The 138,453-nt window shown below is 47.7% G+C and overlaps 14 protein-coding genes and 1 long non-coding RNA gene across 21 annotated transcripts; 7 read left to right on the top strand and 8 right to left on the bottom strand.

Annotated features, from left to right (window-relative positions):
* Positions 1-43,330: 43,330 nt before the first annotated feature.
* LOC117857371 (uncharacterized) lies at positions 43,331-46,261 on the top strand. Its single transcript, XM_034740006.2, has 6 exons — positions 43,331-43,722; positions 44,447-44,567; positions 44,893-45,014; positions 45,115-45,236; positions 45,313-45,472; positions 46,046-46,261. The coding sequence occupies exons 1-6, from the start codon at positions 43,403-43,405 to the stop codon at positions 46,053-46,055; spliced, it is 855 nt and encodes a 284-aa protein (XP_034595897.1). The 5' UTR covers positions 43,331-43,402; the 3' UTR covers positions 46,056-46,261.
* Positions 46,262-46,512: 251 nt separating this feature from the next.
* LOC117857373 (uncharacterized) lies at positions 46,513-49,010 on the top strand. Of its 2 annotated transcripts, XM_034740009.2 has the most exons (7): positions 46,513-46,932; positions 47,348-47,415; positions 47,506-47,619; positions 47,736-47,898; positions 47,977-48,123; positions 48,201-48,250; positions 48,654-49,010. In XM_034740009.2, the coding sequence occupies exons 1-6, from the start codon at positions 46,858-46,860 to the stop codon at positions 48,225-48,227; spliced, it is 594 nt and encodes a 197-aa protein (XP_034595900.1). In that variant the 5' UTR covers positions 46,513-46,857; the 3' UTR covers positions 48,228-48,250; positions 48,654-49,010. The 2 variants fall into 2 exon arrangements, with proteins under 2 accessions (XP_034595900.1, XP_034595901.1); XM_034740010.2 differs by lacking the exon at positions 48,201-48,250.
* Positions 49,011-49,213: 203 nt separating this feature from the next.
* Positions 49,214-52,328, top strand: LOC117857370 (putative pentatricopeptide repeat-containing protein At1g17630). Its single transcript, XM_034740005.2, has one exon. It carries the CDS (start codon positions 49,240-49,242, stop codon positions 51,226-51,228), a length of 1,989 nt encoding a protein of 662 aa, XP_034595896.1. The 5' UTR covers positions 49,214-49,239; the 3' UTR covers positions 51,229-52,328.
* On the bottom strand, positions 51,202-52,022 carry LOC117857372 (phosphopantothenoylcysteine decarboxylase). Its single transcript, XM_034740007.2, has 2 exons — positions 51,696-52,022; positions 51,202-51,601 (listed from the first exon to the last, which is right to left on the bottom strand). Exons 1-2 carry the CDS (start codon positions 52,020-52,022, stop codon positions 51,329-51,331), a joined length of 600 nt encoding a protein of 199 aa, XP_034595898.1. The 3' UTR covers positions 51,202-51,328.
* Positions 52,329-53,112: 784 nt separating the features above from the next.
* Positions 53,113-58,829, bottom strand: LOC117858696 (uncharacterized). The gene is made up of 5 exons (XM_034741817.2): positions 57,931-58,829; positions 54,028-54,080; positions 53,841-53,934; positions 53,598-53,696; positions 53,113-53,505 (listed from the first exon to the last, which is right to left on the bottom strand). The coding sequence occupies exons 1-5, from the start codon at positions 58,459-58,461 to the stop codon at positions 53,371-53,373; spliced, it is 912 nt and encodes a 303-aa protein (XP_034597708.1). The 5' UTR covers positions 58,462-58,829; the 3' UTR covers positions 53,113-53,370.
* A 7,803-nt stretch (positions 58,830-66,632) lies between these two features.
* LOC117856816 (uncharacterized) lies at positions 66,633-69,382 on the bottom strand. The gene is made up of 7 exons (XM_034739235.2): positions 69,119-69,382; positions 68,365-68,489; positions 68,156-68,245; positions 67,796-67,848; positions 67,404-67,506; positions 67,179-67,294; positions 66,633-67,093 (listed from the first exon to the last, which is right to left on the bottom strand). The coding sequence occupies exons 1-7, from the start codon at positions 69,339-69,341 to the stop codon at positions 67,045-67,047; spliced, it is 759 nt and encodes a 252-aa protein (XP_034595126.1). The 5' UTR covers positions 69,342-69,382; the 3' UTR covers positions 66,633-67,044.
* A 181-nt stretch (positions 69,383-69,563) lies between these two features.
* LOC117856814 (DEAD-box ATP-dependent RNA helicase 20) lies at positions 69,564-76,142 on the top strand. 3 transcript variants are annotated; one of them, XM_034739232.2, is made up of 11 exons: positions 69,564-69,838; positions 69,946-70,181; positions 72,251-72,430; positions 72,528-72,689; positions 72,921-73,075; positions 73,322-73,414; positions 73,502-73,587; positions 73,667-73,893; positions 73,974-74,207; positions 74,323-74,399; positions 75,854-76,142. In XM_034739232.2, exons 1-10 carry the CDS (start codon positions 69,783-69,785, stop codon positions 74,370-74,372), a joined length of 1,479 nt encoding a protein of 492 aa, XP_034595123.1. In that variant the 5' UTR covers positions 69,564-69,782; the 3' UTR covers positions 74,373-74,399; positions 75,854-76,142. The 3 variants fall into 3 exon arrangements, with proteins under 3 accessions (XP_034595123.1, XP_034595124.1, XP_034595122.1); XM_034739233.2 differs by having other exon boundaries at positions 75,812-76,142; XM_034739231.2 differs by lacking the exon at positions 75,854-76,142 and having other exon boundaries at positions 74,323-74,562.
* Positions 76,143-76,436: 294 nt separating this feature from the next.
* On the top strand, positions 76,437-79,456 carry LOC117856818 (uncharacterized). The gene is made up of 2 exons (XM_034739236.2): positions 76,437-76,675; positions 79,090-79,456. Exons 1-2 carry the CDS (start codon positions 76,528-76,530, stop codon positions 79,185-79,187), a joined length of 246 nt encoding a protein of 81 aa, XP_034595127.1. The 5' UTR covers positions 76,437-76,527; the 3' UTR covers positions 79,188-79,456.
* Positions 79,457-80,549: 1,093 nt separating this feature from the next.
* LOC117856813 (cytochrome P450 90D2) lies at positions 80,550-86,914 on the bottom strand. Its single transcript, XM_034739230.2, has 7 exons — positions 86,202-86,914; positions 85,076-85,225; positions 84,698-84,970; positions 83,790-83,879; positions 83,510-83,695; positions 82,894-83,015; positions 80,550-81,067 (listed from the first exon to the last, which is right to left on the bottom strand). The coding sequence occupies exons 1-7, from the start codon at positions 86,796-86,798 to the stop codon at positions 80,971-80,973; spliced, it is 1,515 nt and encodes a 504-aa protein (XP_034595121.1). The 5' UTR covers positions 86,799-86,914; the 3' UTR covers positions 80,550-80,970.
* Positions 86,915-95,650: 8,736 nt separating this feature from the next.
* Positions 95,651-97,383, bottom strand: LOC117856815 (uncharacterized). The gene has a single exon (XM_034739234.2). It carries the CDS (start codon positions 97,267-97,269, stop codon positions 95,854-95,856), a length of 1,416 nt encoding a protein of 471 aa, XP_034595125.1. The 5' UTR covers positions 97,270-97,383; the 3' UTR covers positions 95,651-95,853.
* Positions 97,384-97,968: 585 nt separating this feature from the next.
* LOC117859231 (PRA1 family protein F3) lies at positions 97,969-101,121 on the top strand. Of its 2 annotated transcripts, none has more exons than XM_034742437.2 (2): positions 97,969-98,762; positions 100,726-101,121. In XM_034742437.2, exon 1 carries the CDS (start codon positions 98,184-98,186, stop codon positions 98,760-98,762), a length of 579 nt encoding a protein of 192 aa, XP_034598328.1. In that variant the 5' UTR covers positions 97,969-98,183; the 3' UTR covers positions 100,726-101,121. The 2 variants fall into 2 exon arrangements, with proteins under 2 accessions (XP_034598328.1, XP_034598327.1); XM_034742436.2 differs by having other exon boundaries at positions 97,981-98,767.
* Positions 101,122-106,228: 5,107 nt separating this feature from the next.
* LOC117855835 (putative transcription factor bHLH041) lies at positions 106,229-109,610 on the bottom strand. Its single transcript, XM_034738230.2, has 5 exons — positions 109,240-109,610; positions 109,025-109,109; positions 108,188-108,889; positions 107,651-108,067; positions 106,229-106,957 (listed from the first exon to the last, which is right to left on the bottom strand). Exons 1-5 carry the CDS (start codon positions 109,329-109,331, stop codon positions 106,850-106,852), a joined length of 1,404 nt encoding a protein of 467 aa, XP_034594121.1. The 5' UTR covers positions 109,332-109,610; the 3' UTR covers positions 106,229-106,849.
* A 2,859-nt stretch (positions 109,611-112,469) lies between these two features.
* On the top strand, positions 112,470-115,255 carry LOC117856811 (translation machinery-associated protein 22). Its single transcript, XM_034739223.2, has 7 exons — positions 112,470-112,815; positions 112,913-112,999; positions 113,159-113,223; positions 113,796-113,877; positions 114,013-114,080; positions 114,165-114,248; positions 114,971-115,255. The coding sequence occupies exons 1-7, from the start codon at positions 112,650-112,652 to the stop codon at positions 115,025-115,027; spliced, it is 609 nt and encodes a 202-aa protein (XP_034595114.1). The 5' UTR covers positions 112,470-112,649; the 3' UTR covers positions 115,028-115,255.
* A 71-nt stretch (positions 115,256-115,326) lies between these two features.
* Positions 115,327-122,353, bottom strand: LOC117856809 (putative pentatricopeptide repeat-containing protein At5g06400, mitochondrial). Of its 3 annotated transcripts, XR_011898290.1 has the most exons (3): positions 121,980-122,353; positions 116,239-117,720; positions 115,327-115,615 (listed from the first exon to the last, which is right to left on the bottom strand). XR_011898290.1 is itself a non-coding variant. In XM_034739222.2 (2 exons), the coding sequence occupies exons 1-2, from the start codon at positions 121,690-121,692 to the stop codon at positions 117,644-117,646; spliced, it is 3,132 nt and encodes a 1,043-aa protein (XP_034595113.1). In that variant the 5' UTR covers positions 121,693-121,963; the 3' UTR covers positions 117,098-117,643. The 3 variants fall into 3 exon arrangements, 1 of the variants encoding a protein (XP_034595113.1); XM_034739222.2 differs by lacking the exons at positions 115,327-115,615; positions 121,980-122,353 and adding an exon at positions 118,638-121,963 and having other exon boundaries at positions 117,098-117,720; XR_004640662.2 differs by lacking the exons at positions 115,327-115,615; positions 121,980-122,353 and adding an exon at positions 118,290-121,963 and having other exon boundaries at positions 117,262-117,720.
* An 8,649-nt stretch (positions 122,354-131,002) lies between these two features.
* LOC117858502 (uncharacterized) lies at positions 131,003-134,205 on the bottom strand. The gene is made up of 3 exons (XR_011898346.1): positions 133,944-134,205; positions 132,121-132,185; positions 131,003-131,439 (listed from the first exon to the last, which is right to left on the bottom strand). It is a non-coding gene; the product is annotated as an uncharacterized lncRNA (long non-coding RNA).
* Positions 134,206-138,453: the final 4,248 nt, after the last annotated feature.

The following is a 138,453-nucleotide window of genomic DNA, read 5'->3' as shown; positions in this document are numbered from 1 at the left end:
ATATAAGCTTCTCAAAGACAATATATAAACAATATCTCTAAAATAAATAGTATCTCTAAACTCAACAAGATAGGAGAAACACTCTTTACCCAAACAAAGGGAAATAAGCTTGTGACTTATCAGTTCACTAAGCAAACATAGATGCTTGCTAGGGATGCAGAAGGATGTTCAACATCTCCATTTCATGCTGTAATGGTTGGAACCAGGAAGGAGCTATCTCCGTTATCCGTAACAATCAGGCAATGTGGCAACCAACAAATTAGCATACATCAATTTTTTAAGCACATGTGAAAATCCTTAGCATACATGAATTTTGTTAACAACCATGTCAATCATGAACAAATTCCACAACCAAAGGAATTGAAATGTGGACAACTTCAACTACCGAATCAGGGGAGGAAGCAAGAGTGAGAGGTACCTCGGCTGGAACCCATGCGGCCTCTTGTGCAAGGGAGGAGAGGAGCGAGGGGACGCAGAGTGGCACCGTTGGACAACCTTGCTTGGCCCCGGTAGCAGAAGCGCCGCCGGCCCCCTATTGTGCCGCCATCGAGAGAGGAGGGGGCTGGAGAGGGCCACTACTGCCTGGATCCGCCACCGGGAGGAGATGAATGGGCCGAAAAGGGGCGCACCAGAGTGAGAAGGATGGCCGTCGGCGACCAATCACTCAGCGGAGGTAGCAACACCGCCAACCCCCTTTTGCGCTGCCGCCAGGAGAGGAGGGAGTCAGAGAGGGCCGCCGCCACCTGGAATTGCTGCTGGGTGGGGCGTCGCCGATGGGAAGGGCGGCCGGCGGTGGGGAGGACGGTCGGTGATGGGTTGGCAAACCCTAGCGGTCCATCCACGTGCGCGCGCGTGTGTTATATCGCGGGGAGGAGGAGGAGGCCACTGTAATTTGATCAGCGGGGACTCGAGCACTGTTGAGCAACTGCGCTGTGGCAGAACCATCCAGTTTAAACTGACTCAAGTATGTCGGTTAGGCCTTGGGTGTCCAAAATGCCGCGTACTTGAATCAGTGTAAACGCGGTAGTCCATCGAGTGTCCTCAATTCACCCGAAGACTCCACATTACTGTTACATCCATACATCAAGATCACACACGTAGGAGCTCATTACAGACATTACAGCTTTAAACACATAATTTACAGCAGCGGAATATTACAAACCATAAGTGAGTTGTCTTAAACATACAATACCGGTACCTAAGAGTGTTAAGGGTATCCAAGGTTTTCTTTGGGTTTCTTGCTGACTCAGGTTAAGCGAACAAAGCTTACTAAGGTTGATCCTTAGAACATCTTTTATTATATGTTAGTTGCTAGATGGCTTATATTGCAAAGTTTGGACTCAAGCCAAAACAAGCATGCTAACATCATAAAGCATTTATAAACATCATTAGCTAGCAACTTTACAATGACGGTCAGAGATCAAGTGGTATTCATATCAGAGAAGTGCGGTGATTCGAACTGATTTACATCCTATAGGAGAGGGAGCTAACCACACGACACGTGCGCAATCTGTCGGATTGCACGTGGCAACTTTTCCCTCCTTGGCTTCCATCGCCTAAACTGAGCTCGCATAGCCTGAGGTCGTGTCCTCATGTACATCGTTGTCCGATCAAAGGTCCCATGAGTTAATGCCCATGATCCCACATGTCGTACATACATTTATGGGCCCACCATAAGGTTTGGACAGTCCTAGATACAGGGCTAGACACTAAGACGTGTCTGACATGGAGGCTACGGTGCAGGACGGCGTAGTCTACATGGCAGGATAGGAACTACTCGAGGATTAGAAAAACTACTCATGGCAATTAGAGTAGGACTCACCAAGTCAAGCACGACTAGTATTCTTGTATTTTAACCAACCTGTAACCCTTCCCCCGGCAATATAAGGCGAGGCAGGGAACCCCTCCAAAGCAATTCAATCCAACCAACACACAGGATGTAGGGTATTACGCAATCTAGCGGCCCGAACCTATCTAAATCATGTGTCTGTGTTCACCTTTGAGTTCCTGATCTCGACGAGCCCAACGCACTAAACACTACCTCGGGCACCACCCTTGGTAGGTTGCTGGGTCTAAACACCTACAGCTAGTGTGCCATGTAGGGGATCTCGCTGAGAATCCACTGGCGAACTCAATGGCCCAAGTCATTATCAGCCAATTGTCGCGTTCGAAGCGAGCGTGATGTTCATATTTGGCTCTAGGGTTTGCGTCACACACGGTGCTAGAAACTTCCACCACCACATTGCGCTAGCCCCGGAGAAGAAGCAGCAAGTCATCAAGCTCTAGCATCAAGCTCTGGAGAACTTCATCGAGAAATTTGGTGAATTTTTAATTTCTAACTTAGTCAGAGGCTAGGGGGACGAATCCGAGTACAACTCGACTTCTCCTACCAGTCGGACTGATTTTTACGATCTGGCGCTTAAGCCATCATGCAAATCGGACTACAACCCAAGTCGATTCCCGTTCGGACTCTGAAACACAGTTGCTCTTTACCAAGCTACCCTGTCCAGATCACAATCCGACACGGATATGATCGAGGGCCCCAACTACTACTCGGACCTTGACGACGAGAGTCCTTTACCAGGTCTGCAGCAAGGCTTGGTAATCACATCGACTCCACAAAGCAGATTCGTCTACTGGCCCAACATGAAGCCACCTACTCTTGCCAAGAGCGATGACTCACGCCTCATCGCCTACCTTGATACCCTCTCGTACCAGGAGGGAGCTCCTCTGTCACTCATCTACGAGAAAGAGGGCACCATGGAGGTCATCACGTCAAGTTCGGGAAGCCATTCTCCAGAACGAGAACTCTTCACTCTCATTGCTAGACAATAGAGAGAAGATGAAGAGCAACCAGAAAGAAATTAGCGGCACGAATATCACCCAGATGATGTCTTGCAGGATGAGCTCACTGCCAACGTTGCTGGAGAAGAGACTGCAGCTCAAAGAACTCGAAGACGAGCAAGGAACACTGCAAGAGCAGAGCACCGCCACCACCTTGCAGTAGAATTGCTAATCATGAACTTGGATAACGCGTTTGAAGCAGTTCAATCGCGTCAACATCGTACTCCTCTTGCCACCATCACGTCCATTGATCTTATTACCTGCGCAATGCCACAGGACAAGTACAGTAGACAATTGGCTGAACTGGCAGAGCGCGCGTACAAACAACTCAATCAGCAATACCCAATATATTCAGTTCCACACACCCCATCCCAGCGTAGTCAACATGGCAGTAGCCATTGGCGCACTCCATCCAGACCAAGTCAAATTGGAGGCGCCAGACCAAGCCAAGCTGGAGTAGAGGGTAGTCGGAAGGGAACTCTGGAGGCCGTGGCCATCGTGGGACTAATCTAGAATCTGAACGCCTAGTACAGGATCTCCATAACAAGATCAACGCGGGCCGCGATGCCCGTACCATCATCGATGGATGCTGCCGTGAGCTCGAGCAAGAAGTTGAGTGCGCGGGAGAAAATTCTGATGGGTTCCCCACCTTCTCAAGATATGTGAGGAGGACAATTTTGATCGAGAAATTCAAACCTCCGGGTATCACCAAGTACGATGGCAAGCAGAACCCAGTCCAATGGCTGCGGTGCTACTTACTGTTAGTACAGGTAGCAAGAGGGAATGATGACACCAAGGTCATCTACTTCCCCATCTGCATGGAGGCGGCACCACTCACATGACTCAAGTCACTAGATAAGAACTCCATCAACATGTGGAAGGACCTCAAGGTGGCATTCACCAACAACTTCGCATGAGCAATGCATCGTCCTGGCAACAGGATCGACTTGTCTTCAGTCAAACAACAAGAAGGCGAAACCCTGCGCAGTTACTTGCGTTGTTTCTTCAACAAGAAGGCCACAATCGTAGACATCATGGACCGCGACGCCATAGATTGCTTCCAGAATCATCTCTACGACCGCCGGATGTTCCAGGATTTTGGCAGGAGACGCCCTGCTAATATTAAATCTCTAGAGATCATGGTACATGCATGGGTAGAGGAAGAAGACAAGGAGATCGAGCGGTTCGAGTGTAATCGCAACAAGAACCAGAATAACAATAATCAGAACAATGTCCAATGCAATGACAAGAACCGCAACAATGGCAACCGAAATAACTACTCTGGAGGTCAGAATTGCAAGAGAAAGCCAGTCAATACTGTCACGGCAATGTCACAGTCATCCAAGAAAGGCGGCGACAGGAATCAAGATAGGGCCCCGTTCAGCGAGCTCCTAAAGAAGCAGTGCTCATGGCACCCATACCATAAACACTCTGCAATGATTGCTACAGTCTATGCAAAGTCATGAAAGACATGCCGGAGCCATCTGGAACTAAAGACATAGGCAAGGCTAAGGAAGATGAATACCGGTCCATGTCAAGCACAACGAGTCATGGTTCAAACTTTGGCACCTCAGAAGTATGTCGGTTTACTAGGTCCCACATACCGGCATGTGATTAGTTCATTCAAAGCTTGACCTAAAGGGCCACCAATAAATGGGCCTTAGATCCGTTATCCGGACAGGACCAAAACTTACAACTTTCCATCATCAAACATCAACATAAAACCACATCTTTTAACAAGAAACCATGTCCTACCCGATCGTTCATTAAACAAGTTGTTTTGCACTCTAACAAATTTTAGATGTTATCCTTATGCAAGTAATAGGGAATTACTTGACTTCTGCAGCACTAGCAGATTAGACTTAACCTTGTATTTTTAAACAGGTGGCAAAGATGTCCTTAAACAAGGAAGGTAGGAATGCATAAAAGGACTCCACTCAACTCCTAGACTTAATGCGCAATCATGAAATAAAAGAATTTGGACTCAAATTAGCAAGGTTAAATAGGATTAATGCACCAGGGCTTGCCTTGCTGCTCCTCGGGGTCAGCGGTCTCGATGATGAGCTCCGTGGCAGCCTCGGGAACTTGCTCCACCACAATCATGTCCTGGGCTTCCTGAGTTGGCTCGAACGGGATCTCCATGTACTCCACCTCCAGCGGCTCTGAATCTTCACGGAAATGATGCAACGAATGAAAAACAACATAAAATAACCATCCTCTTAATTCTATAAATGCTAACTTAATGAAATAAGAGCTCCTTATATTTTTCCTAGAATAAGAGTTACTCATATAACCAAGGAATAATTATAAACCAATTAAATAGGACATATCTAATTTTTAATAAAAGAAAAGCATTTAAAAACATTTTAAATCTAATAAACCATTTTTATCAATTCTAAATGGTCACTTATTTTTATTAACCATAAAATATATTTTAGTCCTTATTTTTTATTTTTTCCTAAATATTATCTATTTAAAGAGATAATTAAAGGAAATACATTCTAATTTTTTAAAAGGTTTAAATAAAGGAAAAATAAAATTTTTTTACTAAGACATTTATGGTTTATATTGCATCACACATGAAAATATGAACTCAACAAAATTGATTTCATCAATTTTGGAGTTTTATACAAATAGTTATGGATTATGGAAGTTTAAACCTATTGAAATGCATTTTTAAAACAAAACATCCAAAACTTCATAGAAAACCCCTGGCCTTCAGCTCGCCCGCAGTCCCTGAACTTCACAAAACAGGGCCTCTGGCCTTAACCACGGCCTGGCGGGGTTGACCGGTGGCGTTGTGGTCGATCTCGTCGGGCGAGGAGTTGTTGAGGTTGTTCAGGAGGTAGTCATGGTGTGGTGCGCGGTAGGAATCGGCCGACGGCGGCTTGTCGACGGAGGAAACGGCGGCGAGGTATGGCTGGCGGCACTAGCGGTAGTGGGGAAAAAGATGACGATGGCGCCGGTGCTGTAACTTTTTTCAAAATCTTCACCGCTATCCGCTTGGCCACGTCCTGCTTGCTTTCCTGCTTATGGCCCTGCTGCATTGCCGGCGCGTGGTGTGTGAGGATTTTCACCACGATGGCTTAAGTGGTGGTGGCGGCGCTGCGAGCAGCTGCTGCTCCAAAAACACTGAAAAGCAGTCCCTTCCCCAATGATTCTTGTCCAAATCCAAACATAAACTTGCGAATCGCCTTTAAACAAAGATGTAGCTGGATCAACGAGCTACATGTGCTAGATAGGGCTTTGGTTTCATAGATCAAAGGATCGAAAGATACAAGTCTTTGAACTTTGGGAAAAACACCGGTTACACTGAACCTTTAGAATTTGCTCCCGTCAGTTAGCTCCAAAGCACCGAAAGGCCACCTTTTCTCGAGCACAGATCATCCAAATCCAATAACAAACTCTTCGAGCGCCTTTAACCAAACTTGTAGAGGTACTATAGGGCTGCAAGTTCTAGATAGGAACTTTGCTCAAAAGATCTTTGGTTTGGAAGATTGAGAGCTCTGACTTTCGGCCAGGAACTGAACATTCCAGTTTCAGTTTCAGAAATTTCCAATGCACTTCTAACAGTCTAAACAGCCCATCTTTCAAAATTTAAGCTCCATTTAAAATACTCAAACACTATTTCTTGTGAACAACAACTAGTCTCAAATGTTCACTATATATTTCACTTCCAATTTCAGTGACTCATCTCCAAGGTTATTATGTAACCCTTTTAAATTCAATCCCAAACATAGGTGATTGACCACATTTAGCACCTTTCACAATTCAGTTCAAATCTGAATTTTTGAGTGGGATTTTAACTATATCCATTTTAAATTGTCACTTTGATCCAAATTCACCTCTTTGACTTGAGTTCATCATAGTTGACTTGGTCAACCCTTTGCTTTGACCTTGTTTGACCAAGTCTTCTTTTCCATATTTTCCCTTTTTCTTTTCCCTTTTCTTTATATTTCTCCTCTTAAGTGCCCAAGTGAGGTTTGGTTCATTGTAAACACCATTAGTGTTACACGCACGAGCCTCCTGCTGCCCCCACCCCACCCCTCATTTCAAGTGGAGGTGATAGGGAACGACGGCGGCAGCCGAAGCCCCTGGTGCGCAAGCGGTGGCAGCGGATGCTGTCCTAGCTGTCGTGGCGGCGGTGGTCGATGCTCCGTCTCTGCTGGAGTTCGTGGCGTGGCCGTAGCTCTGATGCCCGCGCCATCCGCAACGGGCCACCATCCTACTCCGCGTGTGGCGTGCCTTGGAGGCAGCCCTCGAGGACGTCTGGCGGGTGGCCATGGACCCCAGCGAGGCACCCTCTGCGAGGCGCATGGCGGAGCTTCGAGAACGCGAACAAGAGCTGCACTTCCTGGTGCTCGACGTCATCTGCCACAAGGAGCAGGCCCATCTCTAGGAGGAGGATCTAGCGGCGCGTGAGGAGGCAGCTGCCAAGCGTGATCAACTGCTCGATTCTTCCGAAGCGGCTGCATCGGCCTGTGAGCTCGAGCTGCAAGAGCATGCCGCCTAGCTTTAGTGCTAGGAGGAGGAGCACCACCAAGCGGTAGGCACCGCCTAGGAGCGGGAGAGGCAGCTAGCCCACCGTGCTCATGAGCTCGATCTTCTTGCACGAAGCTTGGAGCCCCGCGTGCAATCGCTGGACCGCCGTGAGTGCGAAATGTCCCAGAAGGTGGTCGAGGCGGCCACCATCAGTCGGTAGGTGGCGGAGGCACGAGTAGAGTCCAATGAGTCGATCCAGGCGGAGCACCCGGAGAGAGTTGCCAAGATCCGTACTGCTATGGACACCATCAACGCCCAACACCTTGACGCCCAGCGGCAAGCTAGGGGGGTCGAGAGTGCCCGTGTGGTGGCCCTGCGATAGGCAGAGGAGGTCGAGGCTAGGGCTGATGGTGTGGCTTCCCTTTTGCACAGCTTCTCGGAGGAGCTTGTGCAACTCTGGATTTCCCGCCAGACAACTATCAAAGGTTTTTGCATCCTCTCCCTTCATTTCCGCGACGTGCTCTTGAACGGCGGACGGGAGTGGTTCCCTATGCCCAGCTTGGAAGTTGATCACGGGCCGGAGCACCTCCTTCCCACCTTCACCAGGCTGGAGGAGCATTTGAAGGCATTCCGGTCGGTGGTGGATGTCGCCGCGGCACAAGGGGCACACGACTTGGCTTAAGGCGTAGCGTCCTGCCTGTGGAGGCACTGCGCGAAGGCCTGACCATCAAGGAAGAAGAGGCGGTGCACGCTGCCATCCGTGATTTGGCCACCGAAGTGGTGGGGTACTTTGTTCCTGCACTGGTCAACGAAGGGGCTGACGGCGAGGAGGGAAAGGATCCAGGTGCTGCTCCCACGGCCTCCGTAGGTGAAGCTTCCGATAGTTCATCAGCGGCTGCCGTGCCCCAGCAGCCCCTGGCGGGCCCCTCATCCTCTTAGTCTTTTTGATTGTGACGCTGACAGTGCCCTGAAAATTATGATCACACATGGAAAGGAAAAAATTCGCGGAGGGAGGAATGAAGCGACGGACGCACCGATCGCATGAAGAGCGAGGTAATTAAAATCGAGCGGAGGGTGTGATCGCATGGCAGGATGAAAGTAGCAATGTGCCGATGTGTGCGGATCATCAAAAGCGGGAAAAAGTGGACGGAGGATTTGATCGGAGTGCCAATGTGTGCGGATCATCAAAAGCGGGAAAAATTGGACAGAGGATTTGATCGGAGCGGGAGGATGACACACGACGGTTTTTTCCTTCTTTCGTTTATTAGTAATAGATTACCAAAAATGTACTACCTTTTGGTTGTTCGACATGTATTACCAAATGTCGCCATAGCGTTCACACGAGCTTTGTGTACTAGTCACATAAATTGATTGTCAAACTTTATCTTCTCTGCACCAATGATGGGGAAGATAAGCTAGGCTCAAATAATGAACAGCTCTAGAGAAGATGTCAACAACATTGATAATTTCCCATAAAATAAACATGTTCCCAAATGATGGAAAAAGGCATGTACCCTGACCTTGTAGCTAAAGGTTTCATTTGCCTTACAAAAGTAGAGTACATGTGCAAAATGGATTGAATTGAGTAATTACTGACATCAATATTATTTACCTCATATCATTACTAGTCATTCTAGCACAGCATTTCCCAAGTAAATGTAAATCAATAATGTTGGAAATTGAGGTGGCCCTAATACCCACTAATCTGAGGACCTACACCTAGGACACCAACTCACTCTGGAGTCGGTCAGCCCTTTTAATTTCTAGTTCCTTAGTGCAACGGGTCCTTTTGACGGCAGAGCCTCCTTTTGACGGCAGAGCCTCCTTTTGACGGCAGAGCCTCCTTCTCACTTTCAGGTGGTAGAGCCTACCAACAGATGATGCTAACTTCGGGGTGGCAGAGCCAACTTATGATGAAGTCTAGATCCTTGTGATCCTGGGTGATAGAGCCAACCTTCGATGGATCACAATTTATGCACTAAGTACTATATGGCCTAACCGGCAGACTAACACTTGTAAGAAATAGAACTTTATTACAACACAATAATATTACACAAGAGTGTACAACACCCTCTCTTTAGTGGCTAGCCTAGCACTCACCCTTTACTTCTACCATACTCCACTCATCTACCATGCTCATGGTTGAATGGAATGACAAGGAAGGGGATCTCTATTTATAGGCCAAGGGAGTTCATAGAATGATGACATATGTCCCATTCTAGAGTTTCACTAGACAAATATCTATGTTCTACACTATTCTAATTTCTTCATGGCAACAACATCTAGTGCCTTCATGAAAAATATCATGGATCATGAGTTGTAGGGAAGGCTCTAGAAGTTTGTATTACTTTCCTTCTATATATAATGTCGTAGTTAACTGGAGATCTTCACACTGATTATAAATATATTAGTAATTCATTCATTTTGAAATGGCTGGAAATCCAAATAACTTCAGCATGATTAACAAATAGATTTAACAAAAAATCTAATTAATTGATTTTCTATATTCAGTGTAAAGGCTCAATGTCCTTGTCAGTATGTGTTTAAGACTTTAGTTGAGACCCTTAGGGGAGAGCACAAATAGAATGGAAACACCCGTGCTAAAACTTTTGTGAATAATAAAGAAAAAAAAGTAGAGAACACGTCACAAATTTAATAGTGTTGGTTGACAAGTAAAAAAATAAAATTGCCAAAGTAAGAATCCAGGCATGGGCATGAATAAATTTGTGCAAATTAAGGATCTAAGTACTGGCTTGAATAAATTTGTAAAACTAAAACTCTAGGCACCTCTCTCTAATGCGATGCCGAACGAAACCTGAGCATGGTGAACCACACACTTACAATCAAGCACGGTGACTATGCACAATCATCACTAGTACCAAAATTCTTAGTAGTAGCTACTATGCATGCACGAATGATGTCAACATCAGGACCACTGCAGTATTTTAACCACTGCCCTGCTATAGTGATAAAATCTGATCTATTCATAGGATGACCAAAGCAAGGATGATGGCACACATAGTCCACAAATATGTTGAACTGGAGATCGGATGAGAATATAGAGGGAGACGGTGCGTTGCAAATGTGTACAAGGTGCCTAAAATATATGGCAGTGATACCACTCTTCTTATCCCTGAAGTGCTCAATCACTAGGTGTGCAAGCTTACCCAAATCTTTCAGGAAATTGAATCTGGTCCATTCAGCATTTGGCTCAAGGGATAAATAGAAGCTACCGTCGCTTCCAATCATAAGATGCTCACCTTCAAAATTGCCTCCCCAGCATTTTTTAGCTTTGTAGGTTCTGACCACATAATTAACAGCCTTGCGAAAAAGCTTTGCACACTTTCTTTTAGATATTAGTGCATGCTCTGAGGAAAATAGCTTGTGCCATCTAATAAGTAGGCCATTGCTGGCAACATACTGAGCAAGAGTCAAATTAGATGGCGTTGGTGATGCTTCAAAAAGCTTTGACATTGCTTTTTTTAGACCAACAATTGATGGATTAACCTCAAGCAAAGGTTCCATAGCCATAGGTGAGCTATCCAAGCTACTTTTGCCTTGTTCTGGCTTCATTTGGTTAATACTAGCATCTGTCACATGTGAAGTCTTGGGAAGCTCTGGCCTGACTTCCTTACTCGGTTCAGATGTAGAACTAGCATTTGATATCTGAGAAACTTCTTTAACTAAATCAACCACAGCAGGAAGCTTTGACTTGACTACCTTACTTGGCTGGGAAGCAGAACTTGCATTTGGTGTATCTGTATCCTTGCAAGCCAAGCTACTACTGCCTTGTACTGGCTTCATAGCATCTGTCACTTGTAAACTTTTGGGAAGCTCTGGCTTGACTTCCTTACCTAGTTCAGATGCAGAACTAGCATTTGATAACTGAGAAACTCCCTTAACTCCACAGCAGGAAGCTTTGGCTTGATTAACTTACTTGGCTAGGAAGCAAAACTTGCATTTGATGTATCTATATCCCTGCAGGTTTGATCAGAATGCTCATGAGCAACCTGTGAATCAACCATAGAAGGAAGCTTTGTCTTGACTTCTTCATCTAGCTAGGATATCCCTGTGATGTTGCAGATTTGCTGGAAACGCTCATGGGAAACTACAGCAGTAGGATGGGGTTGGGGTATAGGTAATGGCCTACCGGCAGGAAGAAGATAGAAAGGTTCATCCTGAATCCCTGCACCACCCTCACTTGTCTGGACAGCTGAAACTGACCTGTTGCGCCATTCCATCAACATCAGAGGTGGTAGATTGTTCAGGGAATAGTGAGGCTGGTCCCCATGCCGTACTGACCGATACTCCGGTTGACTTGGCTCAAAGCCCTAAGGATAGCGCAGCTCATGCCTCATTTGAACTGACTGATATATACGAGGATGAAATGGCTGCTGTGCTGGTTGGTTTCCTTGCGAATAGATCTGCTGGTTAGCCAGGACATACCATGGCTGGTACCCCAGTTCGGCTAACTGGTACTCATGAACACGCGGGTACCCCAGTTGAGCTGACTGGAACCCCTCAGGATAGGATGGGTGGTATAGTGGTTGAACTGGGTGATAGTAGTAACTTTGTTCCATCTGCAATAGCTGTGGAAAACTAGCTTGTGGAGGAGCCACATTGTTGTTGCGTTGTGTATTGCAATTCTGAAATGAGGGTAATTTATTTGCTTGAATTAACTGATAGTCTACATGTCCTTAACAATGGTGATCTATGGGTGAAATGCTTGGATACAATTAGATCTTTGTAATAGCTCTTATGTGGACATTTGTGAATTTTTTAGTTTGATTGTTGCTGGATTGATGTAAATTGTCCATGTTATTCATTTCAGTCGCCAATCGTGTATGATTATATTTGTGTTTCAGAGTTCTCATTGTTTGGCATCGCTGAGATATTAGGTAGCTGTCTCAATTCAGACGTTGATAGAGGTTCCTGCTGCACTTCAGCAACACCATCTGTGTGCTCATTTGGTTTCAATTGCTGTCAGCTACTGTGAAGATCTGATTTTATTTCTTCCCTTTCTAGCTGACGATGAAGAAGGTGGATTTCAAGACTAAAGATACATCACGAATGATCTGTCCAGTGTTTGTCGGTGGAAACCACACTTTACTCGTTTTAGCGTACTGTGTCAAGCTTGAAGTTTAATACATCCTAGTCTGAAATTGATGCTGGAATACTTAACGGAGGCAGCAGAGCAGAAACGTGCAGCTTAGGAACTGCTAGTTAAAAAATCCTTGCCTGGTGTTGAAAGTCACACTAGGGATTGGTTTTTCTGGTCTGCTGGTTTTTACTGGTTTTTCTGGAGCTAACTCGAGTAGTTAGGGAATTATCCTGCCTACCGAACAAGGGGATCCACCACAAGGCTATTCCTTTTCTGTTTAGTGGCTGTTTGGTTTGCCGAATGGGTCATCTGTTCGTCGTCATACCTAATGTTGACGCAAAAATCGGGCGGTGACCTTCGCGTACTAACACACGAAACCTGAGAGATCTACTTCGCTTAAGTACAGGTTGACCCTCTCGATCCAAGACGTGCCAGTCAATTTGACGTGCCAATTGATAAGGACAATCAAGACGTTAAATTTGAGAGCGAATCGGCTGATGTTCCGATTAGCTTCAGGAGATTGTAAACGGCCAAGTAGCCGATGCAGAAAAAGACAATCGGCTAGGTCAGTCGATGTATGCGTAATCAATGCAAAGGAACTGTTGAAAAACAACCTAAACAATGCTACGCGAACAACACTTGAAACAGATCTAATTGGCTATAGAACAATTCTTGATTGAAAAACAGGACAAGCAGCCGATTGGAATCTATTCCAAGCTGGATGATGGTGATAAAAACTAAAGCAACAAGATTTAAACGAATAAACTTGTAGATCTAGCAAATATCGATAACTTGATGACTAAATCTAGATAAAACAACAACGATGCACCGGAAGTTAAAGCCTAGAAATTACTCGATAAAAACGGAACTTACAATTTAGCCGGAGAACAAGACGATGCAGCCCTGCTAGCTTGGAAGAACTCATGAAAAAAAAGGAACTTTGGCGAAGTCGCCGACTTGAAAGTAAATTGCGAATAAAGTAGATTTGTTTGTTGGTGTGTACAACTTTTTCAGACCTTGCAGGATCTCTATTTATACCCTGAACTCAAAACTCCTAGTCCTGGTCGATTACGATGTAATACAATATCTATAACAAAAGAAACAAACTTTCTAAACAAAATGACTCGTACAAGAGTTGGAAACAAACTTAGATTCTATTAACCAACCCTATATCCACCATCTTGCAACCTCCTCGCCGATCAAGACTCTTTTGCCTCTTATCGGTTGAAGCTCCAACACCTCCGATCGGCTGGAACCCTCCTACATGCATCGGCTAGACCCCATCGGCTCCCATCGGCTGAATCCTCTTGTCTTCATCATCTGAACCTCCATAATTTCATCGGCTGAACTACTGTAACTCCATCAGCCGATTTTACTAGCCGTTGCTCCTCTGTCACGCATCAGCATCTCTGCTTCCTTTTGACGCCAACTTTTAATACGTCTCAAAAAACGGCGTCAACACATGCCCCCAGTTTTGGAGTAAAACATATATTTTGCTTCCAAATTCTCTTGGCCATGATTCGCGTGCCTGAAAAAGCGCCTGCGAACAACAGCCTCTTGGATTTCGCGCGGACGGCGGATGAAATGCCATACATTACCTTCTCAGGCTAGCCTATAAACTCACGGACATCATCTCCGTATTCCACTCAAAACTCTTAGTCCTGGTCGATTACGATGTAATACAATATCTATAACAAAAGAAACAAACTTTCTAAATAAAATGACTCGTACAAGAGTTGGAAACAAACTTAGATTCTATTAACCAACCCTATATCCACCATCTTGCAACCTCCTCGCCGATCAAGACTCTTTTGCCTCTTATCGGTCGAAGCTCCAACACCTCCGATCGGCTGGAACCCTCCTACTTGCATCGGCTAGACCCCATCGGCTCCCATCGGCTGAATCCTCTTGTCTTCATCGGCTGAACCTCCATAATTTCATCGGCTGAACTACTGTAACTCCATCGGCCGATTTTACTAGCCGTTGCTCCTCTGTCACGCATCAGCATCTCTGCTTCCTTTTGACGCCAACTTTTAATACGTCTCAAAAAACGGCATCAACACATGCCCCCAGTTTTGGAGTAAAACATATATTTTGCTTCCAAATTCTCTTGGCCATGATTCACGTGCCTGAAAAAGCGCCTACGAACAATAGCCTCTTGGATTTCGCGCGGACGGCGGATGAAATGCCATACATACCCTTCTCAGGCTAGCCTATAAACTCACGGACATCATCTCCGTATTCCACTCAAGATGTCTTGAACGCCTTCTTGTTTGGTCACGGGCCGATGACTCCCACACTAGCCGATGTTCTGATGCTGATGGGTTTAGACATCACCTCTATTGATAATGCATTCGTGCTTCCTACCAAAGCTTCTCATCGGCTGGAAACAAAGACTATCGGTGGATGGAAAGGCTACATCAGCCGTCATGCTAAAACTGGAACTGTCGATGCTAGGGAACATTTGCCTTCCTGAATATGTGGCTGGACAAGTTCATCTTCTGCAGATGATCGGCTGTACCAACTACAAATCTGCAAATCTTGGCTGAAGCGCTGTCGATGGGGAATTCGATCCCCTTAGGGAAACACCTCCTTGGATCAGTCTATCACTTGCTACACTAGGTGTCAATCAAGCTATTGGCTAGACAACCCATCGGCAATCTAGGTGGCCCTTGGTGGTTCATCAACTTGTGGCTCAACTTACACCTGCAACATGTCTTGGGGCAAGACATCAAGAACATGTCTTTCCCGAAAGATCAGTCAGATGACGAGGACCCTAGAACTTGCTGATGCACATCTTATGGTGAAGTTGTTTCTGTCTTCCCTGGCGATAAACAGTCTCCTTCTAGGGTAGCCGATTTCTTTAGATGCTTCTGCAATGGTCTTACCAATGAGGCAGCAATTTGGCATGCTTATGCCGATGAAGACCTTCCTTTTGAGCTACCCATCAGCTTTAATTTTGCTACAGCCACATCAAGCGCAGAAAATCTTGAAGTAATCATGAAGCCTACCATCCTTCCAGCCAATTTCTTTGCTGGTAAAGGTCAACACCTAACCTATGAGTTTTATCACCCATCGGCAGCATCCCGCCAGCTCGCTTTTGGGCAATTGTCGATAAAACTTTTCTTTGCCAATCTCGTGAAGCCCTGGGAAAAACTTTCCAGCGGCTTTGAGTACAACAGACTAAAGAGCCTGATTCTGGATGCCAGCACCATAAACTTAGAATCATGGAACCTCGCTTCTTTCACTACTAGACCATTCAAGTTGTGGTCGAAAAAATGGGGTCAGCATCTCTTTTGCGTATCGGCAGGAGTCTATTGCCAGCAGCTCAACCCAGACTTCGTCGATCCTGATGGAGAGGTGACACTGCTGATTTCACTTATTCTTCTTTCTCTTTTTGTATAGGTTCCTTTCCCACTAACGTTTTTTCTCTTGCAGAGTGCTAGTCAGATACCTCCAGCCATGAGCCAAAGTGACAAGCTATTTTCTTACGCAAATGCATTGGCACCTCCTCATATCGGCCATAGCGCTCCATCTCTAGCAGATATAGCCATAGGTCGACTTTGAAACGTAAAGCCCCTGCCTCTAAGAAGATGATTTGTAAGAAGCTTATCCAAAAGGACTCGTCATCAACCGAAGCAATCAACCCATCGGCAGCGGCATCACTTCTGATGGAAGCTTTCCAAATAATTCCGCTATTAAATTTCCTTAGATAAATTACAAAGCTAACTCCATTTCTTTCAGATGTCTGCACATTCCTTACAAAATTAACCTATTCTGGAATCGGCTATACCTCCGACCCTTCCATCGGCTGCTAAAATCAGCCAGACTCCTGTGCAGATCGATCCAGACACATTGGTTACTCTACCTGAACCATCGGCTACATCAACACCAGAGGTATAACGCTGCCTGCAATACTTGAGTTCAATGCTTTCTTTTTTATCAAAAATATTCTTACGGAATCTTCTTTTACCTAGGAGAATATTCCAAGTATTGCATTGGCCACAGCTCTAGAGCCCATCACTATCCAAGATTCTCCAGCCGACACAATCCCTGAGGATGAGCCACCTTCTGAGGAGCCGATCCATCAAAAACATCCATCCGATCTAGCAGCATCATCAACACAAGCTGAAGAGATTCGTTGGAAGATGGTAAACACCCCCTCACACTCACTAGCCAATTTTCCACCAACTAGCATCATCGGCTTACACTTCATTAATCTTTTGCAGGCTCAGGATTCACCAGACAATAGCCTTTTCTCCTTTCAAATTGAAGAACTTCCTGAAGAAGATGAGGTACTGTCACTCCGTTGGTTCTAGGATCCCTATTTGATGAGGTGAAGACTAAACTTCAAAACATATTAGATTTCCTCAACCGGGACATCAGCCAGCTGGTTGAAGACGCGGAGCTAATACGGAACATCTTTCTTAGCCTCAAAGGCCAAATTCCAGAAGAAATAGAAGAAGCCCTGATTCCCGCAGCCTTCATTGAGAATCAGCAAGTTCCAATGTTGAAGGCATTACGTCGCTTAGCCGATCGAGCCAAACAGGAGCAATTGCTCGAGGACAAGGAGTCTCACAAGCTCCATGCCGAGGAAATCCACAAGAGGATCAACATCTTAAGCAATTCTTGTCCTGACATCATCGGCGAGATCGATCGGCTCAAGGCAAGGAGAGCAGCACTGATGAAAGAGCTGAAGGACGTTGGGGACACCATCACCGTTGAAGAGAACAAGCTTGCCCAACTTCTGAATGCCATCAAAAAATCGGAACAAGAGAAGAAACTGCATGCTCAACAGGCTTATCAGCTCAGCCAATGCTGATCGCAGAGAGATCGAAGAGGCCGATCAAATTTGCACGCGCGCAATAAATGCCATCCGTACCCTCTTGGGACCATTTTAACAAACCTTATTTTAATTTTTATACATCTTCTGCGCATGATGACTATCTTTTCATGACGCAAATACCTTAATGCTCGTACTTCAATCAGCTTAAATGCAAACTGACTACCCTTCTACTGCCCTGGTTGACTCACCAACGGCTACCTTATTCAAAGCATTCCTTTTGACTGACCGTTATGTGCTTCAAATGTTCAGATTCCTTCAAAACTGCCTTATAAATATGAGCACCAATGCCCCCCTTGAAAGCATTCACAAAATTGCACAAGCTCTGTCCCTCCACAAGTTTCTCAACCAGACCGAATCCAAACAACCAAAATGGCTTCCTTTTCATTAGTCAATCAGGTACTACTCTGCAATCTTGTTCTAAATCGACCGTTCTGAATTAACTCTCATCTGCGATTTACGCTCCTTATTCTCCCTTCTCCCAGATGAACCCGGTAAACAATCAACTCGAGGCGATCATCCAGATCCTCCAATCCAACGAGAAGCTCTCTCAAGCAGACAAAGATCTGATCCAGACCAACCTTGATCAAATCAGAGATTACATTCCCTCGGACATCGAGCTGGTTTTATCTGCAATCAACTCTACAAGTTCAAGTCAGCAGGTGCAACAATTGGCCTCTCAAGCACGAGACCTTCGGCTTTCCTCTTCGATTCTTGAAAGCAAATTAACTACTCAGGAAGCTAGAAGGGATCAGCTCCTGCAAGAACTGAGCCAGATCACCAACGAGATTGATATAACCACGACTCATTTGGGACACCATCCAGGCCTACTTCACCAAAGGGAACAAGCGATCGCCAATTTTCAAGATGAAGACAACCAAGCTCGCCTGCATGCAATAAAATCGATCCAAGACTTCTTAGGTTCAATGTAATGTCTTGTTGTACCTCGATAACTTAGAGATTGCATATTTTTTTGTTCTAAGGGGGACGCATATTGCATCGGCCATGTATCAGCCGACGTACCGGACTGAAATCGGCTTATTCGTATCTCATCGGCTATCAGCGTGTCTGCTTTTCTTCTTTTTGCACTAAAGGCGACACTCTCAGTATCAGCTATGACAGTCCAAAGCCTTAAACCATCAGCTATGCATCTACCCATATACTAGGGTAGTACTTCTTCAAGTATTTCCCATTCAAAGCTCTAGCAAATTCTTCTCCTTCAAGTGTTTCTATAATATATGCGTTTCCTGGAGCACAACGACTCACTTGATACGGCCCTTCCCATGTAGGCGACCATTTTCCGTACTTAGTATCTTTAGACCCTATCGGCAACACTAGTTTCCAGACCAGATCTCCCTGGAAAAACTTTTTGATTTTGACCTTCTTATCATACCATCTAGCTACTCTCTTTTTATTCTCTTCGATATTGATCAAAGCCCTTAGTCGATGACTTGCTAGATCCTCCAACTCGCCTTTCATCAGGACCGAGTAATCATCCGCTGTCAATTGATCCTGCAACGATATACGTCTTGATCTTGTCTTCAATTCCCAAGGCAAAACTGCTTCATGCCCATAAACCAACTGATAAGGGGACACTTTTGTACCACCATGATAGGCCATCCGATATGCCCGTAAAGACTCATTTAGCGTGACATGCCAATGTCTTGGATGCTCCTAAACTTTCCTTTCAATTAACTTGATAATCCCCTTGTTGGATGCTTCAGCCTAGCCAATTGCTTGAGCATAATATGGAGAAGAATTCAATAGTTTAATTCCCATTCTGGCAGCAAATTCCTCAAATTCCCCTGAAGTGAACATAGTCCCCTAATCGGTTGTGATAGTTTGAGGGATGCCGAACCGATAGATAATGTGTTTTTTAACAAAGTCAATCATGTTTGCCGATGTCACATTCTTCAAAGGAATTGCTTCAACCCATTTTGTAAAGTAACATGTCGCTACCAATATGAACTTGTGACCCTTGCTCAAAATGACGGATAAATCTGGCCGATTAAGTTAATCCCCCAACCCCTGAACAGCGATGGCTTAATTATAGGATTCATAGCCAATGCTGGGGCTCTCTGCACATTTCCAAACCTTTGGCAATCCTGACAACCCTTGTAATACTTGAAGCAATCTTCAAGGATATTCGGCCAGTAATATCTATTATTTCTAATCATCCATTTCATTTTAAAGGCCGATTGATGAGCCCCACAAACTCCCTCATGAATTTTGCCCATCAAGCTTTTTGATTCTTCAACACCGAGGCACTTGAGCAAGACCCCATCAATCATCCGATAATATAAATCATCTTCGAGTAACACATATTTCATGGCCTGAAGACGTACTCGTCTATCAACCCTTTTGGATGGATCCTTTAAATAATCAGCTATCTCCTTTCTCCAATCGCTAGGCATTGGCTCTACAGCCATAGTACCGCAAATCGGCCAGTACCCGGAGGCATTTTGGGTGAAATTGTTAGCTTCTTCATTGTAAGATCTGGGAATATGTTCAATGGTCACACTCTTGAATTCCTTAAGTAACTGGAGGCACTCTTCATGGTAGACTCTCAAAATGTCATATCTGCATTCACATCCTCCAGTTAGTTGATTGACGATCAGCATAGAATCCCCAAATATTTCAATAGCGTCAGCTTTAATCTCTCTCAACAACTTAATGCCCTTTAAAACAGCTTGATATTCGGCCTGATTATTGGTAGCAGTAGCATCAATCGGCAACGAAAACTCATAGTTTACCCCCCATGGTGACACAAGCACTATGACGATCCCTAAACCGACTCCACATGAAGATCCATCAAAGAATAAGGTCCATGGAACTGGTTCCACAATAGCAACCTCTGGACCACAATGTTGAACAACAAAATCGGCCATGACTTGCCCTTTAATGGCTTTAGCCGATTCGTACTTCAGTTCAAACTCCGACAGAGCCAAAATCCATTTTCCAATTCTCCTATTCAAAATCGGCAACGACAACATATACTTGACAACATCATCTTTGCACATGACAACGCATTCAGCCGATAACAAATAATGCCTAAGATTGGTACAGGAGAAATATAAGCACAAGCATAGCCTTTCAACCGAAGATAATCTGGTTTCCGCATCCGAGAGTCTTCTGCTCACATGATAGATCACCCGTTCCTTACCCTCAAACTCCTAAACAAGGGCTGATCCGATGGTGCGCTCATCAACGATAATTACAACTTGAACGGCTTATGTTCCTGGGGAGGTACCAACACTGGAGGCGACACAAAGTATCGCTTAATATCATCTAATGCTTTAAATTGTTCTGCTCCCCAAACAAATTCTTGATCGGCCTTTAATTTTAACAACAAACTGAACGGCTGAATTCTTCCAGACAAGTTTGATATGAACCTTCAAATGAAGTTAATCTTGCCGATCAATGACTGAAGCTCAGTTTTATTTTTCAGAGCAACAACCTTGTTAATGGAACCAATGATCTTCTGACTAACCTTGATGCCACGCTCATGTACCATGAAGCCTAAGAACTACCCAGCCGATACGCTAAAAGCACACTTATTTGGATTCATCTTGAGTCCATGCTTCCTTGTACACTCCAGGACCCTGCATAAATTGGCCAAATGCTCCTTGTATCCTCCTGATTTAACCACGACATCATTGATGTAAATCTCTACTATCTTGCCGATGAGTTCGTGGAAAATAAAATTCATTGCTCGTTGATACGTATCTCCAGCATTCTTCAATCCAAAAGTCATGATGATCCACTCAAACAAACTGATGTGCCCAGGACACCTAAAGGCCGTTTTAGAAATATCTTCTTCAGCCATAAATATCTAGTTATACCCAGCATTACCATCCATGAAACTAATAACTCTATGTCCTGCAGCAGCATCTCTCAGCACATCGGCTACAGGCATTGGATAACCATCCATCGGTGTGGCTTTGTTGAGATCCCTGAAATCAATACAAACTCGTAGCTTTCCATTCTTCTTGTATACACGGACAACATTAGAAATCCATTCAGCATAACGACACTGCGTGATAAAGTTAGCTTCAATTAATCTTGTAATCACGGCTTTGATGTCATGTAACACTTTTGGATTACAACGCCGCGCAGGCTGTTGATACGGCCGATACCCTGGCTTTATAGGCAACCAATGTTCAACAACAAATCGGTGTAAACCAGGCATTTCATAATATTCCCAAGCAAAGTAGTCTTTAAACTCCCTAAGTAACTTAATCAATTCTTGCTTATACTCAGGATCTAACTTAGCACTAATGTACGTCGGCCTTGGCTCGCTATCGTCTCCAAGATCTACCTGCTCTAATTCATCGGCCGACGTAAACCTGTGCCCAAGCTTCCCATCATCTTCAACGAACTCATCCATCAGGATGATTCTTCCGAGCCGACTGCTTGGATCGGCTGTAGCCTGAAATCCAACACCTTCAAGAAATCCGTATCCCAGGCTTTGCCAGATATACAACTTACTTGTTCATAGCTCCACTGTTGGGCGTCGGCTGCGGCGATACTGAAAGTGGAATCAGTGGGGACAACTTCCACTGAATCGCTGATCCACTAGACGAGGCATTGATGCATCGTAAATGAGATACAACAATTGGCATGAACCCAATCTCGACCTAAGAGCATGTTATATGACCCTTTACCATTAATGACGAAAAATATAGTGGGTAGGGTCTTACTTCCAATCATTAAGTCAACGCAAAGTGCCCCTCGAGCCGGTGAGATGTTTCCTTCAAAGTCTTTCAACATCATGTTCGTTTTCGTCAAGTCCCCTTCGCCCTTTCCAAGCTTGCGAAACATGGCATTGTAACAACCTAGCATAATTAGACCATATTTAAATCTTAAACAAATTCATTAGTGCATAAAGTAGAACTTTGGCAGTGGTGAAGGCAAGTGTAAGGACACTTTTGCCCCTCACAAGCTAAAATGTTGTTTGAACAGTAACTTGAATTTTTGCTTAAGAACTTAAAAATCTGTCCAACTAAGAGCTGTAGAACTCAACTATCATAACAACTTTCATTTTTGGTGTTTTTCTAGAATCTGAGTAGAAGACCTTCAAAAACTTGAAAATTGAATCTGTGTTAAATTAAGAAAAACAGTTGAAGTCCCGACTTTGGGACTCTTTAATTCGAAATATCCAATATAAACTCAACCACTGTGCCAGCCGCGACGCAACCCGCCACAAGTACCCATGCGCGACCGCATAGTACAGGCTACAGTGGTTGCGGCTTCCTCCGATTCTCTACAAGGCACTCATGGCCTACGCCACCCGAAGTAGGAGGAAGCCATGCCCGTTCTCGCGCCCCGCGCGTCCGGGGACAAGGACGCGACATCCGCCTTCCGCGGGCCGTCAGCAAGATGGCGGGATCAGCCGCCTTCCCCAACGGACACAGGTGCCACGACGAAACACCATCATCACGTCTGGCGACGACAGCCATTGAAGAGACCGTCGATAGGACTCGACGGCGGCCGCCCTCTTCCGGCGAACGCACCGGTAGGAGCCGAAGGCCGGAGGGGACGCCGGCGGCCTAGGGACTTGGTCCCTCCCCTTGTGTTGTATTTTACTTAGCTTTGTTTATCTCTTTTACTTCTCCTCACACCCGGTCTCACCTGTAACCTCGATGGCTTCCTTGTGCTATAAAAGGAGAACCGGGGGTCAGAGACAGAGGAGGCTCCCAAGCTAGCAGAACACACCCATACCCACCTAGAGCATCAGTGCACACCCAAGAGACCTGGGTTCAGCTCCCTCTCTCGCCCTCCTGTAACCCCTACTACAGAACCTCGCGTGGGCAACACGAGCAGCTCCCGATACTGGACATAGGGCATTCCCTTGCACGAACTAGTCTAAACCCCGTGTCTCCTACGCCACCATCCGAAGCCTTACGCGCATAAAAGAAATTTACTAGTCTAAGTTTTGATCCGCTAATCTTGACAACAACACTTGGCGCGCCAGGTAGGCGACCTTTGCGTGTACATCACCGGCTTCAGATGGCCAACCGCGACGCCAGCTTCGCTCCGGGCTCCCTGATCCGCTTCGGGAGTCTGGACTTCCTCGCCACCGGGAAGGGGATCGAGTTGATCCCTCTCCTCGTCTTGCCCGCTCGTCCCACCACATCCGGCTCTGCCGTCGGGATAGCGGCGAGCGGCCGGGCGCGCGCCGAGGGGCCTCCCTCGGAGGGACGGCTCTTCGGGCTGCGCAATGCCGCGGTGACCTACGGTCGTCTCTTGGCACGGGCCATGACTGTGCTGCCCGCGAGCAACAAGCTCGTGGGCGTGGCGAGGACGACTTCCGACGCCAGCTCCGACAATAGGAGCCACCACCCCTCGCGCGAGTGCCTCATGGCCGACGTGCACTCTAAGGGGTCCAATGATAACGGCGTCGAAGGGAGGCAGAGGACTCCCCCACCACACGCCGTGGCTACCACCGGAGCCCTTGCTAAGGCCCTGGTGCAACCCCGGCAGCCGGAGGCACGCGCGGCACCCCGCCAGCAGGTCGAGCGCCCCCGCAACGAACGTGGGGCACAACAACGGGCGCGCGACGTCCAGCAGCGCATATGCGCAGACGAAGAGCGCCCTCAGCTCTTCGCTCGCGCCAGCCAGAACATCACCGCTGCAGCGGCCCTACTCCGACGACTCCCCGAGCTGGCGACGCCCAAGGAGCGTCAGGCGCACCAAGAGGTGCGCAACCTGCTCGAGTGCGCAGCCGTCCAGTAGGCGGAAAGCTCCGCGTCCCGACGACGCGGGCAAAATGCCAGCAGGGCAGCGCCTACCGCACCCCCTGAGAGGCGGGGGGAGTCCGTTCACTAGCCTCCTCCTAGGGCGAACCGGGATGCGCCCGCTCGACGGACACCACCGCCCACAGGAGGCGGGGCTCGGTCCGTTCACCGGCGCGTCGGCACCATCCGCGACGCCCGCGACACTCTGGACGCGCGGAGGTGCTCCCGTGCGGACAGGGAGGAGGGGGTGGATTGCGGCTACCACGTCCACCACGGCGGCCGCTACGACAGCGAAGAAGACCGCAGCCCGAGCCCCGACCCGGCGGGGCCCCGGGCCTTCTCCGCGTGCATCCTGAACGCGCCGTTCCCACCGCGCTTCAGGCAACCGACGAACGTGGCCAAGTACTCCGGGGAGACAAACCCCGGGCTATGGCTCAGCGACTACCGGCTTGCATGTCAGGCCGGTGGGGCGGACGATGACCTATTCATCATCCGCAACCTACCACTCTTTCTGGCTGACTCGGCGCGAGCCTGGCTGGAACATATCCCTTCCGGCCAGATCCGCAGCTGGAATGACCTGAAGGAGATATTCATGGGAAACTTCCAGGGCACGTACACGCACCCTGGCAATTCCTGGGACCTCCGGAGCTGCCGCCAGGGGACAGACGAGTCCCTCCGGGAGTACATCCGACGCTTCTCCAAGAAGCGCACCGAGCTCTCCAACGTCGTGGACGCCGACATCATAGCGGCTTTCCTAGCAGGGACCTCCTGCCGGCCCCTCGTCCACGAGCTGGGACGCCAGGGCCCGAGGACCACGGAGGAGCTCCTCAATATCGCCACCAGCTTCGCCTCAGGCGAGGAGGCTGTTGGAGCGATCTTCGACCGCTCCAAGGGCAAGGCGAAGCGAGAGAGGACGCCGACGAAGGCACCTCCAACCATCCGCAAAAGAAGAAGAACAAGCAGCACCGCGAGGCTCCCCTTGTGGCCGCTGTTGAGCGCAAGCGGGGATAGCCGCCCCCTAAGGGCACCCCCGGCTTCTTCGACAAGCTGCTCAAGGGACCGTGCTCGAACCACAAGTTTCCCGCGAAGCACGCCTACAAAGACTGCAACCTCATGAAGAGGTACTTTGTAGGCAACCCAGTGAAGGGCGACCGGAGACGGAAGCCCGACGAGGAGAAGAAGGACGGCGAAGTGAAGGAAGATGGCTTCCCCAAGGTGGACAGCTGCTTCATGATCTTTGGCGGCCCGGCGACTTACAACTCGAAGCGCCGCCAGAAGCTGGAGCGCCACGAGGTTTACGCGGCCACGCCTGCTACACCAGCTTTCCTCGACCGGTCGGGATCCGCCATCACCTTTGACCAGTCCGACCACCCGGGGCGCGTCCTGCAGCCAGGACGCTACCCGCTCGTCGTCGACCCTGTGGTCGGCACCACGCGCCTCACCAAGGTGCTCATGGATGGAGGCAGCGACCTCAACATCCTCTACACCGAGACCCTCGACGCCATGGGGATCGACCGCTCCCGCCTCCACCCCAGCGAGGCACCATTCCACGGCGTCGTGCCGGGGAAACAGGCGATGCCTCTCGGGCAGATCGATCTGCTCGTCACTTTCGGGACCCCTTCCAACTACAGGAAGGAGGTCCTTACCTTCGAGGTGGTAGGTTTCCGCGGAACCTACCACGCCATCTTGGGACGGCCGTGCTACGCCAAGTTCATGGCCATCCCCAACTACACCTACCTCAAGCTCGAGCTGCCGGGGCCCAACGGGGTCATCACCGTCGGTACGTCTTTCCAGAAGGCGTACGAATGCGACGTAGAGTGCTGCGAGTATGCCGCAGCCATCACCTTAACGGAGAATTCAGCGGTCCAGCTAGCGGAGGGCGCCGAGGATCAGCCCGACTCCAAGCAGTCAGCCACCTCTTTCGAGGCAACCGAAGGCGTCAAGGAGGTCCCCCTCGACCCCAGCAGCTCCGACGGCTGGACCGTGCGGATCGGCGCTACCCTATCTCCTAAATAGGAAAGCGCGCTCATCGTCTTCCTCCGCACAAACAGCGACGTCTTCACGTGGAAACCCTCAGACATGCCCAGCATTCCGAGGGAAATCGCCGAGCACTCCTTGAAAATCAAGGCCGGCTCCAAGCTAGTGAAGCAGGGTCTGCGCCGCTTCGACGAGGAGAGGCGCAAGGCCATCAGTGAGAAGCTCCAGAAGCTTATGGCGGCCGGATTCATCAAGGAAGTATACCACCCTAAGTGGCTAGCTAATCCTGTTCTTGTACGAGAAAAGAATGGGAAATGGAGGATGTGCATTGACTATACCGGTCTCAACAAGGCGTGCCCAAAGGATCCGTTTCCTTTGCCGCGCATAGACCAGATAGTCGACTCAACTGCCGGGTGCGAAACCCTTAGCTTCCTTGACGCGTATTCCGACTACCATCAAATCACGATGAAAGAAGTCGACCAGCTCGCAACCTCTTTCATCACCCCCTTCGGCCCCTATTGCTACGTAAAGATGCCTTTCGGCCTCAAAAACGCGGGGGCTACGTTCCAGCGATGCATGCTCAAATGTTTCGGGGACCTCATCGGGTGAACCGTCGAGGCTTACGTCGACGACATAGTAGTCAAGTCCAAGAAGGGCGACCAGCTCATTCCTGACCTCGAACTAGCCTTCGAAAGGCTAAGAGACAAGCGCATCAAGCTCAATCCTGAAAAGTGTGTTTTCGGGGTTCCGAGGGGCATGCTGCTAGGTTTCATCATCTCCGTACGTGGCATCGAAGCCAACCCGGAGAAGGTAGCGGCCATCAACGACATGGGACTGATTCGGAGCATAAAGGGAGTTCAGCGCGTCACAGGATGCCTAGCGGCCCTAAGCCGTTTTATCTCGCGCCTCGGCGAACGGGGGCTCCCTCTCTACCGACTCCTAAAGAAGACCGACCGCTTCGAGTGGACCGCCGAGGTCCAGGAGGCGCTTGACCGGCTCAAGGACCTCCTGACGAAGGCCCCAATCCTGGTCCCACCAACCGACGGGGAGCCCCTCCTACTCTACATCACGGCGACCACCCAGGTGGTTAGCGCAACCCTGGCGGTGGAGCGAGAGGAGGAGGGACATGCCCTCAAGGTGCAGCGCCCGGTATACTTCATCAGTGAGGTCTTGTCTGAATCCAAGGCGCGCTACCCGCAGATCCAGAAGCTCATCTACGCTGTCCTCATTTCGAAGAGGAAGCTTCGCCACTACTTCACCTCCCACCCGGTAACGGTCGTGTCGATATTCCCCCTCGACGAAGTGATCCGGAACCAGGATGCCACGGGACGGGTTGCGAAGTGGGCGCTCGAGCTGATGGACCAGGGCATCACCTACGCCCCTCGCACTGCCATCAAATCCCAGGTACTCGCCGATTTTGTAGCAGAGTGGACGGAGGTCCAGACGCCGTCGACACCGGAGAAGCAGGAGTACTGGACGATGTACTTCGACGGGTCGCTGATGAAGGCTCGAGCCGGAGTGGGCCTAGTCTTCGTCTCTCCTCTCTTCGTATGCATGAGGTACATGATCCGCCTCTACTTTCCTGCATCAAATAATGTCACCGAGTACGAAGCCCTCCTCAACGGGCTTTGCATCGCCATCGAACTGGGCATCCGGCGGCTGGACATCCGAGGCGACTCTCAGCTAGTCGTCGAACAAGTCATGAAAGAATGGAGCTGCCATGACCCCAAGATGGTGGCCTACTGCAACGAAGTTTGTAAGCTCGAAGACAAGTTCGACGGGTTAGAGCTCAACCACGTCGTAAGGCGCTTCAACGAGGCGGCTGACGAACTAGCAAAGGCGGCGTCCGGCCGAAAGCCCGTACCCGACGGCGTCTTCGTGAGCAACCAATTCAAGCCCTCGATCCGGTACCAGGAGCCAAGGAGGGACGGCAACACCCCACCCACCCCGGACCCGAGTCCCGACCCAGGAGAGGTCGGCAACGCGCCACCTGTCCCGGGGTCGGGCACCGACCCTGACAAGGTCAGCGACGCTCCACCTACCCAAGGGTCGGAGGATGACCCTTCCGACCCTGAGGTCATGGAGATCGATGCAGACCCAGCAGTGGGGCCCAACCTCCCGCCTGACTGGAGAACCCCGTACCTCGACTACCTCGTCCGCGACACGCTCCCGGCGAACAAGACGGAGGCACGTAGGATTGCGCGCCGTGCCAAATCCTTCATCATCATCAACCAGGAGCTCTACAAGCGGAGCCACACCGGCATCCTCCAGCACCGCATCCCGATCGAGCAGGGAAAGGCGCTAATTCAGGACATCCACGCCGGAGCCTGCGGCCATCATGCCGCGCCAAGAACCCTCGTTGGAAACGCCTTCCGGCAGGGCGTCTACTGGCCGACGGCGGTCACCGACGCCACCCACGTGGTCCGCTCCTACGAAGGGTGCCAATTCTTCGCGCGCCAAACTCATCTGCCCGCACAGGCGCTCTAGACCATCCCCATCCGTGGCCCTTTGCGGTCTGGGGGCTGGACCTCGTCGGACCCTTCAAGAAAGCGCCCGGGGGCTTCACCCATCTACTTGTCGCCGTCGACAAGTTCTCCAAGTGGATCGAGGCACGACCGGTCACGCAAATCAAGTCTGAGCAGGCGATACAGTTCTTCACCGACATCATCCATCGCTTCGGAATCCCCAACTCCATCATTACGGACAACGGCACGCAGTTCACCGGGAAGAAATTTCTCCAGTTTTGCGACGACCACCACATCCGAGTCGACTGGTCGGCCGTGGCACATCCCCGCACGAATGGGCAGGTTGAACGAGCCAACGACATGATACTCCAAGGTCTCAAGCCACGGATCTTCTACCGCCTCAAAAAGTATGGTGGCCAGTGGGTCACAGAACTCCCCGCAGTCCTATGGAGTTTGAGGACAACCCCCAGTCGGGTGACTGGCTTCACCACGTTTTTGATGATCTACGGGTCCGAGGCGATCCTGCCCACCGACCTGGAGTATGGATCGCCGAGGGTCAAGGCGTATGACGAACAAGAGAACCAAGCATCGCTCGAAGACGCCCAAGATCAGCTCGATGAAGCACGCGATGTGGCCCTGCTGCACTCGGCCAAGTACTAGCAGGCCTTACAACGCTACCACAGCCGCAAGGTGCAAGGCCGAGCCTTCAACGTCGGCGAGCTGGTGCTCCACCTCGTCCAAGACAACAGGGGTCGGCACAAGCTGACCCCTCCGTGGGAAGGTCCCTTCATCGTCGCGCAAGTACTGCGACCAGGCACGTACAAGCTGGCGACCCCTAACGGACAGATCTTCAGCAACGCTTGGAACATAGAACAACTAAGACGCTTCTACCCCTAGCTTTCGTTTCCATGTTCTGTACATAAACACTTCTGTAGCTTAAAAATTTACGGAAAAAAGAATTTTGAGTTGATTCCATTCAAGTTTCACGTTGAACTCAGGGATATCTGACCCTGGCTCTACCTCAGGGCCGCATATCCCTTAGGGGCTATCAGGGGCTTCGGCCCAAGCCACTTGACATCTTCTCAAAATGCTTTCTTTTTGCGAGCCGACCCTCTTTCTAAAACTTTTGGGCATGAAAAGGAGAGAGTGCATGAACGGTGTTCAGACAAGACTGATCGGACTGCGAAAAAACCTACACCCCAGCGGCTACGGTGCCTTCGCCCATCAATGCTTACTGACACGCCCGACAAGCGCTCAAAACTTTCCAAGTCCAAAAAACAAGAAAGAGGATCGAAAACTTTTTTGCAACAGTTTATAGAAAAGGCCTCTATGGCCATCACAAAACAAGTCCAAAACTAATGTATTTACATCTGCGGCGCCAGCCCAATATAGCTAACTCATCCGGGGATCTTCGGGTGGGACAGCTTCATCCTCCAGAAGCTTCGCCAAGGCCTTCGCTGGGTTGAGCACCGACGCGTCAATCTCGTCCAGCTCGGCCTCGGAGTAGCCAGCGGCGTACCCCCCGCTCATCCCGGCGAAGTTGATGCCGGAATAGTGGGAGCCGAAAACCCCAAAGGCTCGCCTCACGCCGATGCGGAGCACCTCCAGGGCGATCTCGCGGGTTCGCCGGCACGTCCCGAGGACACGAGTCGCCAGCGAGCTCGTCCCCTCCCCCTGGACCACGCCGAGGCCGTCGCAGACGACGCGGACCGCGTCCCGCAGGTTGCCGTGCTCGGCGCGCTCCGCGTCGAGGTCCTCCCTCAGCCGGGCGAGTTCATCTGCAAGGCCCATCCAGAAAGACCCACCAAATCAGGAACCATCGCAACACCACAAGAAAACAAAGGAGCGAAAAAAGCCTTACCCTCGGATTGGGCCTTCAGCTGGCGCTCTCGGTCAAGCCCCTGGGCCACGGAGGCCTGAAGCTCCTGCACTTGCACTTGGAGCTGGTTGATCTCCGCCCCAAGGTCGGCCACCACCTTCTCGGCCTCTTCCTTCCGGGCCGTCTCGGAGTCCCGGTCCTGCCAAGCCTTCTGCCGCTCGCGCCAAATGCGCTCGACGGTCTCCTGAAAGGCTTCATGCTCTCCCTTCAGCCGTGCGAGCTCCTCAGTGTCATGGTGGGCCTTTTCAGCAGCGGCCTGGAACTCCTCGCAGTCACAGCGAGCCTTCTCGGCGATGGCCTAGAACTTGGCCTCCGCCCGCCGCGCGTCCTCCCGCGCCGCCTGCTCGCGCCTCCGCAGATTGTCGATGACCTGCTGGGCGGCAGCAACCTACGCGGTCCACTCCCCGGTCCGCTGCCTCTCCAAAGTGAAGCGTTCCCAGAGCCCCCACTCAAGCCGGAGGAAATCGGACTTTCCCCGGCTGCATTCTTGGAGGGCCTACAAGACAATACACCATCAGGGATAGAGCAGCGGGAGGAAAATAACCAACGGAGAAAACACCATACCCGGCCACCGGGGACGATGACGTCGTCCAGCTCCCCCAACGCCGAAGACAGGGCAGCGCGGACGTTAGCAAGTCCGCCCTAAAGCGCCTGCCACTTGTCCCACTCCATGACGTCATCCAGCGTGAAGAGGGGTCTCTGCGGGTCATCACGAGACATCCAACGCAGGATAGACCCGTTCCACGCCTTGGGAACGGGATCGGCCGAGACGAGGGTGGAGGCCGCTCCGGCTGCCCCCGACGCCACCGTCCCTGACGCCGCCATCGAGGTAGGCACTGCCGCCCCGGAAGGCGTCGGCCTCACCGACGGTCCCGGCGCATGCGCCCCCGCCCCCATCAAGGCCGCTGCGGCCGCCGCCGACGCCAACGCGCGTTCCGACCCGTCCGTCGGCGCCACCGCCTCTGTCACGGATGCCAGAGCAAGTGTTCCCGTGGCCGCCGTGCCCTCCATCGCGGCCACCAAGGCAGGTGTCCCCGCCCCCGTCATGGCCTCCGGAGCAGGCACCTCCGCCTCTACCGCCGCTGCCCCCTCTGCCGAGGCTCCCCGGGCGGACGTCCCTGTCTCCGTCACCGCCGCCTCCTTCGTCGCAGCCGCCGGGGCGGGCGCCCTCGCCTCCTCCGCCACCACTGTCCCCATCGTGGCTGCGGGGGCAGACTCTCCCTCCTCCGTCGCCACCGCCATCCCCGTCACGGCTGCTGGGGCCACCGCCCCCGTCTCCGCCACCGCCGTCGGAGCCGCACGCTCCCCCTCCGCCTCATCGTCGTCGAGATCAATCACCTCCCCGGCCTGAGGGCCCCCAGGAGAAATGCTCTGAACCGCGGGATCAGCCGAAGAGGCAGAGGGCGGAGCGGGTGTCAGACCATGTTCCATGCCCGGCGATGGCGCCACTCCACCGGCTACCGCCGCAGGAGCCACCTCCACGGTAGGACCTGCGGTCTCCCCAGCGACACCGCCGCTCGCCGCCGGCGGGGTCGCGGTCCGCCCCGCAGAGGTGGACAACACCCGTAGCGCCTTCTTCAGCACCAGCGGCGGGACAAGGCCTCGAGAGGCGGCGCTGCGGAACAACAAACAACATCAGCAAAAACAAACTCAATGCCTAGAAAGAAACGAGACTCGCGAGGAAATTCCACTCACACTCCCCCAGCGCAAGGACGACGCATGCGCTTCGCCACCGAGCCGGACGCCAACCCCGGGGCATCCAGCAACGGCCGCTTGCCGTCGCTCCTCTGCTCCTGGGCCGCAGGCTGAGGGACGGGGGCCGGCTCCGTCGACCCCCGGGGGGCGCTCCGCACCGACCCCTGGGGCGTGGCCCCAGAGCTTTGCGGCGTCGAGTCTCGGGCAGGCGGCCCGCCCGCTCCGTCCCCCGCGGCCGTTTGGGAGCCCGACTCCCAGATAACAAGCGCACCCGACCGGGAGGACAGGATGAACTCCTCCTCCTCCTCCTCCTCTTCCTCCTCATCATCGTCGTTGTCGTCATCCAACACGACCTGTCCCCGCCGCTGCCATTGGAACTCCTTGGCGGCTTTCTTTCTCCTCTTCGCCGTCTCCTTGTCCTTGCGCTGTTTCTACTTTTCGGCAAGGAGACGGTTCTGCTGCCGCCGCTCGGCGTCCTCTGGCACCGGTGGACGCGAATCGACGACACGGGTCATGTTGCCCTACGGACACAAAAGGCTCCACATCAGAACAACAAACCAAGAAACGCAGGAAAAAGAAACAGGTGCACGAAGTCCTTACCAGATCGACGAAATTCTCGTCCGGGCACATCGGAGGGTGGCCGGGCACTGGGTAATCGGCGTCCTTGTCCTCCAGCGCCTCCCGGACTCGCTGCCGGATCTCGGAGGCAGCAAGTGCACCCGTCGCGAGGACGGTGCCCTCGGTCGGCACACCGGGGGTCATCTCGGTGAGCGAGCGGACCCGAAGCATCAGCGGCACCACCCTCCGGGCGTGGTACGCCCCGATGACTCCAGCTCCGATCAGCCCCTTTCCCTTCAGGTACTCGATGGCCTGCAGCAAGCCGGTGATCCGTTTCTTCTCCTTCTCCACTGGGCCGTACGACCACACCTCCAGCGCCACTTCAATGACACGGCCGGTGAACTCCGGCAGGGGGAGTTGGAGTAGTTCTTCACGTAGAATCACTGCTGGTGCCACCCCTTGTGGGACGCTGCGGTCTTCATCGCCATATACTCCTTGGCCCGAGTATGGCGGAGGTGGATTCCAGCACACCCTATCGGCACCGGGGTCGACCGCTGCTGGTTTCCTCTCTTCTCGGCCTTCTGGTATAGGCTGACTGTGAAGAAGTACTTCCACAGCGAGAAGTTGGGCTCAATGCCCAGGAACCCCTCGCACAGCGCGACGAACACCGCGATGTGCTGGATCCGGTTGGGGTTGAGGTGCTGCAGCTCGAGCCCGTAGTAGTGCAGGAGCCCGCGGAAGAAGAGACTCGGCGGAGTCGCGAACCCCCTCTCATGGAAGTGGGCGAAAGACATGACGTAGCCGGCGGGCGGATTCGGCACCTCCTCCATCTCGGGGAACCGCCATTCATCCCTCTCCGTCCTCTCACAGAGGAGGCCCTTCCTCGTGAGGCCGTCAGCGCGCGAGGTGCCTAAGGTGGAGCGCACCCAGGATCCCATCACCGAGGGAAGAAGAGCTCGACGGAAGACGGGGAGAAAGGTTGCGGTGCTGGGCGGAGGAAGACGAAGGGTGCGCAGGGAAGCTAAAGGTGTGTGAAGAGGCGAAAAGACTTGGGGGCAGATAGCAGGCGGAACCGGCAAGGCGGAATCCTCGTCTTATAGGGAAGGCACATGGGAAGTAGAACGGACACCCCTGTCGCAATAAATGCGGCGCCAGGTACGCCCCGTCACGCCCACCCCTTTTCCAGAAACCGTGCGCACGACCTGCAGCAGGAAACATCCCCTCCTCCCTCGATTCGTGGGTCGGTGTCTTCCACCACTTCACCTCCCAGAGAACGCGCACGACATCCTCCACGTCCGGCCCAAGGCACAACCTCCCTCACATCCGGCCCAAGGCGCAACCTCCCTCACGTCCGGCCCCAGGCCCACCAAAAGGTAAAAAAGGGATACAGGGCTGAAAACGCCCCTACGGCCCATTACGATCCAGGGGTTCGAAGGCTAGCCCGCTGCGGGTTCGACAGCCGCCCCAGGATACCCCCGAGCGAGGGGTGAGAGGAGGCGGGTCCGCTAGCGGCCATTACCCGGGCGCACGACAACCCAGGGCGTCTCAATCTCACATTCGAGTCCGGACCAGCATCAGAGTTCATGGTTTTTCCCCGAGGAAAGGCAACGAGCCCCCGGATCCGACCAAACGGATTCAGGAACTATATGAACTGGCCGACCGGAGCCTGGGGTACGCCACCAGCTTGGCCCGAGCCGGACCCCCCCGAACGGGGACTGGGACCCCACTCAAATCAACCCGTCAGTAGCTCAATGAGCACCACGGTTCGTCCAACGAGGATAGCGTGGCACGGCTCACCCCCTCCATCTCAGCGAACGGACGCTTGAGGGGTAACATACAAAAGTCAACCTAGCCTCCTGATTAATCCCCTGCAACGCGCGGGGGCTCGGGGGCTAGCCTCGCAACCAATGACCACGCGGATGGTCGCGACTTGAGGCTTTCAGACAAAGGGTAACAACAAGAAACCCTCCCGCGCTGAGTCACCCGCAGGACGCTTCACCCGATCAACCTCCTCGGACAAGCGCACAAATAACACTTCCCATCCCTGATTAACTGCAGCTTGCACGATGAATAGGGATCCCCTACGAACGGCGATAGCAGCCTCCGGAGGAGCGTCCCCGCTCCACCACAGGCTCGGGGGCTACTGTTGGGGGGAAATATTAACGACCTCCTAAAGCCCATGAAAACAACGAGTCATAAAGGCCCAAGCCCGCCTAGGGCAATAAAGACTGCCGTCGGCCCAACATGGGAGGGGAGAGCCACGCTCCGCCTCGCCCGACTCAGTGTCCCGGGGTCAGGCGTCCCCGACCCCTTGAAGACCAAGCTCCGCCTCGCCCGACCCGCGGGCCTGGGGTTGAGAGCACCCGACCCCCCGCCGCAAGACCTCGCCTCACCCGACCCAGGGCACAAGGGGTCAGACTCACCCGGGTCCACCAAACAAGTATCCGCCTCGGGCGCGGGTCCCGTGGGTCCCCCTGTCGATCTCGCCATAAATGCGCCGCGGTTCTGTCCCGTAGAAAGGCGCTCGTGCTCCTGACGCAACCCGCCACAAGTACCCATGCGCGACCGCACAGTACAGGCTACAGTGGTTGCGGCTTCCTTCGATTCGCTACAGGGCACTCATGGCCTGCGCTGCCCGGAGCAGAGGAAGCCACGCCCGTTCTCGCGCCCCGCGCGTCCGGCAACAAGGACGCGACGTCCGCCTTCCGTGGGCCGTCAGCAAGATGGCGGGATCAACCACCTTCCCCAACGGACACAGGTGCCACGACGAAACACCATCATCACGCCTAGCGACGACAGCCACTGAAGAGACCGTCGACAGGACTCGACGGCGGCCGCCCTCTTCCGGCGAACGCGCCGGTAGGAGCCGAAGGCCGGAGGGGACGCCGGCGGCCTAGGGACTTGGTCCCTCCCCTTGTGTTGTATTTTACTTAGCTTTGTTTTATCTCTTTTACTTCTCCTCACACCCGGTCTCACCTGTAACCTCGGTGGCTTCCTTGCGCTATAAAAGGAGAATCGGGGGTCGGAGAGAGAGGAGGCTCCCAAGCTAGCAAAACACACCCATACCCACCTAGAGCATCAGTGCACACCCAAGAGACCTGGGATCAGCTCCCTCTCTCGCCCTCCTGTAACCCCTACTACAGAACCCCGCGTGGGCAACACGAGCAGCTCCCGATACTGGACGCAGGGCATTCCCTTGCCCGAACCAGTCTAATCCCCGTGTCTCCTACGCCACCATCCGAAGCCTTACGCGCATAAAAGAAATTTACTAGTCTAAGTCTTGATCCGCTAATCTTGACAACGACACCATTAATGGCCGCGACAGCACGCGCCCCGCTCATCTCCAGCCCACTAGCCAGCCGCGAGCCCTGGCGCCTATATAAACCCCTCCAGTGCTACCGCGCTCCCCTTTGCCTCTCTCCCCGCTCCAGCTGACCCTGTCCAGAACCTCACCCGCTCACCAAAGCTCCGCCGCCACAAGCTCCTCTGCTCCGCGCTCACACGCTGCCACAAGAGCTCAGCGTGGAGCTCCCTCTTCTGCTCAACCCCGCACCTCGCCGCCACAACCAGCCGCTTCGCCTCCCTCTCGCGCAGCTCTAAAGCCTGCTTGTTGCCCACGAAGAGTGCCACTGCTGCCAGAACACCGCCGGACTTCGCCGCCACCCGAAGTTTCCCGACCTTCCGCCGTTCTGCCCCGACCGAGCCTCCCCGTTGCCCCTAACTACTTCAAACTGGCCCAAGGTGAGCCCGTAAGCCTTCCCGAGCCCTTACCGCCCCAAGGCCGCCGGCGAGTCGCTGGAATTTTGGTCGACCGCCGCCGCTCGCTCCCAAGGACCCGATTGCGATTGAGAAAGTCAAACTAGGGGCTTTAGTGCTAAAACCAGGGACCTTTGCGCGTTTAAACCGTAGACCTAGGGGCTAGACCGTAAGTTTGCCACGGTTTACCTGTTTTATATCGGCACAATATATGTTTAACTTTGAAAATTCACCAAAACTCGTAGAAAATTCAGAAAAATGTCAAACAAATTTTACTAGGCTCAATATAAAGAGCAGTTTTTAATAAAAATACTTTTGCTACATGTCACTGCTAGAATCAATGTTATGAGTTTTAATTCTTGTTTAATCTATTTAAATCATAACAAATCATAGAAAAATGATAAAAAGTTAAATCCAACTCTCAAGTGTTTGTTTCAGATAGTACAAGCTTGGAAAAATAATTTGGAGCCCAGCTCAGATGTTTAATCCTCTGTTTAGTTTTGCCATGGAAATCTAAGCTTGTTTTTGCCTTTTTGCATAACAATTAAACCAGAACTGAGAAAAATATGAAATCTTTTGGAATAAGTCAGTGGTGTACTGTAAATTGTGGGAAAAATATGGAAACCACCAGAAATAAAAAGAGGTACCACTTTCCTATTTAGGGAAGAATAAATAGGGTAAATGTATAGAAAAATATGTCCTTCACTAAAAATTGTGAAAAATTCATCAAAGGCTCTATATCATCCCTATAACTCACTGTTAAAATTTCATGACCAGTTTCATTAAGGTTTCTGCTATAAAAATGTTTAAGTATAAGTTGCCTTAAGGTAATAAAGGTAATATTGGAAGAGATACAAAAGAACATTCAAAACTAGGATAACTTTCCGATCTAAGTAGAGTTTAATAAAAGTAAGTGCTTATATGTACACAATCGCCATCAAATCGACCCCCGGCTTGTACCACACCCCATCTTCCTCATGTAGATATAGAAGGTGTAAAATCTTGTTTAGGTGAATGTGGCCTTAATATAACTTCTCCTTCAACACTAACTCGTGTTTTATGTCCTATGAGCAAGTTGGGAATATTAACTTGATGCATTGCATTTCATGTAGAGCTGAACCTCGCTGACGAGACTTACGAGCTTCACCCGGCGCCATAAGAAGGAGCCGTAGCGAAGCTGCAGCCCGCCGGAGCCAAGCCCGAGCAAGCCGAAGACCCGTTCACTACCTCCCCGCGTGAAGGAAAGCCTCGGAGCATAAATTCCTATGTTTAAATACTCACAATATATTGGTTGTTTTGATTGTGCATTTACATTTCTAGGAATTGATTGAAACCATAGATGCATGAATATAGTGCCCCTTGATCTGAACACTAGTATATTAAGTCAAGTAGTTGCAATGCTTAATAGGACTTGGTAAAAGTCGAGTGATTGACTATCACTCACGAGTTACAGGAGTTGTTTGCTTTCCTTTTGTTACAACTATAAGGACGATGGACGGGGTAGGGCTCTGTGAACTATTCTGGTAGTCGGTGGATTGCCCCATCTGTCTACATGAAAATTTGGACTAAGGTCGAGATGTGATAGTGTTCGTGATCAAGTGTTTGAAAATACTAATCTCATACCTAGTATGGGATGGGAAAGCCTAGTATCTGATTGAACCAGGATGTGAGTGGATCGTTTCACTGTCCCAGAAATGGAGTTCCCTTACGGCCACATGTGGTGACAAGTGCGGTCATAGAACGGTAGACACCGGGTCTACGGAGCCTTATACCAAGGGAAGTGGGCCTAAAACGGGTCTGGGAATTGATAGGGACGGCGGATAAGTGAAGCGACCCTTCGTGGTGCGCGGATGTCGTGAGATTAGGTTCGCCATGCATGGTTAAGAAATTCAAATCGATTCATCTACCTCTCATAGATTGGGACTGCTTGATCGCTATGCTTCACTGAGTAAGAATGGAACTTGATGATGATATTATTATTAATGCTTGTCATAAATTCTTTGGAAACTCTGCTTGTTTAGTATAGTTGCTCACTTAGATGGGTAAATGAACTTAGAACTTGTGGCTAAAATATTGAAAGTAAGGACCTACTCTAGTCGCTTTTGGCAAAAACAAACCCTAGAGCCAAAAAGCTTGCATGTCTAGGTGTTGGTGGATTAGTACCACCGGTCGGTTAAGTCTTGTTGAGCGTAGTCGCTCAGCCTTGTTGTGGCATACCTCTTTCAGGTGATGTTGACGCCTCTGAGCTTGCTGCAAGCGGCACTTGGCGTCCCCAACTTCCTCCTGGGTGGATGGTCGAGTGGGATCCCTCCTCGGACGGCGAGGATCGGGATCATTGATGTCATGATCGGCTTCGTCATGATGTCCGGCAACGGCGTTAGCTTCCGCTTATTTATTTCTACTGCTTGAACTCTGCAACTATGTTTGAATTTTGAACTTGATGTTGTAATAATTGATGCACTTGTTTAATTTGGATGGTCTATTGTAATCTCTGGAACTACTCACCTTCGTGTGAGCTATGCTTTCTCGATCTTGTGTGAAGTGGTTTATCGAATGAAATCCGACGGACCACCGAGTTAACTTGATTAAAGTACATGATCTCGTGTTAGGCGACTCAAATGTGCTTTAGCTAAGTTAATTTGGGCAGTTCCGCCACAGGCATATGGCATGATATTTACCGCTGCACCTCCATCCACCAGCAGTTTGGTAACGGGCCTTCCATTAACCTAACCTTTGAGGAACAAAGCTTTTAAATGCCGACGCTTTTCTTCTTCAGGCTTCTCAAAGGTAGCCAGCATTGGCTCTAAGGTTAACTGCGTCATTCCTCGCTCTGCTTCCGATATTTCACTATGATCAGCTGGAGCCATAAACTCCATCGGCAGAACGAAGACCATATTGATATCCGCAGCCGATTTCTGGTTATTATCCTCATCATCGGCTTTCGTTTTGATGCGCCATACTTGGGATTTGACTCTTTTCCTCTCTAAGGCATGTTTTTCTTCTTCTTCTTGCTGTTCCCACTGGCGCAAGCGCTGAACTCTTCCCTTCTGAGACTTGGTCAAACCTTCTGGGCACCACCTAGGGTGCTTCGTACCACCGTGCTGTGATGCACGCTGCCGCTCTGGTTCGCGACACATCAGCTTTTCATCAGGGACTCTCTCATTGGCCCTCTCTTCTAGCCAATTAGATACACCAATTCTGCCCCCCAGCAGATCATACACATTGGCCTTGCCCTCCAACCGATCATGCACTAGAATACACCTGTTATCATAATCAGATCTATTTCTGATGATCGGCTAGCGATTTCTGTTATCAAAGCATGGTCTCTTAAACGATCGGCTATCTTGACACAACCTATTGCACTCAAGGCAATTATCAGCCGATGGTAGTTTGATTCCTTCTTTCCAACAGTATATGAAGAACGGGCATCTCCAATGATCTTCATGGTGGCATATCTCCTCTTCCCTGTGCCTTGCCCTCTCTTGCTGCCTTTGGAACTTGTTGAGCAATTCTTGAGAAGTAATCGGCCTATGAGGTCTCTTTGAACTTTCTCCTTCTTCTAATCGACATTTTCCCTTGATGTCGTCAGCCGATATCTGAACTTTAGGATCTACAGCTCCATTCTTCTTGGCCGATTCTAAAGTCAATACTTTGGTCTCCATCGCACCTTTACCACCGACTTCCACCATGTTAGTTGGGAAATGGTGCTGATCGATCTTCATCGGTTTTGCTAGCTTTGTAAGAGCTTCAAACTTAAGTCTTCCCTGTTCAATAGCCGATTGAATCTGCTGATGGAAAACTTTGCACTCATTTGTGTCATAAGATGTAGCATTATGCCACTTGCAGTATTTGATCTTTTTGAGCTCCTCAGCCGACGGGATAGTATAATAGGGCGACAACTTGATCTGCCCCTCTTGCAACAACAAATCAAAGATCTTGTCGGTTTTGGTAGTATCGAACCCAAACCTTTCAGTCTCTTTCTTGCCAAATGGACACAAAACTAGTTTCTTGTTTTTGACCCACTCAGCCAAGCCAATTTCCACCTCTTCATCTGAATCAGAGTACTCCACATATGCAACCCTCTTCTGAAAGTTTCTCTTCTACTCATAAGGGCGTGCTTCCTAGTTTGACATCCGATGCACAAGCTGACTCAGACTTTCAAATTCCTGCGATGCGTATTTTTCTTTGATGTGTGGCAAGAGTCCTTGAAAGGCTACTTCAGCTAACTGGCTATCACTTAGGACCAAACTATAGTACTTGTTTCTGACCTCTCTAAATCTTTGTACAAAGCCAGCTACTGAATCATCACTCCTCTGCCTCAACCCAGTCAAATCCGTGAGCTTCATCTCGTGAACTCTGGCAAAAAAGTATTTATGAAACTGCTTCTCCAAATCAGCTCAGGAAATAATGGAATTAGCTAGAAGTGTTGTGAACCACTGGAAGGCTAACCCAGACAAAGATGACGAGAACAACCGAACCCTCAACGCATCCTGCGCAGCTGCTTCTCCACATTGAATAATAAATCATTTGATGTGCTCCACAGTAAAAGTATCATCTTGTCCCGAGAACTTGGTGAAGTCAGGTACTTTATACCGATGGGGAAAAGGAAGCAAATCATTTGCAGGTGGATACAGCGTTCTGTACATGTAAGTCTGCTACTTAGGTTTCAACCTGAACTGATCTTGCATTACCTCAGCTATCTTTGTAGCCCAATCTACCTGCTGATGCGTAGTCTGTGGCTGTTGTGGTATGACCGGCTAAATCGTCAGCTGAAAAACCGATACTTGTTGCTGCGGTTGTGGCAAAACTATCGGCTGAGCAGCCGATGTTTGTTGATGCCGTTGTGGCAAAACTATCAGCTGAGCAGCCGATATTTGTTGCTGCGGTTGTGGCAAAACTATCGGCTGAGCAGCCGATGCTTGTTGCTGAGGCTGTGGCTGAACTATCGGCTGAGGAGCCGATGCTTGCCGCTGAGGAAGGTTAAAGTGCTGCAACGTGCCCGCCTCCTCATTATCTAATACCATCGTTGACCCATCTTGATGATGCGTCAAAGTGCCGATTCCCCCCATTGACTTCTGAAGTATCTTGCTGTTGACGCTGAGTTGTCGGTTGAGGAGTCAACACCTGTGGTATCTTGTACTTGAGACCCTATGGACGGGGTGAACGACTCTGGAGGCACTCCAAACCCAGTGATCGGGTTCCATCCGATTGGTGTCCCTATTGTTCCCCATTGCGCCGATGATGAAATTAACAGCAATAGTGTAGAATATACCGGGGAAGTCTGGTTCACAATCTGCGTTGGTAGAGGTGGTGCAACACTGGGACTCGGAGACGGCATAACACCGTAACCTCCCCTTGACTGCATTGGTTGAGAAACCGAATGAGGGCTGATTGATCAACTCATGATGAACAGCTTGGTCGATCATCTCTTGCATCTTCCCTAGATTTTCACTAATAGTGATATGACGAGGGACTGTAAAATCATACTTCTTAACGGCTTCTCCCCTCTTGGTAAGGCTATAGGATCTCAAGTACGCCAATTTATATTCCTCCATAGCTCTTGCCAGATCACTTTTCTGATCATCCTTAAGATCCTCTTCCGTAACCTCCATGATATTTTTGTTTGAGAGCTCAGAAGGTTCCGGAAAAGACATGTTGAGAAACTGCTCGTGGTTCCACCAGGCGTGCCAAAAGTGTGTTGACGCAAAAATCGGGCGGTGACCTTCGCGTACTAACACATGAAACCTGAGAGATCTGCTTCGCTCAAGTACAGGTTGACCCTCTCAATCCAAGGTGTGCCAGTCAATTTGACCTGCCAATTCACAAGGACAATCAAGACGTTAAATTTGAGAGTGAATCGACTGGTGTTCCGATTAGCTCCAGGAGATTGTAAACGGCCAAGTAGCCGATGCAGAAAAAACAATTGGCTAGGTAAGCCGACGTATGCGTAATCAATGCAAATGAACTATTGAAAAATAACCTAAACAATGCTACGCGAACAACACTTGAAACAGATCTAGTCGGCTATAGAACAATTATTGATTGAAAAACAGGATAAGCAGCCGATTGGAATCTATTCCAAGCTGGATAATGGTGATAAAAGCTAAAGCAACAAGATTTAAACGAATAAACTTGCAGATCTAGCAAATATCGATAACTTGATGAATAAATCTAGACGAAACAATAGCGATACGCTGAAAGTTAAAGCCTAGAAATTACTCGATAAAAACGGAACTTACAATCTAGCTGGAGAACAAGACGATGCTGTCCTGCCAGCTTGGAAGAACTCGTGAAAAAAAGAACTTTGGCAAAGTCGACGACTTGAAAGTAAATTGCGAATAAAGTAGATTTGTTTGTTGGTGTGTACAACTTTTTCAAATCTCGCATGGTCTCTATTTATACCCTAAACTCAAAACTCCTAGTCCTGATCGATTATGACGCAATACAATATCTATAACAAACAAACTTTCTAAATAATATGACTCGTACAAGAGTGGGAAACGAACTTAGATTCTATTAACCAACCCTATATCCACCATCTTGCAACCTCCTCGCCGATCAAGACTCTTTTGCCTCTTATCGGTCGAAGCTCCAACACCTCCGATCGGCTGAAACCCTCCTACTTGCATTGACTAGACCCCATCAGCTCCCATCGGCTGAATCCTCTTGTCTTCATCAGCTGAACCTCCATGATTCCATCGGCTGAACTACTGTAACTTCATCGACCGATTTTACTAATCGTTGCTTCTCTGTCACGCATCAGCCTCTCTGCTTCCTTTTGACGCTCACTTTTAATACGTGTACCGTTCCGCGCCTAGCTTTTCCATGCGGGCCAATCATCATAAATTTATCGTGTTGAAAAACCGTCCTAAAAACCACTTGGTGAGAAAAAAAAACAAACGTTTAAAAGTTGCGGGGAATTTCTGGTATTTCGTTTGGAAGAGACAATCGATTATCGAACTCACGTCAACTTCCCTTCCCTCGAATAGCGCCCCCTCTTCCTAAATTTTTTCCTGGAGCCATACTAGTCCAGCGCACGCAACCAGCAGCATCTTCGCCGCCCGCATGCATCTCGCCGCCGACCTCCCCCCGCACCGGGGCCGGGGCGGCCCCGGCGCGGGTCCCATCGCGCTCGCTTCCGCCCTGCTCCGCCGCGAGAACCGCCGCCGCCGCGCGCTCGCCGGAGGGGCCGTCCTCGCCTCCGCGCTGCTCCTCGTAGCCACGCCGCGGCTCCGCCACTCCCCCGCGCTCCACCTCTTCGCCGACATGCGCAACCTCCTCGGCGTGCCCAACACGCTCAACGTGCTCACCGCCTACCCGCTTCTTCTCGCCGGGGTCCCGGGCCTCATCCTCTGTCTCTGCGGCAGCGGGTGCTTCGGCGTCAGGTGCCCTTACTCCCCCACCTCATGTTTGACTCTGATGGAGTGTCTCACTAAACAAGTTTGTCTTGTGTTCGGGTTTAATTACACGTGGGTCAAGTGAACAGCTGGATGATGCTTAAATTGAAGAATTGGGCTAGCCAATGTTTTTTTGAGGGAGTGGTAGTTATAGAAGGGTCCATCCTGTATCCAGTTATGCTTGGAAGCCTCGGAACTCAGAATAGGTGATTTGTGTATATCTAACAAGTACTGCTTTAGTCAAGATTTGCAAACTAGTTAGCCATGACCTACCGTCCCCAATGAGGTTCCGCTAATTCAGTGGATTCTTTAGTTAAATGAGAATGTTGCTAACAATCATATTGAGATCCTTTGCTATTAGGTTTGAATAACTCAGCCATGCCTTCTGGCACCTGCTTGCTTGCTTGATGAAATGCTTTGCTTCAGGAATGCGTAATCCAATATTGCCACTGTATAGATTAGACTGGTCATATAATGGGATTTGGATCATGGGTATTTAATTAAAATAGGCTGAAATGCTTCAATGAAAGCCAATAAATGAAATGTGTGTGTTCTTCCTGTTTGTTCAAATATGCCACTTCATGCGAAACTAAATCTGGTTATTTTTGAGGTGTTCTGCTTAAAGGAATTTGCTACAATGGATGACAATATGCTTCCTGCCTTGGATTAAATTATACAAAATGATAACATGTCACTTTGTGGAATTATGTAGCTTGAGGTGGGAGGCCTTGGGATGGTTCCTCTTTTATGCTGGGAATGCAGCAGCAGCATTTGGCTCAGCTTACTATCACCTCAAGCCAGATGATGACCGCTTAATATGGGACAGGTTGCCGGTATCTGAATACTGCTTTCTTGCTGCCATCTTCTCATCTGCTGTTTACTCATTCCTAGGTGTTTTCAAATCTGGCACTGTTTGAAGTGCATTAGGGTTTTTTCGAAATTAGTGTTCAAGATAATGTATTGTATACAATTTAAATGCAAAACTTTGACCAAAACTGTTCACACTTGAGTTTTCATGTGAGTATTTTAAATTTAGAGTGGCAATTGGTAAAAATGATCTGATTTGAATATTTCATTGGCAGCAAGCCAATTGGATAGATGAATATCAAAAAAAATTTCTCTGGTTATGGATGTTTACTGGATGCTCTTGCGATGCAGATGATGATATCCTCCTCCTCACTCTTGTCAATATTGGTAATTGAAAGAGTTGATGAGAGGGTTGGACTATCTTGTTTGATCTCACTGTTATCTCTTATATTAGTGAGCAGTGCATGTGAAAGGTATAAACCTCTCACACTCCTTGAGCTTGTTCCTCATATGGTTTATCTTGAAATAAGTACTGGAAACGTGTCATCGTCATATGTTCTTCTGGCTGATCAGGGTTCTTGATGATATGCGCTTATGGGTGATTCTGAATTTTGTTCCTTGCATTGCAATTCCTGCAATTCTATTCTTGTTTCCTCCAAAGTATACACATTCAAGGTTTTGGTTCCTTGCTACAGGTAACTGTAACTGATCCGTTGCATCGAAATCTGGTAACTCCCATTGAACACTTATGTTATTGATGTACTGGTGCAGGCTTTTACCTTCTAGCAAGATTTGAAGGCCTTGCTGACAGGAAGGTTTACAGTGTGAACCGGTACTTCATTAGTGGCCACTCCTTGGAGCACCTTTGCTTCGCCATGGTGACGTTGATACTAACTGTGATGTTGTCCTTCAGAAATATTAAGATTTCCAGGTACCTTCATGGGCAAATGTTTAAGATGATTGGAGTCTTTGAATAAATGTTATGAACAAATGATTATTCTGCTCGCTTTTGTCTATGTAATTACTAATCTGCTAGGCTTGATTATATCAAATAAGTAATAAAAGGCTGTACATTGTGATGTCAAATGATTTGTTCACTTGAGATAGTATGTTCTTACTGAATGTTGTCCTTCAAAATTTTAAGATTGCCAAGTACCTGCATGAGCAAATGTTTAAGAAGATTGGAGTCTTTGAATAAATGTTATGAACACAATTTTTTTGAGAGCACAGATAAATGGCTATTCTGCTCAGTTGTATCTATGAGATTAGTATTCTGGTAGGCTTTTTTACATCAAATGTTGCTATTTTCTTTCAAAAGTAAACAGCTATGCATTGTGATGTCAAACGATTTGTTCACTTGAGATAGTATATTCAGACACGGGCCTTCCTGAGAAGCTTCATGTTGAGTTCACTTGAATCCAATGGGACCATTTCCATGGAATGCAAGCGATGCATATCATTTTTTTTTTTGGCCATTAATGATGGTTCTCCATCTTCTCCACAGGGACTCGTGACCTTGTCGCTGGTTGGAACATGGGTGCAGAAATCCTGTGGAAAGATTGTATGTTTGGAAGACGGCCTCCGGGAAGACCTGAAGAAACCTGGCTAGGATGCACAGATGATGTAGCTTGCTTGTGGTTTCCTCATGGGTTGCACATGTTTTATTTGGATGCTTGAAATAGTGATGATTGGCAGGAATTCAAATATCTGTTCTGGTCGAGTTACTTGTCCCCCTCCTCTCTCAGATCTCTCATGTTCTTTGAATCGGTAAGGAAAATGTTTGTACAACATTGCGATTCTGCAAACGATATTGGTTGGCTACCCTATTGAAAATGTCAGTTGTATACTTGCCAAAAAAAGAAAATGTCAGTTGCAGGCTTGTAGCTATGCAAATGCAACTGACATTTTTGCTCTCCGACGACGTCAATCTGGATCGTCCCGCCTCGAGCCCTCAAACCTCATCAATTTTCTCAATTTCCTTCCCGCGCGGCAGCACCAAATTCCCCTTCCACCGCCTCTGCCGGCCGCCGCCACGCTCCGATCCCGCCAGTGGCCGCTCGCCAAACCCGATCCTCCCAGTCCCCGGCGGGTCCAAGCGCCGTGCCTGACGCACGCCCACCTCCTCTCTCGATAGTCGATAACGCGCGCACACGGCCTCACGCCGGCCTCGACCTCTCACTCTCGCTTCTCTCCTCCTCCGTTTTCCCCCAATCCTAGGTCCGACCAAACCCTAGCGGCTAGGGAAGCAAAACAATCGGGCACCGGCGGTGCGACCATCCAACCAGCGGCCCAAGCGCTCGCGCGGGAGACGGGAGGATGTACGGAAGGCGCGCGTCGCAGCTGCTGAAGGAGATCGACTCCTCTGAAGCTGGCCACCTCGCGCCGTTCAATGTAATTCCTACTCCTCTGAACTCAACTGCATTTACTAGTTTGGAATCAGGAGTGATTACTGCTTCTGTCTTGCTTATGTTTGTGAAAGGCTACAATTTTGTTTGATCTGGTGTCTTAGGTGTCCGATAGGACATAGGATCACTGTGAATTTCCACAAAAAAGTATCACTGCATGTTTCATTGCATTCGTTATAATATTTGTCTTAGCATGTGTATTTGATATGGATGTAAACAGTTATGTGTTATGAGATCTTCAGAAGGAAATTATAACAGCTGCAGCATTGTATACTACCTCGTCATTATATATTTAAAAGTATCTGTAGTATTCTTCCATTATCAGAAGCAATGTGATTTTGATAGTCACAGTTCCTTTTAGTTTCTTTAATACCTAACTTTCAGTATCTCAAAATGTGCAGAGTGACGTGTTTGATCAGGTGATTAGAGAGTGCAATGAGCACAATTCACAGTTTCAGTCATTGATCAGGTAATTGGTATCCTAATAGAATGTTGACAACCACTGATTTGCTAGGCATTTCCAATGTACAATCTACTGATTTGCTCTGGCTTATGACAGGAAAATGGTGGAGCAAAACTTAGACATCGAGACAACCAGAAACGAGGACCACTATGGTGCAGCTATCCACCATCTTTCCCTGCTCCGTAATAAAAGATGCCTCATGGCCTACATGTACGAATAAAAAATTCACAGATGAGCAAAATTTCCATTTCTCTGTTTTATGCTTATAGCACATGCTTAAAATTGATTTTGACTGTACTTTAGCTGAAAGTATTGTATCCAACCAGGTACAACCGAGCAGAAGTTATTCAGAGTTTTAGATGGAAAGTTGGACCTGTGCTTCCCCATGATATTCAAGAAAAACTCCATTTCTCAGAGAAAGAGTATTTTAAGAACCACTCTGCAGCCATTAAGTCATACATATCGGAGATGGATATAGATTTGACAGTAGTATGGTGTTTCTCTGTATCTTATGTTTTCTTAGGGATGAAATAGATTTATCAGACTTTCTGTACCTTCTTTTTATAGGATATGGTCCCTCCCAAGGATCCTTACATTCAGGTTCGGGTGCTGGAGGACATTGGTGAAGTATCTCTTGGCGACCATTCCGTATCATTGACCAAGAACTCACTCCATTTCCTAAGGCGCACAGATGCTGAACAATTTATATCACAGGTTTGTTATCTGTTTCTTTGTGATATCCTTCTATCGCTATCTCATCTGGTAATAATGCGAGTCTGAACTTACTATAGGGTCTTATGGAAGAATTTTTGGAGTAGGGATCACATATGATGTATAATAGGTATTACTCCTTGCCTTTTTATCTTATTATACAGAAGATGTACTTTCAGTAGTGTAATACTTCTGTAATGTTTCATAGTGGCCAAAGCTTGTCAGATACCTGCATGAGCAAATGTTTATGATGCTTGGAGCCTTCAGATAAACATTATGAACAAATGATTATTTTGCTCAGTTTTATCCATGTGATTAGTAATCTGGTAGGCTTGTTTACATCAAATGCTTCTATTTTCTTTCTAAAGTAAACGGCTGTACATTGTGATGTCAAATGATTTGTTCACTTGAGCCCATACTTGGCTGAGCAGCTTCATGTTAATCGCACTTGAATTCTGTGGGATTATTTCCATGGAATGCAAGTGATGCCATCATTTTCTCCCATTAATGATGGTTCTTCATCTTCTCCACAGGGACTCATGACCCTTCGCTGGTTGTAACATGGGTGCAGAAAACCTGTGAAAATATTGTATGTCTGGAAGACGGCCTTCGGGAAGACCTGAAGAGACGTGGCTGGAATGCGCAGATGATGTAGCTAGACTGGTGGCATCAGACTGGGTGGCTCCACCGTCCCCTGTTTTGCTTCAGACTGGTGGCATCAGCCATAGAGAGCTAGCAATCTTATCGGTCTGTCCAATTTAACCGTGTGTGCTTGGAGCTTCTTGACCTGGAGAAACTGGGCACCGAGATAGCATTGTATGCACTATACAGACGTCCAACTGTGAAATGATTTTTCTTGCACAGTGCCCTTATGGCATGCGCAGTTTGCATCTGCTTATGATTTGGATGCGTGAAATTGTGGCGATTGGCACTAGCAGGAATTCAAATATCTATTCTCGTATAGTTCTTTCTTCTTTGTAGGAAGATTTCATGTTGTTTGAATCGGTCAGGAAAATGCTCCAAATTCTTCTTTGGAAGGAATTTGATGATCTGCTCCCTCTATATAAACGAAGTTTGTATGAAAATTTAAACAAATGCTAAGAAAAAAGCTCGACCATTATGTTTATACAAGACAGCGAGCAGAACCTTGATGCAGTGGTCGGTGGGCCCTGCTCGCGGATGCCCCGTCTCCTTCGCGCCATCGCCTCTCCTCCCCTTGGTCTCCACCAGCGCCGCCGCCTCCTCTCCGCCTTCGCCGCCGATCAGCCAACCCGCCGCCACCCGCCGATTGACAACGCCGTCCCATGGAACAAGCTCCTCCGCGACCACCTCGCCCGTTCCCGCCCGGACCTCGCCCTCCAGCTCTACCGCCTAATGCGCGCGCTGTCCCCCGGGCTCCCCAACTCCTACACCCTCCCGCTCGCACTCCGCGCAGCGCCGTCCGCGCGCATCGCCTCCGCCGTCCACGCCCACGCGCTCCACCTCGGCCTTCACGCCCACGCTGACGTCGCCGGCCAGATCCTCGCCGCCTATGCAAGGCTCGGCCGCGCGGCTGAGGCCCGCCACGTGTTCGACGCATTGCCGATCAGGAGGACCACCCTCTCCTGGAACACGCTCATCTCCGCGTACTCGATCGGATGCGACCCCGACGCTGCTAGGGCCGCGTTCGCGTGCATGGTGGCGGGCGGGGCGCGGCCGGACGCCGTGACATGGACCACGTTGCTCTCGGCGCACGCCAGGTGCGGGAGGCACCCAGAGGTTCTTGAACTGTTCAGGGATATGCATGGCAGCGGGTGCGAGGGCAATGCTGAGGCGATCGCCGTGGCGCTTTCGGCGTGTCCGTACGCCGGCGGCATTGCATTGGCGAAAGGGAGGTCGATACATGCCTATGGCTTTGTGAAGGGCGTCGTTCATGGCTACCTGTTCGTCACCAACTCATTGGTGTGCATGTACGGCAAGCTTGGAGAGATGGAGGAGGCCGAGAGGGTGTTCCAGGAAGCCACAGAAAAGAACACGGTGACATGGAATGCTCTCATCACCAGCTATGCAGCAGCTGGGATGGGTAACGAGGCGCTTGATGTGCTTGCCCGGATGGAACAACGTGGAGGCATTGTTGTGCCCAATGTTGTGAGCTGGAGTGCTGTCATCGGTGGGTTTGCGTCATCAGGGAACATGGAGCAAGCACTGGATCTGTTCCGGCAAATGCAACAATGCCAGCTTTCGCCGAACGTGGTGACATTAGCAACTGTTCTTTCTGCTTGTGCTGAATTACTGGCATTGCAATTGGGGCAGGAAGTCCATGGTCACACAATCAGAGCAGTCCTGGATCTGCACTCTCTTGTGCAGAATGGGCTCATCAACATGTATGGAAAGTGTGGGAGGGTGACTGCTGCACGCAAGGTGTTTGATCAGATGAAGAGCAGGGACTTGATTTCATGGAACTCGATGATCAGGAGTTACGGAATGCATGGTTTGTGTGATGAAGCCCTTGCAATGTTCGAAGACATGGCTGGAGCTATGGTTGAGCCCGATGGCGTCACTTTCGTTGCTGTGATCTCCGCATGTAGCCACACAGGGCGTGTGGCAGAGGGCCGCCATTTGTTCAATCAGATGGTGCAGGAGCACAGGATTTCCCCATCGATGGAGCATTACACCTGCATGGTTGACCTCTTGGGGCGTGCTGGCTTGCTGAAAGATGCGTCCGAGCTCATTGAGACGATGCCAATGAGACCTGACCTGTGCGTGTGGGGAGCATTGCTCAATTCTTGCAGGATGCACGGGAACGCAGCCGTTGCTGAAGCTACCATCGCCAGGGTTTTGCAAGCTGAAACAGAGACCACCGGCAATCGCATGCTGATCACGAACTTGTATGCCACATGCGGGATGTGGGATGAATCAAAGATGGTGAGGGTGATGACGAAGGAGGCAGGCTTGAGGAAGAATCCGGGGCAGAGCTGGATAGAAGTGAAAAACAAGGTGTTTGCCTTCACAGCCGGGAACACATTGCTGCCTGAAGCTGAGGAGATCTTCAGGGCGCTCAACGATCTGTATGCTGAAATGGAAGACGAGAAGCATGCCAAGTGTGATGTCATCGCAACCATTGTATAGAACAATTTCCATAACAAGATTACTAGACATCAAGCAAGTCACGCATCTCATACAGAAAGCAAACATAACCGAAGAGCTTGAGCATTGGCTCCAACTGCTTCTAAAGATGTTGTGGTCCGAAGAAGAGCAACAGGGTCCGGCAGATCTCCGACGGCTCCGCCATGGCGCCGTTGCCGTAGTCCCCGCAGGCCAGCCGCTTGGTCACCGGCGGGATGAGGGACACGCCGAGGTCGCGCACGGCGGCGAGGTGGCGCGCGGTGAAGGGGTTGTCCCACATGAAGGTGTTCATGGCCGGCGCGACGTAGACGGGCTTGCCGTAATCCCACGCGCGCACCACGCACGTCAGGAGGTTGTCGCACAGCCCGCCAGCGATCTGACGGCGGCAGAGGGCAGGATTCTCGTCAGACGAGGGACGGCGGGGAATCAGACGAGAAAGTTAAGGGGCCGTGCCACCGGCCCACCCGTACCTTGGCGAGGGTGTTGGCCGAGAGCGGCGCGACGACCAGGGCGTCGGCCCACCTGCGGAGCTCGATGTGGAGGACCTCGTCGCCGACCCGCCCCCAGCGGGACCACTCGTCGTCGTCGGTGTAGAGCGGGACGCCGCCGGGGAAGGAGGCCTTGTCGATGAAGTGCAGGGCGGACGCGGTCGCCACCGCGCGGACGTCGGCCCACTCGGCGACGCTGCGGTAGAGGCCCTCGAACTTGATGGCCGCCACGCTGCCGGAGGCCGCCAGGAGGACCCTAGGCCGCCGTCGCTGCGCGCCCTCCGACGACGCCGGCTCTTGTGTGGCCATCGCCGTGCCCGTGAGGTGGAAAAGGTTGGAGCCCGCAAGATTGGACCACACGACGAGACGACGCCTAGAACTAGAAGAGGCGCTAGGTGCTAGGAGGGACTAGCAGGAGGCGATTCAAGCTGGGCACGCGGGAGCCGGGAGGCAAGGAATGGAATTCTGAAGAAATTGATGTACTCCTACTCAACTGCTGCAGATTATGGCTTTTTTAGACAGTTATCATGTGTTTGATTTTGGGAAGTGGGATCAGGGTTGGATTCAACCCATCTCGTGTTTTGATGAGAAGGATGGATTCGTTCCAGTCTTTTATTTGGTTGGAGGTGTTGTGAGGAGTGGAATGGATGCCATTTTAACACCGTTAGCAATGGGTCCCATCTGTCAGCTGCGAAGCCCAATGTTGTCCTCACTCACCTTATCTTCTTCTTTGACCACCCTCCCTCTCCCCCGCACCGCTGCTCCTCCCTCACTCCCTCCCCCATGCCTGCAGCTGCTCCTCCCTCCCTCCTCGCATCGGCCGCCACTCCTCCCTCCCTCACCCGCGCGGCCACCGCTCCTCCCCCCTCCACGCCGGCGGCTGCTCCTCCCTCCCTCCACGTGCCAGCCGCCGCCCCTCTGCACCAGCCTTCTCACGCTCCTCTGCGCCTCCCTCTCCTCACACATGAAACAGACGTCAATGACGTGCATGCGGGTCGAGTGCGTCCGCTCGTTTTAGACGAATGCATTCAACCCACATCTAGGAGGAATATTCTCTCCTAGATCCGATCCAACTCAGATGTATTTTCAACCAAACGCAGGTCGATGGGGTCGAACCCGTTCCAACGCAATTGGACCCCAAACTAAAAGACACCTGTAGATTAGATCCGCTCTTCCGCAGGTAATGTTGGCGATGTGAAGGTGCTGAGCGGAATGCTGAAACCAGACATCAAAACACGAACAGGATTAATTCAAAAATAAAAATAAAAAACAACGCGGACAGGTTGCTTCAGTTGGTGGGACTCGCGCATATGGCACAGGCGGAGGAGCAGTGAACCATCACATGCAGATCTCGCCGGACACCAGAAACCATAGCGATACCATGGAGGAGGAGACAGCATATGGAAGTGCACTTATTACTGACGAGCGCGACACAGCTCTTTAATCTGCCCAGATTTCAGGCCAGGACCAAGTGACAGGCGCCCAACATCATGACAGCCAGCTGCATTACACCAAAGGGTTCGATACAGCAGCTCTAATGGGAGAGCAAGCTCGGTTTTAAAGTTTATACTGCTAATGATGTTGAGACGCTATCGATGTTTCAGTGTGCCATCGTCAGTCACCCCATGCTGGCCTCGGGACCTCGCGTCCTACTTGGCTACTTTGGGTTGGATGAGATTGACCTCATCTTCCCATTAGGCTGCCAGAAGGCGGTATCCTCTTTCTCCTTAGCCAGCAGCTCCTCAAACGATATCTCAGGGGCCTCCATCTCCATAGCGCTGAGCTCCATGATCTGCGATGATAAATGGCCCAGGTCTCCAGGGTCACAATCTATGTTTTTATCAGGAAGCAGAGGTGGCTACGAGGAGATCATACGTGGCATACCATTTTGTATGGCAATGACTTCTGAAGCCTTTCTTGGATGTAATTGTAGATGGCGGCATCTTTCTTTAGGTTATCGCGTTCCGCTTCCAATCTACATACCTATGACAGGGGACAAGGGTACGAAGAAGAGACAGAAGTTGAAGTTAGCACAGACGTATGTTGCGCATTATATCTGCTTATTCGAATTGGTTGTTCTGTTTTTCGAATCGCATTGGTTGTTTCTGTTTCCTGTCAACGACTGACCTGTTCAAAGAGGCGATCGTATGAAGACCTGTAGTTCCGATGGTTGGATAACATTGCCTTCTTTATTTTGAAGCTTCTTTGGACGTTCTCACACCTGGTATGATCATAGGAATACATTAGTGAGGATCTGGTAAACATTTGGAGCAATGGGTGTCAGAAGGTAAGTTCAATGAAAATAGCAACGCACCTCTGCAGCAGCTCGTTTCTAGCATCTATGAGACAGTTAAGAAACTCATTAACCTGAAAACAAGGCAGTGAAGCATATATCTTTTCAGTAAACTCTGCAACTGATAGAGCCCAATGAGAACAGAACATATCAGTGATTGCAACCTTAGTACAGCGCACTGTGTAGTTGTCACCCAGAAAACAAAATGTGCAAACTTATGTTGTTTTTGCTCAAATACGCACGAGAGCTGCCCATCTTTGTATTATAAGAAAAATAATTGGTACAAGATTTTGGTACAACATAAGTGCAACATAAGATTTTTGTTTTTGTGATTTTTTGTTATTGCAACGCGAAGTGCAGAGAACTCACGCTAACAACATTGATGCCGTTGCTTATACACCTCTCCTACACGACCCAAAGCACTTCTACTGAACCTGCACTAGCTAACTCACTGTACATACTACCTTATGTTTAAGTTACTTTTCATTGATCTGGGTTGATGCAATTTTCTAATAGCGGCATTCTTCTATTCTTTTCTTAAGGACTTGTATTGCAGAATTACAGTCCCTACCCTTCCGGAAAGTAATCTGGGGTGATGCCTGATAGCCTGAGATCCACACCACTAGGTCCTGACCTACAAATCATTGGCTCACACCAATAGTTCCACGACAAGTGACAGAACACCTGGATGGCAGCACACAGAAAGCTAAAAGAATGCCAGGAGAAGCAATATCTACTTGGTTGTAAGGCAACATACAGAAACTAGAGTTACACATCATCCTTCATATTTTTTTTAAATAAAGCAGAAGCGCTGCTATCAGGTCATAATTTTAAGCCACACATTCTAAAGTCTTACAACCCATTTGGATTTAGTTCAAATCAAAACTAAATCCAAAGGGTTGGGACCCCAATCACCCCAACCCAAATAGGCCCTTCACTCCTATAAATCATGAACGAGATCATTGATGAGTAGAGATTTCTATTTTAGATATAGAGCTGAATGTACCCTAGATAGGAGTATAGGACCTTACCTGCACTTTATTTTTAAAAAAGAACTAAAGATAAAAGAAGCCAATCCACAGTAACTATGGTCGAAGTTTAGATGTTTGCATCCAGTTCAGACTGAATAGTACAAACAAATGAATGTTGAAGAACTGGCCATTTAATCAGATCTGCAAGGTCCTAATTACAGCCATGAGCATAGAGCATACACAACGGCATCTTTTACAATAAGAGTACAACAAGAATTGCAAATTTACAATAATTTTTTTCAACAATACACTGACTTTATACTCCCCCCAACGCCAGGAAGTTGATATTTTTATTACACAAAGAATTGAAGTGTCTAATAGAAAGTTAGTAATGTTTTGGAATATTTGTAGTCAACTTGATTTAATCTGACCTACAGAACCTTTATATGTTCATAGATTGGCCAGAAAATGGCAAATACATGTTTCTCCTTAAAAAAATACTTATATGACATTAAAAACATACACTAAGCATATAACACAATAGAAATTGATGGTATATAACTTTATAAATCAAAATGATTCTACCTAAATTAGCATACTCAACAAATCTTTGATATAAAAGTATGCATATCATGATCTAACAGCATGGGGTGCTATTCAAAACATAAAAACGAGCACAGATATCTTCCATACAACAATAGCTGTGAGTTCAGCGTCAGAAAACACATTGTCAAGGAAAGGGACGTAACTTATTTTTTTGACACTATTGAACGGAAGCAATCTTGAATGCACTATTCTGAAACTCAAGTCGCCTAGCAATACTATAGCAGAAAACCATGCTTGCTTGCTAAAGATTCAGAAAAAACAGGTTTTCTTACTGCAGTTCAAATGGTAACCACAACATTGATGATAAGTAAGCATTCAGAGCACCAACTGCATTCTGTCTACTGAAGCAACATTTTACATTTTGGTTCAACCAAATGCTTAACCATAAAAGTTTCAAAAATAGAATGGCAGGACTAACCACTTAGGGGCTACGAATCTCCCTATTTATGCTTCTAGCTCTGGGTTCAGCCTACATCAATTCAAAAAGGAGTACTAGTACTAGAGTTAAATCCAGTCGGGACTCGGGAAAACTCTCCAGAGAGGAAAAAGAAGGCAGATCTTTAAATCCTGCTCTTGGATTGTGCATAAAAGACTTCCAAGTCGCGCATCCCATTAAGTACCGCACATGCTCCCACAAACACAGAAATTTCGTATTCCTTGTCTTATCAAAACCCAACTCACATCAGCCTCTCAAATCACCCAGAACCCGAAAGAGCAAACAAATCTGTCAAAGGTAATTGCATCGAGAAATTGCAGAAAGAATCTACCAACCAGGTCTCCTGTAATCGGAGCACAACAAAACTCAGCATAAATATCTCTGATCCGTCGTTTCATGGCACAGCTTAACATCGAGAGGGGGAAAGGTGGCTCTTCTGACATCTGCTTCTTCATCGCCTTTCTTCCCTTCTTCCCACTCTTGCTACCAAGTGGAATTGATGGTTCGCCCGATTCACGATTCCGGCGGCGGCGCTGAATAATAAGCGCCGTAACGAAAGCAAGGAGAAAGTGATCAGAGGATTTTTCCATGGCTTCAGGTTGTGATGGGAGATTAGGGGCAAAATTCTCGATGTTGAGAATTTGTCGGGCAGGCTAGAGCTAGGTTTATCTTGTAGTCGATTGTAAGCTATTTGTTGGAGGACGGAGGGGAAAGGGGAATGAGGAGGGGCGAGGCACGTTCCCATTTAGGGATGTGTTACTTTTTACAAACTTCCAAAAGCAATAAAACTACAGAGGCAGTCAATAGCATTCCAAAATTACACCCAGAGTTGACAAATAAACAAAATTTCAAATTTTGGCATTCTGTACCAGTCTCTTCTGGATTATTTAGTAATCAAGAATACAGAAGCATGACAATGTCAATTTAGTAATCAAGAATACAGAAGCATGACAATGTCACCTTGCGGGTACGTTCTTGAGTTTCCGGAGGACTTTGTATTTTTTTTTTCAGCAAAAGCGGACTTGGCAGATTTAAAAATATACCATACCTGTAAAATGGAGAAAGTCCTAATTGAATTGTCTAGTGTCATTCAGCTCTAACGTTCACTACATATACTTGTGGATAATTTAGCAAAAAAGATTCTTAGTTTGGACAAATGCATCTTCACATGCATATTGGGTACACCTATCTTATCCATCCAAACTATTTCAAGATAGGTAATAGGTTGATTGGTTTAAATTCTGAAGGTTCCATCAATCTCGAGGCACATTTGATTGTTTTGATGGTGTATGTACCCACATGTACATGTGAAGGAATTCATTCTCCTTAGTTTGGGTTATTTTTTAAGCAAGGTGACAGTATGATGTTTGAGTGAGTAGTTCTATATGTCGGCATCATACAACTAGGATGTGATGTTTTTCACTTTTGTGTAAATTCAAACCTTAATAATTGGGAAAAGATTCAAAGCATTGCATGCTCGTAAGTTGAAAGCGAAATGGCAGTTCATCAGTGATGACATCCAAACATTTATATTTCATTTAACTGCTACTAGAACCGCAACCAGTTCCTGAAGCTTGGCATCCAGACATTTTATATTTCATTTAACGATGCAAAACTTCCAATCATTTTATTGCCTTAATAGCGAAAACTTAAGTCGTGGAAATAGGAAATTCTATAAGATCCAATTTCACATCAAACGTGCAGCATTTCAAATACCAGGTACTAACTCTATCGCTGTCTTGCAGTCGGAGCAAAAACGAGCTCTAGAAATCGAAGGCAGGTGTTTGGGTCTAGCAGCCCAATGACCCCCAGCATTGTCGCACCACTTTTCACCTAAACAGCAATGCTACACGCTGGCATCGAAGCAAGTAGAAGAGCGAGCGAGAGGGTATGCGCGCACCGCACGGGTACCTGTTCGATGGTGAGGCAGCGCGCCTCGCTCGCCCGCGCGAGGTCGTCGTAGCGCGCGTTGATCCGGCGCTGCAGCGCGCCGGCCACCGAGGCGAGCGGGAACTGCGGCCGCCGGGGCAGCAGCGCCTCCTCCTCCGCCTTCCCCTCCCTACACGCCGCCTTCGCGGAGGGCGCCGCAGCGGCAGTGTCCCCGTTCCCGCCGCCGCCGCCACCGTCCGCTCCCTCCCCCTCCTGCTGTTGCCGCCGCCTCCGCGCCCTCCGCCGCCGCCGCTGCTGCTTCTCCCTCCCGCCCTCGTCCGCGTGCTCCTCCCCTCCCCCCTCCTCCTCTTCCTGCGCGTGCTGCTCACGGGCCGCCGCCTCGGGCCCGGGCGGCTGCTGCGGGAGGGGCTGGTGGTGCTGCTGCTGCTGGAGCTGGGCCCTGCGGCGGGCCCGGAGGACGCGGCGGACGTTGACGTAGAGCGCCGCGGCGGTGAGGAGAAGGTTGAGGAGGATGAGCGCGGCGAGCGCTAGCGTCTGCGGCGGTTCGGCCATCGCCGGCGCGCGCGCGTCATTCCCAGCCCGGCGTGCTGCGATTTCTGCTTGCTCGCCTTTTCCAGTTTTTTTTTTCCTCCTCTCCTTTTTCGTGGGAGTGCGCGCGCCGTGTCCCTGCGAGGAATGGCCAGGACGACGACGACGACTTGGATTCACTGTCACTGGGCGTCGCGTTTTAAAAGCATTGGGCGGCACGCTGCTCCGTGCTCCGTGCCACTGTGTGCTTCTGTGCGAGACTGCGAGTCGTCGTCTCTCGGGAAGAGGAAGGGAGGGGCGTGGGCGTGGGCGTGGGCGGGCGTGAGAGGGCGCGAGGTGAGAGGTGGAGTGGTTTGCGTTGCGGCGGATGACGCGGTCCGCGCACTAGCAGTCTAGCACAGCTGCGTCTTTCCGTGCTTCGGATAAGGATCACTTGCATCTTAAGCTTTGGGATCACACAAGGGAGCCCCGGCATACAGATGCAAAAGAACAACGTACAAGAACGAACACCAGCGGCTTCGATCGCATGGACAAGGCCTTATGATTTGGGCCGCATACAAAATAGTACACAAAACCGCCATATTACCCAGGCTACTGCCACAGGATCTCACAGCTTACTTTGTCAAGAGGAATTGCAGGAAAACAGTAAGACGTGTATATTTTTTTGAGACGAATTTTCAGTGGTTTTGTGAACAAATTCTCACGAAGCTGTTTATTTCTTACACGAATTTAGGTCGATTACGACACTACAATTGGGCCATAATTCTATTTGCCTTTAACCAGCCCCAAACTGAAGTTTCTTTGCCATAGCAAACTATCCTAGTCACAAGCCCCGAATCCTCCCCAACATTCAAGTCGGCATGCTGCCCAGTGTATGCGCGCGCCTCATCAATCGTGTTGCTCCATTCGCTTGCCGATGAATATACAGCACTTCCCAACCTTTTGATTCCAGCCTCACTATTGCATCCTGATATGCTGCAACTGCAATATGTTGTGAAGAGGCACCACTTGCGAAGCCTAACTGAAACATCAGTTGCTCTAACCGCTTGAAATTTGTGAGGTAAAGGTATCCAATCTAACAGAAAATGACACCAACAATGTGAGGATTAATCCTTAATACTGAGTACACACAAATTACAGTTTAGAATATTACAGTACACAGTTGCAGAGTATCAAGCACCAGTGTTTCATGTGAAGATGCCCGATTGTAGACCGCAATTCCTGCACCAATGAAGTATGTCCCTACAAAATGCGATTAATCAGGTAAGTGAACAGGGTCCATTATTGAATAGGGTCGAGGCCCTGGACAGGCTAGAGAAAGTGAACAGAGACAACATTCTCCGAAAATCACAAAAGATAACTCGGAAATACACATGCTAGTATTGATAAATGGCAAAGCGCTAGCATTCCATATAACCGCAATCATACATGTTAAGACTACTGACTACAGAACAGCATTTCCCCTATAGAAATTATATTGCAGATAGAGTTGCAGAATTTGTATAACATTAGAATTTTTGCTTCACCTTTCTTCTTGAGTTAGAAAATCCTCTCCAAGAAGCTTGTTCAACAAAAGATCCTAAAGCAAGGAAAAAGAACAGATACAATGACAAGGTTTCTGAACAACATATCATTACACACAACAGGCTATATCTAAAAATCTGAACTAGAAAACAACAAATGAAAATGAATAGTTTTTCAGTATCATGGAATTCTAACCATATAACCACAAGTTTGTAAATGAAACAACATATAGGAAAGAAGATACACCAATAACCCATGATACAAATACTTAACATTAGCAAATCATAGATTTTACTTTTACGACATCATAATGACTAACATATGTGGAGATTGTCCAATGAAAAAGAGAAGCAAACCTGGACCTGTGACTCGCACTTCACAACATCCATCACGCCTTTGCTGTACTCATTTATGCTCAGAGGTGGAAAGAGTGCCTCAACACACAGAAAGAGAAAGAATCAGATCTTCTACAGCAAGCAAGCATAAATTTGAACACTAGGGCCTTGTTTAGTTGAGGGTTAAATTTGACTTTGTACAGTATTTGGGCCACCTTTTTGCACTTTGGAACTAAACGGGCTGGCAAACTTTGGTCCAAATTTGGCCTTTTGGATGGCCCGAATTCGGCCCCCGCCGACCCCATCGTATCCATTCCAGCGCCATAACACCGGCCGCACTCCGAACCCTGGCACCGCCCGCAGTCGCTCTCTCTCCCCCTGCGCCGCTCTCCCTCTCCCCCGCCGCTCCTCTCGCCGCCTCCGCTCGAATCGAGCTTTCCAGCACCAGATCCAGGACCTAGTCGGTCCGATCCACCGCGTCCGGTACCGAATCCACCGTGGTTGACCCATCGGCGGCGATGGATGACTTCAACTGCGAAGGGAACGGCGCGGAGTTCAACGCCAGCGGATCCAGCAACCCCGCGGGCTGCAACACCGGTGGATCCAGCAACCCCGCGGCCTTCAATGCCGGCGGATACGGCAATGCTTCGGGGTTCGACTTCGGCAACGTCTCCGACTACGACGACGGCCACCGCACAAGGAACTTGTTCTCCCTAGCACCGCCGAGCTCAGGATCCGGTGCCTACAACCCCTACACCTCTGTGCTGCATCAGAACTCGTCGTCCACCTTGCCCACCCCAAGCCAGCTGGGTATGTCTGACCTCAACCTCAATGCAAGCTCCGGTTGGCCGCACATCAACGACTACGAAGGGATCCTTCGCTCCGCCGACCAAGCAGGAGAAGGCGGCAGCAGCCGGGGCGGCCCTCCCGTCCGAGAGCCTTCCAGCATCGGTGGTCAGGCTGCGGCTCCCTTGCCTCGTCAGCGGCGACCTACATCCAGGGTGCGCGGTTCCCGTCGTCGCGGTGCGGCTCAAGCACTGGATGCCGACAACAATCCGGTACATTTCGCTTCACATATTTACATCCAAGATCTGCCCTTGCGTACGCTTACATTATTCCCTAGTGTGTTGATTGTTTCGGTTAGTCATGCTTACTATCATTACTCGTTCATGCAATGCTTGTTCAATTAAATTGTGCACAGAATGAGCCAAGCAGGGCCAAGTGGACCAAAGAGGATACTCAGGCTTTTTGTGAGATTTACTACCAACAAATTGATTTGGGTAACTGCAAGAATGGCAACATGAGCAAGTGGGGCTGGAAAGATGTGCAGGATAAGTTTCTAGCTGCAACTGGCAAGTTCCGTAACAGTGAGCAGTTTGGTTATAAGTACAGACAGTTGAAATTGCTTTGGCAGTTCATCAAAGATGTTCGGACGAAGTGCACAGGCTTGGGGCACAGACCAGATGGCTCTGTGGTTGCTAGTGATAAGTGGTGGCAGGACCATTGCAAGGTTCATGATCTTGAACACCTCATTCTGTACTCGTTGTCTTTCTCTACTAGCTTCTGACTGTATGTGTGTTGTTATTTGCAATGCAGGGGAAGCAAGACTGGTATGGTCTGAAGGATGGATGGCCAAAATACATTGATGAACTGGACCGCATGTTCTGTGGAGTTGCAGTGATGGGAGAAACCTCCTTTGTGCCTGGGGTCAACCGCCAAATTAACTTCATTAGTAGCGGCGAATAAGAAGATGAAGATGCTGACTGTGGCACCCCTCAGAGCTGTGCGACCCCAGTCAGCAGTGGAAGCAAGAGGAGCTCCAGCAGCATCCGCAGCACAACAACAAGCCCTAGCAAGAAGACCAAGGGCGCAGCTGTTCGAAACATGAACAGCAACATGACAAGGTTCAACTCCAGTTATGATCATAGGACATCAGTGATCGAAAGGGCGTATTTGGATAAGAAGGAGGAGGTTGAAGAAGAAAAGGAGAAGAAGAAACAACAACAGGATGCTAGGAAACAAGAACAGAAACTAGTTACAGATTCAGCGACAGAGCTTGGAGTGCACCTGATGGAAGGACAACTCTGGAATGGTGTGATCAAGATCTGCATGCATGACGATCTACGCAATATCTTCCTGTGCACACCTGTTGAAGCAAGGCTCTCCATGATCAAGCAATATGCCGCTACGGTCTAAAACCAGACCCTACCATCCATGCATTGCACCTAGATGTGACTTTAGTTGGCATGATGGCCTATGTCTTTTGTGTGTGCTTGTCATGACGTGTAGTTGAATTAAGTTGTGTTGGTTATTATTTATGTTGTGATGATGAACATATGATGAACTATGTCAGGAAGCGCTAACTTACAAGCATGGGTGTTGAATTTAGTTACGTTGCTTATTATTTGTTAAACTGATTGTCTCTGTGTGAGATCAATGGATGTTTGAATGGAGGTAGAAGGCTTTAGTACTGTGGCTACCAAATGAATTCTACTTACTGTTTCTGTGTTTTTTTGCAATAGGCAGGATGTTCAAGCTCATGTTGGTGCACAAGTTGAAGCTCCAGTGGAAAAGATCCAGTGGAAGAGGTGGACGTGCAGGATGACTGGTGGGAAGAATTTTGGAAAATGCTGGTAGAAGATGATGATGAAGCACCATTTATCTATGGTACGTATGGCTATGCTATTCATCTGGACAAGTATTGCAATAGAGGACCGTATAGGAATCCAGCATTGACTGGGGAGCAATGGGTACTTAACAAGCTTGCCAATGAATCATCCTGCTACACCATATTTAGGATGACCCCACACATGTTTCATAGGTTGCATGATTTGTTGACATCTGAGTATGGACTCACAGCATCAAACAAATCTAGCACTATTGAGGCTCTAGGAATGTTCCTTTAGATATGTGGGGCACCACAATCAGTTAGGCAAGCAGAGGACAGATTTGAGAGATCACTAGCCACTGTGCATAGCCTATTTTACAAAGTCCTCAATTGTATGGTAGACCTATCTGCCGACATCATTAAACCTCGGGACCCAGACTTTAGAACAATGCATCCCAGGCTGCAAAACAATCAGTTCTACCTTGAATTCAAGGGTTGCATAGGAGCAATAGATGGCACTCACATTCCTGTGGTTGTGCCAAGTGAAAAGTTTATGCAGCACATGTGTAGGAAGGGCAAGACAACCCAGAATGTCATGGCTGCTTGTGACTTCAATATGGTCTTTACTTTTGTCCTTGCTGGGTGGCCTGGTTCAGTGCATGACATGAGGGTGTTTGACGATGCAATCACAAATTACAGAGACTGCTTCCCAAAGCCACCTAGAGGTACACACAACAAAACTAGGTCATTACTGTTTTCTAATTGAAGCATTGTAAACTTACAAGTACTTACTGCTGGTGTAGAGAAGTACTACTTGGTGGACTCGGGGTATGCAAACCGCACCGGCTTCCTGGCTCCTTACCGGCAGACCAAGTATCACATCCAAGACTTTCAAAACGCGCCCGAACCACAAGGTATGAAGGAGATATTCAACTTTGCACATTCATCTCTTAGAAATGTGATCGAAAGGGCGTTTGGAGTGTTGAAAATGAAGTGACGCATATTGTTGGACATCCCGGCCTATTCACAAGAAACACAGACATGTATTATATGTGCATGCATGTCGTTGCACAACTTCATTAGGATTAATGGTGACTTTGATAGTCACTTTGGTATAGTGGACAACAACATAAACTATGTGCCTGTTGAAGGCACTCAGGATTAGCCGGAAACAGTACCTGCGCCAGAGAGTGCGGACATGGCAAGCACGAATGCATTCCGAGATATGCTTGCTGAACATTTGTTTTCTAGATCTTGAATACTTTGTGATTGAGGACATGTAATTGTTTATGTACTTTGTGAGGATCTGTAATAATTTTCGGCGGATTTGAATATGTAATAATTTGCGGTGCACTTGAGAATATTTTCCTTGATGTTTTGTTTTTGAAAATGCAATAAATTGTGTAGACATTAGAGTTGTTCATGCGTTTTTGCATGACAACATGCATGGGCCATGCAACCATGCAGAATTGGTGGTATTAATGATGCTAAACAGTGAATTGCAAAGTTTGTAGAGGCCAAATTTGGGACATGCAGAATTTGGCACAGTTGCAAAGTTAGGGTGAACAGTAAATGTAAAGTTGGGAGGTGCAAAATTGGGCAACTAAACAGGGCCTAGTACACTCCGATAAAGCACAGTAACAGTAATAAGTGTGCACGTGATTGGCCTGATTCTCACGTCATATATGCAGTCTCCCAAGTAAGCCAGTGATGCTGCCTGTAGAGCGATTGGGTTTTCTTCACCTCTGGTAGCGGTGCCAACCACCATTTCTCAAAGCCCATATATGTGCTCTTCTTTACTCCTCCTGTATCAACCAAACCAATCAAAGATCAAACTTCAAGCTTATGGTAAGGAATAATTGTAAAAGACACTATCAACAGGTCAACACAATTGTCTAGTTAGTTCCCATCATGTTTTGCTGAGGGGAGTGGCACATAAGATTTACAAGGTCACATAAGAAGATTTACAAGGTCTTTCTCTTCTGCAGAGGTGCAACTTGGGGAGAGTTGTTGGAAATGCTATCTATTGTTCAGCAGGCTAATGCTGGAGGCACGAGGTTATTGGTGGACTGAACCAAACAGGAAGTACCTAACACATTGTTCTATAATCTGATTAGTTTGAGCGTATGGCAAATACTTATATGCAAGAACCTGCATTGAGTGAGGGCCATGAAAATACTGACCATGTAAATTTTTAACTAAAAGATTGCCCAATTGCTAGAAATCCAGGGATAGAGGCCTGGTGCTGATCTAAGCTGGTGTTCCCAGCGGTTATGGGGTTAACCCCTTTGTTGTTCCAGACCTGTATAACTATTTCTGCTATCACAGTGCCTATAAAAAATTCAGCCAATCAACTTCTATTCTCACTTCTCAATGGTACAATCCGCCTGTCACACTTTCATCTCAAACTCAACACTGTAGGTAGCTCTATGCGATAGCATTTACGAAAGCTTCAGGCGGCCAGGCAAAGCGTCGAGCACATGGTGAGGACACGAGACGGTATCTATACCCTAGCTGGAGCGCACAAAGAGGTCAGTGTGAGTCGGAGGAGGCGGGCGGGGCGGGGTCGTCGGGGTCGCCAGCCGCTTGGCTTTCGCCTCGGAGGGCTTGGGCACGGCCACGGTGGCGGCGCCCGGGTTCATGTCACAGTAGGCAAATGGCGTGTCTGCTGCCGGAGCAGTGCAGAGTAGTATAGAGATCTCGTGCTAGGGCGGGCCCTGAGCGAAGGATGAGTCTTTGCGCTTCCGGCTGGAAGGGGACATGGGGATCGGGGAGGACGGGCAACGGCAGTGCCCGCCGCCGGTGGACGGCAGGAGCCGGAGCCATCCGAATCAGGGGGCTCTGAAAATATATATTTCCAAATTTTACAAAAGGATTCTGATCCGGATCGCGACTATTAATCGCGATCGAACCAAGAAGCTTTATAAAAATATCCGATCCTATTTTAAAAAATACTCTTAATTTGCATCGCGACCAATAATCACGATCCAAAAGTAGGTTTTATGAAATTATTCAATCCATAATTTAAAAAAGTTCCTATTTTAGATCGCGATTCGCGATCAAACCAAGGTCTTGTTCGTAAATATTCGGTCCGGCGCCGGAGAACGAGCTGTGCCGCCGGCGACCTCCGCTAGCCCCGGCCCATCCACCCCACGCGAGCCTCCTTCTAGATTCACTGGCCAATCCGTTCCTCGGCATCCCCGCGCATGCCGCTCACGGTCCACATTTCTCCGGAGTTGCTGCCCCTCGGCGGCGGCGGCGCGTCGGGAGCTTGATGCCCTGATTCAGGTTGGCGACTTGCGGCGGATGACGCGGATTCGCGGCCCGCGCACTTGCACAGCTGCAGAGCTGCTTCCGTCTTTCCGTGTGCTTCGGATAAGTATCATGCAAGCCCCTGAGCTCGCTCGCTGATCGCTGCCGGTTCCGGCCGTTCGCCGATCAATGGCGTGATGAGCCACCGGCGGCGGCGGGAACCAGAGTGCTCTGAAATCCTTCGGAATGGTGACGGGTTCGGGGGCGTCTAGCATGCGACATTTGTTAGGCTTTGAATCAAAAGTGAGGCCCCGGCATGCTGATGGAAGAGAACAACGTAGAAGAAGGAACACCAGCGGCTTCGTTCGATCATGAACATTTGGGCCACAAGCAAATAGGTTGTGCATAAAACCGACATGTTACCCAGGCTACTGCCTCAGAATCTCAGCACTCACAGCTTACTTTGTCAAGAGGAATTGCAGGAAAACATTAAGACGTGTATATTTTGTTTGAGAGAAATTTTCAGTGGTTTTGTGAACAGATTCACACGAAGCCGTTTATTTCCTACATGAATTTATGTCGATTACAACACTACAAATTGAGCCTTAATTCTATTTGCCTTTCACCAGCCCCAATCTGGAAATTCTTTGCCATAGCAAACTATCCTAGTCACAAGCCCCAGATCCTCCCCAACATTCAAGTCGGCATACTGTCCAGTGTATGTGCGCGTCTCATCAATCATATTGCTCCATTCGCTTGCCGATGATTCCAGCCTCACTATTGGATCCTAATATGCCGCAAGCCAGGCATTCTCATGTCAGTCGTTGAGCTCCATGAGAAATCCCTGGGCAGCAGTGCAGGTGATAGTTCATTACACCTCAGAATTGTTCACTGCGTAGCAGGTTGCTGAGCTTGGGTAGTAATGGGGGTTGTTTTCCTGCCAAAGATCATTGGTTAGTAAGAGCAGATTCTCTCAGAAAACTTCAGACAGATTATAGAACTACAGATGAAGAATGCTTTACTGGAAACTTGAGCGCAGCTCCTCGGCAATATGTTGTGAAGAGGCACCACTTGTGAAGCCTAATTGAAACATCAGTTGCTCTAACCGCTTGAAATTTGTGAGGTAAAGGTATCCAATCTAACAGAAAATGGCACCAACAATGTGAGGATTAGTCCGTAATACTGAGAAGTAGAACACAAATTACAGCTTATAATGGAATAATACACAGTAGTAGAGTATCACGCACCAGTGTTTCAAGTGAAGATGCCCGATTGTAGACTGCAATTCCTGCACGCTTCCTGGTGCGAGTTTTGCTGCTAACAATATTCCTCCCCCAACGAAGTATGTCCCTACAAAATGCGATCAATATGGTAACTCAAAGTACATCTTGAAGGTTCATTATTGAACAGACTCGAGGCTCAGTCTAGAGAGAGTGAAGAGATACAACATTTTCCAAAAAACATAAATGAGAACTTGGAAATACCCATGCTAGTCTTGACAAATGGCAAAGCACTAACATTCAATATAACCGCAATCATACATTTTAAGACTGCTGACTACAGAACAGCATTTCCCTATAGAAATTATATTGCAGGTAGAGTTGCACGAATTTGTATAACATTAGAATGTTTGCTTCACCTTTCTTCTTGAGTTAGAAAATCCTCTCCAAGAAGCTTGTTCAACAAAAGATCCTAAAGCAAGGAAAAAGGAAATTGTAATGACAAGGTTTCTGAACAACATATCATGATGCAAAGCATGCTATATTTAAAAGGCTGAACTGGAAAACAACAAATGGAAATGAATAGTTTTTTCAGTATTCTGGAATTCTAACCATATAACCACAAGTTTGTAAATGGAACATCATATAGGAAAGAAGATACATCAATAACCCATGATACACATGCTTGCTTAACATTAGATGTTACTTTTACCACATCATAATGACTAACAGTAACATATGTGGAGATTAGGCAATGAAAAAAAGAAGCAAACCCAGACCTGTGACTCACACTTCACAACATCCATCACGCGTTTGTTGTACTCATTGATGCTCAGAGGTGGAAAGAAGAAGTGCCTCCGAGCATAAAGCTATACACATAAAGAGAAAGAATCAGATCTTCTACAGATAGCAAGCATGAATTCGATTACTAGTACACTTCTATAAGCACAGTAACAATATTTGTGCACGTGATTGGCCTGATTCTCACTTCATATATGCAGTCTCCCAAGTAAGCCAGTGATGCCGCGCTGTAGAGCGATCGGGGTTTCTTCACCTCTGGGGGTGGTGGCAACCACCATTTCTCAAAGCCCATATATGTGCTCTTCTTTTCTCCTGTATCAACCAAAGTAATCATAGATCAAACTGGAAGCTTATGGTGAGGAATGATGGCAAAAGAGACACACTATTAACAGTTCGACGCATTGGATTAGTTAGTTCTCATCACTCTTTTGCAGAGGGGATCTGATTAGTTCGGGCATATGCAGGATATACAAAGTGCTAAGAAACTGGCCATACTGAGAAGTGAGAACAAGGTGCCCACTAAACCTGCACTGAGTGGGGGTGTGACGAAAATTCTGACCATATGATTTTTTTACTACTAGATTGCCCAATTGCTAGTAGTTCATGGATAGAAGCCTGTGCTGATCTAAGCTGGTGCTCCCAGAAGTTATGGAGTTAACCCCTTTGTTGTTTCAGACCTACACAACTATTTCTCCTATCACAGTGTCCATAAAAAAATCCAGCCAATCAACTTCCATTCTCATGTCACAGTGGCACAATCCGCCTGTCACACTTCCATTTCAAACTCAACACTGCAGCTCATTAGCTCAATGCGATAGCATTTACGAAAGTGCTCATCAGTGTCTTCTTACTACAGCAGCAGGCAACAGAGAGAGCAAAAGCTTCAGGCGACAGGCGGCAAGGCAAAGCGTCGAGCACACGATGAGGACACGAGACGGTACCTTGACCCTCGCTGGAGCGTGCGAAGAGGTCGGCGTGGTTCGGAGCAGGCGGGCGGGGCGGGGTCGTCGGGGTCGCCGGCGGCTTGGCTTTCGCCTTGGAGGGCTTGGGCATGGCCACGGTGGCGGCGCCCGGGTTCATGTCCCAGGCGGCGCAGACGCGGAGGCGTGGGCGGGCGCGGGGGTGGTGCGTAGCCATGGTCATGGTCGCCGCCGCGGTCGCCATTGCCGCTGCTCGCGCTCGCACCGCCGTCGCGAGGCCGAGGTAGAATTCAGGATAACACACGGCCGTCAAGATCTTTTCCCCCAATTTTCTCCGTGGCACGCGCGGGCCCCACCTGCCAGTACGCAGGAACCAATACGTTTAGTAAGCGGGCTGGCGTGTTTCCTAGAATACGCCTTGTGGGCCGCAGCTCGGGCTCTTCTTGGACGCAAAAGAGGCCGCCATCGATTTCGTTCGGTTCAATTCGATTCACAACTCCACCTCCTCCACCTTCCACCATTTGCTTGCTCCTTCTAGAATCTTCGGAGCGCGAGCACGGCGCGACGCACCCGAACCAAACCCCACCGGCCACCGCCTCCCGGTCGCGGCTTCCCAATCGGTGCTGTACCTGTACCCTCCCGGCCTAAACCCTAGCCGTCCTTCACGGCGCCGGCGACCGCCGCCATGAGCCGCTTCGACGGCCGCGCCGCGGACCCGGGCTCCTACCGCGACCGCCGCAGGTAATTAACCGCCCCGGCCTCCGCCCGCGCCCGGGCTCTAACCCAGTAACCCGTAAGCCCTGGCCATGACTGTGGGGAGCTGATTGTGACTCCGCTTTGTGTTCCAGCGAGGGGGCGTTCGGGGGCGGATCAAGGGCGTTTGCGGCGCCGAGTAAAGCGGATGCTTCTGCGGCGGAGCTGGATGGGCTGCCACGGTTCGAGAAGAACTTCTACGTGGAGTCGCCCGCCGTGGCCGGCATGACAGAGGACGAGGTGGAGGCGTACCGCCGCCGCCGGGAGATCACCGTCGAGGGCCGCGATGTGCCCAAGCCCGTGCGCGAGTTCCGTGATGTTGGCTTCCCAGGTATGGTGCACTTGTTGTTTTCTGCAACCACTCTCAATTAGGTAAATCAGGAGGGGATGCAATTTTGTCCAATGCTTGACTAGAGGTGTGTGTTGTTATACCAATTCGAGTCAAACAATGGAAATATCATCTCTTAGTTGTGACACCAGACTCAGAGAACTTAAACTTATGCTACCACATGAGTAACATTAGTATTGAAGCAACTTTTCATTTCTAGCAAGCACTCAGAACCTAATAGGGCACTATGTTTAAGTATGTCCATGCCACACCACAGCAAATGCATATAAACAGAGTTATACAGTAGCATTTCAAGTTGTGTGTTATCATCAGAACTTTTGTTTAGACGAAGCCATCAATCACTGTGTGTTCCATTGAAATGAACTGTCTATGATTTAAAAAACTTCGAAGGCAAGTCTGACATGCACTGAATTTTAAACTCCTGCAGCCTTTGCTAACTTTACGGCATGTTCTAATGTCCTTGTCGACCTTTTGATTTCTGGCACCTCTTATGGAGCTGATTCTTCAACCGAAGGCACTTTCCCTTTATGTTATAATTCTCTGACTTGGTTTATTCAAGTATGTATTGGACTCTTGGCCTACAGGCGGACCCCTGTGATTATTTTATTTCTGTCTGGTGTTACACAAGCCATTGTAGAATCTGATGATTTGCCTGTAGGTGAAAGCGCAATGGAATATTTATGAGAAAAAAATATTGAAAATAATAGTGCTCAGTGTTGACAATACTGAGAAGTGGGAACTGAAGGATTCCTTGTTTCATTACATCTTGGAGTAGTAACAAGTTGAGAACACACATCTATCAAAGCAGTCTGACTTGAGGAAGCACCCGAATTGGATTCTGTGGAAATGGGGAACCTAGCTTGTACTAAATGTACCATTCGTGGTGTTGTAATTAGCTTGGTGCTTAGAACCTACCAGTGCTAATTAGCTTGTATGACTTCCCTTAGGCTCCGTTTGGATGTCAATATTGAAGGTCTTGGCATTGAATTGGGTCAAAGACCAAATCAGACTGGTATTGGTATTGAGTTACAATACCAAAACCATTGTTTGGATGTAGACGAAATTGCTAGATGGAATCAAGAAGCTAGCAAATACTAATTCGTGTTTGGATGCCCATACCATGGCATTTGACAATTGACCATCTTCTTCTCCTCCTCTCCACCTCAGCCATGCTAGCGGCGGCGCTCGCCCGCGCCACCAACGCCTCACTGGAGAAGACCGCCGTCATCGTCCGGGACGGAGCTCCCCCGCGCCGCCCACACCTCGCCGGAGGGGCACTAGAGCAGCACCGGAGAGGCACTGCAGACTGAATGAAGGGGAGGAAACGAGGGGAAAGCCGGCCATGGGTGTAGGCGGAGGTGCTCAGGCTCTATTGGAGAGGCAGACTGGGTGGGAGATAGCTAAGGCCGGAAGAACAGACCTGTGCACTGCCATTGAGCTGCTGCTTTTCTTCAAGGGTGCAGAACTACAGATCTAGTCAAGGAAGCGCCAGCCATGAGGAAGAAAGAGGCAGCAGGGAGCTCCGACACGGCGGCCGAGAACCAGCGGAGGGAGTTCCCGGTGGTAGGACTTCGCCGAGGGTCGGCCGCCGGCGGGGAGGTGATCGCCGGAGAGGGAACTAGCCATGGCCCATGGGGCTCTTTTTTTGTTTTGAGGGGCAGGCAAAGGGAAGATTGCAGGATGAATTCAGCGCAATACGGAGGGTGCAAGGTCTGAATTGTTCGCGAGCGCATGCAGGAGAAACGAATACCACGCGGTATTCAGCGGCGTTTCCGTTTCCTAATTCACGTGACATCAAAACGGCAGCATTCGCGACCGCAAATTCCAATGCCCGATTCTACGCCTCAATGCTGACATCCAAACAGGGTGTTATCTATATTAGTTACTGTATTAAAGATATAGTACGTCTAGTTGTCCATGATAGGATCCTTTAAATCAGGCAGCACTCATTTGCATGTAGCAGTCAGTACACTTTTCTGCTATGGGACCTTCATATTTGCATATTTATATATTTCAAGGTTGACCTTAGTGTCTCCGCGTCCATTTTTCAGAATATGTGTTGCAAGAAATCACGAAAGCTGGCTTTGTGGAACCTACTCCTATCCAATCTCAAGGTTGGCCAATGGCACTTAGGGGTCGTGACCTTATTGGCATTGCAGAGACAGGATCAGGGAAAACTCTTGCTTACCTTTTACCTGCCATTGTTCATGTGAATGCTCAGCCTATTCTTGGTAAGAATATGTTGCACTGATGCTTTTCCTTCTCAATCATCTTTTGGGAACATCTTGGCAAAACTCCTGACTATTTATACATCCATTTTTGTTGAAGCTCCTGGTGATGGTCCAATCGTCTTGGTGTTAGCTCCTACACGTGAACTTGCTGTTCAGATACAGCAAGAGGCAACCAAATTTGGTGCATCATCAAAGATAAAAAGTACTTGCATCTATGGTGGTGTGCCAAAAGGTCCACAAGTTCGTGATCTTCAAAAAGGTGATTGCTTTCTTCCTCTGCATGAAGGAAACTTTGTTGGTCTCTAGGTTAAGCTTTGATTGTATTGTGATCTGCTGTTTGCTTGTGGTTTCTTCTTTGGGCATATCACGAAATCTTAATGTAGATGCATGGCTGAGGTGCGAGTGAGTTTTTGTGGATCTGAAATTGGATGAAAATTTCAGCATTACCTGGATTTTAATAAACTTGTGTTCATTCTTTTGTTTGTGCCAGGTGTCGAAATTGTTATAGCCACACCAGGACGACTAATTGATATGATAGAATCACATCATACAAACTTGCGAAGGGTCACATATCTTGTTTTAGATGAAGCTGATCGGATGCTAGACATGGGCTTTGAACCTCAAATTAAGAAAATTGTTTCTCAGGTAATACCTCTTTCTTTTTCTACTAAATGAAATGTTGCATTCGTAATGGTTCCCCTGTCCCTGTAAATGTACATGCAAATCAATGCTCTGATACTTCGTTTGCTGTATGTTTCAGTATCTTGCGCTTTTGTCAGTATCTGGATAAAAGTAGTAATCATGTTGAGGGTGCCTGAGTAGCTTCATTTATCTATGGAAAAACAATTATGACTGTTTTATGTGATGCCAAAACTTCATCTGTTATTACAGATTCGTCCAGATCGCCAAACACTTTACTGGAGTGCTACCTGGCCAAAGGAAGTTGAGCAGCTAGCAAGGAATTTCCTTTTTGACCCATACAAGGTACATCTATAGCCCACACAACATTTTGTATTGCATTTTTTTTCATTTCTACTGCATGCCAACACAACTGAATTTAATGTGATGCAGGTCACTATTGGTTCTGAAGAATTGAAGGCTAATCACGCCATCGTGCAGCATGTGGAGATATTATCTGAGAGTCAGAAGTATAACAAGTAGGATTTGCACAACTTCTTTTTCCATTTCCCACACATCACTCAAACAATGTCTTAACCATACTTTTATCTGTGTAAGGCTGGTTAATCTATTGGAGGATATAATGGACGGCAGCCGAATTTTAATATTTATGGACACAAAGAAGGGATGCGATCAGATTACTAGACAGCTTCGAATGGATGGTTGGCCTGCTTTGTCTATCCATGGTGACAAGAGCCAAGCAGAACGCGATTGGGTCCTTTCTGAATTTAAGTCAGGCAAAAGTCCTATTATGACAGCCACTGATGTCGCTGCTCGAGGCTTAGGTATGCAGAACTACTTTTAGATGTGATAAATGTCATGTTTCTGGAGGAATTGATACATATTTATTGCCCATGGGAAACAGATGTCAAGGATGTAAAGTATGTCATTAACTATGACTTTCCGGGGTCACTTGAAGATTATGTTCATCGTATTGGTCGGACTGGCAGAGCCGGTGCAAAAGGAACAGCTTACACCTTTTTCACTGCAGCTAATGCCAGATTTGCCAAGGAACTTATTAATATTCTGGAAGAAGCTGGACAAAAAGTTAGCTCTGAATTAGCTGCTATGGGACGTGGTGCACCACCCCCTTCTTCAGGTAAGTTGCTATTGGAACAGTCTACTTCTAGTTTTGCCAAATGTAGGTGTGATATTCCTGAGGTGGTGTTGATTCATGCATCATCTGAACGAGTTGACATATTCGCATTCTGCAGGTTACCGTGATAGATATAGGGGGTATGGTGGTGGCCGATCATGGAGTTGACATTCAAATACTTAGTTGAAGCTAAGAGTAATTCTTTACTTATGTTTGTGGATGGCTATGTTGTCCTGGCTCCTTGAACGTTTTGATTAATATTCAGTAAAGATGGATTCATAGACTCTTGGATACTGACTTGTCTCAATACTAGAAATTTGGCACAATATGATGCATTTAATTTCATTAAATTTTTCCATATAGTTTTAAGATGGGTGGCATTGTCTCAGTTTTGTTTTTCTGTCTGTCAGCATAGGACCTCTTTATCTTCTATTAAAGAGCACAAATAAAATTGAAATGAAGGTCATTCTGTGGAAAAAATTTGTTGAAGACATCAATTCAACCTTGATCTCGTGCCCTTCTTTTAACTCTTCCCTTTGGTTGTAGAACAATGGGGATCAGTTTAACATACTATGTAGTTTTGCAATGAAACATCTTTGATCCACATCTTTTTTTTTCCAGCCTCCATTTTCTTTCCATATCGTGTTCGTCAGATCTCAAATAGATTGGTTTCCTGGCACCATAGAATTTTGCCCATTTCTGTGCGTCAAGTTGACAGGCCATGCACACCTTAATAGGATAGTACTTGTAGGTTGTCTGGTACAGCGAGGAGGGTATGTTATGGTCACATCTTCTATGATGATATTCTGAAGTTTTTTCTGTTCTCCATGAAATATGCTGTGGCCGTGAACATGCTTCCTGCTGGACTGCCATACAGGTCATCAATTTGCTGTCTGCCCAGCATAGGATGCTTTTTTGACATACCACTTTCACTTAGTTACTTCAATGCAGCCTAATTCAATGTTCGTCTCTGAAATTGCAGTCTGAAATTAATAGCTCTGTTATGTCATGTGGTTCCCTTTGTAGTGGTTGCTATTGACATATCCACATCTTGCTTAGTACGGTTTTCAGCTTCTTGCCAGCTTTTTCTGTACCATAAGTACTAACCCGAGCGCAAGTGGTAAGGGAGGATCTGGCAGAAGAATAGAAGATGGATTTGTGGTCATCACTGCTGTTGGGTATCTAATACATCTGTCAGTTGGAGCTATCTGCCATGCTACCTAGAAACTGAATTTGTTTGCACAAAGATACTCGTTCAGTGGTGGGTTGCAGTGTGGTCCATGGATGCTTGTTTAGAACCCGTCTGCATGATTGCGTAAATTTTATCACTGCCTATTGTTATTTGTATTTGAATGATATGATACCATTTGTTTACAATTTTCTTATTATATGAAATAGACCTTGCCACCACCTCTAGTGAGTCTAAACTTGTTTCCTAAACTGTATGGCTACTTCAAAAGAGTTGATTTTTGGCTACTCCACCACCTCGTACAGATTGGCTTGTTCTATATGGTGTATTGTTGTTTGCTTGTCTTCCATATTCTGTGTGGTATCTGGAATTTTCCTTGCATGTTTTTTATTTGGTCTTTCATCGCTGGTATTTACAGGATGGACTCACATAAGGTCTTTTTTGATCTTCAATATGCTAGGCATGCACATGTTTACCGGGCAACCATCCTTTGTACTTGCAAGACAACCATTGTTCTTCAGTACACTGTGAATATTCTAGGTCTGCTGTTCACCTGATGCGGAGCACATGCTATTTTGCCAGTGATCTAGCTCAAGCTTTCTGCAGATGATTTCGTTGCTCCATTGACACTGTATGTGAGCTAAGCATTACCCCTAGCAGTGTTGCAACAATCGTCTTGTAATGTTTGAGATCCTATCTCCCGGAAATGAAGGCCACCCAAGCATGCGGGCATGCATGTTTTTTTGTTATGCCATTTGTACGATATGGATCAGTAACATCAGAAGTTAGCGCAAGGACGATAACAAAAAAGCATACGAATTTTTTTTAAAAAAAAAAGCAAAGTTGCGCAAAAAAAATATTAGCGAATCACCCGCATCATTGAAAAAAGTAGTGATGCAACGTCAAAATCAAATTCTGCATTATCAACAAACTAAATCAAATGTGTTTTCGCAAAAGAAAAGAAAATCAAATGGGCCGGTGTATGATCTGTTAGGCGACGCGCAAAAAATACGAATGCATTTTTTTTTCCTCCAAGAAACAGCAAAGGCGACGCAGAACCCACCAGGACCACGCACACGGCAGACGGCACCACGCGAGCGAAACTAGCACAGCAGCGAAGCGGCGGCGGCGGCGATGGGAGGTGAGACCACGGGTGCCGGCGGCGGGGGGTTCCGCGCGCGGATGGAGCACTACCTGTACAGTGGAGAGAAGAAGCACGTCCTCGCCGGGATCGCCATCTTCGCCGCCGTCTTCGGCGTCCCCTGGTACTTCATGACCCGAGGCAAGTCAAACCCTTTCCCTCACTGCCCCTAAAAGGCTAAAACCCTAACCCTATTCCATTCCTCACAGTGTTACGATGAATTCCTCCGAATTCGAATTATTGGTTAAGTTCGCTTACGCTAGGGTCCTATTCTGCACTTCGTTGTGACGCGCGGCTCATTCATGACAAGACATTGCAATTTCGGGCTTAGCTCGATTTGTACTGTTCTTTGTCAATCTCTGTTTCTTCGAATGGATCTGCACTCTCCAGGGTAATAAGATCTACGGTTTTGTTCCCTAAAGTGGCAAATGCCATTGTCTTTTACGAGCTGATCGAAAGGGGTTGTATTGAGGGTTTAACATAGAGATTCATTTGTGATTTGTGCTTGTTTAGTTAATTTTATTGCATTCTTTTGGAACCTGTAAATGAATTTATGCTGTTTAGATGCTTGAGGGTTTGGGGTTTTGTTCATTAGCTCCGTGCTTGGGTAATTGTCCAGAACAAGGTGAAATTAGGCCTAAGAAATGCCCATCTGCTCGCGTGTGTGATTCCTAAACCTTCTACCTTTCATGGTTTCTATGCAAAATCGTAAGCTTAAAGAGCAGTATGTATTTATCTCCAGTGTTAGGCGGCAGAGCTTGCAATATTGGGTTTACTGAAGAAAGTTAGGTAGTCATTCTGTACCCTTATTTGTTGACATAGAAGTTGTTTTTTGCATTGTAGTTTGCTAACAGTTGAAAAGAAAATGGATCTCTTTAGCTTCACAAAGAGACAATTTAGCGGAATAAATGTAGTCTGAACTATGTCCTGATAATATGGCCTAATTCTTCCATCACATCATGGTAAATGTTGTAGTTTTGGAGGCTCACATTTGACGTTTTAGTGTACTAGACTGCCTGAACATATGGTCATGTGGAAGTTTTTTTTTAAAAAAAACTAATTTTAACATTTCCATCTTAAAAGTATAGATGATTGTTTCTGTGTATCTTATTGATTAGAGTTTTTTTTGTTTGACTGCACGTATTCTAAAGTGGCGTATGTTTGGAGGGAGGAGTTATAAGTACAGGAGGTTTGATACTCTTGATAGGATTTTATTATAGATTGGTAAATGTTTCCATTGGGCCTGTGTCTGATGTTATTTTTGAACTTGCCCATAATTGTACACAGTTTCTGATGGCAAGCTAGTGGGCCTTCAGTTCAATCGTATGCTAAATTGATAATTAATTATACAAAACAATTGACAGTCCACAGATTAAGGCAAACTTTGTTAGGATCATGTTGCACGGGTCTTAGATATCCAAGTAAGTAAATCGTTTTGTTAACCTTAGTACTGCAAAACTGTTGCCTTAGTTCCAAATTGGATAATTATGCCAAACTTGTACCTTGTGAAAGAGGCGCCCAAAAGGCTTGGCTTGTGAAAAAGGCTTCCAAATGGCATGGCTTGAACAAGGCCAAATGGCACTGTTCTTGGAGGAGAGATGCACAGCCTTTGCTTTCAAGTAATTCCGATGAACCTCTTCTTGAACAGGCCTAGCAAAGTTGAACTAACAGATAAGCTGATAGATGTACTCATGTACTAATGCAATTAACTTGCTCGTCTAAGAAGTATCCCAATGCAACAACTCATCTCCATTGGGTTTTGTCTCACTGATCTTGTTCCTTACTTGAACGTGAACACTCACATATGACTATTGTGTCATTTTGTGCTCTGGTCTGACTGGACCTATGTCCACATTAAAAATGACTCACTGCATTCTGGATTACCTGGATTTTTTTTTCTCGAATAAGCAGGAGAACTGTGTATCATTGTATTAATAGAAGAGAAAGGAGTCATACAGAGACCCAAACACACACACACACACACACACACAGAGAGAGAGAGAGAGAGAGAGAGAGAGAGAGAGAGAGAGAGAGAGAGAGAGACGCACCCACTTACTGACTGAAACTAATCACCTATGACAGAGATGAAAGACCTGACCAACAAACCCTCTAACCAACCTCCTGAGCTGTGTGCAGGGACAGACCCTTAGCACCAGCTAAAGACCAAAGAAGGGCTTCCTCCCGAGCAAGGTTTAAAACCGTAGACAGTCTAGGAGAAGCTCCATTGAATACACAGTCATTTCGATGCTTCCAGATGGTCCAGGCGCCTAGTATGATGAGGGAATTCAATCCCTTTCTCGCATCTTCGCTTACTGTCAAGATCGCCTTGTCCCACCAGGCATCAAAAGAGGAGTCGACCGGTGATTACCTGGATCATAGTATAGACAAATGATGACTGCACATTGATACAGCTTACTTGTTCTAAAAATATTTTTGAAGCTGGTACCATCACATTTATTTTAATGGCATTCTTGAGTTGGTTCTATCATCTACTATCTGTTGATCGTTAGATCACCGGTAAATATGTTCTAAATCGTGTGATCTATCCATTGTAGGAGCAAAGCATCAATCTCACCAAGATTACATGGAAAAAGCTAACAAGGCGAGGTCGGAGAGGCTTTCTTCTGGACAGCCATCGGCGCTGAAAGAATGAAGCAGTAGTACCCATCCTGGTTCCTGACGTCTAGAGATCAGCATACTCCTGTTTTGTTTGTAATCAGAGGATTTTAGTCTGTTTTGAAATAAGCAGATATCTTTCTTATCTCACTAGATGTAGAAACCAAGAATTGGTGCAACATGTTACCAGGAATTTTGTCTACTGGAGCCTCCATTACCATTTGTGCTGTTTGCAAGGACATGGCCCATACAGAACTCATGCAGTATTTGCACCTGTTTCATAGTATTTCAGCTAAATTTCCGTAACATGTTGAGTTGTTCGCGGTTGAAACCTGAGGTGAAAGTCTTGACTGGGCTCAGGGGCCTCAAGAGACCCAGACTAAACGCCGGCAACAAATCTTTCCATTCCCGTGTACAGGCTGCAGATATTTCGTGGCACTGTTGGTTCTGCATTGCCCACGTCGCGCATTACCCAGAGGATGGAGGCAGAACAGCAAAGGCCCAGGACAGAGATTGTAGCTGCAGCCACTGTTGGACCCGCATCATTGATATTTTGCCAAGAGGGTACACGTACCAGTTCTGCATTTCATCGTGGGGTGAGATGAGATGAGAACAGAGAAGGTTCCAATAGCATGAGAACACGCAGATGCACATGCCAGATGCATAGTAGCATGAGTGGGCACATTGGAAATTGTCAAGAATTCCTCAATTGGACTTTGTGCAACTGGCAACGCATACTTGGGACACATCGAGTTGAACAAGACGAACATGGCTGCCTTTGCCTCATGAGAATAGGTTATGCTTCCATCAAAAGAAAAAAAAGGAATTGGTGATGTTAGAATGGTTGGCAACTTGAGCCGCAATTCTTCAGTGCCATACGCCATACGTCCTATAAAGGATCCAGTGCATTTACCCTTTCCTACACTGGAGAGGCATGGCAATTTTTTTTTTTTTTTTTTTTTTTGCAGGTGCAGCATGGAGGACTCGAGGAGCAGGAAGGAATCAAGAGGATCAAACAAAGGCAAAGCTGGGCTGGATGGAGTTCCCAAGGAACTCAGCAGTGTCCATCCAATCATCAATCCAATCCAATCCATCCATTTCTTTTCATCTCTCTCCTGCTGTACCCCCTGCTTGGACCTCTCTCTCTAGGCCCTATATAAGTATATACTTGTCTTCCCCCTGCCCAAAGCCACGCAGAAGCATGCAGGTGCAGTCGTGCAGATGCAGTCGCAGGCAGGGGCATGCCCACCACAGCACAGCCCCAGAGACAAAGCTTTCCAATGGTCAAAGTCCTGTCAGCACACACTAGGAGTCTAGGACCCATTCCTTTTATCACAAATCCAGCACACCACTAATCTTTAACCCATTTCATTTTAGCCGGGCCTTGTGGACCATCCCAAATCCCAATCCCTGCCTTGCTTGTGGCACATTTCATATAATAATAATACACTCTATAACAAATCTACAATTAACACCATGCATATGCATCAGGAGATGGTCTTTGATGGGCCATGGCTATAGTATAATACTGTACTGATACTACTCTTATCTTAGTACTAATTAATTAAACATTAGCAGTGTACTTCCTGGCAGATCAAGCTTCCTAACCCTTCCTCTTCCTCTCTTCTCTTCTGTACACCTCCACATCCAAACGCATAGCAATGTGGAGCCGCAACGCGTTTCGCCTAGAGACCCATGGATCAATGTCTCTAGATGTTGTTGCCATATGTTTATCTTCAAGCCAAGGGTCCTCCATTCTTGCTGTTTGAGGAGCCTATATGATGATAGATGGTGCTTGCAGAATGATTTGATCCGGGGTGCTAGTGAGAGCCGTCCTTGGTGGTGACCCTGATGGGCATGCCTCGCTTCAGCCGCACGGTTGGGAAGTTGACGATGTGGTCCTCCTCGGCCACCCACCTACAACAACAAAGAGCAGAAGCCGCAGGGGCATCAATTCAATGCCATCCTCCATCGTCCTAGCAACAAACAACAACACGATGCTGATGCCGATGCCATGCATGATGATCGGTCGCCATGAAAACGACCTGTGCTAGCTGCTTGTGTACCCACAACAGCATGAGTGCATCCACCTCTCAAGTTTCGATTGGTTCTCGTTGACAAATTCGTGCTCAAAAATTGAATACTACCTCCGTTTGTTTATATATGACGTCCTCAAAATTAAGCTGATCAATGTTGATCATATATAAATGAACAGAGGGAGAAGGTTTACGGTGCAACCAATGTACTAACTCGAATGCACTTTTGAGTTCCGTTCAAAAGTTGAAGAAAAACAGGGGTGGGTGTGAATTTGTTCCAGAGCCCTCTTTCTTATCCACAAACCAGTCAGCACAGTAGAATACAAAAAAGGGGGACAAACCATATCTCGAAAGCCATTTTTAAATTCGAAACCGGAGCAAGCAGCAGCAGTGGTACTAGGGCCATATGTTTATGGTTTTTATGCTTTTCGACAGCACGTCGAGGCACTGACTGACCGATCGGTCAAACAACAAAGCGTCAAACTGACGACGCGTGCATATTTTATTCCGGACCAGCGGGCACAAAGAAGCATGTCACCGATCTGACGAGCTCGAGCGGTCGAGCCCATCTGATCTGGATGGACGACGACGTGTTGGGTTGGGTTGGGTTGAGAGCAAGGAAATCCTCTGCTCAAGATGAAACTGTGCTATGCCATACCGAGCCCGGCCTGCAGGCAAAGGACTGAGGCGTGCAGGCCCGACACGTGCGGTTGCTGGCCCTGTAGGCTGTAGCAGGCTAGCAGCACGCACGCACACGGGCGCCCTGCTCCCGCACGTGCTGTGCTGTGCGCGTGCGGCAATGCCTTCGCTTCGCCGCAGCTACCCCTACCCTGCCCAATCCGATGCGCGCGTCCACGGCCACGGCCACGCGATCCAGGCTACCGCCGCTGCCTCCCGCTCGCTGCGCCGTGCACGCCACTCGCCACCGGCCCTCGCCGCACGCGCGTGCGGCGGCCAGCAGTGTAGCTAGGTTGGTTAGATGTGCACGTATGAGTGGGTAGTACTTGGCGGCCGTGGCGCACGTGTGGCCCCACGCCGGCCGGGCCGAATGGAAGCCCCCCATCTATGGCGCCTAGGGGGTCCGTCCCCTTCCTGGGGCTTGGACTGGACCTCCCTAGGTCTCTCACATCACTGTACCAGCAAGGGTCGAAGATCCGAACCTCGATTCGCGAATTATTGGACACCCTCCCATCGTCCTAGCTTTGCTTTCCCGTTCATATCGCATGATTTTGATGAGATCTACTTGGTTAATAGGCGACACCGAGGGGAAATTTTCCTTGCACGGCTCCGCCTAGACGGAGGATAGCAATCTTCCATCCCAACCCTCCCCCTCCGTTTGAGGTAGGAGGTCATCAGGTGGTGCTAATAGCAGGGGAGGCAGTGTCTCTAGCGGTGCAAACCATTGGAGATGGAGGAGGGGCGCGAGGCGGGGCAAGAGGGGTAGGTGGGCAATCTATCTCCAGAGACTCGAAGATCAACCAATCATGCATGAAGAGGTTAGGGTAATTTCATTTTCCACGGAATTTATGAAGGAAAGAAAAAAGCGTTCCAAGTGGAGGACAACCTAGGCTCAAATAATAGGACGACGAGATCTATTATATGCATGATCTGCGAGTGACGTGATCGTTTGTTCAAGGAATTAAAGGATCGTAGAAAGCAAACTGTTAGTGGACTATGCTCGTATGGACGGATGAGACTGATCCATACCTGAAGCTGGTGACCAAGTGATGGAGAAAGATGGAAGCTTCCAGCCTGGCCAGATCCAGGCCCGGGCACAGCCTCTGCCCACCACCAAAAGGAGTGAAGCTGCTGGTGCTCGTGTCCTTCTCCTGTTCATGATTAATTTGTTGACCAAATTAGCGCATTATTAGGTTTCCAAATCAAATCGCGATCATTGCATTGTATAAGCCTCACAAATAGCCCCACAACATTCATTGTCGTCAGCAATCATCTGCTTATTAGGATCATCTATCGCATGGTAAAATTTTCTCGACCAATGCATAAGAACTAATTTGCTAGTTATTTCCAATATTAAATATGCAGCGCAATTGAAAACTGAGCAAAACTTGAGCATGATAAGAACAAGAGTGGAAAATCAGACAGTAAATGGCCCCTGCAATCGCTTTGGGAGAAGAAAAAAAAGGCCTCTGCAATTTTCCTGCCATTACTAGGTGTATTCCATGATGAGCTTACTCATATAGGCGTAAACCCACATGTTAGGAGTCCCACAAAGCCCCACTCATCAAATCCCTATTATGTTGGTGTTGCCTAAAGGAGTAGCAATTGGATGAACATCTCTACCAAATGTGGGGCTCCATCTTACCTTCCACCTCCATGGATTGAACCTGTAGGGCTCATCGTAGAGCTTGTCATCGAGGTGGACCGATCGGAAGTACACGAACACGCACCAACCTTTGGGAATGAGGTGGCCCTTCACCTCGACATCCCGTACCGCCTTGCGCATGATCCCATTGATGATGTTGCCCATTCGCAGCGTCTCCGTTATCACCTATGAAGCAAAATGAGAAAACGCACAGGTCCTAAAGTCCATGATCAGTGATGACATAGGAATTTAGAGGTGATGACGACAAAGGTATACTTACATGTTGTGTGAATGACAATGACATGTAGTCTGTCCACTGTAAGGCCTCGCCCATGTCGGTTTTTCGCCTCTTCAGCTGCATGTTCTCCTCCTGAGCATTGCAATTTGGTTGGTTTCATTATTGCAGGAAATGACCACACTTTTATTTGTTCTTTGCTAGAGGTGAAAATAGAAATCAAAATAGATAGGCACGCACTTTCTCTAACAGTAAAAGGCAAGCAGAGGTTTCAGTGAGTTCATTGTTTCACGTGGTATCAAAACTGAACAAGGTGGTGCAGCGCTGTAAATGGAAACTAGTAAACCACATGATGCTGCTTCAGTTGCAGTAAGAGGCCATGCTTTCGTTTCATCAAAAAGGGGGCAAAAAAAGGCCACACTTTCTAGCCTGCGGCCTAGAAAAGTTTTCATGCTAGGATAAAAGACCCATTTTGTCCAACTGATGGTGCATGCATTTGTACATGTTTAGGCGCACATCGCCATCGAATGCACTAACTGAACAAACTAGGTTTGTCATCATACAAACCCAGTGCCAAAAGGAAGGTAACAACAATTAGGTGGCATGACAACGTCCCACTCAAGTGACTAAATGCACAATAACATGACTATCGATCGACCAAGTACTAGGTGGCACTAACATGACCGTGCAGAGCAAGACGATGACGTCTTCGCTCATGATACATTATGCTTCTGACCTTAACAGGAAAGGCACGCAGATGCAGTGCGGGGAACCAAGGCTGGCACAATCCTTACACTAGTGCCGAATTCTCGACATCAAAAGGAGGGAACCTTTGACAAATCTGTGGTTTGTAGCGATCCATATATGCAAATGCTAGTGCCTGGTTGGTGTGAAAACCACCAAAAAAGGAAATGCAGAACGCTGGTCAGCACCAAAATTGGCTGCGCACGCACCTCCAGTTGCTGCAGAGCCAGAGGGCACTCGCTGAGATACTTGATGGCGAGCGTGATGAGCACCGGCACAGAGTCCTCGGCGGGGATCATCAGGTCGATCATGTTGTCGGATATCAGCTCGTCGGTGAGCTCGTCGCTGCCGCCGCCGCTTATGAGCACGTCGATGGCGTCGCGCGGCGCACGCGGCCCCTCGCCGCCGTCGGGGACGGCCCTCCGCCGCCTCCTCTTCTCCTGTATGATGCCCTGTATCAGCTTCGCCATCCTCTTCTTGGCCTGGCAGTCAACGGTTGCAGCTTCAGCGTCGCAGATTCTCATAGAGACCGAGACAGAGACGTAGAGGTTAGTGTAGAGTACGAGTAGGATCGTAGTAGTGTATACCTGTAGGGATCTGTAGAGCCTAGTCCCCGGCAGCTTGATCGGAAGGGACATGAGGCCGACAATGAACTCCTGGAATTGCTGCTTGAGCAGCTGCGTCTCCGGGCCTGGCTCCAGCCCGATCAGGCCCTTCACCAGGATCTCGAACACTATCTGCTGCCACGACACATTCATTATTCATTACTCACTGCACTGCTATTGAGGACTCTGCATGAAAGGTGATAGACAAGAGCACCATTTCCTTCAATTCTTTTTTTTATCTATATATATATATCTGTTCTGCACCAAAGCTCCATTCTTTAAGATCACTGGAAATGCCAGGATTCGACAGACTGCTGGAGCTCTGAGCTGAGCTGAATTTCCTGTGAGCCATAACAAGCAGGTTGCAGTGCTCCAGCTCCTACTCCTAGCATGCTATACACTTTGACAGGGAGTGCAAGGATGGAGTGCCTGTAGGCTGTGGTGTCTAGACAGAACACACGAACATGATAGAGGCACTGTACTGTAGTGCAGTTCGGTCTGAAGAATGATCTAAAGGTTTTTTTTTTCTTTTTTTGGTTGCCGGTAATTCGGCGCGGGCCCCGCCGGGGCATGTATTTAAGGCGCGCGCGTGCGGAATTGAATGGGGGAGAACAGCAGGTAGGCACCAGCAGTGCTCCCAACTCCCTCCCTCCCTCCCAATCTCATTGAAAGATACCACCACGCCCACACGTACAGTGATCATACGAGTATGCGGCCGAGTGGTATGGCACGGCATGGTGACCGGTAGAGAGAGAGAGAGAGAGAGAGAGAGAGAGAGAGAGACGGGGCCATCCCTTTCCCGGCCTTCGATAGCTGCTTCCATGTGGTGACACGGCCGCGCACGTGTGCACGCCGGCAGCGCCATTGGTCTGCGCGCCACCATGCCATTCCACCTCGATTCCTCTCTCTCTCTCTCTCTCTCTCTCTGCCTTTCTCTCTGATGTTCGATCAAGAAGGCGCGGAGCTAGGCGGGCGGCAATGGAGCCCGACAGAGCAGAGCAGTAATCGCCAATCACCATGGCGTGCTAGCTGCAGACATATGTAGCTAGGCCGTAGAACGAAGGTACTAGCAGAGCAGAAAGGGGCAGAGTGCAGGCAGTGCACGTACCGCCTTGGCGTGGTCCTGGATGCGGACGAGCGCGCCGGGGCCCTGGTCGCGCCAGGCGTCGATCGCCGGCGCGAGGCGGCGCTGCATGCCGGCGGTGACCTGCGCCTTGAGCTGCGGCGACTTGAAGAAGGCGCCGACGAGGCCGTGGACGCGCCGCTGCAGGCTGCCGTTGATGAGGAGGATGGAGGACTTGCCCATGAGCTCCGTCAGCGAGCGCGGGTACCACGGCACGAACGCCCGCGCGTCGCTCTGCAGCACGAACCGGCTCACCTCTGCGTCCGACGTCACCACCGTCGCCGAACCGAACAGGTGCGACCGGAACACCGGGCTCCCGTGCCGGAGCCGCCGCTTGTCGACGAAGGCCTCCGGACGGGCCGAGTAGGCGCAGGACACGAAGTCCAGCGTCTCGCCCACCAGCGGCCACCCGAAACTGCCGGGCGGGAGCCGCGCCGCCTGCTCCTTGCCCGCGCCCCGCCTCCATCCGGGCCAGGATAGCAGCGTCCACAGGCCGACGACCGCGGCGGCGACAAACAGCGTCCACACCGCAACGGCCAACGCCGGCGCCGGCGCTGGCCAGAGAGCGGCGGTGGCCGGCATGGCAAGGTAAAAGGTGTATGTGTGCGTGCGTGTGCACCCACACCGAGCAGTGAGTGAACGAAGCTAGAGCTACGAGAGGGAGAAGAGGCACGGCAGTGGCTTATATGTAGTGAAGAACCAGAGGATGGAATTGGCAAGTGCAAAGTACACGAGAGAGAGAGAGAGAGTGAAAGCCCTGTACATGGTCCGGTTACAAACCGGACTAACCCGTGAACCGACCCGGATGAAACCGTGTTAGCAGGACACGCACGGGTTGGCTTGGTTCGGGTTCCTACGGGCTAAACCCGTTCAGCAAACAGATAAATCCCCAATTTGACAGCCAATCAACAACGACGCGAACCCGTCGCCGCGTGCGATGCGAGCGAGCAAGCGCCACGAGGCCGCCCTCCGGCGAACACGCGCCGACGCTGGGTAGCGCGCTGCCGAACCCTCCAGCGACCCGCCGTTTTCTGGCGCCGGCGTGGCTCTGGCTACCTGGCACGCGCATGCCCAACCTGGCTACCTGCCATCGCCGCCGTCTTCCGAGCGCTGCAGAGTCGAGTCTCGAGTTGGCGGTGCCCTTGAACAGGCTCGAGGCATAGTCTCGCAGTCCATGGAAAGAACAAAGGAAACACGCCGCTGCCACCGACCCTGGCGGCGAATTCCAGTAAACCGTGGAAACCATGTACCCACTGGTTTCTAAACCCCTCAGCGGACCCCCTCACGGCTTGGGTTGGGTTTAAACCAAAATCCGGTAAAACCGGACCATGTACAGGCTAGAAAGAGAGATGGAAAGAGGAGAGAACCCCGAATTTTAAATGGTTTAATTTATTTGTTTCCAGAAAATAAAGCTATCAAAGCAGTAGGATTTCTCAATGTGATTTGATTTAAAAATGTTTTTGTTTTTGTGTGTACAGTCCCCACGTCTATGATTGTGTGTCGTGGCAGGGGCAGTGTCCTACTGTTTGCCCTCTTCCCTTTCTTTCTCTTTGTTTTTGCTCCTTGAGGGTTGCGAAGTGAGAGTCCCGAGCAGAGGTGAGGTGAGGGTGAGGCGACAGGGCTCAGCCTCAGTTGCTGCTCATGAGTGATGCCCCGATGGATGCTCTCACCCCCTCGTGCACACGCCCAGGGGGGCCCACACCCATAAAAGGCCCCTCGCAAGGAACCCCCCTCTTTTTTATTCTTTTGACCAAATTGCAGAAACTCCGTATAAACAAAAAGAGAAAAGATACCATACCTCACTGATTAATCTTAACCTTCATTTTTCAAAAAAAAAACAGAGAGAAAAGAAGATGAAATTCTTTTTCAAAAGGCCCATCTCGAATGTCGGATAAGTGGTCAATCCGGGGGTGGTAGCACATCCATCGATGGATGGTGCGCTGAAGACTTGAAGACATTTTTGGCGCCGGGAGATGAGATGAGATGAGATGAGACCAGCTTCTTGAATAGAGTGAGCCTGGGCTAAGCCATAGCCTGCAGCTACCAAGAAAAGATTCCTAGTGTGGTAGCACTCCTAGGCGAGAGCTAGACACCCACACAGTACCACTAGCGGCAGTAGTGTAGTGGTACGTCCCCACGACAAATCTGTGCACACGTTCGGTTTGAAAAGACTTGCGCGTGCAATCAGTGCCTGCCTATCCCTATCTGCATCCGCATGCCTCTGGCTAAGACCAAATGGTTTCCTTTTCTTTTGATTTAATTTTGAAGAGAGAAAAAAAAAGGAGGATGAAGAGACCAGTGCAGTAGTTTTGAAGATTCATACATGCCGTTGTGTCTTTGATCCACTCCGAAACAAGAAGAGAGGAAAGATCAAAGGTAATGAACTCCAAGTTGATGATGCGAAAGGATGATGCGCAATCATGGACATCACTAGCCTCGTGCGTCAGTGGGCGGGAGGTCTAACTTTGAACCCGAATGTGGCGGCTTTGCAGTTGATTGCACATATGAGAATCGCATTAGAAATCAGGAAGACAGTATAGGACTAGAAAACGTAAAGAAACGGCGGCATGCAGCTGCTGGGGTGAATCATTGCGCGGCGCTTTCGGCTACGAATACAATTTTTTAAAAAAATCAAAATTGAAGTCGTTAATTAGCTAGGCAACTTCCTCTCTGATGATACTGCCCGATCATTAGGCGTCTCTCCAGGAAACAGGGGTCTACACCTCACATCAACGCTCACTCTTGAGCACTCTAGGACGGCACAGTTAGGTACGCGTCAAATAACAACTGGAGGCATCTCCGAAACCTATTTCGAGACGAGCATTAGATACGAGCGTGTTCCCGTGTGACCCTAACACTTTACCAACACGAGCAAACGGACAGACGCCGCCAACCGCCTACACATATGGGTGTTTGTTTTTAGCACCTCCTAAAATTCCTGTCACATCGAATGTTTAGATACTAATTAGGAGTATTAAATATAGGCTAATTACAAAACCAATTGCACAGATGAAGACTAATTTGCGAGACGAATCTATTAAGCCTAATTAGTTCATAATTTGACAATGTGATGCTACAGTAAACATGTGCTAATGATGAATTAATTAGTCTTAATAGATTCGTCTCGTGAATTAGTCTCCATCTATATAATTAGTTTTATAATTAGCTCATATTTAATCTTCCTAATTAGCCTAGGACCTTGCAGGTATATCGCTTGGACGCGCCTCCGAAAACAAACAAGGCGACGTCGCTGCGTCGCCAACGAAAGCGAGAGCTCGGTTACGGGCCCTCGCTCCCTCGGCAACCATGCTCGCAGGACGGCGACGAAAACTGGCAAGCGCGCCCGCACGGGCGAGGCCGCAGCGTGGGGGCGGTGCTGTACCAGCGATCGTTCCCCTCTGCTGCTGCTGCGAGTACGGCCGGCATCATCGGAAGGGCGCTGGTACACTCGCTTCCGAATCGGACAGGATTTTTTTTTTTGTGCTGGTCAAAGAGAACTGAAAGCAGGGTCCTCTTCCTCTCTCGGGTTTCACCTATCACTGATGGATAGAAATTTCTGCACATTTTGACATTTCTCACAGGAAACAATTCAGATCCACAAATTGATGATGCGGATCACACTCCAGTCAATTGTTAAAATGGCGCTTTTCTTCTATCTGTCCCACAACTAAATTGCTAGTGTTGTTGTTCTAGTCTTCTAGCTCCGCCCCGGTGATTTGATTAACACAGCCACACAGTCATGGCTGGGCCAGAGATTTTGATTCTGCTTTAAGGCAGCTCACCCACTCGGCACTTTCACCTAATTTCAGGGAAACTTCAGTGGTAAAAACCCAAGGATCACCATTCTACTTAGCTTAAATTAGCCCAGACAAGTTAGTTGATCTAGATGAATCTTGCACTTAGCAAGCACATCGCGATAAAAATGGAAAGGCAAAAGGGAATCCGTGCTGTGTTCCAGCTAGATTTTTCTGGGTTCTGGTCAAATCCATTAGTGAAATGAAGGGTATGAAGAGAAGCTACTAGGTGCCGCATATATAATGCTTTGAACAGGTTGGTGGGCTATGTTTTAAAATACTCCGTTCCACTAAATTAGATTTGTTCTGATGGATTTGACACTGGAAAGTAGCAAGCCACAATCTTCATGCTAAAGAAGTAAAAAATAGAGGAAATAATCAGTGACACCTTACCTGAATTTGAACCCGAGGATGGGAAGGTGCCATCGCACATCCGCACTGCATTGCAGATGAAGAGTTATGTTAGGAAGCTCCAAAATTGCTGATACACAAGCAAATACGTAATAATTGAATAAACCGTCAAAAAATACACAACAATCGAATATAAAACGCTGTGAAAAATTTCTTGTAAATTCTGTTCATCACACAGTAACAGACATGCAGAGGTGGAGGTGGCCCAGTTTTGGATTTAGATTGGCGCCAATCATTGGGACCTGCCAGGAACATCTCGGTCAAGGTGATGTGAAATGCCAGCTTGATAAATGCCCCGACAGTCACTGAAACATTCTTCTAACCCAAACCCTAACAAACAGAACAAGCTAGCTAGCTACTGTACAGGCATCAAGACACCTTGAAGCTTCAGATACCGATTTGACGACGACGGGCTACCCAATCCTTGGCACGGTTAGTGGAAGAAAACAGGAAAGTCACATGCAAAAAACAAAACAGCCCGTCGTGTGTGCGCAGAGGAGCATCACATTGGGATCGCAAAGGAAGGAGCAAAAGGAATCAATGATGGGCGAGTGCAACAAGGACACAGGCTGCAAAAAAAAAAAAAATTCTGGGCGGCAGAGCAGTGGCCAAAGGCAAAGGGGGATCTCAATAGTGACCTTGCACAGCTCCTTGCTCCTATTGCATGCAGCTGACGAGGACACTGGTGAGTTGCAGTTCAGGCTTTAGGAGCGCGGGTACAAGAGACATGTACAGGGGCAAGATGGGCTGGGACGTTGATTGATCAAGACCAGGAGCAAAGGATCTATGTATGGGGCAACAGAAGCAAGTACAGTCTCACTTTCGGTCCTTGAAATTAGTGCCCACAGATTATCCTGCAGTCTCGCAACATCATGGACAGGACTTGATGGGTAAGGGCTAGTTCTCCAGTTACCGCGGCAGTACTCCTAAACGGTAAAGGCCAAGATACCGGACAGTGCTTTTGTGCAATGATGTGAATGCTGGGTATGAAAGTATTGCAAATGTTAAGATAAATTTTTACTCAGTGAAGCAAATACTGACCATGAAGATCTATAGAATAACAGTATTGCTGGCATGGGCAGGGTTCCTTTGTTTGTCCTGAGAATTATTTACTGCATATTAACCTTCTGGTAGTTCCTGCAGCTGATGCCAGTACACCTGTTTCTCCTGGCAACCCAGCACATATTAGCACACCATGTCATTTGTACGGTGAATACATGCAAATGATGCAGGGAGCCCTGCAAGAGGAATGGCATTGATAAAATACAAGGGAGAATTTACTAAGCAGTTCAGCAGATCTAAGAACTTGGTGCATAACAAGGATGTGACTATATTGAGCATTTAATCGTCCGTACATATCTTGAAAATTTGTTATGACTAAAGGGAGAACAGTACTTAATATAGTCCTCAAAAGAATGTCTTAATATCCACTTATGCAAACAATGAAACTGTGACAACATTTGGCAGATCCAGTTCACACAGTGAAGCATTTTTAGGACCGACTAAAGCATAAGCACATTAACACCTAATATGGACCGAAGCAATTAAGATAGCAAACTACCATACACCAGATGTGCACATTGTCTGCACAGCAAAATCAATAAAAGAACCTATTAAAACTAACAAATTGGGTGGCATTTGGACCCTCAATATTTATAGCACATACTATTCCACTGTTACCGTGTTACCGGTCCCTCCAAGATTGGAACAAGGCCACGTTTGCTAGTGCTCACCATCTCATCAGTCTCCATATGTCCAAGACATAGTCCGGGAGACCAGCTTACGGCTGGCACCTCTTGCCTGCAGTACTCTGCCCAATTACGTTGAAACAGCAGTAGATTGCATGGCCATTGCACTCCACACCTTCAACTGTGTTGCATTTATCACTAGATCACATGGCACCTCCATCTAACGGTGCAGTAGATTCAAGCAATAGGACATGTAAACGAGTCGTAATTATGCAGCACAGACTCTTGAAATGTAGTTTTCTGACACGAAATGTCCATACAAGTATAGTTTTGCTAAATCAATTGTCAAAAGTGTAGTTTTATGATCCCGTTTTCGCAAAAATAGTGTAGTTTGATGAAATTTACACAGTAAAATTAGATACAGCTAAGAGCTAGACAAACATGCTCGCTATCGAGATATTGGTCCCAGCTGTTTCTGAAAGTTGCACTGTTTTTACACAGAAAGCATCACAGCAATTAGTTGACAATATATGAACTGAAACAGTGAAACGAGAAAAAGGTCTAATGTAACAAAAGGACAGATAGTACAGGTACTCGTGTTACCATTTCAAAGTATGAACGATCTTTGTATGCTTGAGCCCTACATGTTTGGAGGATAGGATCCAAGTTATCTCATCAACATTTCTCTGGACCCGATGATGTATTGATGTTGAAGTTACAGGAATTCATCAATGCTGTTGTTTTCCTGGACAAATGAAAATAGTTGATACTTTGTATGCTTGAGCCCTACATATTTGGAGGATAGGATCCAAGTTATCTCATCAACATTACTCTGGACCCGATGATGTTGAAGTTGAAGTTACAGGAATTCATCAATGCTGTTGTTTTCCTGGAAAAATGGAAATAATCAGAAGAACATGAACTGAATTTCAGCATAGAGAATGCCAGCAATGATTCTCATTTTAACATGTCCAATTTCTGAATCAACCATGCCTTTTAACTTGATGGATTTACATTTTATTGATAACAACACCAATTACTATTTCAAGGAAATAACTGCAGTAATATAACAATGTGCAGTTAGATAACAGCTAACAAATATGAATATGTTTTCTTTACTTGCTGTGATGCAGTTTTGCCCTCTAAGGTGCTAACTGGTAGGGTACTTCAAACCAAACCTAGAACATGTGGGTGCTTACCTCCCACTGCATCTGCTTCTGCAGCATCTACTATTGTCATTAACCCATGACAAAGAAAAATCAGCTCATGAGAGTACCTTGCATGTGGCCCAATAATTACACAGATAATGAAAACCAAGCAGAATAAGAAGTTTACAGAATTGCAAGGTTACCAAGTCAATAAAGTGCTCACTTGAACACTACCATAGCATTTGTGCACAGGACTACAAATAAAATTAAGAAAACATGTACAGGAGAATGAAAGAAGAACAAGGCAAAGTATTGGGGCAGATCAGATAAACAAGAGGACAAGTTGATGGTTACAAAAAGAAACAAAATATCTTCTTAAGCACAAAATGAACAGAGCAATGCTCTATAGAATACGTCACATTTCTAAGGCTGGATGGCTGAGAGATGCCCTCACTGCCAAGAGGTCCAAGACAAAGGTAGCAATTATATCCATGGAGACTCCATAAGGAGGTAGCAAGGTCTAATCTCTAATGCAATCAAATACATGCAGACCCATTAGGAGGTGAGTGACTAAGTTCAAATGAACTAGTTCTCCTACAACGATTTTTTGGGTACCTTAAGTGCAACAGTTTCTCCAAATTAAAAAGCAAGAAAGAAAACAGGCCATTACCACATTGTAGCGATCGATAATGAAGGCTTAACTGTTCCAATAGCAGGGGGGTAGGACTGTTATTGTTAGATCACTATAAAAATACTAGAAATCCAGATCAGAATGAACAAGATGTTTCAATTAAGCAGCAGACAGATCCTTTGACAAGACAGCTGCCTGAAACTGACCAACTAAAATAAGGTACATTATACCATCAAGTATAGGGTTACAGATAAAAATGTTAGATGCCAACTTAATGAAGACAATGGATTAGTTATAGTTCAGTCTTGATCAGAAAAGTCTAAAAGTAAGAACTAATGGCTTTTTGTTCAATACCTCATGGAGTAAATACTTCCATCAGTACACAACTCTTCGTGAGTTCTACTTTTTCACTGTGTCAAATATTCCGTGAAGACTATTCTAGGCGTGATGCATAACTTTTCAACATTCATTGCATCAATAAAGACCAGAAAAGCTTCTTCCAACTAAAGGTATAAGAAGCATTAGCATAAACTTAGGTTTAGCAAATGAAACCGATAATATTAACGAAAACTGAAAGCATGCAGGAAACAAAAAGAAAGGATGACCATGGAGTGTCACGGTGACACAAAAACTGTTGTTGCATGAAAAAAAATGGTGCTTCATTTCAGATGAAAGAAAAAAAAAGAAAAGAAAGAAAGAAAAAGAAAAGGAGTTGCCGACAAATAGTTCTTTGGTTATTTCGACTGTAAACAGAAGGAACTGTTAGGAGACAGGCACAGAGAACCAATTATTGTATTACAATGCAGTCATGAAAGCTCCAAGTTAGAACAGTATATATTCAACTCTCTTATGTAGTCTTCAGCCCAACTCCAAATATCCTTGCAAACACATTTTGTGGCCAAGTTTTACTTTAAGTCATGGATCAGTCCATTCATACAATCATACTGTACTCGGTGAGTTGTGACCCAGGACAGCAAAAAGGATTCACAAGATAATCTGAGAAATGAGAAACCCTACTTTGATCATATAGAAGTAAAAATAACTCTATTCTGGCTTGTTGGCTTTCATCATAGAAGCTAAGCAAAGAGCAGTGACAGCATTTGTTTGCTGGTACAGTACCAAATGATGATGAAAGTGCAAAAACACAGGGAACAGAGTAACTATCAAAATCTAAACAGTAAGGCAGTATGGCAATGAACTGGTCAACTTGAAAGATGGTAAGGATTTTTCACTGCTAGCCTACATGATATGCTACCACATTAATTTCTGTTACAGTTTAATATGTTGGGATGCGTAATTGGGTACATCTGTATTTATGAGATTATGAATATTCAAGCCTGGAGCATTATTAGGTAAGAAATGATATACAACAACAACAACAACATAGCCTTTCAGTCCCAAGCAAGTTGGGGTAGGCTAGAGTTGAAACCCAACAAGAGCCACAAATCAAGGTTCGGGCACATGAATAGTTGTTTTCCAAGCACTCCTATCCAGGGCTAAATCTTTGGGTATATTCCATCCCTTCAAATCTCCTTTTATTGCCTCTTCCCATGTCAATTTTGGTCTTCCTCTGCCTCTCTTCAATTTAGGTAAGAAATGATATAAGACCCGAAAAAAAAGATCATAATGCAATACAATGGTTGAAAGGTGTACCATGAGACATGGATATGTTAACAACAGGACGTGCATCATCATCATCTCAAGCAGAAAATCACGGAGCTCAAATGAACTCCTGGAGAAAAATCCAGCACAACAGAGCAGCTAAAGGTTTGACATGAATCATGTTTCAAAATGCCGTCCCTAAAGAAAAGATACTCTCTACTAGCAGCATTTTCATTCAGATACAGTGAACAGCTACTGGTGACAGGAGTCTAATTTCGCAGGTACAACAACAACCAAAAGAGAACACCAGGCAGCAGCATAGCCTTACTCCTATAAGACCACAGCTCATATATGTATCCATGATCATTTGCTCGATAAAAGAATCATGCCAGGGAAAGAAGCCGAACCATTGTTCGGAGCTGGCTTCAAATTGAGAATGGAAGCTATAACATTGTATATCTCCACATTCTCAAATGAGGGCACAGTCCTACCCCCCTGAAAACGAGGGCCATGTGCCGCGAAAATGGTCCTCATTGAGAAGAAGGCATTGTCGTACCCATGTGCCCCTCCACACTCATTCCTCTTGGAACGCTTCATCTCCACCTTATAGCCTTCCGCTAACAGCCCAATGATTGGCGGGATCCTGTAATTCTCCGAGTAATGCAGGCGAGAAGGCAAATCTTCCTTCAAGTACATCCTCAAATATTCCCCGTTCTCCACCTTCCCAGACCCAAGCCCCTCGTTCATCTTGGCTACAACCTCAGCTGGGGACACACCATCTGGTGGCCTGATTGCCAGCAATGGCGTCATTGACAGAACCCAATCTTCCTTCAGCTTAATCCATGGAGCCAACTCTTCGAGAAACACAAGCTTCTTGTCGCATGTCCCAACCATACCATGATCCCCTAGCAATATAATGTTCACATCCTCAAACACTCCCCTTGCCTCCAAACCAGCAATGAGCCTCCCGAGCATCTCATCAATGCGGATAACCGCATCAGTGATTGCCGGATCGTCAGGACCCACCTGGTGCCCCTGATGATCAGGATCTTCGAAGTACAGCGTCAGGAACTGTGGCATTTCGTCAGACGGGAGATCAAAATAACCAAGGATGGTGTCGACCCTGTCCTCAAACGGCACCGAACCATTGTAGTGGCGGCAGTACTTGTCCGGGCAGTTCCAGGAACCCTTCTTGACCTCCGAACCCGGCCAGAAGAATGTGGCGGCCAGGACGCCCTGGGCGGCAGCGGTGGCCCAGAGCGGCTCCCCTCCCCACCACTTGGGATCGTGGTTGGCCATGTTGAAGTGGTCCCCCGAGATGGGGTCGGGGAAGTAGTTGTTGATGATGCCGTGGGAGGAGGGGTAGAGGCCGGTGACGATGGAGTAGTGGTTGGGGAAGGTGAGCGTGGGGAAGACGGAGATCAAGCCCTCGGCGGCGGAGGTGCCATTGGCGAAGAGGCGGCGGATGTGCGGGAGGGGGGCCTTGAACTGGTACCCGAAGCGGAAGCCGTCCGAGGATATGAGCAGAACCACCGGCTTCTGGAGCTTGGAGAGCGGCCGCGCGGTGGCGGCGGCGGAGGCCGCGGTCACGGCGAGGAGGTGGGGCGGGCGGATGAGGAGGAAGGCGGTGGAGACGGCGAGGACGGCGGCAAGGAGGAGCAGGAGGCGGGAAGCGGTGGAGGGTTGGGATGCGGGCACGGAGCGGGAGAGGAGAGCCTCGGTGGGCGGCGGCGCGTCGCCGGGGGTCCGGAGCCGGACGGAGATGGGCGGAGACGCCATCGCCGACGCAGATGATGCTTTGGCTGCTGGACTAGTGAGTGGACTGGATCCGGCGAGGTGTCCTCCCACGAGAGATTACGACTAGTCAACTCGACTACGAGAGTCGTGCGTGTGTCGTGGGTGTTTGTTTGACGGGAACGCGCCTCTTCTAGCATCGCCGGTTCGACAGCCCGTGGGCCAGTTTGTTGGCAAATGTACTGTGTGCATTTCGAATATTTGTGAAACTGTTGGTTTTAAATTTGGGCCATGTTTAGTTGCCTCCAAACTCCCAACTTTGATACTATGTAAAAAGAAGATTTCTCATCACATCAAACTTGCGGTACATACATAGAGTACTAAATGTAGACGAAATCAAAAAATAATTGCACAGTTTTGTTGTACTTTACGAGATAAATCTTTTGAGCCTAATTAGTCAATATTTGGACAATAATTCACAAATACAAACGAAACGCTACAGTTGCACATTTATGGTAAAATGCTAATTTTGCCGCTCGCAGATTGGGAAGCGTAAACAAGTACATTTCTACTACTGACAATCTGACATTGAGTAAACTGCCGACTTTTAGTACCAACGAAAATTTGTGCAATTTAAATTTTTTTGTTAGAATAATTTAAAATTCAGGTTGGTCTGGCTCGACCGCTCGATGCACCTACCCCCGAACCCCATGCCCATTGCCCCGGCACATCTGTGTCAAACCGGAGAGCCATTTCGTTCCGGTCCACGTCTCGTAGGCTCTGGAAAAGTCACGTTCCCGTGTCGCGCAACTGGCACTGGACGGTGGACCCTCTCCGGTACGGCATCGCATCTTCCTCGCGTGCCCATTCGTTGATCCCATCGTCTTCTTCCGCCTTCCCCGATCCCCTCCCCTCCCCCTCCCCCTCCCCGATCCGGTTCCCCGCCGCAGCCGCCGGCCATGTCCAAGTACGGCACCATCCCCACCTCCTCCTCCGCGGGCGGCGGGGCGCCCCTCGGGGGCGCCTCCCCGCTCGACTTCATCTCCCGCGCCAAGGCCCGGGGCGCCTCGGCGCTGGCCACGCGCCGGCCCTGGCGCGAGCTCGGGGACGTCCACGCCATCGGCCTGCCCCCGAGCCTCGGCGACGCCTACCTCCGCGTGCGCGCCAACCTCGCCCACTTCGCCATGAACTACGCCATCGTCGTCCTCGTCGTCGTCTTCCTCTCCCTGCTCTGGCACCCCGTCTCCCTCATCGTCTTCCTCGTCTGCATGCTCGCCTGGCTCGTCCTCTACTTCCTCCGCGACGAGCCGCTCGTCCTCTTCGGACGCGTCGTCGCCGACGGCTACGTCCTCGCCGTGCTCGCCGTCGTCACGCTCGGCCTGTTGCTGTTCACCGGCGCCACCGCCAACATCCTCTCCTCGCTGCTCATCGGCCTCGTGCTCGTCGTCCTGCACGCCGCGCTGCACAAGGCGGAGGACAACGCCGACGACGAGGTCGGCCGCTGGTACGCGCCGGTGCCTCAGCAGCCGTCGCACTAGGTCAGGTGTGTGTGACATTGCCCCGCCCTCTGATTCTTCATTTCTTCTTCCTGGTCCGTCCTCCATATGGGGATTGTTACATTACAATTGCTGCTGGTGTGTGATCTGTTTTAATGACTTGATGTATTCTTGTCAATTGTCATGCTGTTGGTAGTTGTCATCTGCCCTTGGACATGAGTAGAAATGCTTAGAGGTGCTGCTTTGCTATGAATTATTTTGACTTAGTGATGTTTCTCTACTCTTTCCATGAATTTTAGTTGCGTTGTAGCCTTCGATAAATTAGAGCAGCCAATTGTGCAATTGGAGCTCCAATTGGCACAATCATGTGATCCATGGGCAGTTGTGTTGACTTCAATAGTTTAATTAGTGTCTTGAAGAAGAATTGCATGCTCAAAAAGATTGCCTCTCGATGAAGGCTTTCCTATGCTGTATCGTCAGTCAGTATCATTCCATCACCCATTCTACTCTCTGAATTCTCTAATCTGTTAACTGATAATTAGCCCCTTTTCAAACATAGATTGAGACTTCTTGTATTTCTATGTACCTGGTTGGTCGGTATCTCGTAATGAAGAAACCACCAAGTCTGCACAACATGTTAGAAATGTGAAAATGCCTAGCAGAATGAGGTTCAGTTGAGAATGTGCTGAGATAGTGTTATCCCAAGCACTTGTCACCATCATCTTATTCTTACCCAAAACCATTCAAAATAGCTCTAGCAATCATGTCATCCCCTTTCACATATAATATATTTCCCCTGGCCCCTGGTAGTTGCTGATTGTATATCTGTTTATCAACTTGCCTCGAAGGTCATTGCAAGTGCCAGCCAAAAGGGGTTGGATGTGGGGCAGCAGTTTTGGGGATGGTTGGATTGACAAACCCTGGAACCATAGGGTGTACTAATTTTATTGAGAGTCGGTAGTTTTGGAAGGAGTTGGGGGTCAGCTTCATCCCCACTTCTCTTGGCATTAGAGAGGTACAGCTAACCAATAACGGAATTGAAGTAGCTTAGCTGTTTGCTGGGTCCGAATCCTGATCTGTTGACTTTGGGAACAAACCTTCAAAAAATAGAATGTGAGCTCAGTTGGTCTAACTTCTGCAAGGTTGGTGCTCTGACTCCCTTTCAGAAGCATTCTGTTATTCCATTTCATTTTTCTATTTCCAAGGAGCCATGTTATTTCTGGACTTACTGAGCAGATCTCTTTCCTGCTATAAATGTTATATTGCATTCCAGATTCAACTTACCGGTTCCTAGCAACCATGATTTATGGACTTAGTAATTAGATTTCAATGTTACTTTCCTTATTGTGATGGGCCATTAAATTCTCTGGTCTGTTTATTAACTTGTTCAGATACATTCTACTATTGTAGACTTGATTTGACATCCATCGTAGTGCCATCCATACTTGTTCTTTTTTTTGCAGTTTTTTTTAGGGAATCAACCCTTTCTGTTGCAGTTATTTCCGTGATATGATAATTGACTAAGCATATGCATTACATAAACCCTTTGCCTAAACCAGAGTGCAGTTGAGGGTGAAAGTTGTCTGTTGCCATAAGGTTAATGTGATTAGCTACTTGGAAGTGTGATACAGATCTTTTGTGTTGTTTTCGTTAAATGAAATGCAAAATGTTTGCCTATTATGATAAAGAAGGGTATTCTTGTTTGAATACTGGCACAACAGCCCGGAAATGAAACTGCAACAATTCTTCCATTCATATTCTTCTGTTATCAAGTTCCATTGACCTGCACATGCAATACATTAAATTTGTGGATATCAAGCTAACTTAAAAGATCATTATGAGATGCCATGACGAAATCGGTACAAGTGGGTAACTTAAAAATCGGAATGTATGATGGCTACAATTCTTAATCTGCTATTCCCTTTGTTGGTTTCTAATTTCTCACGAAGTTAAGCATTCACTGTGTTCCATTTGAAGTCTGACAAATCCCCATTGTGTTTTGCAGGAGCTGATTGTGTCATTCTGCCCTGTGTTGTGATCCTGCCGCCTGTTTCAAAAAGCATTCCTCCCGAGCCATGCAAATTGGGCCATCCCCCATCCGCGATGAAGAATGTCCATGGTTCGCCTGCTGCTGGTTACATTGGAAGTTTTGGATCCAGCTGTGATGCAGAGTTGTAAAACCTGTTCTCCACGCCCACTTTTGTGACCTCAGTTCAAAGCTTCTCCTTGTTCCCATGTACCAATTCCGGACTAAAGTCTAGTGTACATTTTGAGTTCGAGAAATGTGATGGCCGGGACCTGTGTTTTTATGTTGTTACGGTCACCATGTAGGCGATGCTGATATTCAAACATGGCTTCGTTTTGTGCCATACCGTATTTTTAGCATGGATGGGATTGTCAATATCTTTTTCTTTGATTCTTATCGGTTCCTATAATAAAGGTGGTATTGCGTCAGGACTCCGTGAGATTGGGATCTTGGTTTAGCTGGGCCAGGCACCAAGAAGTATACCCTGCATTTCTGGGCCGAGCCGAGCCCCAAGAGCAGCACAATTGGGGTGATTCCGCGCGCTCCTCTCCAGTCTCCACGCGATCGGAAGCCTCCCCGTGGTCGGCGGCAAACGGTGGCGCGGCGGTCGCCGATTCCCCATCCCCTCGCCCGACGCCGTGCGAGCTACCGCCTGATCCAGCTACCTGCGCCTTTCATGGCGTTCTAACACACCCTTAATCCCAGATCTCGGTGATGTTGCCGATGATGCCATGGCATCGAGGATTCGAAGTAATAGCTTTAATTTGCAGCGGCGGTTTATTTCACTAGATTTGGCAGCAGATTATTTCAAAGCTCTTCTTTTTCTGAACGGGATTATTTCAAAACTTTGGGGGTCAGGAACAGCAGCTCCGTGCTATCTCAGTGCGGCGTAATGTCAGTGCTGAAGTAATAAGAGGAAATGCCTAGGGTGATTTCATATTCATCCTGTCAAAGGAATTCTTCTGAAGCAGTGATGCTTGCATCCGCAAATCCACGTAAAGTATGTCTTTGCGGCGACCCATGGACTGCCAGATCACCTTGGTTTACTTGCTCAGCGCTCAGTGACGATTGAATACTGGGAGAGCCGGATGAGAGGAACAGATGACTTGGTTCTTTACTTGCAAATAGGAGGTGGTGTTCATGGGAAAACAAAAACTCAAGTGGCCCAGATAAAAACACTTGAGTTTAATTTTATTTATTCCCAACCCAAGTGGCTTGTCTGCTGTCAAAATTGTCTTCATTATCATCATGCCGGTGCTATACTAATATAGTAGTACCATATTGCTGAAACATTGCATGTGTTTGGAGGGTGACAAAATCAAACTTCTAGAAGCCCACTCACATTTATATATCCAGGTGAGAGGCTTTTGTTTATCAGTTGTATTATTACATATGCATACTGTACTTGTTCAATTTTCTGCTGAACTCAGCACCAAGGAATCGATGACCAAATGTTGTCAAAAGATCGCCACAACTGTAAGCAATTGATGATCTTCTCTGTTAAATCGTTATCTGTGTAACGTACAGTACCAATTGATAGTCATCTCTGACTCTGAGACTCTGACTTCCATTTTCTTATTCAATAACAAAGAAGATTACCCGAAGAATATTACTGTATTCTTTGGAATGGAATTGAAGTTAGTTTCAGTCATGTAATTGGTGAATCGAAAATCAAGCAAGACGATGATTTTTTGAGAGTTTATAACAGAAAGAATGCCTGGGAAGTCAGATTCTTTTTGATATGATGGAGACTAAGGTAGGAACAACTGACCATTTTCCCCCCAATGTCAGATCACTTCGCCTGACTTTTTTTGTTCCCTTGCAAACTTTCTACTTAATGCACATGCTGGCCACCTAGTTCTTAGGACTGAAAAACGAACTAGTGCTTGATTGCATTGCATTATATTGACATAGACATGTCATGCATGACTTGAAGATATTTTTTACGGTGACCTGGAGATTTTTAAGGTACTGCATTGCCCTTTGTATTGCGTCATACTTGACTTGTTTGGTCAGCTGACTTCCAAAAGCCTGCACTTTTCTTCTTTTCTTGCAGTTCATATTTTCCACTCAGAGTTTTGTTGTCCTAATCGAACTATTTCTTTTTCATCTCAATTCCATGTAAAAAAGAAGTCTATGCAAAGCTGCATCATGTACCTTTGTTGCAAGATGACTTTCTCATCTTTATTCTTTGTCCTAATCGCTTTAATATGCCACTAATGAGTGGGGCGCGTGTTGTGCGTTTGCCCGTGCGCGTAATAAGGATTAGCCGAGATAGATATGGTAAGATATCGACTTTATACAAGCCAAACTTCTTGTGAGATCTTGGGTGCTGCCCCACTCAAGTAAATATCTTTCTTACTGTTATGGTAACTGAGCGTGCACTGCCAGTGAATAAAAGTGCCCCACTGAATTTATTATCTTCTTGTTAAGGTCTTACCAGGCTATTGCAAGTCTGCAAGAAGCACTTTTATTATTTGCAGTCAAATACTAGTTGTTTCAGAATTATATTGAATCGTCATCGTCCTACTATGGATGTAACTTAGTCCAGCTAGCTAGTCCGTTGTACCATTTTGACCACTAAAAGAGCTTTGAAAGGAATCATATCGGGATTAACAGGTACTGCTGATTAGTAATCTTTGCAGGTGTAAAGCGCGAGGACATGACCGACTTGCATTTGTTCCCAGGAGTTAAGAACTTCCTGGAAACGTCGGAAGGGACATCGCATTCCAGCTGCTGCTGTCTCAAGTGAGGGACATGGCATGTTTACCATAGCATTACAGTTTACTGGCCGAGAAAAATTGACCAACTGCATTGTCGTTACCTTCATCGGAACTGAAAGCTGAGTAGTAGCTTGCACTTCCGACTAGTCTTCATTGTCGAGCTCGGTTGGTCGATCGGTGTGGACAGGTCATCACGCAAAAGAGGATGGAAGATCTGAAGCACTGGATTGATGCAGAAGAGTCTTGGTCAATCTTCCCTATCCTTTTACATGTCCTCTTGCTTGAGAAATACACATGGAAGAATGGCATTTTCCACAAACTAAGAATACTTCAGGTACGGTATTTATTTCAGTTTGAACAGCCCCTGTTATGTCTGTGCACATCAAAGCTCAGGTCAGTCGTTGCAGGTTGCGGCCAGCGGCAAGCATTCACAGTGAAGAGTAGTACAAGGGCTAGGGTTTCAGTTCCGTTTACTTTTATGCATGAACCGCTGATTCAGTGCCATACACACATTCCCAATCGAGATGGTTCCTTGGTAACTTCCTTTTACTATGTGCTTTTCATTCTTTCAATTGTGGCCTGGTGGGATTTTACTGGTAATTATTGGGAAAATATAACTTAAGTTGGTCAAAGCTGCATAGGTTTCTGTGCAAAACCTTATATTATGATAGAGGTCTAATCTGCCCTGGTGTAAAGCTTAGCCACGAAGGCCAAGAAATTGTCATTCTCATATTTTCCTTGAAGTATTCAACTTAATGTTTGTTGCCTGACTTCTGTGTGCTCTGTTCAATTTTACTTAACTGACAAAAATATTTTTTTATTTTGACCACTTAAGTCGTTTGATTCTCATCCGCTGTGAGCTTAATCTAACATGCATCTAGTATATGTTTTGTTGTTAACTCGCACCAAGGGATGGATACTTGGGACAAAACTGCAACACGCAAAACCCTCAGACTAACAGCATTTGTAAGATGGTTGATGGCATATGTATGTTGATTGTTGCACTGATCTATCATCTAGAGGCATATATAGAAAATACCGTATGAAAAGTTAAAACTTAAAAAACACTAATGTAATCGTACATATACGCCACTGTGAATCTTAATACAGATATCAACCTCCTGAGTCCTGACTTGCACCCAAAATTCAAATGGTGCAAATAAAATGTGGAAATGGTGGGTGAGAAATTTGCAGAAGAAGTTATCAATTCCTTGAACATGGCCCCCTGCCCTGGCTGCGGACGGAAATGAAATAGGAGACCAGTACGGCACCTGGCAATGCCATTTGATGCTGACAGCGTGCTAATTCTATTGTTTAGGGCGAGGAATCTGCTGTAATGATTGGTTCGCACACCTGAATCGTGCTGAAATGTTTGCAGCAGGAAAATAAGCCCCTTGCGTAAGCGAGCATCCATCTTTCTTCCCCGATATTTTCGCCGGGTCATTTTTCAAGGAGCTAGCTACATCTCTGTGGCAGTATTATTTTACTTTTGAGAGACTTCACCAAATAATGCCATGCAAGCCAGTAGGGAAGTTTTGGTGCAGTACAGTTTGCTTTCTTCGTATACACGTAGGACATGCATGTTAGGATCGAATATAATAGACGTAAGATTTTTTTTTTCTTTCATTTTTCCTTACCTAACATCAAAGCAAGCTAGCCCACTACTGCTGAGGCGAAAGGTCTTAGGGAGACTTCAAAGGCGCCCGCCATAAATGATTAACCTGAATTGCTGATCTCTAAGCAGGCTACGTGGCAAAGGTTAGCAGCAGCCACCACTCGACTCGAGCGATGGATGTGGCGGTTGACCGGCGGTGGTGAGTGCTGACGGCCCTCCCAAGCTACACGTTGTTCAACCTTCAATGGATGGCCGTGATAGATGATCTGACAACTGACAGGTGGAAAACTATAACAGGCAGGGCCAAGAGCGTTGCACGGCTGCTTCAAGAAATTTCAGATGAGGGGCAGCTTTGGTGCGACTCAGGTGCCAAGCACCTTGCTGCTATCGGATGGCCGGGGACACCAGGGGTGCCAGGCATGGTTTAGTTGCTTGATCAGTTGATAGCGACTGATTCTCGGTTGTAAACGTTTCATGTAATTTAGCTGCTTGTAACAATCTAGCTGTGTGCGCGTGTGCCCGGTAGACCACGTTGTATGTTAAACTCTTCTTCTTAATACAAAGATAAGAGCTGCGTATTCACGAAAAAGACAATGAGGGTACTCTCGTCCACGGTGTCATCATTATATTGTTTACTTGGTGACTAGTATGGCGGCGTTAGGTTTTGGGTGGTGTGGTGGCGGTCAGGCCATGTTGGCGGCCGGTGTTGGCAGTCAGCCTCCACCATGCATGAGCTGGTACCGTGATGGAGGGCCTCTCTTTCACTCCCTCTACGAAAAATCTACTTACGTACTCTCTTCATTTGAAATTGTAGTTTGTTTTAGTTTTTCTAAATTCATAGATATAATTATACATCTACACATACATTATATCTACATGCATAGCAAAAAATATGCACCTAGAAAATCTAAAACGACCTACAATTTGGGATGGAGAGAGTAATAGTTACATGCTAACGTGGACAACAGCCATGTATATATAACACAATGCAATCAGAGTGTAAGTCCTTTAATTGGTAATTTTGCATCAACATGCATGCATGATCGTCGGCGAGTAAATATAATTTTTATAGAAATTTATCCTAGCTAGACTTTGCAATCCATTTCGGGGGGAAAAAAAATCTAGACTTTGCATGGACATCGTGTGTAGAAGAGGGAGGGAGAGGCTGCTTATATTTCCTACCGGTAAAAAGTTACATGTGTAGTTGATACTGTAAGTACAGTAGTCACCACTCCCCTCTAATCACAAGTCCAAACGGTTGAAAGCTCCTAGACCTTCACATGACGTTAACACTCCTATTGGCTACTGTGCAAGCCGTACTTAGCTTTTTTTTTCCCCATGGGTCCGTAATCATGCATGCGTCGGCATCATCGACGGATCAACATCCACGTCGCGGTCCTCGTGGAACGGTGCAAGTAGAATTGTCCTAGCGTTGACACTTCTTCACTGCACATGCTCCGCACCAATCTTGACGCGATCAGGTTCTCCTCTCCCTAGTTCCTGCTCCCACACTCGCCGGCGATCGAGATCGATTCGCTTTGACCGGCGACACAGCTAGTGCTGGGTCGGTGTCAGGTGTCACGTCTCACCGATCGACGACGGACGGGTCTTCTTCTCCGTTAGCGGCGCGGCGGTCTCTTGGGCCGTCGTCTCTGCACGAGCGGATTATTAGCTGCTAATGATCATGATGCTGGGTTCATCAGAAGCCTCGCCGAAGCCGCGGGGTCGGCGCTAGCTGCTGGGCTTGTTGTTGGCATGACGGCGTTCACTGCGCCGCCGCGGACGGCGTCGTCGTCGTCGTCAGCGCGTCGGCGACGACCTTCGCCACGGCGTCCTTGACCGGCTGCTCCTCCCACCGGGCGCCCGGCGGCGACTGCATAATGCGACACGACACATCAATGCACAGGATCAAAGATCATCGCCAGCGAGATACCGACACCAAGACATTAGTGACACCGTTTTTATATATCAGTTGTTTCATCATCAAAGTACAGTGTCAGGGAGAAATGACATCGGCAAGCGTCGCTCTCTCAGGTTCACCGTGTACGTGGTCAGCTGATTCCTTTTGCCGCCATCACTCATTTTCGGTCCAAATTAAACAGCCCGATAACGCCAAGCTCGCCTACGTCTTGGGATACGAGAAACTGGCAGCGCGTGCGCGAGAGATATGCATGCCAGGCGCGCGCGCGCGAGGCTCGCGTTCAAATTGCGGAATTTTCTTCCATGGCATGCATGTGTGAGAGTATGTGATGACAAAGGGGTTTTACTTTTTGTGGAATCTTAGCGGGTTTGCATAAACTAGTGGTGAATTGGTGATGACATGCATGTGAGTATGATGCACCGTCGCTTAGTTTCAGTAGTCAATGATTCTAACTTCCCTGATTATCATATGTTAAGTTACATGATAGTACAGTTTATTTTTTTATATTTTTATAGCTCCTCCCAAGTATATATATCATATATATTTTTCCATTTATAATAAAAAAATCCAGAATTATATTGACAATTACCCATTCGCTAACTACTATAATGCTTAGAAATAGAGAAGATATATCAGTGATTATACCTTGATCTGCAACGTCAGGACAGGTCGAGGACAGGTGTTCACTCCAGTAGCGCTGTCGCTCGTGCTCATTGCCACCAGGCTGACGCCATCACCGATCTGGTTTCTCAGGCACTGCAGCGTCCGGAGCATCATGTCCGTCATGTTGCACGGCGACCTCACCACGATCTTCAGCGTGCAGAGATCATCTGCACAGGGCTCAGCCGCGCGCTCCTCTTTCGTCGCCCTGGCTATCTCGACCTGCACCTTCTCGTCGCCGGAGCAGTCGTTGCCGCCGCTGCCGGCGTCTTTGCGGCCGCTGCCTTCGCCACGGAGCAGCCGCGATTCGAGCGATCTGTTCTTCTCCTCGAGCTCGGACACCTTGGACTCGAGGGATCTCACGTACTCCCTCGCCCTGATCAATATCGACGTCTTGTCCTTCTGCCGTAGGAAGTGACAGGATTGAAGAAGACAAATCAGCAAATGTGTCCGTTCGTCAGAATCAGGTCATGCATGATCAGAAACCATGGAGTGCAGGACATGTGTACTGTATCCACGTACTTTGGCGCCGGGTGGAAGGACGGTCTTGAGGGCGTGGAAGCTGTCGTTGAGCTTCTCTCGCCGCTTGCGCTCCGAGAACATGTGCTGCAGCTGGTTTACCGACGGCGGTGGCGCCGCCTCGGCGGCCGCCGCCGCCTGCTGGTAGTAGTACTGCTGGTTATACCTCGCCGCCACGTGCATCTTGGACAGCACCGCCATGGCCGTCTTGAACATCCTCTGGCCGCACGCGCCAGGCTTGGGCGGCCTCTTCGGGCCGAGGTGCCGCGCGTAGCGCCTGAACGCACCACCGGCGTTGGTGGCCGGCGGCAGCTCTGGTGGCGCCATTGCCGCCGCCACGTCATGGTGAGCCGGCGCCGGCACGTGGAGGTTGGCGTACTGGTGGTCGCCGTAGGGCACCGCGGGTGGCGGTAACGGCACTTGGGAGGACACCTCCAGGTACTGGCTGCTGCAGGCGGTAGTCGTAGCCGCCGGCGCGGCGAGGACGTGCGCCGACGAGCTCTCGGGGCTGCAGGAGAGGGACGCGGAGGGCAGCGAGAGCGAGGAGGACGACGAGGAGGAAGGGAAGCTGCCGGCATGGTGGTGCGGGTCGAGGAGGCCGTCGACGATGATCGGGCTGTGGATGCCGATGAGGGAAACTCCTCCGTCGTTGCTGGAAGGCACGTAGACCGACGCTTCGTCGTCCATGTTCATGCGCATGCTGATCTGCGCGAACGAGGTTAACAAATGTTACTCCATGTGTATGTTGAACTGTTAATCGACGAGGAGGCCTTCGTGTGTCTGAAATTGCAGTGTGATTGCATGGTCCAGTGCAATGGTAAGCAAGAACAGTTTGCTTGCCTGGTTGAGGTGGTGCTGAATCTGCGAGCTGATGAGAAATTGCTGCTCCTCCTCCTCCCTGTACTGCAGCTCTGCAGGGGTGCAGCTGTGCATACATACAGTGATGATCGGTCAGCAATAAGTTGCAAAATAAACAAGACCACTCAACTTCATCCAAAGCAAGAACCATCTATCTATAGTCCTATAATTCAATGAAACCCATGAGTTCTAAGTACCTGCTGACAGCAGCGTAGCCGCACATGAAGCCGTTGTTGCCGCCGCCGGAGGTGTTGTTGACGTAGCCGTGGATCCAGCCGCCGGTATCCATGGTGATCGATCGCGAGAACGCCGCCGCCGCCGCCTCGTCAGTTCAGCTAGTTCTCTATTATCAGCAAGCCAGTTGCTTCAATTCTTCTAGCTAAGAACCCTAGGTTATCCCGAGATTAAGGTCTCATGAGTTGATTAATTATCACAACACGCACGCACGTGCATGCAGATCGAGCAACAGAGAACGAAGAGAGAGGGATCAGTAGCTGGTGATTAAGCTTCAGGAGATGGATGGAGTGGATGGAGCGAGCAACGCTGCAGCGGTTTGGGCAGGTATATATAGAAGAGATGGCTAGTAGGATATGCTGCTAAAAGGCTATTGCTTTCAAGTACATCGATCGATAGCTTAGTGAGCGATCGGAGCCAGAGAAGTCGATCGGGGGGGGGGGGGGGGGGGGGGGGGGGGGGGGGAGAATAATGTGGGGGCCGATCCGAGCTGAGGGAACGCACGTGCTGGTTTCGAGTGAGGAAGAACGAAATGGCGAAGCAGCAGGGTCACGGTGAGCGACCGGGAGTCTACGGTCAATTTGGTTTGGCTGCGCCGGCCGGAAGGAGAAATTGGCCGGAGATGGAGGCTTTGGAAAGGAAAGGAGAGAAAAGCGCACCTTATTAGCCAGCTTAACCTTTTGAACGAAGGCCCTTCTGGCTCCATCTATCCGAGGGGATGCATCGTCGTGTGCTTCTCTCGCTCGATTGGGTTGCTGGGGCCAGGAATTTCCACCCCTCTTCGTCGTTCCCGGCCGGCACACGCGCGCGTGCTAAGCTCGCCTCGGCTAATCATGGCCATCTATCTCATCTGGTCCATCAACTTGGCACTTGTGGTCGTTGCTAGCTTATTCTCTTTTTACCTGCTAACATGCATGTTGGATAGGTACGTTCAACGCACGGGCGCTAAGGCAAGAATGGAAAGCAGCAGGTAGGTAGCTAGGGTCAGGGGCGAAGCTACACTATGCTCAGTGGGTGCTAATGCACCCCCTAAATTTTGCAAAAGCAGTAGTTATGCTTAAATTTTCACCATATATACATCCTCCTTAGCTCAACACTATGCACCACAGGGCAAATGCACCCCTCGCTAATTTACTCAAGCTTCGCCACTGGCTAGGGTACATAGAGTGTGTGTACGCATGCATCCGGCTGCTGCACAGTAGATGCATTGCATTTCATGCATCATGCATGCATGATCAGCACGTGGTATTGTCTTGAGAGCCTTTTTTTTTTGTTGATAAAGTTGTCTTGAGAGCCTTAGCTTGTTGTTGTAGTAGTTGCTGTAGAAGAGACCTGCACATGCATGTGGGGGATTAGGATCAGAGAATTCAAGAACCGATCAATCGGAAACATGCTTCTTTCTCTCTGTTCTTCTTTTTGAAGCGGGTGCTTCTTTCTCCTTTACAAACTAACAAACACATGAATCTGCTGACATTTACTCATTGTTCTTGAACTAAAGTACTGAACACTCAATGCTAACACGCCTTGTAGTACATTATCATCATATTCTTGTACTTCATGTCAATAGTGATTATATACTAGCCGTAGAAAAATTTGTTTGAATCAACGACTGTTGCTGCTACTGGTTTCTCATTTCTAGGCAAGGACAACGGATAGATACAAACATCGAATTGAGGGGTGTTTGATACCCGGACTAAACTTTAGTCGGTGTCACATTGAATGTTTACAGACTAATTAGAAGTATTAACTATAGTCTAATAATAAAATTAATTGCATAAATGAGGGTTAATTCACGAGACGAATCTATTAAACCTGATTAGTTCATAATTAATCTAATTATGAACTAATTAGATTTAATAATTCGTATCACGAATTAGTCCTCATTTATGCAACTAATTTTATAATTAGTTCATGTTTAATTCTTCTATCGAATATTTGATGTGACCCGAACTTAAAAATTAGTTGATAGATCTAAACCTCTCCTCTCTTGAACTAACTGTATTCGGTCACACTGAAATGACGGGTCAGGGTCGACGGAACAGGACGTCCGGCTCCTGTCGATCAGCCGCTGGTCGTCGTCCCTGTCCCGGGCGCAGCGCAGAGAAAGTTCCGAGCTGGTTCGTCCGATCCATGCGTCTCGGACATCGGCTCTGGTGCCGCAAGTGCAATGACGACGATGAATTCCAAGGTGAAGGTAGGACCCGGCCGGCGATCCATGAACGGCCTTTTTTCTCGATCTCCCGTGCTTCCAACGACCGACCAACGCACGCAATCCGACGTGTAGCAGCACATGGTGACAACACACCAGTGGAATAGTACAGTCTAGCGGCTCCGTCAATCCGGCCCGAGACAGGAGCCTGCCACGACGACGAACGGTCAATGCCGGAGCCAGGGGACAGATACTGTTCACACAATAAGTAGTACTGTAGTTTTTTTTTTCACGGTGGGGCCGTGCGTGGGTGAACAGATTCTACAGTGCCGCCCCACATGTGCGCCTATATGCTACTCCGCAGGTACGTGTAGCCTGGTAGTAGATCAGGGCTCTAACGAGTTACGTCAACTGGCTCGCCATGCCGCCGCCATCGTTCCCCCGACCGGCCGCCGTTGAAGAAGGACGACACGTACCCGCGGCGTTACGTTGCCGCCGCCGGCGCGCGCGGTCCGCCCGAACCTTCCCTGGGTACGTGGCTACACTGCCTGATTTTTTTTTCCCGAGGACTAATTACAAAACTAATTGTATAGATGGAGTCCAATTCGCGAGACGAATCTATCAAGACTAATTAATTCATCATTAGCAAATGGTTACTGTAGCATCACATTGTCAAATCATGGACTAATTAGGCTTAATAGATTTATCTCACGAATTAGAATCCATCTGTGCAATTAGTTTTATAATTAGACTGTATTTAATACTCCTAATTAGTATCTAAACATCCGATGTGATAGGTGCTAAAGTTTAGCTGTGTGTATCCAAACACCCTATGTGCACAAAATTTCAGAACAAAAACACAAAACGAAATTCTACTTGTTTCAGTCAGACCAAAGAAGAAAGAGAAAACAAGACCCGCCCATCCAGGAATATTCATCCCTATAGGTCCAGACGGCTCATCATCCATGAATTCATCTCTCTAGGCCCAGTACGGCCCAATAACAAACCATCCCCTTCTTCCCTTTCCTCTTCCTCTCCAAAGAAAAAAAAAATCGCATCCGAATCCACCGAAAGAACCAGGCGAGCACGAGCAGGGCGGCACACAAGTTGGCGCAACGAGCCCAGCCTTCCTTCGTTCCCCCAAATCCCCGCAACAAAATCAAATCCAATCGCCACCGCATTCCGCACCGGATCGACTAGGGAGAACCACCAGCGGCGGCGGCGATGGCGGCGGAGAAGCCGGCTCCGGTGCGCGTGCTCTACTGCGGCGTCTGCGGCCTCCCCGCGGAGTACTGCGAGTTCGGCCCCGACTTCGAGCGCTGCAAGCCCTGGCTCCGCGCCCACGCGCCGGGGGTCTACCCCGACGACCTCATCGCCCCTTCCTCATCCGGTTCGTCCTGCGCGGCGTTCCTTTCCTCCCCTTCGCGGTCCCCGCTGTCTCTGGGGCGGCCTAATCTAATCTGTGGTTGATCTGGTCGGGCGCGCAGGCGGCGGCGGCGACAAGGACGTCGACAAGCTCGGCGAGCGCCTCCAGGGCGTCGGGATCTCGGACGGCTCCACCAGCAGCGCCGCAGGTTCGTGTCGTCTCGTGCCCGTCTTGCGTTGTTAATTCCTGGAGATTTTCTTATTGATTAGAGATTTGGAGCGCTGATGGATGCCGACATTCGATCTGTGATCCTATCGGAGGGGGACGAGTTGATCTCTAATATCCGCGTGCTGCTCTGCTGTTTCAGGAGATGCTTCTGCATCTAAGCCGGAAGAGGTGAAACGCCTGCCTGGTGGTAAGGTCAAGAAAAAGGTTGGTTCCAGTTCACATCAATATTACTGAATCACGGTCATTTACATTAGATTGTTAACCTGCGGAATCTACGTTGGTCAGAAAATTCAAGTGATGTATACCTCTTTGGAGCGTCCAGATAACCTCTTGTTCAGTGCTGAATCTAGTGTTGCTTTAGCGTGGTATTCATTTTATGAGGAACTGCTATTGTGCCACTGTCCTGCTTGGTTTAGCCAATTGAGGTATCTGTGGCCAATGTCTTTTAGAAAAGGGTTGGTTCCCTCATGAGGTTCCCAGTTCCCACAGGTTTCAGTTGTTAGAATTGAACCACTTCTGTTTACATTTGATCACTAGCCATCTCAACTTACAACTCTAGCATGAAATTTAGTAGTTGCAAGTGATATGTAATTTCATAACCTATTTGGATATTGTACTAGTTTGTTTGTCTTGCAATTCACTCATTTACTGTGAATGGTTTCGGCACTGCTGTCTTCCCGGTTTGAGTTTAAGCCAATTGAAGTCTCTGTATGCAGCATTTTTTATTTTCAGTGAATAGAAATCCATCGATGACAATGTTCCCTTTTGACGTGCAGGAGAAGCAGGAGGTTGTGATTGAAAAGATTGTCCGCAATAAGCGCAAATGTGTTACTGTGGTGAAAGGACTTGAATTGTTCGGTGAGTGGTTTTCTGTTTAAAATAAAGTCTGCGAGCGAAACGACATGACCCAGCATAGTAGAGTGGATTGCTATGCTGATGGCAGCTGTTTGCAGTATGATGTTTTTGATTATTTCTTTGTTCCTGATCCTGTAGGTGTAAAGCTGAGTGATGCTTCAAAGAAGCTTGGGAAGAAGTTTGCAACTGGAGCTTCTGTTGTTAAGGTACTCTGTCGTGGCCTGTGATGTTATTCTACCTTTTTTATTTTAAGCATTATTGAGGCATTTCTTCTTTGTTCTGTTTGTCAGGGCCCAACTGAGAAGGAGCAGATTGATGTTCAAGGGGACATATCATATGATATTGTGGAGTTCATTACAGATACATGGCCTGATGTAATTTATCCGTCATCTTTGCATTTTATTATGTTTTTACTTCTTTTATTTGTTTTCATTCAGTTTTCTGATACTGTATCCACCTCATAATTTTTTGATACACATCCAGCTTATAGTTCATTTGGGCACAGCAGTATGCGGAATACATCACCTAAGTATGCAATTTGACAATTATATTTGCATTGATGAATGAAAGAAATTAGTTAAAAAAATACAATTTTAAACTGATGAAGTGGAGATTAGCGCTTGCTGCTCATTGATTGGAATAGGAATAGAGAACCAAAATACCATTAGGTGGTTGGATATAATGAGGTTGATCCATGGGTTTTCTTTTCATTTTTCATTTTCTATCAGAATGATTAATACAGGAAGGAACATCTCTCTTTTTTCTTTGTTCATGTTACAGTTGCACAAACACTACATGTCTTCTATAGATTTTGCTTGATTCCTCTTAGTGGAAGTATACCTTTTGTTTAAGCAAAGTAGTGCTGTTATACCTTGTCTTATAGTAATAAGTGATTCTGACGGCAGTGTTGTGTTATCTAGCGAACTATGTCTCAAGTATGATGAGATATGATAGTTTGCCATGTAAAACTGCTGAAAAAGATAATATACCGACTTCTGAGGAGTTTGTACGCATAATATGATTACAGTAGTCACCATGGACTGGTAATGGTTAAGAATTGCCAGTACTGAGTTATCATTGTGTTTGTTATTTTCAGGTACCTGAGTCAGCCATTTTCTTCATTGAAGATGGAAGGAAGGTTCCTGCTGCTTGATGTCATATGGTTTACGGAGGCACAAGACCAATGGATTTACAAATATTATACAGAGATAAGGACAAGAGCATGGTCGTTAAGGCATGCTGCGTATGAGTCCATCTCTTGTGTGAAGTCATCGTCTGTTGTTTCAGTTTCTAGGCTAAGTTCACTAGTGGTATTTTGTTTATCACCAGCATCTGCTTCCATGTATCAAATCAAATATATATAATTTCTGATTTCCTACAATCCTGTTGTGTCATCATGTTGTCTGAAAATCTAGTGTTGTTTGCATCCCCCATTTTGCACGATTGAAAAGCTGTTTTGCTCCTTAGTCAGGAGCTAACTGGCGTATATTTACCATTATGTGCACCCTCTTACATGGGCGTGATCTCTACTGCAGCATACTAACTTGCAGTCTTGGCTAGTCAAAAGTCTGACACTTTGCTGTGAAATCATGCTCCAGAAGAATGTTGCTTGATTTAAAATCACGGTGAATCACACCAGGGCTTGAATCTTCATGTAGATATGTGAATGCTCGCGCTGCCTCAAGGGCTATCTTCATATGGGAAATCCAAAGTGGAGGTGGAGCTGTCTCATGATCCAGTCCTACAGTGAGCAAACAGAAAAACAAATAAAACACATTGGTTTAAGTCAATTCTTGTAACTTCCACGTGTCCTTGATGATAGGCATATACATGCTGTGTAAAGGCGGATTCTATACCACCATTCGGAAGAAGCACGTATACAAGACCACACATTCTCCTCAATACAGAGCAACTACAGAGCAACTCTAACAGACTATCTATTTTTAACTCTTCATTTCATTTGACTCTTCATCCAAGTTGGCAAAAATATTCCTCTCCATATTGAGTTGCTCGTTCCAACAGACTATCCATTTCTCACTCTTCAAATCCCAATAGCTAGTTTCCTCTCTAAAAATATACACTCTTCATCACTCCAACAACCTCTCCATTTCGCATTGCAACATACTCTCCATTTTGCACATTTGGTAAGCCAAACTCGCTTGTCAAGTTTGGAAAGTGTGGGAGAGTATTTAGCAAGTCTGATGGGATGACCATCCATATAACAATTCTATTGGATCGTAATTTTCCACCAGACTTGCCAAATTTTTACTTGGAGAGGGAGACGGCACGGCTGTTGGAATTGCTCTAAATTACGATGATGTAAACAACCCAGCGTCTCAACCTCAGGCAAGAACTCTTGCTCACCTTGGTCATCATATCTCCTCAGAACCTTCACTGCAACCGTCGTTCCATCTTCAAGTTGCCCTGGTAGCACATTCGAAGCCACCTTCCCCAAGTACTTTTGAATCATCAAAGCTATCCGTGGCCTTGTCAATCAATCTCAACAAATTTGAATGTTTTTACCTGCCCTGTGTATGTTGCGATGCTTGAGCTGTTGAGCCCAGTGAACCTGATGGACCTGAAGATTGTTGGGAATCACCCCCTCACTTTCTAGGTATCTATCACAGACACACTCAAGTTTTCCTCTGGTGGACTCGCACACAAGCACAAGTAGTTTTTGGTGATGCTGGCCACTCTGCCTTCATCGTTTTCTCACATATATATAGCTGGTAGCTGGTACAGGGCTGCAACCTGCCCATGATATCCTCCTAATTAATGCAGTCAATGCCCACATGATCTGCATATTATTCTCTTTTAACTAGAAGCTGAAATCTAGCTAGCACTAATAGCAATGAACCTAGACACTAGGTGAACCTGGACACACACAGGATTTTTTTCCAACAAAGATGAACTATAGCGACCAGCACCGGCTAAAAGCGTGTGACCTCTGCCTGCAACCATTTCAGATATTTCAGAAGGATAACTAGTACTGCCTAAAGTGCACATACAAGAATGTGGAAACAGCAGAGAAAGCCTTTGAGCTGAAAAGTTATTGCAAGCACTGTTGGCTGGCATTTCAAACAAGTAATTTCCTCAGGAAAGCACTGATGAATAATACTTTCGTATCAACTAAAAATACATGGTTAATTTCAACAGCAAATTGGCACCACTTCACTGGAAAATAGTAAAGTGTCAATCTGCTATGATCAAACAGCTATGCAAATTACGTCCCAATAAGGTGCAATTATTAGAAAATTAGCAGGCTAGCTGCACGTACCAGATGACATAGAAAATTTTTGGAAGTACAATATGTGGAAATCCTTGAACCGTGTCACCTGGACCCCTGAAATTGAGTATCAGAAACCATGCAGCCAGACAGCAAGCTGATAAGGCTAGAGAACTGGCTGTTTATTGATGATAATGGTGCAGCAGCAGATCTAGTTCGCCCTCCCTAGGAGGCTCTGGACAATTGATTCTACTTCTGCTTGCCTCCAGATGATACACAGGCGTCTCTTTTATAGAGACGACCAACTTGATCCCTAAGCAATTATCCTAACCAACTCATCCATCTATATCTCTAGCCTAACAAACTGATAACTATGGATAAATATGACTCATAATCAGCCACTAGAGGCTGTTGGCGCCTTCTTCTTTCTGCTGTAGTACTTCCCAATGAAGGCGTCCACAACACAAGTAGACAAAACAGCAATAGCGATTAGGCTGCCATTCACTTTTCTCTTGGGTCTCCTTACATCGACCCCGAGAGGCTTCATTGCCCTTGCATTTCTGTTGTTGCCAAACAACTCATCACCAACATCTGCTGCTGGAGGTAGCGAAGGAAGAGCCCTGCACAAAATTCATATTTCTTGGTGAGAACTAGTCGTGCAGAATTTCAACGTGTTCAATAAATCAGATAGTGCATGATTTGTTTGACACTGCATTGTTCACTGTAGAGATGTTTTTCTCGAAGAGGTATGAAAGTTACATAATTGCGGATAAAAATTATATAAGGGCATGACTTGTTCCAGATAGTGAAAAACATTTGCAACATTTTATCTTTGATTAACACATACCATTCCCAAAATAGTCTTAATTAGTCAGGTAGAAACAGGATAGACAGATCCATTATCAGAACATCATAAGCCAAATGTCAAGGTGGATTTGTAATCAGCATGGAAATTTTCATGTACCCAATTAACATGAGAAGAGTTTTACTATTAATCAGCATAGAAAGCATTTGCTGATTAAGCCAATTTCATTTCAAGATCTGCTGTGGACACCTTTAGCTGGAAGTTCCAGCACAGGAAGAAAAGGCAGGCGTCCACAAGTGGCTCGAAATCTAAATATTAGTTAAGTTTGTTAGAGGCTTGAAGAGATAGAGTTGGAAGTTGTTTAGGAGATTTGTCTGGAAGTACATGAAAGCTGTCAGCGCTGTGAAATGAATCCAATGTTTAAACAGTCTGTCTTGGAGCTTGTGAGACCTCAGGCCCTATAATAAATAAACTTTTAAAGCACAGTGAACACAGAATCTTGCTCTCCAAGTTGGAACTCCCAACAGATATTTGAGAGCATGAGAGAAGCAGACTAATATGAGATGGTTCTTTGCCTCCGCAAGTGCCATTTTGACCGGAGCACAGATTCAGCTAGCCCATGCTTGCCCTCCATATTTAGACCATGGACAACAGTCATGAAGTTTACTGTGCTGGGAATGAAACCACATTCCAACATGTCATGAATCAGCTGCAACCCACCCTCCGATCTACCTGCCTTGCAGAGGCATGATATGAACATGGAGTAGGTTCCAAAGTCTGGTGCAGGTCCTTTCAGCTTCATTTGTTGGAAAACATCCCAAGCCTCTGAAACCATACCCATTGCCATGTAGCCTCGGATCAGAGCAGAGTGTGTAACAACTGTGGGCTCACATCCATTTTCTTTCATCTCCTTAAGCACATCCAAAGCCTTGACAACATCTCTCTTATGAAAGTAATAAACAATGAACGAGGTATACATATGGGTGCTTTGAGGTATCCCTGCTTCCTTCATTTCTGTAAGCTTGGCAACAGCATCTTCAAATTGATCCCTCCTTAGCAATGCATGGATGAGACTCCCATACATGTACTGGTCCCTGGAGCAACCATGTTTCTCAATACAATCGAACAAACTGAGAGCTTCCTCCATTCTATCAGCCCTGCACAATGATCTAAGAAATATAGAGTACCCAACCTGCACAGACAAGCCTCGTCCACATAAGGATACTACTGAGCTTCTTGCGTCAACTATTTTCCTGCACTCACATAGAGCCGAAAGATACTTGAAAACTATATCATTATCAGGTATATGGCCTGCATGACACATTTCTTTGAAGATTATGGCTGCCACATCAACTTTCCGCCCTTTACTGCAGGTGAGGTACATTATCAAGTGTTGGTAAGTAGTTTTGTCAGGAACAAACCCATGCTGCTTCATTTCACGGAATGTCTTCAGGGCCTTTTCAGACAAACCAGCATTGCCATACTGACAGACCATGACATTCCATGTATCCACAGTTGGGAAGCATCCAGTCCTTAACATTTCTCTGTAAAGATACCGCATGTGCTTGAAATCTTTTGCAGAGCCAGCAAGTTTCATAGCTGTAGTGTATGTTTTTGTTGTTGGCATGTAGTAAGATCGTTTCCCAACCCATGAGAAAAATTGCAAAGCAGCACAACTGTTCCTTTTGCAACGCTTCAAAATGGCATCGACAAGGTTAGGACTGAAATGGACTGATCTCATCTCCAGTGCCTGTTGCATTGAGCCCCAATCATCAGAAGATGACAGAATTTGACATATTTCTTCGACATCTCCATCACTGTAGTCCTGTTCTTGTTCTTTTTTATGTGTGTCATCAGAAAAACTGGAGAGCTTGCCATTTTGATCCGAAGAATAGCCCATGAACTCCAGTCCCAGCTCTTTCTCTTTTGGATTAGACTTGCGTACCCCCCCAAACTTATCAACAGTGTCCATGCCATCCAATGGTTTGAATTGTAGACCATCACTAGGGCTTTGCAAATTAAAAGATGCCCACATCCTCTCAACATTACGTCCCTCTTCCAAATAGAATTTGTCACGTAAAGCAGAAATTATCCGGCAGAATGTTCCATCTGAAGGTCTGAAATCAGATTCCAGCATTTCCTTCAGAAGTTCTACAGCTTCAAGGGGTCTGGAGGCCTTGCAGAGCTCTTGAATGAACACTGTATAGGCTTTCAATGTGGGTTTCTGACCACTCTTATTGATATTCCTGAAGGCATCCCATGCTTCAGAAATATGACCGCTACGAACGTGCCCACCAATCAATGCTGTTAATGTAACAATATCTGGTTCGACACCATTTTTCAGCATCTCTTCAAACAGTCCACATGCTTCTTCGTACTGATCGATTGAAAATAGGTGTTGCATGAGCTGAGTATAAGATGATACCAATGGAACACATCCATGTTCTCTCATTACCTGCAGCAAATCAAGTGCCTTGGTATGCTCCCCTTTCCTCAGGTAGCCATTGATGAGGAAAGCAAATGTTGTACTGTTTATACCTAATGTACCTTTCATGTATTCTACGATCTGCAGAGCTTCAGCCATTTTTCCTGCTTTGCAGAGCCCTCTCAGGAGGTTCTCAAATGCAGATGAACTAGCCATTGACTTGCTCTTCATCTGCTGAAAGACTTTCCATGCCTCGTCTAGCTTTCCTGAGATGCAAAAGCTCCGTAGAGCTTCCATGTAGCAGTATTCCTCTGGATGCTTCATGCCCTTAATCAAATCATCTCTGATAGAACAGACAGCTTCAACAGCATTATCTGTTGTTGCAAGACAACACATTAGAAGTCGAAGAATGTCAGTTCCGACCTCCATGTTCCTGGGAATATCCTTGTAGAACTCAAGGGCAAGCTCAGGCTTCTCAGCATTGCACAAAGCATGAAGAACCGTCCTATAGACTTTACTGTCTATTCTTATGCATCCCGATTTCCTCATCACCTCAAAGGTTGACAGCATCTTGCCAATATCCCCCGCCTTCCCATAACTGGACAATATGATCGTCCATGTCTTGATGTCCTTGGGGCACATCTCTATATCCATCTCGCCCACCAGCTCCTCCATGATATCAAACCTCCTCGCCTCACCCGTGATGTACAGCATCGTGTTGTATGTCTCTGTTGTGTGACAGAAGCCCGGGAATCGCTTCACCCAGTGAAAGAACCAGAACCCCAGCTGCCTCACCTTGAAGCACCTCTTCAGCACCTTGCCAACAAGCTCCGGTGTATATGTAACTCCAAGGCTCTCCAGCCTCTGCTCCATGGACGACCTGGGTGCCTGGGACCTGAGAGCTTCCGTGATCCTGTGCACAGCCTCGCTGATATTGTCAATGTCAGGATTTACTGCACTTTCGGCAGTGTCAGGAAGACCACCAAGAACGCCCGTGTTGGAAATGTTGCAAAAGACAGAGCTAGAAACCGCCGTCGCACGCTCTGGGGCAATTCCTCGAGCACCTTCCGCGCACCGGACAGCAGCAGCTCCGTGATCGTCACGACACGCCTCATCATTCAGTTCAGGTCGTAATGCGGCACCACTGACGGCAGGGGCGACGATGTCAGAGATTTCATGGAAGAGTGAGGGGCCGGGCTCTCGGCCAGGCGACGGGCGGGGAAGGTTGGAGGAGGAGGTGGTGGTCTTGGAGCGGGAGTTAGGGAGGAGGAAGAGAGGGCGAGGCGCGCGGTGGTGATGATGGCTGGGGCGGAAGGGACGAGCGGAGCAGGCGAGCAGCCGGGTGGCGGCGCTTCTCGCCATGCTCGGGGTGGGCTGGCACTGGCACGGAACAGATTCTTCAGTGGATTAGACTGGGGAAAAGCAAGCCTCGCATGGCCGAGAGGTGGAGGAGACGGGCAGGTGGGTGATGCTCGGGGGAGATGGCTCCGTGTCGCAGGTGAGGAGCGCGAGTGCGGCGGCGGCGGCGGCGGAGAGGACACAAGACGCGGCGGCGCGTCGCGGAGGTAATAACGGAGAAGTCCCCAACGGGTTTTTTTTGCAGCATATAGATTTTTTTTAGGTGGATCGGGACAGGGAAATAGACTTGCCTTTACAATGGGAAATGAAGCTAACGCAGTGCAGTCAGCAGGAGGCCGCCGTCGCTTCGCACGCGCGGGCCGCTGGAGCTGTCGCGCACCGGCCTCCGGGGCAGCTGCTTGCCTCGAACGCGTAGGCCGCCGGAGCCAGTGCTCGAATCGCCCGCCTCCGTGGGGGTCGAAGCTTCGAACGGCGCCGCCACGCAGGGCTAGAGCCGCCGCTCGCCTCGCTAGGTCCAAAGCTCAATTGGACATTGGACCGTGGACTGCCTGCATCGATTCAGTAGTATGCGGGCGGAGCTGTTGCTGCTTGGTTGGAGCTGCAGCTTCATCTATGCTTGGGGACCAATGCGGGGTCCGCAGGGAGAAGCACGGCGGTGGGCAGAGCTTGGGACTAGGGCATGTTTGGTAACAAGGTGTTAAAAAGGTGTTAAAGTTTAACACGTATCACGTCGGATGTTTGGATACTAATTAAAGTATTAAACATAGGTTAATTACAAAATTAATTGTACAGATGGAGTGTAATTCGCGAGACGAATCTATTAAGTCTAACCCAATCCAACTGTAGCCAAACAATGGATTGAATTTTTTTATTGGAATTGCTACTGCTCAGTCGTCCGATGGATTGGATTTTTTTATTGGAATTGCTACTGCTCAATCGTCCGATGCGAACGACCAGCCTCGGACGGTTCGCGCTGTTCACATAACGAGCCCAGGAACCAAAGACTTGAAACTTTACTGAGCAATGTATATAAGAGCAACTCCAAAAGGCTGCTAAATTTACCTTCAGTATCTTTTTTAAAGGAAAAGAGAGAGAGAAAAAACTACCACCTAAAACTTCCCTAAAAGATTGACGACGCAAAAACACCCTCGCCCCGCGTATATTCGCGACGCATGCTCTTCCCAATCTGCCCGCCCGACCTCTTTACCACGCGCGTTCCCGCGCTCGTTCTTTGCCTGCCGGGCCACCTCCGTCCGCCGCTGGCGTGTCCCAGCCCGGCTACCCCTCCACGCCGGCACCGCCCGCCCCGCGCCGCCGCACCGCCCGCCCCTCCATGCCGGCACCGCCCGCCCCGCGCCGAGCACCACCGTGCGCCCGCAGACGGCCCGCCCCGTGTAGAAAATCAGTTTCAATTTGAATGCTCTGAAATAAAAAGGTTGACCACCAATCTCTCTACTGCGCTAGATTCAGACAACCTGGTAAAGTCAACTTTTAGATAAAATCGTATTGGTATCGACATTAAATATTCTTTGAAGCATTGCAGACCAGCTTTGAACCATTTCATCACTCTTTTGCAGGAATAAGTTTACTTGGGAGGCTAGATTTTAGTGAACAGGTGAAGATTATTCTACAGTGCTGTTCGGAATCCCACAAGTAAAAGTTTCCCTTCCAATTGTGCAACATAACTTTGGTGTTTTCACTTTGGCCTGATGTTGCTGGCATGACATGAAGCTTTGTAAAGGCAATGCAGGATCAAACATGTTCAAACTTCAATGTTGCATTTTCTAATACGTAGGCCTTTGATTGTGGTACCTGTTTTATTGGAGAATCGAGGAAGGCACTAGAATTCGTTTATGGGAGGATTCATGTGCTTTTCAGTCAGGCCATTTGCCCGTTCATTCCCTCATGTATATGTGCAGTGGTACAGAGCAGTGGTACAGCAAACTGAGACAGCTCTACCGAACAGGATGTGTGATTATCAGGGTCATCAAGTTGCCGAAGTATGAACAGGATGAGCAGGAGATCGCGAGGAGCCTCGTGTGGGGTAGGGGGATGTCACGAGGGGGAGCTGTCCCCTGTCGCCAGGGGGAGGCGGGCAGTTCAAGTAATGAGTCTAATTATGATGACGTGGCCTGTTTTGAATTATTGGTAGTTTTTAACGTACTGCTATGAGCTGATATGTTTTTGGGGAAAAAAAATTTTAGCATACCCCCAATACCTCATTTTGGGGAAGAATTTTTTGGGGGACTCTTGGAGTTGCTCTAACATCTCACCTATCTGTGGCGGATCCACTTCGGATTAGCTTGATTAAACATGGTTAAGTCGCCTAACACGCGACACTCATGCCTTAGCCAAGTTAACACGAAGTGCCGTCGGATTTCATCCGATTTAACCACTTGAACAGGACCGAGTTAGCAAACTCACACGAAGGTGAGCGGTTCCAGAGAATACAACAAGTCGACTGATTTAAACAATTTGACCATTTAGTTCAACAATAAAACAAACATCAGAGTTTTACAAGTTCAAAAGCAGCGGAAGATAAAACAGCGGAGCTAGCGCCGGGGGTCGGACGTCACTGGTGAGGCCAGCCGAGACGTCAGTGATCCCTCTCCTCGCCGTCCGAGGAGGGATCCCACTCGACCGTCCAACCCGGAGGGAGTTGGGGCGGCCAAGTGCCAACAGAAGAAGGCTCGGGAGCAGCAACTTCACCTGAAAAGAAGAGCCACAACAAGGATGAGCTACTAAGCTCAACAAGACTTACCCGACCGGGAGTAAGCTACTCCACCACTTGTAGACATGCAAGGCTCTTTGGCTGAGGGGTTTGTTTGCCAAAAGTACTATGTAGATCCCTATTTTCAAAGTTTTAGCTCAGGTTCTAAGTTCATTATCCGGTCTAAGTTAGCAGCTTACTCTAAGCAAACATAGAACCAACCAAAAGGTATATATATATCATCATCAAGACCATGTCATCATCAGATTCCTTTATTACTCAGGGTAGCATAGCGATCAAGCAGTCTCAAACTGTGAGAGGCAGACGAATCGATTCGAGTTCTTTAACCATGCATGGTGAACCTAACCTCACAACATCCGCGCACCACCGAGGGTCGCTTCCTATATCGACCTTCCCCATTAATTCCCTAACCCGTGTTGGGTCCATTTCCTTTGGTGCAAGGTTCCACAGACCCGGCCTCTGCCGTTCTGTGACCACACTTGCCACCACGTGCGGCCGCAGGGGAAACTCCGTTCCAAGGACAATGGGGCGACCGCTCACGTCTAGGTTCAATCCGGTACTCGGCTTCCTCATCCCATAATAAGTATGAGGTTAGTACTTTCAAACACTTGATCACGAACACCACCACTGTCGGGCCTTGACAAGTTCCATAGACAGACAGGGCGATCAGCCGACCACCAAAGAGTTAACCAAAACCCTGCCCCGTCCATCGTCCTTATAGTTGTAACAGAAGAGGAACAACCAACTCCTACAAACTCGCGAGTGACAGGAAATCACTCAACTTTTACCGCTTCCTATTTAAGCATAGCAACTACTCGGTCCAACAGCTAGTGTTCAGATCAGGGAACTAAGTCATACATCTACGGTTTCAAGCAACTCCTATACGTAAATGCACAAACAAGATGAAGAAGGCATGCGCAAGTTTGGGAAACTGGGGGTTCATGCTCCGGGGCTTGCCTTCAAGCGAGGAGGAAGGGAAGGGGTCTTCTGCGGGGGCGGCTTCGGCTTCTGGAGGCGGGAGCTCTGCTGCAGCTTCGTCTTCTAGCGCCGGGTACAACTCGTAGACGCCGTCGGCGAGACGCAGCTCTATACGAATGCAATGCAAGAGTTAGCACTTAGACGGTTAATTCAACAGCAACACTTGCGAGTTCTAGCTCGGACGATGGTAGCAAAGCTACAGAGAAGGTGGGGAAGTTCACTTGAGTTGGAGGAGAGCAAGGGAAAAAGGGTCGGATGGGAAGGAACTTGTGATCTAACCCTTAGACTAGAGGAATAGATGTGCCGGGGTCCTCAGGCTTAACGCAGAGAAGTCCCCAATTTTTACACATATACCCTCGGATCAAGGAAAAAGATACAACCGAGCCCTCGGGCGAGGCAGAGAAAGGGTCGGCGGACAGACAAGATCGGGCGAGACGGAGAAAGGGGTCGGTCGAACGGATAGGGTCGGGCGAGACGGAAAAAGGGTCGGGCGGACAGACAGGGGTCGGACGAGGCGGAAAAGGATCGGCAGCTTACCTTCGGTTCACAGGTGAAGCTTGGGGTCGGGAAGAAGCAGACTTGGGCGGAAGGACTAAGGCTGGGACAGCGGCGAGGTCCGGCGGTGCTCCGGCGGCGGCGGTGCTTCTTGTGGACCACAAGCAAGCTTTTGCGCAGCGCGGAGGAGCAAGCGGCTGGGTGGATTGGGGAAAGCGGTGTGGAGCGGAGAGGAGAGTTCCGCAGGGACTTGGGCGGTAGCGCTTTGAGCACGAAGCAGAGGAACGGCAGCAAGGCGGCGATGGTGAAGGGGACTCCAGCGGGACTATGGCATTCCCTTTTTAAGCGGAGGAAGAGGGTTAGAGCGGCACGAAGACCGGGAAGAAGCGATGGAGTGCACTGCCGGGGTGGCGATTGAGCAGCGGTGCGGCGGAGCAGGACTTCGGGGATGACACCGGCGGTCATTGGGCACCAAAGACAGGGCGGCGCAGGCGCGGTTTTGCCGGTGGTTGAGATTTGGCGGAGGCGGGCGTCGTCGTGCGGTGGATCTGATGGAAGTGACCAGGGAAACGGCGCTAGAAGCGAGGGCGCACAGGTGAGAAGACAGGCAGGCTGCGGTCGCGCAGGCGAGCGCGAAGCAACAGACTGTCGGGGGCGCAGCTCTGACGGGGCGGGAAAGGAGCTGCCGCGGCCGGGGTCTGGATTGGCGACGGAGAAGATGCGGCGGAAAAAGGTGGGAGGCACATCTGGGGTGGCGCGACGGTGGAGATGCGGCGAAAAAAGGCGGGAGGCATCGGGCTCTACAGCCGGGGGTCCGGCGAGGTGATGATGGGCGCAAGCGGCGAGGCGCTGCAGAAAGGGTTGCAGAGGGCTTCCGCTGCGATTGGGGAAGGGGGCGCGAGAATCCATCCGGTCGTGGCCGACGATGGGACGGAACGACGGGTGTCGGAGAAGTTGAGCCACGTGGCGGAGAAGCTCTGAGGCGGGCATGCTACTCGAGTGCGTATGTCGCGGGAGATCTGGGGAAAAGATTTTGTGGGTCCACCGGTCAGTCTCAGTTGGTCCACTGCTCAGATTTAAGGGGGACTGCTGGGAGACTTCAAAGGATCCAGTGGTGGGGGTTGGGGTCGGCAGGGGTCGGATACTCAGGGGTCGGGACCAGAACTGAGGGTGAGCACTCAACTCGGGGAAACTGAGAGGGGGATTAGGGACTCGGAGTGGATTAACTCGAAAGATTTGGGGTCGGCCGTCACACTATCCGCCGCTCCTACCCCTTTCTCGTTCTTATCACCATAGCAGCTGTGCCGTCTCCCATTTCTCTTCCAGAAAAAACTAACCAAATCATCCCATCCCCCATTCTGCATACGAGTGCAGGTGCCGCCCTGCCCCGCATGAATTCATCGATGGCTTGGCACTCATCCATGTCGTGCGCGAGGTCATGCAGGACCTCGTCCATGGTGGCAAGAGTTCTCACAGGGCGATGGTGGTCTTTGTGATAACGAGCTACTCCATGGCGATGAGCTCCTCAACTGTGGGGCCAGCTGCTAGATTTCACGGTAGATCTAGCTCCCCCAACAGCGGATTCCACGGTGGGAGGCCGGCCATTCCACGGTGAGGGGTCGGCCTTGCTAACGGGGAGCTTCTTTTGTGATGCATATGAGGTTTCTTCGTGGATGAGGTCTCGGATCTGCACAGGTTTTTTCAATGTTGCAGTAGCTTACCTGAGATGTTTCGCTAATTGACCTGTAATGTTGCATAGTCTATCAAGTAGATCTGTAATGTTGCTACTGTTATAAGAAAATGTTACATGTAATCGTTTTTAATGTTTCACGTATGTATGACTGACAGATCGAGATTTTTGTTGATTGATTTTTCATGTTGAATATTTGCTTTTGAGATGTTGCAGTAGTTAAATTGTGACGTTTCGCTTGTTAGTTTGAGATGTTGCAAAAAGTTTATTCGCCTAATTTTGCTGTTAGAGGACCAGGGCATATGAGATTTTGAGTTATGAACTCGTTTTTATGGATAGACGCGAGGCAGGTATGTCCGACCAGGGAGGACGAGCTGCTTGTTGAAATGACGGCTTGCCGAACAGAAATCGATGTTACTTGCAACATTAAGAAAATGTTTCAGTGGAAGTTTTTTTAATCTAATAGCAGCGTCCCAGGGTCCGATGCTACGCTCGGACGCTAGCAGTGCCCATTTTTTATTTCCCAATCCATAACCCACCTCTCCTTATCCATCGTATATCCATTTCCCTTTCCCGCTTATTATCCAAACACCACCTGAGTCCTGAGAGGTTTTGCAGCATATAGATGCAGTAATGCGTACTCGTGCATGAATTGGCGTGGCAGTCTCAGTGGGGGCTACTATGTGGCTTCCATTAGCCAGCTAACTGCTTGGCTTAGGTCCATTAGAAGCCCAGCAAACACCATCTTCTTCCTCCTCCGACCCTTTCTACCTCCCACCTCTGCCTCCTCCGTCGCCGCCCCAACTGCCGACGGCTGGCGCACTGGCGGCCGCCCATCTACCAACCGCCACCGCCCGCCCACCCCTCCATTCCTAATCCAGCGCGTCCCGTCTCTCACCGCCGCCCGCCGCCCATCAGATATCCAGCCTCGCCCGGCCGGCGGCGCTCCCGCGCTGCCTCGCCCTCCGCCAGTGGCTGAACCGCCATCGCCGTCGGGCTCGCTGCCACTGCCGACCTCCTCCTCCTTCTAGAGCCGCCGACCATTGGAGCCCCCGAAACCTCGAAACCTTGAAACTCTAACCTTAAGCTCCGCTAACCTCAACCACCACCCCCGGCCGGCGTCAACGCCGCCCGCCCACCTACCCCTCCTTTCCTAATTCAGTGTGCAGTCAACCCCCCCCCCCCCCCCCCGCCGGTCGCCGCCCACCGGATATCCAACCCTGCCTGAGCACTGCCTCGCCCTTCGCCGCCGCCGACCTCCTCCTTCTAGAGCCACCGGCCATTGGAGCCCCCGGAACCCCGAAACCCCAAAACCCTAACCTTAAGCTCCGCAACCTCAACCACCACCCCAGTTGGTGTCGCCATCAGCCGCCCCCCTACCTCCAGCACATCCCCTACCTTCTCACTAGCGCCGACACCCGAAACCCTAACCCTAAGCACCGCCATCCTCGACCACCAACCTGGCTGGCAGCGACCTCGCCGCTGACCGCTCCCCCTACCTCCCGCCCGCCCCCGGAATGGGTTGTGTGTGTTTATGTAGGACTTGGACGGGCAGCTTGACCGCCCGGCTTGTCCGTCTCTAACTCGGTTCAACTAGACTGGCCCGTTATAAGGGACCAGCCACTACGTCTCTAACTCGGTTCAACTAAACCGATCGCCGACCCGTTATTACCAGTCTCAATGGGAGTTTCATATCATGAGCATTAAATTTTTTGCCACATCATCAAAATCGTTGACTTAGCAAGGTCATTATGTGGGGGAGTTTCATCAGATGAGAGAGGTGTTTCATCCCCATGAAACTCAACTAGCACAATTACCAAGTTCCCTATCTTGATAACTATACAATGAAACTGTGTACCGAGATTGGCCTAAGAAAGCAGTTTCGAACGTGGTTCTAGGAGGACCGACCAGAGAAAAAATTGGTCGTTGACCATGAGCGTGAACGGTGTTTTTAGCATGGACAACTCTGGTACAGTATAAACACACACTACACTTACTCAGGCCCACACACACCATGCTAGTGGCATAACCTACTACCCTAAAGTTAGGATCATATCAAGTCGCATTTGTTTTATACACTTGGTGTTGCGTACTCTCTTTCGGACGTACCCCTTTCCATGTCTAAGCTATATATTCTTTTTTTGAACGAACATGTGTAAGCTATATATTCCTTCGCATTATTTTTCGTGCAATTCACAATAGCATACAAAAATGGAGAAGTGATGTATTGTATAGATTTAGAGTAACTATGTGTCTATCATCAATAACACACAAATTGATTGAAAAACACAGAAAACACAAATTCGAAATCGTAGTTCTGCAATGTGAAACACAGCCAATAATGTAGCAACATATTCTTTTGCACTCACTGTTCGACCACATACGCGGGACGGCAGAACATCCTCAGCTCTGTTTGCAAGCTTCCTACAATGCCGGAGGTAGGGACCTCGCTAGCCTGCGGCGGTGCTGCGAGATCGACAGCGGCGCGGCGGCGGCATCGCGAGGACGGGGTGCGCGAGTGGATCGGGGGCCGGGGACCGATGGTGTGGTGGGGAGCGACCGCAGGAGCCGCGTGGGGCCCACGTTTTGGCTCGCCAGGTTTGGCCAGCGGCGGGAGGAGTTTAGCGAGCGGGACGGGACAGCAAGTCACACAAGGTGTCCGTTGGATCACAAATTTTTACATGGTGTGCTAAATTTTGACTTAGCAAGTCACGTAGGGTGTCCCTTGGGGATGCTCTGAGGGCCTTTTTAATAGGCCATATCACCCATACTTTCTTTGAAATATACGAGCATCTTCCAGGTTATTATAGTACGTATGCTCTTACTTAGAGTACGGTCAGCATGCGCAAAGATGATTGCACTGATTTGTGAAAACCATCAGTACACTGCTTCGCTTCACATTATTAATCCACATCAGCTGCTGCTGATACGCGAATCTCGATCGATGATGTGTTGATGAGGACTTCTTCCCTTGTACTTTATATCTTTATTTACGGTCCATGGTAATTAAATATTTTATTAAGTGATGATACTTGTATTCACCATGGTTTCTTCTTCTGAAATGCATAGACATATACAGCTCGTTCATGGCAAACTCGTAGTAAAGCACATATAATTTGCCTTTTGCTCCCTGAACTAGCTAGCATATATGCAACAAGGCGTACGAACGAGCGCATGCATCCATGATGGCCTCGCCGGGCGGCAGCTGAGCGGTCACATGACGGCGCATGCGTTGGCGTTGTCGTCGCTGAACGGACGAAGCCGGCGGGGACCTTCCTGTCGTAGGGGCAGCAGGCGAGCCCGTCACCGTGCACTTCTGTGATGGAGTAAATTCGTAAACCGCAAGTCTAGATGCTACGCAGCAATTTTTTCCCTTATATACAAGTCCTAAGAAAATATGAGCATGTCCTACGATTCCATTCTCTTCAACAATAAATAGTCACCTGAAAGACGGTGAAATTGAATCAGACAAAAAGAATAATTCCTACGGCAGCTCCGAGATAAGCCTCCTCGCTCCCTCCATCTCCGTCCCAAGATCGTTTTGACTTTTTAAATGCATAATTTTAGCTATTCACCTAAATATATGTGTCTAGATATATAAGTAATAAACACTATGAATTAAAAAAAGCTAAAAACACTATGAATTAAAAAAAGCTAAAACAACGGAGGGAGTACATCACAACTCCGCTGACTTGAGGCATAAGAGACAGCATACTAAAGGTAAACTCCGAAAATGCAATCAAGCCTGGCCGCTTGATGATCCAGTCCTGGGGATCTTCATGACATCCTCACCTTCACGATGCAGCACATTGTTGAGCCTAAAACAATCACTGAATACCAAAAGCGGACCTCGGGCCTATCAAAGGGGGGAAAATGGCTACCGTTAGGTTTGAGGTATGGATAATATGCATAAAGTAACAGAAAAGATAGTACGATAAAAAAACATGATGATGAACTGTGATTAGTTTCACATAGCATCCCTAATGGTGGCAACTATTCTGTTCAAACATTGATTAGCATCAGCAACTTTACAACTCTGCAAATAAGACGATTGGCAATGGCATAATTTACTGCAGTGACATAATTTACTGACCTCTTTGTTGGCAATCAGCACTGTATCAAGTAGTAAATTTGGTGAAATTAATGAACGAGAAGTGCGGTTAAGGGGTAGAAATCTACCGCATCAAGTCATATTTTTAAAAACAAGTTGGTGATATGTAAAGGTTGTTTGCACTCTTTTTTTGACGTACTCATTTTATATGCAAATTTTAAGGTATTATTGAAAATGGCATAAAAGTAGGTACTGGGATTTTTCATTTAGATTGAGTAATAAGAATATGAACATTATTCAAAACAGCATAGGTGGAGTTGAAATCTATCAACCATCAACAGTGAAAACATAATGATTGCATAAGCACAGGAAAACTAAAATCAAAATAGTGATTCTGCAAAATGGAACAAGCCCCCTACCCCCAAAACTAAAACTAAAATCAAAATAGCTTCAAAATAGTGTCTCATCATATTCTTGCGCACTCACCGTTGCCACCATTTCTCAGCTTTGTCTGCCGGCACCCTACCCCCAGTTGAGAGACGCCGATAGCTCTGCAACAAGCACTAGAATCAGTATAAGTTTGAAGCCCAGCCTAAGTATATAACAAGCAGGTGGACTGCAAACCAGAATAATGTATTTATACCCTCAAGTTCTATTCTGAAGCTAACCACACAACAGATGATATGGAAGTTGTTTTCTATTATGCATGTCAAAGATGCTTAATTTAAATTGTATCATGGCATGACCTTGTGTTGTTCTTAATTAAAAGATTTTAATTCACAGTTGACATGATTGTTGATTGAAAAATCGTAAGTGCGAAGACACAACAAGAGAAAATGGAAAAAACAGGCCATTCCCTAGCTCACAGGATGGTTGACGGTTGACCATGAGATACTGGAAAACAAAAAATATAAACAGTGTTCACAACATTATTGTTACTACTGCCCTAAAAAAAGATTATTGTTACTACATGATGGAGTGGTAAACAACTCAATTTGCATGCCTGTTCATGGAATTATCGCAGCTAAGTGAGTCAAGAATTTGAAGTGCAAGTACAATAGTTGCAAAAGGCTACCAAGTTAACGATGCACAGTTTGCATCCAGACGTAATCAATGGGGCACAAAACAGGAGAATGCAATTCATAAAGAGGTAAGCCCGATGCATAAACTGAACAAGTTCAGAAATTTGTGGCATAACCGCATAAGTCTAAACATTACAAAACAGTTGCAAAATCTCGAAACCATGATAATTGATCAGTGGCATAAACCTGAATTTTCTATTGATATATCAACCCCTAGCAAAGATCTCAATTTCCATACTTAGTGGCAAATTGGTACCATGAGATACTCCCTCCGTTCTTAAATATATGACGCCGTTGACTTTTTACTCTAACTTTGACCACCAATATCTATTGAACGAGTTAGTTAACTAAAGTAAAATGTGTATCATTATGTCTAGTGTCAAATGTACTTTAGATTTAACTCGTAGGTTTATCTGTTTGCAAAAATCTTTGTAGAAAAGACGAATAGTCAAGCGAATGAAAAAAGTAAATGGTGTCATATATTTAAGAACGGAGGGAGTATCAATTCCCTATACAATAGTTGCCAAAACTCTCCAGATATAGAAAAATAAATTAAACAATAATGATAATGATAACTATTATAAGGACACGAAAGAAAAAGAACCACATAGAGACATCAAAGTCTTAGAAGAACGAATACACTAATCGAAGCCATTAAATTGGAATACCGCATCCCGAGCAATAAATTCTACTATTCTTATTTGTAAAGAGCTGGGGAAAAGCCACCACTGTCCAAAGACTAAAAATTCCTTACGAAATAGTAGCAGCCTGATGGGAGAGTGGTTAACTCCCAACCAAAACTCAAATGTATCCAATCAGTGCAAGGGCGGAGGGCCTGTTTCGATATTGGAGGTAAAGATGCTCTCTCTTAGGATTAGGATAAAAAATGACCTAATACCCTCATCAATCCCCACCAATCCGATAGGATTTTTACCAATCCGACCAAACCCTAAAGAGGAAAAGTTCAGGTCAGGTCAAGAAGTTGGTCGCGCGAAGGAGGAAACCTACGGCGGCACGGTTCATAGCACAAGATTTGAGAGGGGGGAGGGGGGATTTAGGGTTTCCCATGCCTATGAGCCCAGTCCAGATCGTGTCAACATATGCAAAGATCAAAGCTTTATCGATCTACGAAGAGTAGCAGGCCCAGATCGTGTCAACGTATGCAAAGATCGAACCTTTATCAATCTACGAAGACTAACAGGCACCTGAGATCTGATGTTTCCTCACCTCAAGGCTATGGCGGGCCGGGAGAAGAGACGGCAGCGGCGGCGTCCTTGGCGCCGCCGGGCGGAAGACTTGGTGCATCTCCAACCCTGTTCCGCCCAAAGAAGCGACCGCCGCGGATCTAGAAGGACCGCAGCTACGGCGGCCGAGCAGCGCCAGGGCCGATCGAATAGCCGCCATCCCCAATCCTCTCTCCCCCCCTCTCTCTCTCCCTCCCTCTCCCTCTCCCTCCTGCGCGTGAAAGCCAAATACAACTTGCCTTTCGAAGTTTTGGTGGTGGCTCCGATTGTGTGTCGTGTGCATGAGGGTTGTGGGCGTTTATGTAGGGGACCTGGACGGCCGGCTTGACCGCCCGGCCGTCCGTCTCTAACTCGGTTCAATAGACCGGCCAGCCCGACTCTGACTCAGTTCAGCTAAACCGACTGACACACCGGTCCGTTACAAGATCAGTCTCAATGGAAGTTTATAAGCATTAATTTTTTTATTATATCATCAAAATTGCTGACTTGACAAGATCATTATATGAGGGAGTTTCATCCGATAAGAGATGAGTTTCATCCTCATAAAACTCAACTGGCACAGTTACCAAGTTTACTGTCTTAGTAACTATGCAATGAAACTGTGCACTGAGAGTGGCTTAAGGGAGCGGTTTCGAACGTGGTTCTAGGCGTACTCTCTTTTTTACGTACTCCTTTCTATGTCTAAGCTATATATTTTTTTGAACGAACATGTCTAAGCTATTTATTCCTTCGTATTAATTTTCGTGCAATTCACAATAGTATATAAAAATAGGGAAGTGATGTATTGTATAGATTTATAGAGTAGCTATGTGTCTTATCATCAATAACACACAAATTGATTGAAAAACACAGAAAACACAAATTCGAATTCGAAATCGTAGTTCTGCAACGTGAAACACAGCCAATAATGTAGCAACATATTCTTTTGCACTCACTGTTCGATCACGTAAGCGGAACGGCAGAACACCCTCAGCTATGGCTTCCTACAATCAGTTGAGAAATGCCATCAGATCTGCAACATGCACTCTGATCAACACCAGTCTGGCGTTTAAGTATATAAGCAGCGGGATGTGAAACAGAATATTTGCGTCTCTTCCTCAAGTTCTGTTCCGCAGTTGACTCATAACGGGAGATGAAAAGGAAGTAGTGTTCAATACAATTGCGTATGTCAAAGGTGTGCAAACATAAATTCAAATGATGGTAAAACCTCGTGTAATTCTTGATCAAATGATTTTATCTCTACAGCCTACATGATCGTTGGGTTGAACTTTGTAAGAATATTAGGGTCAAAACTGAAAACCTTGGAAGTTGAAACAACGATATTTGGGTGACCACAGACAGAGGATTTTTGCTACTTACAATGGCAAAGACAGCTCAATTCCCATGCCCATGGTGAAATTGTCACGGGCAAGTGTGAAGTGTCAGAAAAGTCAACATATAATGGATGCAAAGGGACCACAAAGGATGCACCTACATCTTCATAAAAACACAGTTTGCAAATAGATGTAATCCATGGGCTGCAGGAAGAAAATTCAATTTGTAACAGGTGAAGTCATGTATGCCAAATTGAAGAGCAGAAAAAGCTAATGTCAATTACTCAAGTATTTAAAATCAGTGGCCATAGTTAGTGTAGTACAGATATACAATCCCCTACTATACTGCTCAGGTATTTAAAATCTGTAGAACACAAATTTTGTGCTGGCAGGCATCCAGGCATCCAGCTCGACGACGACCATCCCATTGACCCATTGGCAAATATATGGAACTATGGTCCATATATGAGACGTAAGCACGCATGCGGAGCGCATTAGGGTTGCTCATAGATGGTTAGAAATGGAGTGGATTTGGTTAGATGCATTTTGGAGCCGTACCTATCAATCAGTGCACCTAGAAGTGTTGGGAAATAGCAATATCAGTGCCTTGTATATGTATCAATTCGGTACCAGTATACCAGTTGGCTGAAGTATGGCTAGAATACATAGACGAACATGTAAGGGTATCCGTAACAACTAAAAACAGTAAATCTGATGCCAGCTTACAACAGTAACAAATTAGAGTCAGGAATAAATATCCCTCCATTATTTCTGATTGTTCTCCTAGAATCCTTAGAGCCATTAATGTGTTGGAATCTATCGAGATTGGCTATATGAGTTATCAGATTTGTCTAATAAAACATTCTATCAGTACAAATTTATAAGTAAATATGTTGGTATAAAAAGGTATAGAAAGTAGTAGCTACAATTACTTCTCAAAGACTGCAGAAAAAAAAGGAGGGGACTAAAAATATAGGATGAGCATAGTTAGATCCAACACAGTTTATACGTAATTCAACCATTCAAAATTTGAACTTTGTGCAAATAGAAAACATATTAGATATTACAAGCAGAAGTTTCTTTAAGGACTATACAACCGACAAACTGAAGTGGAAAGTGCTAAGACAACTCACTCCAGTAAAACCCAAAATTCATCCAAGTGGAGATTAGATATATATTGAATATATGGTCCCTTAGCATCAACTCTATCTGAATAATTAGAGCTGATTGTATTGTAGCAAATTAGAACCAAATTTCCGTATTAAATATCAAATCAATTTCCAATTTTACACGGCCGAGAGTCATTGAACTTGAGAAGAACCTTTGCACTAATAAATGTTGTTGAGTCAGAATATGACATCCAAGGGAAAAAAAGAAATAGTGTTATTCACCTTTCATAAGGGTTGGGGAAGAGTCTCACACTGTTTTCAGGACTAAAAAAATCCTTCCGAATCAAGAAGGGACGGACCGTTAACAGGCATGTTTGGATAGTGGAGGTAAGATCCTTCAGATTTGGAGGGAAAATGAAATAACATCCCCAGCAATGTGAAGGGCTTTTTGCCTATGAGTCCAGATTGTGTCAAGATATGCAAAGATCAAAGCTTTACTAATCTACAAACAGTAGCAGGCACCCAAGATGTCTCCTAGGAGAAGCGCCGGTGGCGTCCTTGGCACTGTGGGGCGAAATACATGGTGGATGTCCAGGATCATAGCATAAAGATCAATCACATGACAAAATAAATTCCTTTCATTATTTATCATCCATGGGCTGGACTTCAATGGCTAGTAAAGTGTCCACATCATTGGCAGAAAACAATATGCCGCTGATCGTCAGCTGCCGGGTGCTGCTCATGTGCTGCAAGGTCCATCACATCCTAACTACAGATGATAGTTGCATTTTAGTATCATCAGTTCACAAAACCTCAGACGGTAGGTCAAAATGGAACAAAATTATGGAGAACCTAGCAATCAATAAAGGTGGTACAGGAAAATAGTGCTTACTCTTTTCAAAAAAAAAATAGTGCTTACTCAAACAGTAAACGGAAAACTACCTGCGAGAATTAATTTTAAAAAAGCAATGCCTTGCTACAGGCTTACATCAGGAACCATGCTTGCCTTGAACGGCCAAGCATTTGAATCTACCAAATCCTTTCTGGACCACCAAGGATAGCATATACTTTGATGACCTTCAAAATCAGAATTAGAAACCTCAAGTACGGAACCATTACCAAAACAACTGTAAGAGGGATTCTGCATGACAATAAAGGAAAGATGTAGAAACAATTTTTTTCTCAAACATGCAGGAGAACTACGTATCATTGTATTAATAGTATCATTATATTAATAGTAGAAGAAGAGTCATACATAGACTCACGCAAACACCCACAAACAGACACACACACACACCTACACTCTCACAGACCAAAAATCCTGATTGCCTGAAGGGGCAAAGGAAGGACCTGACCACAAAAACCTGGGATTAACCCACTCCCCTGGCAGTGAGCAGAGAGAGACCCTTAGCTCCTGCCATGCTCCACAACTGGGCTTCATCCCTTGCCAAGATCAATGCTGTAGCGATGCTAGGAGAAGCGCCAATGACTACACAATCATTGCGGTGCCTCCAAATGGTCCAACCCCCCAGGATGATAAGGGAGTTAAGATCTGCCCTCATATCCCCATTAACCAACAGCTCAACCTTCTCCCACCAGTCCTTAAAGGAGCTATCAGTAGGTTGAGGGGCCAAGGCAGCTAGACCAACATGTTGTAGGAACTGGAACCAGAACTGCCTAGCAAACACACAGCCAACCAGGAGATGCTGGGTATCCTCCTCCCCTTGATGTAGAAACAATTTAACATATTCCAGCATCAAAATTTTAGCAAAAAGAAAATATTTTGTAGGCACGATTTTCCATGCTAACTTCTGAAGTAAAGCATATTCATGCTTGGAAGGACCCACATTATGATAGTGAAGGGTAGGGATAGAGAAACAATAGAAGAGATAATGTTTTTTAGGAGGAATAGATTGTGTATAATAGATGATTTGTATTGCATTGAGGCCTCGGCCGGTATATATTGGGAGGCAAGGCTCCCCCGGATACATATGGCAGTCTACGATATGTATGTCTACAACTACCAAATATACTATAACAGTTTCGAGGAGTGTAAAGCAAAAAAATGCTG

The sequence above is a fragment of the Setaria viridis genome, chromosome 5 (assembly GCF_005286985.2).
Source record: "Setaria viridis chromosome 5, Setaria_viridis_v4.0, whole genome shotgun sequence".
NCBI classification, from domain to species: domain Eukaryota; kingdom Viridiplantae; phylum Streptophyta; class Magnoliopsida; order Poales; family Poaceae; genus Setaria; species Setaria viridis.
This window is presented reverse-complemented; position numbering and strand designations above follow the sequence as displayed.

What these genes read in the sequence shown, in the direction of transcription:
- LOC117857371 (XM_034740006.2), top strand. Translation starts at nt 43,403, where the DNA reads ATGCATCTCGCCGCCGACCTCCCCCCGCACCGGGGCCGGGGCGGCCCC. An exon ending in TAATATGGGACAGGTTGCCG is followed by an intron (nt 44,568 to 44,892) that starts GTATCTGAATAC and finishes CTTGCGATGCAG; the next exon opens with ATGATGATATCCTCCTCCTC. An exon ending in GTGAGCAGTGCATGTGAAAG is followed by an intron (nt 45,015 to 45,114) that starts GTATAAACCTCT and finishes CTGGCTGATCAG; the next exon opens with GGTTCTTGATGATATGCGCT.
- LOC117857373 (XM_034740010.2), top strand. Translation starts at nt 46,858, where the DNA reads ATGTACGGAAGGCGCGCGTCGCAGCTGCTGAAGGAGATCGACTCCTCT. An exon ending in CAGTTTCAGTCATTGATCAG is followed by an intron (nt 47,416 to 47,505) that starts GTAATTGGTATC and finishes GGCTTATGACAG; the next exon opens with GAAAATGGTGGAGCAAAACT. An exon ending in TGGATATAGATTTGACAGTA is followed by an intron (nt 47,899 to 47,976) that starts GTATGGTGTTTC and finishes TTCTTTTTATAG; the next exon opens with GATATGGTCCCTCCCAAGGA.
- LOC117857370 (XM_034740005.2), top strand. Translation starts at nt 49,240, where the DNA reads ATGTTTATACAAGACAGCGAGCAGAACCTTGATGCAGTGGTCGGTGGG.
- LOC117857372 (XM_034740007.2), bottom strand. Translation starts at nt 52,022, where the DNA reads ATGGCCACACAAGAGCCGGCGTCGTCGGAGGGCGCGCAGCGACGGCGG. An exon ending in CGGCCAACACCCTCGCCAAG is followed by an intron (nt 51,602 to 51,695) that starts GTACGGGTGGGC and finishes TGCCGCCGTCAG; the next exon opens with ATCGCTGGCGGGCTGTGCGA.
- LOC117858696 (XM_034741817.2), bottom strand. Translation starts at nt 58,461, where the DNA reads ATGGCCGAACCGCCGCAGACGCTAGCGCTCGCCGCGCTCATCCTCCTC. An exon ending in AGAAACGAGCTGCTGCAGAG is followed by an intron (nt 53,935 to 54,027) that starts GTGCGTTGCTAT and finishes TGATCATACCAG; the next exon opens with GTGTGAGAACGTCCAAAGAA. An exon ending in ACGATCGCCTCTTTGAACAG is followed by an intron (nt 53,697 to 53,840) that starts GTCAGTCGTTGA and finishes CCCCTGTCATAG; the next exon opens with GTATGTAGATTGGAAGCGGA.
- LOC117856816 (XM_034739235.2), bottom strand. Translation starts at nt 69,341, where the DNA reads ATGGCGACCGCGGCGGCGACCATGACCATGGCTACGCACCACCCCCGC. An exon ending in TTGTGAAGTGTGAGTCACAG is followed by an intron (nt 67,849 to 68,155) that starts GTCTGGGTTTGC and finishes TCCTTGCTTTAG; the next exon opens with GATCTTTTGTTGAACAAGCT. An exon ending in CATCTTCACTTGAAACACTG is followed by an intron (nt 67,295 to 67,403) that starts GTGCGTGATACT and finishes ATTTTCTGTTAG; the next exon opens with ATTGGATACCTTTACCTCAC.
- LOC117856814 (XM_034739232.2), top strand. Translation starts at nt 69,783, where the DNA reads ATGAGCCGCTTCGACGGCCGCGCCGCGGACCCGGGCTCCTACCGCGAC. An exon ending in CCGTGATGTTGGCTTCCCAG is followed by an intron (nt 70,182 to 72,250) that starts GTATGGTGCACT and finishes TCCATTTTTCAG; the next exon opens with AATATGTGTTGCAAGAAATC. An exon ending in GAATGCTCAGCCTATTCTTG is followed by an intron (nt 72,431 to 72,527) that starts GTAAGAATATGT and finishes TTTTTGTTGAAG; the next exon opens with CTCCTGGTGATGGTCCAATC.
- LOC117856818 (XM_034739236.2), top strand. Translation starts at nt 76,528, where the DNA reads ATGGGAGGTGAGACCACGGGTGCCGGCGGCGGGGGGTTCCGCGCGCGG. An exon ending in CTGGTACTTCATGACCCGAG is followed by an intron (nt 76,676 to 79,089) that starts GCAAGTCAAACC and finishes TATCCATTGTAG; the next exon opens with GAGCAAAGCATCAATCTCAC.
- LOC117856813 (XM_034739230.2), bottom strand. Translation starts at nt 86,798, where the DNA reads ATGCCGGCCACCGCCGCTCTCTGGCCAGCGCCGGCGCCGGCGTTGGCC. An exon ending in TGGCTCTGCAGCAACTGGAG is followed by an intron (nt 83,880 to 84,697) that starts GTGCGTGCGCAG and finishes TGCAATGCTCAG; the next exon opens with GAGGAGAACATGCAGCTGAA. An exon ending in CACTTGGTCACCAGCTTCAG is followed by an intron (nt 81,068 to 82,893) that starts GTATGGATCAGT and finishes TTGTTGTTGTAG; the next exon opens with GTGGGTGGCCGAGGAGGACC.
- LOC117856815 (XM_034739234.2), bottom strand. Translation starts at nt 97,269, where the DNA reads ATGGCGTCTCCGCCCATCTCCGTCCGGCTCCGGACCCCCGGCGACGCG.
- LOC117859231 (XM_034742437.2), top strand. Translation starts at nt 98,184, where the DNA reads ATGTCCAAGTACGGCACCATCCCCACCTCCTCCTCCGCGGGCGGCGGG.
- LOC117855835 (XM_034738230.2), bottom strand. Translation starts at nt 109,331, where the DNA reads ATGGATACCGGCGGCTGGATCCACGGCTACGTCAACAACACCTCCGGC. An exon ending in TTCAGCACCACCTCAACCAG is followed by an intron (nt 108,890 to 109,024) that starts GCAAGCAAACTG and finishes TCGTTCGCGCAG; the next exon opens with ATCAGCATGCGCATGAACAT. An exon ending in TCCTTCCACCCGGCGCCAAA is followed by an intron (nt 108,068 to 108,187) that starts GTACGTGGATAC and finishes TTCCTACGGCAG; the next exon opens with AAGGACAAGACGTCGATATT.
- LOC117856811 (XM_034739223.2), top strand. Translation starts at nt 112,650, where the DNA reads ATGGCGGCGGAGAAGCCGGCTCCGGTGCGCGTGCTCTACTGCGGCGTC. An exon ending in GTGGTAAGGTCAAGAAAAAG is followed by an intron (nt 113,224 to 113,795) that starts GTTGGTTCCAGT and finishes TTTGACGTGCAG; the next exon opens with GAGAAGCAGGAGGTTGTGAT. An exon ending in GAAAGGACTTGAATTGTTCG is followed by an intron (nt 113,878 to 114,012) that starts GTGAGTGGTTTT and finishes CTGATCCTGTAG; the next exon opens with GTGTAAAGCTGAGTGATGCT.
- LOC117856809 (XM_034739222.2), bottom strand. Translation starts at nt 121,692, where the DNA reads ATGGCGAGAAGCGCCGCCACCCGGCTGCTCGCCTGCTCCGCTCGTCCC. An exon ending in ATCATGCCTCTGCAAGGCAG is followed by an intron (nt 117,721 to 118,637) that starts GTAGATCGGAGG and finishes AATTTTGTGCAG; the next exon opens with GGCTCTTCCTTCGCTACCTC.